This window comes from Taudactylus pleione, unplaced genomic scaffold (assembly GCF_031769625.1).
Source record: "Taudactylus pleione unplaced genomic scaffold, aTauple2 ptg000105l, whole genome shotgun sequence".
NCBI lineage: Eukaryota > Metazoa > Chordata > Amphibia > Anura > Myobatrachidae > Taudactylus > Taudactylus pleione.
Genome location: NW_028284507.1, coordinates 139,824 through 284,002, shown reverse-complemented (window position 1 = coordinate 284,002; position 144,179 = coordinate 139,824). Strand labels below are relative to the sequence as shown.

The 144,179-nt window shown below is 47.4% G+C and overlaps 4 protein-coding genes across 4 annotated transcripts in view; 1 reads left to right on the top strand and 3 right to left on the bottom strand.

Annotated features, from left to right (window-relative positions):
* STARD7 (StAR related lipid transfer domain containing 7) overlaps positions 1-16,612 on the bottom strand; it is a 21,164-nt gene extending 4,552 nt beyond the window's left edge. Inside the window, exons 1-5 of the mRNA XM_088470794.1 lie at positions 16,272-16,612; positions 15,756-15,916; positions 8,489-8,538; positions 8,290-8,400; positions 6,268-6,350 (exon numbers count right to left, since the gene is read on the bottom strand). Coding sequence (XP_088326920.1) covers positions 6,268-6,350; positions 8,290-8,400; positions 8,489-8,538; positions 15,756-15,916; positions 16,272-16,489 — 623 coding nt within the window. The 5' untranslated portion in view covers positions 16,490-16,612. The remainder of the gene's footprint in view (positions 1-6,267; positions 6,351-8,289; positions 8,401-8,488; positions 8,539-15,755; positions 15,917-16,271) is intronic.
* A 22,529-nt stretch (positions 16,613-39,141) lies between these two features.
* TMEM127 (transmembrane protein 127) lies at positions 39,142-49,283 on the bottom strand. Its single transcript, XM_088470857.1, has 4 exons — positions 49,211-49,283; positions 42,737-43,006; positions 41,332-41,496; positions 39,142-41,210 (listed from the first exon to the last, which is right to left on the bottom strand). Exons 2-4 carry the CDS (start codon positions 42,978-42,980, stop codon positions 40,906-40,908), a joined length of 714 nt encoding a protein of 237 aa, XP_088326983.1. The 5' UTR covers positions 42,981-43,006; positions 49,211-49,283; the 3' UTR covers positions 39,142-40,905.
* Positions 49,284-49,499: 216 nt separating this feature from the next.
* Positions 49,500-65,121, top strand: CIAO1 (cytosolic iron-sulfur assembly component 1). Its single transcript, XM_088470856.1, has 8 exons — positions 49,500-49,574; positions 51,740-51,890; positions 61,563-61,711; positions 61,822-61,933; positions 62,219-62,307; positions 62,965-63,166; positions 63,300-63,381; positions 63,481-65,121. The coding sequence occupies exons 1-8, from the start codon at positions 49,527-49,529 to the stop codon at positions 63,713-63,715; spliced, it is 1,068 nt and encodes a 355-aa protein (XP_088326982.1). The 5' UTR covers positions 49,500-49,526; the 3' UTR covers positions 63,716-65,121.
* Positions 65,122-80,570: 15,449 nt separating this feature from the next.
* Positions 80,571-143,473, bottom strand: SNRNP200 (small nuclear ribonucleoprotein U5 subunit 200). The gene is made up of 45 exons (XM_088470793.1): positions 143,326-143,473; positions 142,257-142,420; positions 138,449-138,620; positions 129,322-129,514; positions 124,512-124,567; positions 124,327-124,425; positions 124,090-124,242; positions 112,489-112,588; positions 111,744-111,880; positions 111,569-111,652; positions 111,310-111,483; positions 105,032-105,169; positions 104,670-104,825; positions 104,418-104,588; positions 104,049-104,242; positions 103,709-103,832; positions 103,372-103,521; positions 103,174-103,284; positions 102,868-102,999; positions 102,147-102,335; positions 101,539-101,736; positions 101,301-101,453; positions 101,063-101,143; positions 100,893-100,976; positions 100,200-100,306; positions 100,003-100,121; positions 99,501-99,655; positions 93,038-93,227; positions 92,523-92,696; positions 91,054-91,214; positions 87,047-87,274; positions 86,679-86,870; positions 85,847-86,025; positions 85,605-85,756; positions 85,024-85,132; positions 84,830-84,938; positions 84,374-84,563; positions 83,905-84,069; positions 83,687-83,808; positions 83,153-83,296; positions 82,882-83,058; positions 82,608-82,768; positions 82,258-82,339; positions 81,875-81,967; positions 80,571-81,071 (listed from the first exon to the last, which is right to left on the bottom strand). The coding sequence occupies exons 1-45, from the start codon at positions 143,368-143,370 to the stop codon at positions 80,928-80,930; spliced, it is 6,411 nt and encodes a 2,136-aa protein (XP_088326919.1). The 5' UTR covers positions 143,371-143,473; the 3' UTR covers positions 80,571-80,927.
* Between the last annotated feature and the right edge of the window lie 706 nt (positions 143,474-144,179).

Sequence of the window (144,179 nt, the reverse complement as noted above, 5' to 3'; positions counted from 1 at the left end):
GTCCAAACCTGATTGAAGAAATTCCAAGATTCTGGAAACCCGGAACACCTGCGGATCATAGTTTCTGGATTCACACCAATGAAAATAAGTGCGCCACACCCTGTGGTAAATCCGCGCGGAGGCAGGCTTGCGTGCCCTAAGCATGGTACCAATCACTGAACTGGAGAAACCCCTAGACCTCAAGACGGCTGTCTCAAGAGCCACGCCGTCAAAGACAGCCGACCCAGATCCGGGTAAAGGCAGGGCCCCTGAGACAACAGGTCCCGACGCTGAGGAAGAAGGTACGGAGCGTCGATGGAGAGGCACCTCAGATCGGAGTACCAAGGACGTCTGGGCCACGCCGGAGCCACCAGCACGAGCGTGCCGCCGTCCTGCTTGAATTTCCGCAGAACCCGAGGAAGTAAGGATATCGGAGGAAACAGATACGCCAGGTGAAACGTCCATTTCACCGACAGAGCGTCTACCAGACAGGCGCCTGCGTCTCTTGTCCTTGACCCGTAAACGGGCAACTTGTGATTGTGACGGGAGGCCATCAAGTCCAGCTCCGGCAGCCCCCACCTGTCCACGAGTAGCTGAAACACCTCTGGGTGAAGCGACCATTCCCCGGGATGCACATCGTGACGGCTGAGGAAGTCCGCCTCCCAATTGAGGACTCCGGGAATGAAGACTGCCGAGATCGCTGGAACGTGACACTCCGCCCAAGCAAGAATGCGAGACACCTCCGACATTGCTGCCCGACTGCGAGTTCCCCCTTGGTGGTTGATGTATGCCACCGTGGTGGCGTTGTCGGACTGCACCTGAACCGCCCTTCCGTGAAGAGCGGGGCCAGACGACTGCAGGGCCCTGTACACAGCCCGCAGTTCCAGGATGTTGATGGGGAGAAGTGCTTCTTCCGCAGACCAACGACCCTGAAGCGATAATGAGCCGGTCACTGCCCCCCAACCCCGAAGACTGGCATCCGTCGTGAGCAGGACCCAGTCCGGGATCCAAAAGGGGTGCCCCTCGACCAGATGCACCGTCTGAAGCCACCAAGCCAAAGACTGCCGAACCTCCGCGGACAACACCAGCATCTGAGAGCGGATCCGGTGAGGTAACCCGTTCCATTCCGATAGAATCAGCCCCTGCAGGGGCCGGGAATGGAACTGGGCAAATTCCACCATGTCGAATGTCGACACCATGGACCCCAGAACTCTCATAGCTGAATGGACCGACAGGCGGCAACTGCTCAGGCAACTGTGTATCCGCAGCTGCAGGGAGGAGACCTTCTCTGGAGTCAGGAAAATCCGCTGCTGACGAGAATCCAGCAGGGCTCCCAAATGAACCATCCGCTGTGATGGAATCAGGGAGGACTTCTTCCAGTTTATCAACCACCCGTGTGCTTGAAGACAAGCAATGGTCAGGTGGAGATGTCGAAGAAGCACCTCCGGGGAGCTCGCCAGCAGCAGAAGATCGTCCAGGTACGGCAACAGACGTAGACCCTGACCCCGAAGGTGGGCAGCCATAACCGCCATCACCTTGGTGAACACCCTCGGAGCCGTGGAAAGGCCAAAAGGCAACGCCCGAAATTGGTAGTGATGGTTCAGGATAGCAAACCTCAGATACCGCTGATGTGCCGGTGCTATGGGCACATGGAGATAGGCGTCCTGGATATCGAGGGAGACCATATAATCCCCGGGTTCCATCGCCAGAATGATGGAACGTAACGTTTCCATCCTGAACCTGGGAACTCTGAGGTATCTGTTCAGAGACTTCAAATTCAGGATAGGGCGATGAGAACCATTGGGTTTCTGTACCAGAAACAGAGTAGAATAGTACCCCGTCCCGCGCTGAGACTGCGGAACGGGAACAATGACCCCTGCTTGTAGCAAGGATTCTATAGCTACCTGAATCTGACCAGCTTTGGTCTTGTCCAGAGAAGGACTTGTACAGAAAAACTGGTGGGGCGGCCTGAACCGAAAAGACAGGGCGTACCCCTGAGAGACTACTTCTCGAACCCAGGCATCCGTGGTGGTATTGTGCCAACACTGGGCGAATTGGAGAAGTCGGCCTCCCACTCTGGGGTCCCCCAGAGAGAGGCCCGTCCCATCAGGCAGCAGGCTTATCCTCCTGCTTGGAAGAAGGGCGCCGAGCACTCCATGCCTGCTTCTTGGGCTTGGGTGCGGCCTTGGTCGCCGAATGTCTCGGGAAGGACTGGCCCCTGGCCTTACCCTGAACCCGAAAGGACCGAAAGGCAGAGCTCCTCACTTTAGCCGGCGCAGAGGCCGAAGGGAGAAAAGCCGACTTGGACTTAGCCAAAGTATCCACTATTCTGTCCAAATCCGGACCAAATAGTAAATCACCATTAAAAGGCAAGGCCTCCAGACCCTTTTTTGAATCTGCATCAGCCCTCCAGGACCTCAGCCACAGGGAGCGCCGAGCAGATACCGCTGCAGCCGACACCCTAGAAGTGAGCAGGCTGGCATCCAAAGACGCTTCCCCAATATAGGAAGCTGCATCCCGCATCTGTCCCACTAACGCTCTCTGGATATCCGGAGCCTCATCAGGAAAGGTATCCTCCAAGGCATTGGCCCATGCCTCAATGGCTTTAGCCACCCAGGAGATAGCCATGGACGGGCGAGCCACCGCCCCGGACAGAGAATAAATGGACTTTAAACAAGTCTCCACCTTCCTGTCCGTGGGATCCTTCAAAGAGGAGATAGACGGCAATGGCAACGTCGCGCTTTTGATCAAGCGGGTAACGTGGGAATCCACCGCCGGCGGAGTTTCCCATTTCCTGCAATGAGCTTCAGGAAAAGGATAGTTCGCCGCCAACCTCTTCTGTGGATGGAACCTCTTACTAGGTAATTGCCAGGCCGCCGCCATATGATCCGATAACTGATCAGACAGGGGGAACACAGTTGAGGTCACCTTGGCCTTTTTAAAATTAGGAAACTTCGACCTAGGAGCCGGCGCATCATCCTCAACATGTAGGATAGCCCGCACCGCCCTAACTAAGGCTGGAACATTAATGGAGGACTTAGCTTCCACCTCCTGCCCCATGACATCAGAGTCAGAGTCCTCATGGATTTCTCCATCATCTGAGGACACTTCCGAGTCCGACAACTGCGCAGCTAGTGAACTCACAACCGGACGTTTAGACACCCTTGGTGGCACATCACCTTGCAACATGGACTGAAACGCCGAGGATGAAGCCGCCAGACTCTGTACGGAGCTGGATAGAACATCCACCCAAGGCGGAGGAGCCGTCGGAGCAAAACTCTGCAAAGGCACTACAGACTGACACGTCCCTGGGGAAGACTGCACATACACAGGCAGTCCCGAGTAAGGACCCACAGTCTGGGCCCCGGGGGAAGACCGCAACGTTTGTGGAACCCTCGGGGAATGGGGGATGGTGGGCTGCGGTAACGCCCTAGAAGGGACCGCTGATGGGACCGATAACCGGTCCGCAATAGACGCCAGCACCTGTGAAAACATCGCCCAAGGAGGGTCCTGTGATACAGGGGGGTTGGAGGGGCCCGGTACCAGCTGGCACCGCCCGCACAGACCATCCTGAGATAAGTCCTCCCCATCAACTCCAGCAGCACAGCGTCTGCAGGAAAATAGCACAGGAGCCACAGAGCGCTCAGTCTCCTCATCAGACATGATACCGTAAATCACAAGAAACAGGTATCACCAGAGGAATTACGGTTTTAACACCCGCGCACTCACCAGTATGCGACACAACAGCCCAGATATGGTACTGTGTAGCACACAACAGTATGTGACTGACCCCACAAATACGTGTTTTATATAAGTGAGGGTCTCAGAAAAACGCCCTTCCCCCACACACCTGCCGGGCCGTAGGAGAAGGAAAGGGATAGGTATAAGCTGACAGTAAAGGAGAATAAGTCACAGACAGGCAGCACTAGCAATAGTCACATACAATGCAGAAAAGTTATACTCACTGCACCTTCCGCTACAATCAACCGCCCAGATTCAGTGTCTGGGAGGGCTATAGCGCTGTGTACACTGTCCTTTAGCAGGGGAGAGGTACACAGGGGGACCGGTCCACTTGATACCGCCTGGGAGTCTGCGATGTGCCAGTAAAGATGGCCTCCTCAGAGGAGGAGTGGCCGAGAGATAAGAGCAGCTCAGCGACGCCAGACTCCTAGTTGAAAGGCGCGCTGAGCTGAGGGGAGGAGCCGCTAGACAGGGAAGGCTGCCTCCCCTGGCTAGCAATTAACCCCCGGGTTGCCGGTCCCGCTACCAGCCTGATACCCTGGTGGTCTAGCGGACACGCGGGGTATTCCCCAATTGAGGGGGAGCCCGCCGCCGCCGCTAGCGCCTCCGGTCTGTCCCCAGAGACCGGAGGCTCCTGACTGCATTGAAGTATCCGCGGGCCGCCGCACGCGGCGACCCGCGGCTTACCTGATCCCCGTCGCGTCCGGCAGCAGTCAAGGGAGTCCCCAGAGCCCGGCTAGTACAGGTTCTGGGGTCCCGCCGCGATCCCCAGAGCTGTACTGGCGTCGCGGCGCCAGCGGGGAGGAGCGGCAGCGTGGACGTCCTAAAGGACAGTCTGATGCTGCCGCTCTAACAGTGTAAAAAAAGTAGAAAAAAATAAAAAATTTCTCTTTTAAAATAAAGCTTAGGGGCTGCTCCTGCAGCCCCACTGCGACAGGGTGACCCGACTCCGGCCGGGCACCAACTAAAACTGAGGTGCCTGTGGCCGGGGCGGGGTATAGAGGAGGACGGACCCAAGTGCATCCTGGGAGCAGCAAAGCTTTAACTGCGTGGTGCCCGTGGATCCAGATCCAGCTATACCCCAAGGTCAACCCTGTGGACCCTGAAGTAGAAATATAAATAATTGGCCAGACAGTTGCAGAGTGTCCATCGGTGGACGCAGATTTCCTGTCCTCGCAAGTGACCAGGACTCGGTCAGCTTCAGCTCAGTCACATCGCTGGGTTAGCAGATGCAGCAAGGAGGTGTCCGTTTCCTACAGACACACCTCCTGCTGCATTAACATTTTAGATGGACGGAATTGCACAGTTTGTATTGCCCTCAGGTAACATTTGCTAAACATTTTTTAACCAACCTTTAGCGCATTTCAGATATGTCAAAAGAAAAACAGGTTTGTTATCTTTACTGCTGTGGGATATGACACAGCTTGTACGGTCTCTATTGAATACAACTGGATCCATGTAGTGCTTAGATTATATACCAGAGGATCCCAAACTCCATTACAGTCCAGAATTTAAAGGATATCCATGCTTGAGCACAGGTGACTTAATTAGCACCTCAGTCAATTTGACTTAATCCGGGCTTAAGAAGATATGGGAAAGATTCCAGATGACACAAAAACAGACAAATCTCAGGTGCACAACTCCAAATTATTAATATATAAATGCAATAAAATTTTGCAATCAATAGAGGTTTTTAGCATAATCTTGGCCAAGGTTATGGGCCTACCCACCATATCCAGGTAACCTCTGTAGGGGATCCAATAAGGTTATTGGTTTCAAAGCATGGAGTCTTGTAATGAATATGCACACCAGTATTAGGCACAATTCTAGGTAAGTCCTACAAGTTTTATATACTGAAGTGCAACTTTGGTTCATTTTTGGGGCGTGGGTCCCCCTGGATTGCCTTTGTTGATCTGTTTCAGGGCACCGCATTATAACAATTTTTCTTTTATAACACATTTTAACCCTTCACTGTTTGTTTATTATATATGTACCTCACTTTTTATTTTCATTCTTTATATGCAGCAGTAGCTGCTCCTAACTATCTCTTTCACACTGCACTTTTCTTACTATGGCGGTGCCCTGGGGCAGCTTTAGCTGGGCTAGTTTGGGGATCCTGCGCTCTGGATTTGAATCGTAGTATGTTAGGGACCTACCCTACAGAGGTTACCTGGATATGGTGGGTAGGCCCATAACCTTGGCTACGATTATGCTAAAAACCTCTATTGATTGCAAAATTTTATTGCTTTTATATATTATTAATAATTTGGAGTTGTGCACCTGAGATTTGTCTGTTTTTGTGTCATCTGGGCTTAAGCATGGATATCCTTAAAACCTGGACTGTAATGGCAGGGCTTGGGAAACTCTGGTATATACAATGGAGACACAACAGTCTAATGATATATAAACATAACCTAGAATTGAGGAATGTATTAAGTAGAAGGTGCAGCTTTCAGTTATGTGGAGATATAATTGAGTGCCATTTCTGCCTCATAATTATATGTATTCTAACAATATCTACAGGTGTAATATGAGGTCCATCTTTACCGAGACACCAAAACCATGAGGTTGTTCTCCAGATCAATGTTATACTTCCTGACGTAGACATAATCCCGGGAATACATTGGATACTGCGAAGGAAAAAAAAAAAAAAAAAAAAGGAAGAAGGGTTACTGGAAGTTTATACCATAGGAAACCTAGCTAGTGCTGCTTCTGTTATCTGCTATGGTAGGGACACCTTAACCTTACTCCTGGGCTATTTAATCAGTTAAAATATATCTGATAAATGGTGCCTGGCACTAGGGTGAGTATAGGTAGATATAGCATGCACACAGAGATAAAGCTATGAGCACATTCAGGCAACTGTGTCTATGATCAGTTGGCTCATACTTCTTGTCCTTTCAAGGCAAGATCACAAACCTCATTTTTTATCCTATCAGTTACTGTCACATGTGCTGTGCCACTGAGAGAGAGAGCAGGGGGGGGGGGGGGGGGAGGGGGGGGAGAGATAAGAGATTTGGTAAAGAGAAGATAAACAATGGGTCTGTACTAAAAAGGTAAGCTTTGCAACAAGACCTATCAGCACCATTGTTGAAATTAGCCCAGTAAGTAGATTATTATTGATACAAACCTTAAATGTTGCTTTACACAAAGAGAAAGCTGTAAAACATTGAGGGCGGGGGTGGGGGGGGGGGATGTAATGGTTCCCTACACATAAGCTTCCTGTACATTGAAGGACATTGCAGTCAGCCCATTTGCAGAAACAGAAACTTGCACTGCACAGCAAATGTATAGACCAATGTTAAAGACCCCTGAAAGTGTCGAGGGATGGAAACGTTTAGGGGGACATTATCTAGTAGCTCCCCATGCCCTCGAAGTTGGACAGCCCTTCCTTGTTTAACTTGTACAAGTTGCTCACTGTACGTTGCCATATTTTTGAAATCTCATGCACATAAGTTACTTGCTACAGACAAAAAAAAATAAAAATAAAATTCTTTAATCCAACTTCTTAAACACCACATCATAATAATAAAGTCAATAAATGAAAAAGATATCCGAAACAGAATCCTTTAATAAAATAATAATAAAAAAAAATAAACAGAAGACTGATGTGCAAGGTAAATCTGCATGGCCCAGAGATTTGCCTAAAATATTTGAAGCTCTGATGTTCTACCAAGTGACTATTACCAGCTTTTTTGTATTTTAAAACATTTACGTCAGCATATCAATAACCAGAATCAGTTTAAAAGGATAACTTCGCTTTCAACCAAGTGGCCTCCATTTAACATATTAGGCCAAACAAATTAAAATATGTATAGAACCTGGTACCCCTGAGCTCTAGTTTAGAAGACTCATTAGTGCCTGTCTTCATATGGAGTAATATAGCCTAGACTGGCTGTAATGCGTCACAGACACTGGTGCTGTATGATCTGTCCCACCCAGTAACACTTTAAAATCCATCTTGTGTAAAACTTATTTACAGGGTTTGGTGCTTAAAATACAAACACTAGCGGATGTAACCATACTGCAGGCTGTAGGGCTGGGTGCCACAGAGGAAATAACGAGTGTCCATGTTGTGACTGGATGAATGTATGTAAAACACAGGAGGAACTCTTTAAACACAGGTCTGTAGTGTCACCGAAAGACGCCATGACCCCACTAGAATAGCCTTTTAAAACCATACAAAACCTAACAACCAAGACATTGTTTTGGCATATATTGGCTTTATATTGAAGGAGGTCATTTTTGCCTAAGATAGCTATTTGGCTTTTTGTTTGTTTTCCTTTGAAGATTCTGTGAATAATAGAATAGGACAGCTTTGTAACACCCTGATTTGTGCCTACAGATGGCAGAGGAACGTCAATAATTAACTATTTTAAAGTTTATAAGCCCAGGATTTTCAGATGATACAAAGCTGATTTAGTTTCAGCAACCTATACAGTGTGATACTATTTAGCCAACATAAGCTGTTCACAATATACTTCAGTCATTATCAAACAGCCTTTCAATGCTTCCTTCTAAACCCATCAGCATTATGACTGCCTGGCAGTAACAGCATTAAAGACTTACAGGGAAATGCGTGACCCAGTGAACAACTTCTGATCCAGAGACCTCATCTCTCTCCACCACTTCCAGTTTAATGACCAGTGCGTCCCATTTCTTGCGGTATTCTGTGTCTAGCTGTGGGCAAGAGGCATAAGGGTCAGTTCTGGAAGGCAGCAAGTCACCATCTGGAGCACGAATAACATGAATCGGGAGAGATTCCTACCTGGACATTAAAGAACTGACGTGGCGTCACATCCTTGTATGAGCCAAATACTGTGGGAAGAGATTACAATCATAGTCATTAAAACAAGTTTAAGGCGAATGACACTGACAGAATCTATCACATGAATGCGGGTGGCTAGTGCCTAATCAGACTCTTCCCTTGCAGACTGGTAATCCGGATTAACTAAAAAGTCAGCTAGAGATGGCAGTCAGTCAGCTATTTATCTGATGAATTTAAAAGGAAGCCAAACAAAGATTAGCATCTGCTCCTAGGTAACACTAGCTTCTGCTGGCAGGGATACACCGGATACTGGTCTTCAAATGAATAATCCCTTTTAATGATGGTCATTACTTTTATTTTTTTTATTTTACTATTGCAGTGGTGATCGAGACTTGTGGAGAAGCAAAAACTCATCTCAAGCATGTAAATGACCTTTAGGATCCATAGACCTATGTTGGAAGCAGTTCTTGAAGACAAAAGTAATGTGCTTCATTGCATAGCACTTGATAAGAGCTAGGGTTCATTGGGCTAGTAGTATGCAGTGGAGAGGCAAGTACAAATAAAATAATACACATTGTGCCCGATTCTGAGGAGGGTGATGCTGTGACAAAAATATGAGATATGGTAAGAACTTACCCTTGTTATCTCTATTTCTACGAAGTCCATAGGGTTCCACAGGATACCTTGGGGTATAGGTGTGACGTCAGTCGCAGGGCACCAAAGAGTTAAGCTTTCAGCCTCCCAGGATGCACTAGGTCCCCCTCCTATACCCTGCCCCCGGGCCAAGGCACCTCAGTTAGTTACCAAGCCATAGGCCGCTGGAGGAGAAGGAAGAGAGAGAACAAAGATCTGGACACATACAAGAATCACATTCTCACCAGAGGGAGACGGAAAACCGGTGACCAAAGCAAAGCCCATCTGCAGCACAGGTGCGACAGGGCGGGAGTCCTGTGGAACCCTATGGACTTCGTAGAAATAGAGATAACAAGGGTAAGTTCTTACCATATCTCATATTATCTGCTTCAGGGTCCATAGGGTATCCACAGGATACCTTGGGGATGTCCCAAAGCAGTATCCTTTAAGGGTGGGGACGCTCCTGTGCAGAAAGGAGAATCCGCCGCCCGAAGGAAGCATCCTGAGAGGTGAAGGTGTCAAACCTGTAATACCTCACGAAGGTATGGACAGAAGACCACGTAGCAGCCTTGCAGATCTGAACTGCCGACGCACCACGTCGAGCTGCCCACGAAGGACCCACAGACCTAGTGGAATGAGCCTTCAGAGAAGGAGGGACCGGTAGGCCTTCATGAAGATAAGCTTCAGAAATAGCCATACGGATCCAGGCTGCCAAAGTTTGCTTTGAAGCAGGCCAACCCTTTTTACGGAAGCCATAGAGGACAAACAAAGCGTCCGACTTCCTAAACGAAGAAGTGCGGTCAACATAAGTCCTTAAGGCCCGCACAACATCCAAAGAGGCCTCACCCACGGAAAGACCCAGCGAGTTAAAGGCCGGAACAACGATTTCCTCGTTAACATGAAACTGGGAAACAACTTTGGGAAGAAACTCGGGCCGAGTGCGGAGCACTGCCCTGTTCCCATGAAAAACCAAGAAAGGGGGTCTACAAGAAAGAGCCCCTAACTCAGAAACACGTCTGGCCGAAGCAATAGCCAGAAGGAAAACAGTCTTAGCTGTTAGCCATTTAATATCCACTGAGCCCAGTGGTTCAAACGGCGGTCCTTGGAGAGCCCTCAGGACCACAGCCAAATCCCAAGGCGCCACAGGTGGAACAAAGGGCGGCTGAATACGGAGAACACCTTGCATAAAGGTGCGCACATCCGGGATTGTAGCAATCCTACGGTGAAACCAGACAGATAGGGCCGAAACCTGTACCTTCAAAGAAGCAAGACGAAGCCCATGATCTAGTCCCGCTTGCAGGAAGGCGAGAATCCGAGACAGACGAAACTCCCGCGGTGCATAACCTCTCGGTCGACACCACTGGAAGAACGTATGCCACACGCGATGGTATATCCTCGCGGAAGACGGTTTCCGAGCTCGTAACATGGTACGCACCACAGAGCTGGAAAACTCCCGGGACCTCAGCATGGCCGTCTCAACAGCCACGCCGTCAAAGACAGCCGAGTCAGGTCCGGGTGAAGGCAAGGACCCTGAGACAGAAGGTCCGGTCGTAGCGGCAACCGCAGAGGACTGTCCACGGACAGACCCTGAAGGTCTGAGAACCAGTGCCGTCTGGGCCACGCGGGAGCTATCAACAGGAGCGTCCCTCCATCCTGTTTGAATTCCCGGATTACCCGTGGAAGAAGGGAGACCGGAGGGAACAGGTATGCGAACCGGAACAGAGCATCCACCAGAGCCGCCCCTTCGTCTCTTGTGCGAGACCCGTACACCGGCAACTTGTTGTTGTGCCAGGACGCCATGAGGTCAATCTCTGGAAGACCCCGCCTGTCCACCAGCAGTTGAAAAACGTCCGGGTGCAGGGACCATTCCCCTGGATGAACATCCTGGCGACTTAGAAAGTCCGCCTCCCAATTTAGCACTCCCGGGATGAAGACCGCTGATATGGCCGGAAGATTGCGCTCCGCCCAAACCAGGATCCTAGAGACCTCTACGAGAGCCGCCCGACTGCGAGTTCCTCCTTGCCTGTTTATGTAGGCCACGGTGGTAGCGTTGTCCGACTGGACCTGCACCGGGTGACCCTGGAGAAACCGCTGTGCCTGCAGGAGAGCATTGAAGACCGCACAGAGTTCCAAGATATTTATTGGAAGCTCCGCTTCTGTCGGCGTCCACCTGCCCTGGAACAAGTGTGGACCCGAAACTGCTCCCCAGCCCCGAAGACTGGCGTCCGTTGTCAACAGGACCCAATTTGGAACCCAGAACGGACGTCCCTTGTTGAGGTGGGTCGTCTTTAACCACCAGGCAAAGGACAGGCGAACCTCCGGGGTGAGCACAATCGCCTGGAACTTCAGAGACTGAGGCAGCCCGTTCCATTTGGACAGGATCAGGTGCTGCAGAGGTCTGAGTGAAACTGGGCGTATTCCACCATGTCGAACACCGACACCATGGAGCCCAGTAACCTCATCGCCGAGTGTAAGGACACCCGGCGGCTGTGCAGACAACTGCGCACCCTTGACTGTAAAGCAGAGATCTTGTCCTCCGTCACGAAGATCCTTTGCTGTCCCGAGTCCAATAAGGCTCCAAGATGCAGAATCCTCTGAGACGGGATTAGAGTGGACTTCTGCCAGTTGATTAGCCAGCCGTGCCGTTGCAGCAGTGCAATGGTCAGGTCCAAGTGGTGTAACAGGAGCTCTGGAGATCCTGCCACCAATAACAGGTCGTCCAATTACGGCAACATGCGGACTCCTTGCAGCCGCAGAGAAGCCGCCATGACCGCCATCACCTTGGTGAAAACACGTGGTGCTGTCGCCAGGCCAAAAGGTAACGCCCGAAACTGGAAGTGGTCGCTGCGGATTGCAAACCGAAGGAACTCTTGATGGCGCAAAAGAATAGGGACATGCAGGTAAGCGTCCTGTATGTCCAATGACACCATGTAGTCCCCAGGTTCCAGCGCCAGAATGATGGACCGTAGGGTCTCCATCCGAAACTTCAGGACCCGCAAAGACTTGTTGAGTGCTTTGAGGTTGAGAATCGGACGATATGACCCATTGGGTTTCTGTACCAAAAATAGATTTGAATAGAAACCCTGGCCCCTCTGGGAGAATGGAACAGGCACTATAACTCCAGCCTGGAGCATAGTGTGCAATACCTTCCGCAGCTCCGTAGCCTTGTTCCGGTCTGATGGTAGACCCGTGGTGAAGAATCGAGCCGGGGGTCTGTGCCGGAAGGAGAGGGCGTACCCGTGGGAGACCACCTCCAGAACCCAAGTGTCTGTCGTAGTGAACGACCAACAACGGGAGAACTGCAGCAGGCGGCCTCCCACCCTGGGATCCCCCAAAGGGAGGCCCGGACCGTCAGGCCGCAGGCTTGTCATCTGGCTTGGGGGACGGACGTCTGGTACTCCAAGCCTGTTTCCGGGGCTTGACCGATTTCTTAGGGCCAGCCTGTCGAGGAAACGACTGTGGTTTGGGCCTGCCCTGGGCCCTAGATGACCGAAAGGACGATGGTCCAGAACCAGAAGGAGCAGCGGCCGACGGGAGACAAGCAGATTTGGCTGCCGCCAGCGTGGCCACAATCTTATCCAGATCCAGACTGAAGAGAACTTCTCCGGTAAACAGCAACGCTTCCAGACCTTTCTTGGAATCTGCGTCCGCCTTCCAGGATCGCAGCCACAAGGTGCGACGAGCAGCTACCGCTGCTGAAGAAATTCTAGACACCAGAGTACTAATGTCTAGAGCCGCCTCGTTGATGTAGGTGGCCGAATCACGGAGATTGCCAATCAACTCCGCCTGTTCGGCCGGACAGTCGGATTCAAAAGAAGCCTCTAATGAATCCGCCCAGCGCTCCATCGCTCTGGCAACCCAGCAAATGGCCATAGCCGGCCGTGCTGCCCCCCCTGCAAGGGAATAAGCGGACTTCAGGCAGATTTCTACCTTGCGGTCCGTAGCATCCTTACGGGAGGACATGGATGGCATCGGCAATGTGGCACTACGGACAAGACGGGTCACGTGAGAATCCACCTGTGGAGGGGATTCCCACTTAGCAAAATAATTATCCGCGAACGGATAAGCCACCGCCAGGCGTCTCTGCGGCTGGTATCTTTTGCCAGGTTGTTTCCACGCCTCCTCTAAATGGTCCACCAACTGACCCGAAAGAGGAAAGACTGTGGCATCGCCCTTCACATCTTTGAAAAAGGCATACTTAGATTTAGCCGCTGGGGGAACTTCGTCCTCAATCACCAAGGCTGTGCGGACCGCCCGAATAAGTCCAGGAATATATACTTTGGACTTAGCATCAGCGTCCTTAGTATGGAGAGGTTCCTGATCGTAAGGATCCAGAATCTCCCCATCATCAGACGTCCCTTCGTCATCCTCATAAGGAGCGGACAGAGACGCCACCGGCCTTTTATGAGGCCGCATCACAGACTCCCCTTGCAACACATCCGACAAGTGCTGTACAGAACTCGTCAGGGAGTTAACCCACGCTGGCTCCTGAGAACCCGGGAGCGGGGAAATAGGGAGACTGTGGGGTACCACCAATTGTCGTGGGAACCCCTGCATGGGTGACGACACCACAGACTGCTGGGACAAACCCATCGGAGTAAACGCGGGCTGCGGAGCTAACTGGCCCACTAAAGCTGTTAACGCCTGAGCGAAACAAGCCCAGGGCGGCTCCTGTACCGGTGCTGTAACCGCGCCATGGACAAACACTGCCGGCAAAGGCCCTCCGCGCTACCCTCCCCCTCCGCTAACGGTACTTTGCACGTGGTACACTGTAGCCGGAGGGGAAAATCACTTTCAGACATGATGGCACCACGTATGTGACCTCTCTCACCAATTAAGTATTAAATAGGCGAGAGACCACCCTGCAGCACCGCACCGCAAGGGCTTTAGCAGAAAGAACAGGGACAGTAATAAAGCTGACAGTTTTGAGAAGATAAAGTTACAGGCAGCAGCGCTAGCACAGTCACAAACAATGCAGAGAAATAACAATTCCTGCACTAACAGCGCTGATCACTCAACTACACAGACACAGGGCCTGGTAGGACACAGCGCTGCATACACAGACCTGAGCCACAGCGGAGGAGAGGTATGCGGGGGGACCCAGACCACGATGCTTCCTTCCAGGCTTCCAGCAGCGTTCACCATGCGTTGCAGAGAAGATGGCCGCCGAGGAGCAGAGAGAAGCTGGCCTGGGGGAGGAGCGCTGACACAGGACCAGTCAGCACAGTGCAGAGAGGGCTGTGTGCAGCGGGGGAGGCGCCGGCTGTGAGACAGGGAAGGCGCGCTCCCCTGGCATGCATTTAACCCCTAGGACGCCGCAGCGCTACCGCTCTGCTGCGGTCCGCTGTCCCAGGGGGTAGTGGAAAGCGCAGGTTCAGTACCTGGCTCCACGCTGCAGCCAGTCCCCAGGGAACCCCCTGCCTGGGGACTTAGGACCATGTGACCAGCGGGGACCCACCGCGGGACCCCGCTGCTTACCTTTGTCCCCCTTGGATCCGGCCATGGTCCGGAACATCTGGGGTCACCGCTAGCTGTGACCCCAGATGCTCACCAGCATCCCCGGATCGGTACCGGCGTTCTGGTACCGGCGGGGGTGTAGGGAAGACAGCATGGACGTCAGGACTGACTGTCCATGCTGTACATCCAGATGTGCAGCCACAGCTGCACTGAAGAAAGCTTCAGGGGCTCTTCTAACCCCCACTCCGACAGGTGCACCCGACGCCGGCCGGGCACCAAACTAAACTGAGGTGCCTTGGCCCGGGGGCGGGGTATAGGAGGGGGACCTAGTGCATCCTGGGAGGCTGAAAGCTTAACTCTTTGGTGCCCTGCGACTGACGTCACACCTATACCCCAAGGTATCCTGTGGATACCCTATGGACCCTGAAGTAGAAATTAGGGTCATTTATATCTATGACTTTATGCTAATGCCAGCATCAGCCTTTCCTCCGGGGCACATCTGTGCGTCTGAATGCACAAAGGCTGCTATAGTCACAACCATTGGAAGCACCATCCCCATGCAGTCAGAGCGAGGCCGTAACTAGGGGTGTGCAAGCGGTGCCACCACACAGAGCGCAGTGCTCTGTGGGTGGCACAGATGCTGCCCCAAGAGTCCCTGCATCTGGCATGCAGGATGCCGTTATTCATGCATCTATATAACCATCTACCAGTCACCACCCAGGGACGCCAAGTACTTTCCAAAGTCATAGTGGCTCAATCAGTCCTGCAGCACTGTTTGCACACACCGTAGGACACATGCGCGGTCACAAAACAAAAACCCACCAACTTACATTACATTAACATCGGCATTGTGTCCACCTCAGAATGACCTCCTATGAGATGGCAACTGCATCAAACTTGCGACTAGGGAAAATGACGACATCTTGTGAGCAACGTCCAATATCAGCACGTTTGTGTGCACACTGAACCATTACCCACTGCTAATAGCCCTGTAGTATGTGCAGAAGAGGAGAGTTTTCCTGCTGCTTTTCGGAGGTTCCAAAAACCAGGCACAGGAGGTTTGGGGTTAAAGTAGATTCCCAGTCTTATAAAGAGCACTGGTAGTGTACAGTGGCCCTCAGCAGAATGATTAATGCTCTCAAGAACCTGCAGAGATCAGCAAGCAAGCTCCCCTTACCTCTGTACTGGTAGAGATGAGTCCCCTCTATAGGTCGCCTCCACAATTTGAAGTATTTCCTGTCCAATACTAATTCCCAGCCCAGATCCTCATCTGACAGAGGGGTCTGTCCCGGGGACATGTTGGCTGCCATCTGCATCCGCTTCATCTCCTCCGCTGACCTACAGAGGGAGAAAGGTTCAATGTTAGAGGGTCTAAAAGACTTCCCAATCATCTCTGTCTGCAACATGCTGCAGAATGGAGATGTTATTCATTCATCATACTGCCCGCACCCACCATCATTACACTGCAGCAGTATATGCTGGTAATGTTGATCATAGTAAGATAATGTGTGATGCACTAGGCAGAAAGTACATGTAGGTAGCCTGTTGTATACCAGCTGCTGTGGAACCATAAGTACCACCATGCCCTGCTTGCATCTAGCTGTGAGGGCATGCTGAGACTTCTGGTTCCCCACAGCTAGAGAGAGACATGCCATGATATGGCCAATGCCTTTAATAAGCCAAGTAACTGCACCTGAGGATCTCGTCTTCCCGGACCCGTTCCTCCTCCCAAAGAAAGGCCCCAGTCAGCGCAGCCAGCAGCCTGCCCGTTCTCCCCGGCCTGTTCCTGTACCGGAGGCCGCGGATGAGGGCCCGTGCGCCACGCTCCCCGTGGCGGCATACCGGAGGCGCCCGAGTGCGGAGCCATGCCGCGATCCCGGCCGTCACACCGCGCACCACCTGCTGCCACATACCGACTCAATGGCCGAGCGCAGCACGACAAGCGCACCGAGGCCCAGCGCTAAGCTGCACTCTCCCGGGCAGCCACTGGTCGGTGATCTTTCGCTGGAAGCACGGATTGGAGAGAAGAGTTGTCTGTCAAAGGCTGACTCCTCCCCCCGGCGTGGAGCTCAACCCCTGTCAAGGACAAGAGACATGGACAGCGAGTCACGTGACCCGGTCACCGGGTTGCCAAAACTTGCTAATGTTCCTTCATGTGCTGGTTGTATCTGTTCCGGCTAAATGCCCAGTGCATGTTCTCTTATAATTATTAATAACATTCTGGCTACCCTAGTCCACACAGGACTGCTGCAACAGGTACCACTGTTTAACCACCTAACCTGGTAATATTTTTCCAAAAACCGCTCAGAAATTGTCAGGGTTATTTTTATGTTTGAATTAGATCAAGGACATCTATTTAAAACTTATTCAACACTACTTATTTTTAAAAAAATATTTCTATTTCAGGGTCCATAGGGTATCCACAGGATACCTTGGGGTATAGGTGTGACGTCAGTCATCGGGCAACAAAGAGTTAAGCTTTCAGCCTCCCAGGATGCATTAGGTCCCCCTCCTATACCCCGCCCCCGAGCCAAGGCACCTCAGTTTAGTTTGGTGCCCGGCCGGAGTCGGGTGCACCTGTCGGAGTGGGGGCTAGAAGAGCCCCTGAAGCTTTCTTCTATGCAGCTGTGGCTGCACATCTGGATGTACAGCATAGACAGTAAGTCCTGACGTCCATGCTGTCTTCCCTACACCCCCGCCGGTACCAATCCGGGGATGCTGGTGAGCATCTGGGGTCACAGCTAGCGGTGACCCCAGATGTTCCGGACCATGGCCGGATTCAAGGGGGACAAAGGTAAGCAGCGGGGTCCCGCGGTGGGTCCCCGCTGATCACATGGTCCTGAGTCCCCAGGCAGGGGGCTCCCTGGGGACTGGCTGCAGCGTGGAGCCAGGCGACCAACCTGCGCTTCCACTACCCCCTGGGACAGCGGACCGCAGCAGAGCAGTAGCGCTGCGGCGTCCCAGTGGTTAAATGCATGCCAGGGGAGCGCGCCTTCCCTGTCTCACAGCCGGCGCCTCCCCCGCTGCACACAGCCCTCTCTGCACGCTGCCGACTGGTCCTGTGGCAGCGTTCCTCCCCCAGGCCAGCCTCCTCTCTGCTCCTCGGCGGCCATCTTCCTCTGAACGCATGGTGAACGCTGCTGGAAGCCTGGACGGAAGCATCGTGGTCTGGGTCCCCCCGCATACCTCTCCTCCGATTTGGGTCAGGTCTGTGTATGCTGCGCTGTGTCCTACCAGGCCCTGTGTCTGCGTAGTTGATTGATCAGCGCTGTTAGTGCAGGAATTGATATTTCTTTGCATTGTATGTGACTGCTAGCGATGCTGCCTGTAACTTTTCTTCTAAACTGTCAGCTTTATTACTATCCCTGTTCTTTCTGCTAAGCCCTTGCGGTGCGGTGCTGCAGGGTGGTCTCTCGCCTATTTGATATATAATTGGTGAGAGGGGTCACATACTTGGTGCCATCATGTCTGAAAGTGATTTTCCTCTCCGGCTACAGTGTACTACGTGTAAAGTACCGTTAGCGGAGGGGGAGGGTAGCGTGGAGGGCCTCTGCCGGCAGTGTTTGTCCATGGCGCGGCCTCTTACGGTTACAGCACCGGTACAGGAGCCGCCCTGGGCTTGTTTTGCTCAGGCGCTTACGACCTTAGTGGGCCAGTTAGCGCCGCAACCCGCGTTTACACTGATGGGTTTGTCCCAGCAGTCTGTGGTGTCGTCACCCATGCAGGGTTTCCCACGACAATTGGTGGTACCCCACAGTCTCCCTATTTCCCCGCTCCCGGTTTATCAGGAGCCGGCGTGGGTTAACTCCCTGACGAGTTCTGTACAGCACTTGTCGGATGTGTTGCAAGGGGAGTCTGTGATCCGGCCACATAAACGGCCGGTGGCGTCTCTGTCCGCTCCTTATGAGGACGACGATGGGGAGATTCTGGATCCTTACGATCAGGAACCTCTCCATACTAAGGACGCTGACGCTAAGTCCAAGGTATATATTCCTGGACTTATTCGGGCAGTCCGCACAGCCTTGGTGATTGAGGACGAAGTTCCCCCAGCGGCTAAATCTAAGTACGCCTTTTTTAAAGATGTGAAGGGCGATGCCACAGTCTTTCCTCTTTCAGGTCAGTTAGTGGACCATTTAGAGGAGGCGTGGAAACAGCCTGGCAAAAGATACCAGCCGCAGAGGCGCCTGGCGGTGGCTTATCCGTTCGCGGATAATTATTTTGCAAAGTGGGAATCCCCTCCACAGGTGGATTCTCACGTGACCCGTCTTGTCCGTAGTGCCACATTGCCGATGCCATCCATGTCCTCCCTTAAGGATGCTACGGACCGCAAGGTGGAGATCTGCCTGAAGTCCGCTTATTCCCTTGCGGGGGGGCAGCACGACCGGCTATGGCCATTTGCTGGGTTGCCAGAGCGATGGAGCGCTGGGCGGATTCAATAGAGGCATCTTTTGATTCCGACTGTCCGGCCGAACAGGCGGAGTTGATTGGTAATCTCCGTGATTCGGCCACTTATATCAACGAGGCAGCCTTAGACATTAGTACTCTGGTGTCTAGAATTTCTTCAGCAGCGGTAGCTGCTCGTCGCACCTTGTGGCTGCGATCCTGGAAGGCGGACGCAGTTTCCAAAAGGGGTCTGGAGGCGTTGCCATTTACCGGAGAAGTTCTCTTCAGTCCAGATCTGGATAAGATTGTGGCCACGCTGGCGGCAGCCAAATCAGCTTGTCTCCCGTCGGCCGCTGATCCTTCTGGTTCTGGACCATCGTCCTTTCGGTCATCTAGGGCCCAGGGCAGGCCCAAACCACAGTCTTTTCCTCGACAGGCTGGCCCTAAGAAATCGTCCAAGCCCCGGAAGCAGGCATGGAGTACCAGACGTCCGGCCCCCAAGCCAGATGACAAGCCTGCGGCCTGACGGTCCGGGCCTCCCTTTGGGGGATCCCAAAGTGGGAGGCCGCCTGCTGCAGTTCGCCCAGTGTTGGTCAGTCACTACGACAGACACTTGGGTTCTCGAGGTGGTCTCCCACGGGTACGCCCTCTCCTTCCGGCACAGACCCCCGGCTCGATTCTTCACCACGGGTCTACCATCAGACCGGAACAAGGCTACGGAGCTGCGGAAAGTATTGCACACTATGCTCCAGGCTGGAGTTATAGTGCCTGTTCCATTCTCCCAGAGGGGCCAGGGTTTCTATTCAAATCTTTTTTTGGTACAGAAACCCAATGGGTCGTATCGTCCGATTCTCAACCTCAAAGCTCTCAACAGGTCTTTGCGGGTACCGAAGTTTCGGATGGAGACCCTACGGTCCATCATTCTGGCGCTGGAACCTGGGGACTACATGGTGTCATTGGACATACAGGACGCTTACCTGCATGTCCCTATTCTTTTGCGCCATCAACAGTTCCTCAGGTTTGCAATCCGCAGCGACCACTTCCAGTTTCGGGCGTTACCTTTTGGCCTGGCGACAGCACCACGTGTGTTCACCAAGGTGATGGCGGTCATGGCGGCTTCTCTTCGGCTGCAGGGAGTCCGCATGTTGCCGTACTTGGACGACCTTTTATTGGTGGCAGGATCTCCAGAGCTCCTTCTACGCCACTTGGACCTGACCATTGCGCTACTGCAATGGCACGGCTGGATAATCAACTGGCAGAAGTCCACTCTAATCCCGTCTCGGAGGATTCTGCACCTCGGAGCCTTATTGGACTCGGAACAGCAGAGGATCTTCGTGACGGAGGAAAAGATCTCTGCTTTACAGTCGAGGGTGCGCAGTTGTCTGCTCAGTCGCCGGGTGTCTCTACACTCGGCGATGAGGTTACTGGGCTCCATGGTGTCGGTGTTCGACATGGTGGAATATGCCCAGTTTCACTCCAGACCTCTGCAGCACCTGATTCTGTCCAAGTGGAACGGGCTGCCGCAGTCTCTAAAGTCCCAGACAATTGTGCTCACCCCGGAGGTTCGCCTGTCCCTTGCCTGGTGGTTACAGACGACCCATCTCAGCGGGGGACGTCCGTTCTGGGTTCCAAATTGGGTCCTGTTGACAACGGACGCCAGTCTTCGGGGCTGGGGAGCAGTTTCGGGTCCACACTTGTTCCAGGGCAGGTGGACGCCGACAGAAGCGGAGCTTCCAATCAATATCTTGGAACTCCGTGCGGTCTTCAATGCTCTCCAGCAGGCACATCGGGTTCTCCAGGGTCGTCCAGTACAGGTCCAGTCGGACAATGCTACCACCGTGGCCTACATAAACAGGCAAAGAGGAACCCGAAGTCGGGCGGCTCTCGTGGAGGTCTCTCGGATCCTGGTATGGGCGGAGCACAATCTTCCGGCCATATCAGCGGTGTTCATCCCGGGAGTGCTAAATTGGGAGGCGGACTTTCTAAGTCGCCAGGACGTTCATCCAGGGGAATGGTCCCTGCACCCGGACGTTTTTCAACTGCTGGTGGACAGATGGGGTCTTCCAGAGATCGACCTCATGGCGTCCCGGCACAACAACAAGTTGCCGTTGTACGGGTCTCGCACAAGAGACGAAGGGGCGTCTCTGGTGGATGCTCTGTCCGTCCGGTGGACGTTCCGGTTCGCATACCTGTTCCCTCCGGTCTCCCTTCTTCCATGGGTAATCCGGAAATTCAAACAGGAAGGAGGGACGCTCCTGTTGATAGCTCCCGCGTGGCCCAGACGGCACTGGTTCTCAGACCTTCAGGGTCTGTCCGTGGACAGTCCTCTGCGGTTGCCGCTACAACCGGACCTTCTGTCTCAGGGTCCTTGCCTTCACCAGGACCTGACTCGGCTGTCTTTGACGGCGTGAGACCATGTTGCGAGCTCGGAAACCGTCTTCCGCGAGGATATACCATCGCATGTGGCATACGTTCTTCCAGTGGTGTCGACAGAGAGGTTATGCACTGCGGGAGTTTCGTCTGTCTCGGATTCTCGCCTTCCTACAAGCGGGACTAGATCATGGGCTTCGCCGTGCTTCTTTGATGGTACAGGTTTCGGCCCTGTCTGTCTGGTTTCACCGTAGGATTGCTATAATCCCGGATGTGCGCACCTTTATGCAAGGTGTTCTCAGCATTCAGCCGCCCTTTGTTCCACCTGTGGCGCCTTGGGATTTGGCTGTGGTCCTGAGGGCTCTCCAAGGACCGCCGTTTGAACCACTGGGCTCAGTGGAACTTAAATGGCTAACAGCTAAGACTGTTTACCTTCTGGCTATTGCTTCGGCCAGACGTGTTTCTGATTTAGGGGCTCTTTCTTGTAGACCCCCTTTCTTGGTTTTTCATGGGAACAGAGCAGTGCTCCGCACTCGGCCCGAGTTTCTCCCCAAAGTTGTTTCCCAGTTTCATGTTAACGAGGAAATCGTTGTTCCGGCCTTTAACTCTCCGGGTCTTTCCGTGGGTGAGGCCTCTTTGGATGTTGTGCGGGCCTTAAAGACTTATGTTGACCGCACTTCTTCGTTTAGGAAGTCGGACGCTTTGTTTGTCCTATATGGCTTCCATAAAAAGGGTTGGCCTGCCTCAAAGCAAACTTTGGCAGCCTGGATCCGTATGGCTATTTCTGAAGCTTATCTTCATGAAGGCCTACCGGTTCCTCCTTCTCTGAAGGCTCATTCCACTAGGTCTGTGGGTCCTTCGTGGGCAGCTCGACGTAGTGCCTCTGCAGTCCAGATCTGCAAGGCTGCTACGTGGTCCTCTGTCCATACCTTTTGTGAGGTATTACAGGTTTGACACCTTCGCCTCTCAGGATGCTTCCTTCGGGCGGCGGATTCTCCTTTCTGCACAGGAGCGTCCCCACCCTTAAAGGATACTGCTTTGGGACATCCCCAAGGTATCCTGTGGATACCCTATGGACCCTGAAGTAGAAAATATGAGATATGGTAAGAACTTACCCTTGTTATCTCTATTTCTACGAAGTCCATAGGGTTCCACAGGACTCCCGCCCTGTCGCACTTGTGCTGCAGATGGGCTTTGCTCTGGTCACCGGTTTTTCCGTCTCCCTCTGGTGAGAATGTGATTCTTGTGTGTGTCCAGATCTTTTTTTCTCTTTCTTCCTTCTCCTCCTCCGGCCTATGGCTTGGTAACTAACTGAGGTGCCTTGGCTCGGGGGCGGGGTATAGGAGGGGGACCTAGTGCATCCTGGGAGGCTGAAAGCTTAACTCTTTGGTGCCCGATGACTGACGTCACACCTATACCCCAAAGTATCCTGTGGAACCCTATGGACTTCATAGAAATAGAGATAACAAGGGTAAGTTCTTACCATATCTCATATTATATATTTTTTTTGAGATTCATCACATTTTCCCTGGGGGCTGCTCCTCTCAGAGTCAGGGGTGCCGAAAGCTGCGGAGGAGCGGGTACTAATTGCCCTTGCTGGAGGGGCCCGGCGAGGGCCCAGGTCCGATGCCGTCCCCTCCCCCCTCCTCCCTGTCAGCTGAGCAGCCCAGCATACGCTGCTGTGTGCTGGGCTGGAAAGGGAGACTGCTTGCGGCAGTCTCCCCTGCCTGTAGGCACGCCCCCAAAGTGACGAAAACGGGGGAAGCCGTGAGGCTCCGTCCCGGTTTTAATAGACTCCACCCCTTCTTCAGAAGCCACGCCCCTCCAGCGCACGACCTGTCCCTCCTTGGTAAGTTAAAATGTTAGGAGGTATGCTGTAGGGAAGCGATCATCCTGATCATACCCCCCCATTTTGCGCTGGACTGAGGGGCTTACATTGCCCCCCTCCCCAGCACGCAGTGCCGCTTCGTGGCGCTGCAACTATATTTTTTTCTTGTCTTTATTTTTTAAGGGGATGTGGCCACGCCTTCTGCAATTAGGACACGCCCCTTCTCCCGGCCCAGCTCTTGGCAGCCCTGCTCGGAGTGTGCAGCCTCCTGGTATACTCTGGGGAACTTAGGGCTGGTTCATTTATAATTCCCCTGGTGGCTGCTCCTCTCTGCAGCCGCCGGGTGGGGGTACTGTGGGGCTCCCCAATCAGCAGTGATCAGGAGACACTGGGAGAGGGTGCATGGATGCAGAGGGGCCTGGTAGCTGCATTTTGCTGCAAGCTGTGCAATTCATTTTCTGGAGCCGCAGGTAGAGGGCATTGCAGTAGTCCAAACAGAGATGGGCACTCTATGCAGCCGCCTCCTTTGCCTGAAAGTGGCTGGTCGTGAGGGTCCATACATGCCTACCCTCCCGGAATTCGTAGGAGGCTCCTGATTTTTCGGGTAACCCCCGCACCCCCGGAAGGGTAGGCACTTCTCCTGCATTCTGTCCACTTCCTAGTGAAGTGGGCAGAATAGGGAAAATTTCCACGGCGATCGCCGATAACATGGCCTATGTATTGCTGTATGTGGGGTGTTCGCTGCGTCTGTTTTATTAGTATCGTAAATGTCAGCAAATAAACATTTATTTTTGGGATAATTGGTTGCATAGCTTCCAATGTATTTTGATGGATCCCAGTATCTGTAGCATTATAACAAACCATTTTCCAAACACTGAAGTGGTGATCTCCCAGCTTCAATCCATAGCCCATCAACTTTTTATCTAAAGGAGACACCAAGCTGAGTATTTGCACTGGGTGAAAGACCCGGACTACTGCAATTTTTTGGTTTCTTTTACTACTCACAGTGACACCACGCCTCCAGTTGTATATTCCAGCCGCATCTGACCCAGGTGCATGCATGCATCTTTTCATCAGGCGCATTTTGCAAATCCATTTGCATACAACTCTGAATAAGGGCCATTGAAGGCACCATTTGTCTCCAGGTATCACATAACTACAGACAGCAATGGGGCTGGAATCCCCTCAGTGCCATCAAAGGAGTGCCAAACAACCAAGCCTGCCAAGGTAAGCCATCTGTCTTCATGGAAGGAGCTTTGACATAATGGATGTAAAAGACATTGCTAAAATTATCCGAATGTTGCGACCCACCACCTGTGATTTGGACCCTGCCTCAACCAAGCTTCTCATAGGGTGTATGGACATGATTGGCCCTGTAATTGCAAAAATAGTTCAATGCTCTTTGCAGACAGGCTTTTTCCCTGAACCACTAAAGGAAGCAATTGTTAGACCACTTCTTAAAAAACCTAATTTAGACCCCGACTGCATGACCAACTGCAGACTGGTATCAAACCTTCCTTTTCTAGGAAAGGTCATTGAGAAAAGGGGTGGCAACGCAACTGTAAACCCGCCTATCTAGCCATGATATTTATAATCCATTCCAGTCAGGATTAGGAGGAGAAGAAATAGCACTGAAATAGCCCTGGTATGTGTGCTAAATGGTATTCTGATTGCAAGATCAGAGATGATTGTTCAATCTTAATCCTTCTGGATCTCTCTGCAGCATTTGATACAGTAGACCACGGGATACTAATTGAGCGCCTAAAAACTTTCTGTGGACTGGATGGCACAGTCCTTAGCTGGTTCAAGAGTTTTTTCTGGAGTAAACTCTTCATCACCAATGCCACTTCCATGCGGTGTCCCACAGGGTTTTATACCATCTCCCATGCTTTTTGCAGTATACATGCTACCAATGGGTGAAATAATCAGACGTCATGGCCTGTTCTACCACTGCTATGCAGATGATACACAACTGTACCTGTCCTTTGGTCCAGGTACTAAGAACCCCATAACAATGCAAAATGGCTGCCTAGCTGAGTTTCAGGGGTGGATGAGTGCCAGTTGGCTGAGACTGAACCCTGATAAAACAGAGGTCCATATGATAGATCACAGGACAAGGTTACAGCATAGCCAACCAACAGGACACTTGGGGGTTCAGAACTACAAAACACTGAACATGTGCGGAATCTTGGTGTTGTCCTGGATAGTGGCTTGCCACTTAAACATCAGGTATCAGCCACAATCAAATCCTCATTCTGTTATCTGAGGGACATAGCCAGAATCAAGCACTTAATTCCCTCAGAAAATCTGCCTAGAATCATACCTGTATTTATATCATCACGCCTAGACTACTGCAATGCCCTCTACCTTGGTCTCCCAGCAAAAGAATTGCACCGCTTGCAGATGGTACAAAACTTAGCTGCCAGGCTATTAACCAACCAGCCCCGTTCTAGCCACATAACACCCTTTCTCTACTCCCTTCACTGGCTGCCTGTCAGATGGCAAATTGTTTTTAAGATTGGCTTATTGCTTTCAAAGTCCTACGTGACTAGGGCTCAAGGTACTTAAAGCAGATTCTGATCCCGTACTGTCACACTCGATTACTGTGATCCATTGACAAAGGACTATTAACAGTACCTATTTACCTTATACAAGAGTGATAAGTGGGGATATTAGTGCTAAAAGTGAATGCACAGAGTCTATTATACCCAAATATTAGAAATACAAACCTTTATTATCACATATTGATATGACTTTGTATATGAAAAGGGTTATATACTTTGGCGCCGGCTGTTTTATCTAGCTTGTACATATGAATGGCGTATATGGCTACATAATATTACTTATTTATTATTACAAGCTTATTTCATTTCATTTTTTTTTCTTTATTTTCGCCTTTTGTTCCACTGTCACTAATTTTTGGAACAATATCTTAGTATTGAAGGGTTAAACCCATTTTTTACATGGTATGGCCAAACTTTAAATGTACCCAAGCCATGGGGCAGATACCGATTCTTTGAATTATTGTGCTGCAGTTATATATGGTGTAAAATACTGTAGTACTGATTACTCTTTTATGTGTATATGTTGTGATTTATTGTCATGTTCAATGTCTTGTTCCAGTCATTTTTAGTGCATTAATAAATGTTATGTTTTAACCAATATTTTTTGAGTACTAGTAAATAAGAGTGCCCCCACAAAGGAGTTTCTTTCTGTTATCCTACTATATAGGATAATTCCCCCCTTTTTTGAGCTATATGGTGGTTTCTCTGCAATAGGGAACCTCTAAAGAAATTGATAATCCCTGGGCAGACAGGTCTTCTGTCAGTACTTACTCTTCATGTAGGAAATAACATCGTCCGGAAGATGCCCGTTTGTGTAGGAATGTAACCAATGTCATTGTCATACAACAGCCCGGTCACACTAGCCCCCTTTCTATTCAGCCCCGTCACACAAGGGTTGTGTATAGATCCCCTTCGGTTGATGTACCTGGACATGACGTGGAGTGAGGGTAGAAGTGCGGTGCTCTTAAAGCAATGTTACTTTAGAAACTTGTGTCCTCACAGGCTTGCTTCGTCACCACGCTTCGGGCATGGGCAGGTTAATATTTACGATCAATGTCCACATGGATAGTAACTGATAACGTCAGGGTACATTTACTAAAGGGGCTCTATCCACAACCATCTCACTAGCCCCGTCACACCAGCCAACTCCCTCCCCTGTCTATATAGATATACACACATACATATACACAACCACAGCAGATACATAATATAACATATATATTTATTTTTTGTTTGTTTTGTTTTTATTATGTAGCTGCTGTGTGTATACATATATTGTGTGCAGTATCACCAGAGATGGCGCTGGTGAGCAGCAGATTCTGTGTGTGGCAGGAGAGATCCGCCCACACAGAGTACAAAAGCATTGTGGGAAGATGTGTAATGGCTGCCATATGACCAGAGTTATGTCTTTCAGCAGCAATGGGACCATAGAGATGTCCTCATTAACGATACCAGTGTACAAGAAGGGAGAAGAAGTATCGGAGTTGGGAAATTCCCTAAAGATCCGTCTTGGAAAAGTGGATGAGATTCCTTGCAGTGACTTTCAGCTCACTGTGATAGCTGAGGGTATGAAGTCCTCCAAAAGGGGCACAGGTCCAGATGGCAAAACTGTGTCCGAAGTTGATAATAAAGAACTGACATATACAGATGGTGATCGCATGACCTGTCAAGCAAAGTTGCAGGATGTGCAAAAGTCTACGAAGATAGAGATGGCTTCAAATGATGAGACTCACTTGTCGCCATGTATTCAGAGTGATGAGAATGTGACTCAATCAATCTCACAGTTTTGCAGTGCAAAGCAGAACCTTAAAGAAAGTTAATTCTGAGAGTCTTGTGAAGAATACTACTCATGTTTGTGGAACAATGCCTACATGCAAGCAGGATGGAAAATGCAATGCTGCTGAATTTGTCGGTGGGGAAGTGGAGTCGTCTCACATGATAAAGCTTGAAGCAAGTACTCCAGCTAGACAGTATTTGAAAATAAAGACCTCTGTGGAGAGTGAACTTCAACCTGTGCTGGTGGAACATGTTGAAATTGGTAATCATATTTTCAAGGCTCAAAAAGCGGGGGCACAAGAAAGTCCAAGAGAACTATGCCTTAATGAAGTGGCAGATAGCCATCAAAGGCTTGAGATAAATTCTGTGGATCAATGGAGTAAATACTCAAGTATCTTATGTGGATATAGGAGTCTGGAATCTGAGTGTGGCAGCGCCAGTACATGGTCGGTTGACAAAAAGCCAAGGTCCAGAAGTTGTGATGATGACGCTCAGGATACTGTTAGCTCCTCTTATTTCAAGGGGCCATCAGTGAGGTATGCCAGTAGCCAAAATAGGGCTTTAAGGCTGAAGGTTAAAGATGTGACAAGCAGAAGTTGGCCGAAAGGTGTGCCTTTTAGAGGTTTCATCAACAGGAACCTTTGTTCTATGAAAAAGAAATAAAGAAAAAGCTGTTCTTGGTCTGAATCAGAAGATTCTGAGGAAAATAACTTGCTTGATTTTGATGTAGGTGGCAAGAGTAACGATGAAGTATGTCACTTTGGAAAAAGTTACTTCAAGTTCTTTATGCCTGATGTTGTACCCAAGTGTGAGCCTCAAGTACAGCATAAAGAAAACAAGTACCACCATTGGTACCATAAAGTGAGGAAAAAAAGTAAGGAGAAAAATTAACTCCGGAATTTGGAGGATGCGACCCCCAGAGATTACCAGAATCTGGATGATCTTGGATGCGGTGGTGAGAATAATGAAGAAGGACTTCGAAATGAGAATGCCTTGTCCCATGTAGCTGAACCCAGGGGTTTCAAGCTGGTGAGGGGGATATGTGGCAGTATCACCAGAGATGGCGCTGGTAAGCAGCAGATTCTGTGTGTGGCAGGAGAGATCCGCCCACACAGTACAAAAGCATTGTGGGAAGATGTATAATGGCTGCCATATGACCAGAGCCCGGTGAGGCTGCTGGTGGACACAGTCAGAGAGTCCAGGTGGGGCTGCAGTGTGAGTAAAGCAGACCAGGTGGGCAGATTAGCTGCACCCCTATAGAGAGGGTTCAAGAAGTGAGTTAGATGCCCTAAATAGGGGCTAGGTTGTTTATTTTTTTCTGTTTGTTTCCTGAATTTCCATGCTGGAAAGTAAAGCATAATTTATTTACTTGAAAGCTGTGTGTGGACCCTCATTAAGCACCTAAACACAGCACCAATCCACCCTCTGCCAAGCTAATTACCCCCAAGATATCACCTAAAATATATAATTTTATATATCACACACACTCAGACAAGCAGGGTCAAACATACATACAAGCAGGGTCACACTTACATAAATATATATACATATATACACACACATACAGGCAGGGTCACACTATATATATATATATATATATATAATGTACACACACACACACACACATAACATATACAGGCATACACATACATATACACAGGCAGAGTCACACATACATACATATACACATACAGGCAAGGTCACACATACATACAGGCAGGGTCACACATACGTATACACACATACTGGCAGGGTCATACATGGACACACATACATAAATATACACACATACAAACAGGGTCACACATGCATGCATATATATACAGACAGGGTCACACATACATACGTATACAGACAGGGTCACACATACATCATACATGCCTACCCACCCGGAATTCGCAGGAGGCTCCTGATTTTTCGGGTAACCCCCCCGCACCCCCGGAAGGGTTGGCACTTCTCCCGCATTCTGCCCACTTCCTAGTGAAGTGGGCAGCATGGGGAGAATTTCTGCGGCGATCACGGGTCCCTTTGTAGGGGGCGGGGCTTAATGATGTGATTCTCCATGAATGGAGTCATTTATCCACGCCCCCTATTTAAATTACTGCAATTTACTGTGAGGGGCGGGGCTTAATGACACAACTTATCAGGCCCCGCCCCCATCGCAAGCCACTTGCCTCTCCTCCCCGGGCATCTGCCGGGGAAGAGACAACAAAGGTAGGCAAGTATGACATACATACATAAACACACATACAGACAGGGAGGGTTATAGACATAACCAGACAGACTAACCGGGGTACCTCTCTCACCTTTATGTTGACCTGGAAACTTCTTCCTCCATGTTACAGGATAGATTCCCTTCAGTAAATATACCCCTAATGCCGCCATGCTGCTGTAGCCCCGCCCTCTGCTGGGGTCAGATGAGCATGTGCTGAACTCCACCAATCGGGGGCTCAGCACAAGCTCCTCTGACTACGGAGTCTCACAGCAGGAAGGCAGGATCGGAGCTGCTGCTGCTCTGTGTCCACACTTCCACAGCACCTGGCAGGCTGGACACGGACCAGACAGACTGTCAGCTATTTGACAGCTGCTTCCGGAGTCCGACTTCAGGGCGCCCTCTGGCAAATTCAACACCCGGAGCTTGCACTCCGATGGAACTGCCCTCCCTACGCCCCTGAATAGATTGTATGTGTTCATGTGTTTCAAATCTCATGGGACTTGTACTGCTATAATTTTCAATAAAAAATGGCCCATGAAAACGTTATACTAGTAACAGCAATTTTTACTGTCAGGATTTTTCTACCTGAAAGCGGTCAGCAAGCTACCCCAAAGCGTGTAGCACTGTACTATAAGCAGATCGCTGTATGAGGAGGAGCCTTGCAAGGTCAGGTTATGTAAAACTGAAACTTTATTCAGGTACAATCCAAACATCAAACACAGAAACGTCGCTCTAAAGTTCCTGATTAATTTTCCATTTTTCCTGGCAGTGTCGCCATGTATTTCTCATTACAACCTATGGTGGCAGTCACGGCAGCGCTAAAGCTTGTGCGGCACTTGTTTACTGGGTACTAATCCACACAGGGTGAATAGTAGGGAAAAAAACCAGAACCTACATAGGACATGATGGAACCACAAGTACTTAGAATTTTTATATATATTATTCAACGTCAAATGATACAAACGTAGGCACTCTGTGGCTCCGAAGCTGTAGAACAGCAAGTCCCAGCATGTGCAGCCAGCAATATGATTGAAGTTGTGATTACGCAACAACTGCAGAGCACAGGTGGCCTATCTTTAAGATACAAAATACTGTACGGTTGCTATGTGAAAATGACCTGCCAGATGCCCACTGATATAACGATTGACTGACTAAAGCTAGGTACACACTGGAGCGATGTCATTACGATTTGGCCAAATTGTGCTGCACATCAAACCTGACGATATCGCAAGTGGCCCCATTCATGTTAATGAAGGACAGAACGAGTGGTCGTTGCGTCGTTCATAACATCGCTCTAATGTGTACCCACGGTACGAAGTGTCGGCCACATCACCCAGTGTGTACCTAGCTTTAGGTCGCCCTACACTGCTGTCTTACTCTGATCTGTGGTTACAGGTTAGGCAGGGCATGTATATTGCGTGTCTGTTTATGAATCAAGGGGACATAGGACATGAGCACAAACACAAAATGATGAATATCTTTATATGAAAAGAAACACAAAGGGCTCTAGATTAACTCAAATCTTCACACAGCAAAATGGAATTTTCTTCAAACTAGAATCTACATTTAAATTGCAATCTTAACCTTATTCTACATCAAAAGGCATTTTCTAGCATTTACACAAATAAACTGATTCCCTCCCCTCTTTATAGAACTAAAAATGCAAGGCAATTAATATTGTGGCAGATTATATCATGTGCACCATTGACTTTATATAGTATCTCCCAGTGGCGGAAATTCATCCCAGACGCCCGGAGGCAGGTTATAATTTCTTTGCCCCCCTCGATTATGGTGCATATCTATACACACAAAAACACTAATATAGAATATGTGAATTTGTTTCTATTAGGCCTATTTACTAAAGTAAATTTGGAGGATATCCCCCCAAAACACCCTTGTTCGTGAGATATCTGCATATTTATAGAATTCCCCGAATGTATCTGCATTCCGGAGACTGGCCCCGGTAGCTAACACTATCTCAAGGTGGCGTTAGCTGCTGTTGCCTATGGGCTACAGATCGCAAAAAGTACCAGGAGAGGGATCCGTAGCATACCCCCCTGCCACTCTCCTCTCAGACCACAGATGCACAGTAGAGCTGAAGAAATGAATTAGGGTTGTGTATGAATCCCCTTCAGCTAATGTGCCTGGAACACATGCAAAGGTATACAACTTTCCCATCGTATAGCAGAGACAAGAGTTAACATTGCAACATTGTCTATTATAAAGATGGGGACTGCACTGGGGAATGTAATGTATTTCTACTTCAGGGTCCATAGGGTATCCACAGGATACCTTGGGGTATAGGTGTGACGTCAGTCGCAGGGCACCAAAGAGTTAAGCTTTCAGCCTCCCAGGATGCACTAGGTCCCCCTCCTATACCCCGCCCCAAGGCACCCCAGTTTAGTTTGGTGCCCGGCCGGCGTCGGGTGCACCTGTCGGAGTGGGGGTTAGAAGAGCCCCTGAAGCTTTCTTCAGTGCAGCTGTGGCTGCACATCTGGATGTACAGCATGGACAGTCAGTCCTGACGTCCATGCTGTCTTCCCTACACCCCCGCCGGTACCAGAACGCCGGTACCGATCCGGGGATGCTGGTGAGCATCTGGGGTCACAGCTAGCGGTGACCCCAGATGTTCCGGACCATGGCCGGATCCAAGGGGGACAAAGGTAAGCAGCGGGGTCCCGCGGTGGGTCCCCGCTGGTCACATGGTCCTGAGTCCCCAGGCAGGGGGCTCCCTGGGGACTGGCTGCAGCGTGGAGCCAGGTACTGAACCTGCGCTTTCCACTACCCCCTGGGACAGCGGACCGCAGCAGAGCGGTAGCGCTGCGGCGTCCCAGGGGTTAAATGCATGCCAGGGGAGCGCGCCTTCCCTGTCTCACAGCCGGCGCCTCCCCCGCTGCACACAGCCCTCTCTGCACTGTGCTGACTGGTCCTGTGTCAGCGCTCCTCCCCCAGGCCAGCTTCTCTCTGCTCCTCGGCGGCCATCTTCTCTGCAACGCATGGTGAACGCTGCTGGAAGTCTGGAAGGAAGCATTGTGGTCTGGGTCCCCCCGCATACCTCTCCTCCGCTGTGGCTCAGGTCTGTGTATGCAGCGCTGTGTCCTACCAGGCCCTGTGTCTGTGTAGTTGAGTGATCAACGCTGTTAGTGCAGGAATTGTTATTTCTCTGCATTGTATGTGACTGTGCTAGCGCTGCCTGTAACTTTTCTCTAAACTGTCAGCTTTATTACTGTCCCTGTTCTTTCTGCTAAAGCCCTTGCGGTGCGGTGCTGCAGGGTGGTCTCTCGCCTATTTAATACTTAATTGGTGAGAGAGGTCACATACGTGGTGCCATCATGTCTGAAAGTGATTTTCCCCTCCGGCTACAGTGTACCACGTGCAAAGTACCGTTAGCGGAGGGGGAGGGTAGCGCGGAGGGCCTTTGCCGGCAGTGTTTGTCCATGGCGCGGCCTATTACGGTTACAGCACCGGTACAGGAGCCGCCCTGGGCTTGTTTCGCTCAGGCGTTAACAGCTTTAGTGGGCCAGTTAGCTCCGCAGCCCGCGTTTACTCCGATGGGTTTGTCCCAGCAGTCTGTGGTGTCGTCACCCATGCAGGGGTTCCCACGACAATTGGTGGTACCCCACAGTCTCCCTATTTCCCCGCTCCCGGGTTCTCAGGAGCCAGCGTGGGTTAACTCCCTGACGAGTTCTGTACAGCACTTGTCGGATGTGTTGCAAGGGGAGTCTGTGATGCGGCCTCATAAAAGGCCGGTGGCGTCTCTGTCCGCTCCTTATGAGGATGACGAAGGGACGTCTGATGATGGGGAGATTCTGGATCCTTACGATCAGGAACCTCTCCATACTAAGGACGCTGATGCTAAGTCCAAAGTATATATTCCTGGACTTATTCGGGCGGTCCGCACAGCCTTGGTGATTGAGGACGAAGTTCCCCCAGCGGCTAAATCTAAGTATGCCTTTTTCAAAGATGTGAAGGGCGATGCCACAGTCTTTCCTCTTTCGGGTCAGTTGGTGGACCATTTAGAGGAGGCGTGGAAACATCCTGGCAAAAGATACCAGCCGCAGAGACACCTGGCGGTGGTTTATCCGTTCGCGGATTATTATTTTGCTAAGTGGGAATCCCCTCCACAGGTGGATTCTCACGTGACCCGTCTTCTCCGTAGTGCCACATTGCCGATGCCATCCATGTCCTCCCTTAAGGATGCTACGGACCGCAAGGTAGAAATCTGCCTGAAGTCCGCTTATTCCCTTGCAGGGGGGGCAGCACGGCCGGCTATGGCCATTTGCTGGGTTGCCAGAGCGATGGAGCGCTGGGCGGATTCATTAGAGGCTTCTTTTGAATCCGACTGTCCGGCCGAACAGGCGGAGTTGATTGGCAATCTCCGTGATTCGGCCACCTACATCAACGAGGCGGCTCTAGACATTAGTACTCTGGTTTCTATAATTTCTTCAGCAGCGGTAGCTGCTCGTCGCACCTTGTGGCTGCGATCCTGGAAGGCGGACGCAGATTCCAAGAAAGGTCTGGAAGCGTTACCGTTTACCGGAGAAGTTCTCTTCGGTCCGGATCTGGATAAGATTGTGGCCACGCTGGCGGCAGCCAAATCTGCTTGTCTCCCGTCGGCCGCTGCTCCTTCTGGTTCTGGACCATCGTCCTTTCGGTCATCTAGGGCCCAGGGCAGGCCCAAACCACAGTCGTTTCCTCGACAGGCTGGCCCTAAGAAATCGGTCAAGCCCCGGAAACAGGCATGGAGTACCAGACGTCCGGCCCCCAAACCAGATGACAAGCCTGCGGCCTGACGGTCCGGGTCTCCCCTTGGGGGATCCCAGGGTGGGAGGCCGCCTGCTGCAGTTCTCCCGGTGTTGGTCGTTCACTACGACAGACACTTGGGTTCTGGAGGTGGTCTCCCACGGGTACGCCCTCTCCTTCCGGCACAGACCCCCGGCTCGATTCTTCACCACGGGTCTACCATCAGACCGGAACAAGGCTACGGAGCTGCGGAAGGTATTGCACACTATGCTCCAGGCTGGAGTTATAGTGCCTGTTCCATTCTCCCAGAGGGGCCAGGGTTTCTATTCAAATCTATTTTTGGTACAGAAACCCAATGGGTCATATCGTCCGATTCTCAACCTCAAAGCACTCAACAAGTCTTTGCAGGTCCCGAAGTTTCGGATGGAGACCCTACGGTCCATCATTCTGGCGCTGGAACCTGGGGACTACATGGTGTCATTGGACATACAGGACGCTTACCTGCATGTCCCTATTCTTTTGCGCCATCAAGAGTTCCTTCGGTTTGCAATCCGCAGCGACCACTTCCAGTTTCGGGCGTTACCTTTTGGCCTGGCGACAGCACCACGTGTTTTCACCAAGGTGATGGCGGTCATGGCGGCTTCTCTGCGGCTGCAAGGAGTCCGCATGTTGCCGTACTTGGACGACCTGTTATTGGTGGCAGGATCTCCAGAGCTCCTGTTACACCACTTGGACCTGACCATTGCACTGCTGCAACGGCACGGCTGGCTAATCAACTGGCAGAAGTCCACTCTAATCCCGTCTCGGAGGATTCTGCATCTTGGAGCCTTATTGGACTCGGGACAGCAAAGGATCTTCGTGACGGAGGACAAGATCTCTGCTTTACAGTCAAGGGTGCGCAGTTGTCTGCACAGCCGCCGGGTGTCCTTACACTCGGCGATGAGGTTACTGGGCTCCATGGTGTCGGTGTTCGACATGGTGGAATACGCCCAGTTTCACTCCAGACCTCTGCAGCACCTGATCCTGTCCAAGTGGAACGGGCTGCCTCAGTCTCTGAAGTCCCAGACGATTGTGCTCACCCAGGAGGTTCGCCTGTCCCTTGCATGGTGGTTACAGACGACCCACCTCAACAAGGGACGTCCGTTCTGGGTTCCAAATTGGGTCCTGTTGACAACGGACGCCAGTCTTCGGGGCTGGGGAGCAGTTTCGGGTCCACACTTGTTCCAGGGCAGGTGGTCGCCGACAGAAGCGGAGCTTCCAATAAATATCTTGGAACTCCGTGCGGTCTTCAATGCTCTCCAGCAGGCACAGCGGTTTCTCCAGGGTCGCCCGGTGCAGGTCCAGTCGGACAACGCTACCACCGTGGCCTACATAAACAGGCAAGGAGGAACTCGCAGTCGGGCGGCTCTCGTAGAGGTCTCTCGGATCCTGGTTCGGGCGGAGCGCAATCTTCCGGCCATATCAGCGGTCTTCATAAGTCGCCAGGACGTTCATCCGGGGGAATGGTCCCTGCACCCGGACGTTTTTCAACTACTGGTGGACAGGTGGGGTCTTCCAGAAATCGACCTCATGGCGTCCCGGCACAACAACAAGTTGCCGGTGTACGGGTCTCGCACAAGAGACGAAGGGGCGTCTCTGGTGGATGCTCTGTCCGTCCGGTGGACGTTCCGGTTCGCATACCTGTTCCCTCCGGTCTCCCTTCTTCCACGGGTAATCCGGAAATTCAAACAGGAAGGAGGGACACTCCTGTTGATAGCTCCCACGTGGCCCAGAAGGCACTGGTTCTCAGACCTTCAGGGTCTGTCCGTGGACAGTCCTCTGCGGTTGCCGCTACGACCGGACCTTCTGTCTCAGGGTCCTTGCCTTCACCCGGACCTGACTCGGCTGTCTTTGACGGCGTGGCTGTTGAGACGGCCATGCTGAGGTCCCGGGGGTTTTCCAGCTCTGTGGTGCGTACCATGTTACGAGCTCGGAAACCGTCTTCCGCGAGGATATACCATCGCGTGTGGCATACGTTCTTCCAGTGGTGTCGACCGAGAGGTTATGCACCGCGGGAGTTTCGTCTGTCTCGGATTCTCGCCTTCCTGCAAGCGGGACTAGATCATGGGCTTCGCCTTGCTTCTTTGAAGGTACAGGTTTCGGCCCTATCTGTCTGGTTTCACCGTAGGATTGCTACAATCCCAGATGTGCGCACCTTTATGCAAGGTGTTCTCCGTATTCTGCCGCCCTTTGTTCCACCTGTGGCGCCTTGGGATTTGGCTGTGGTCCTGAGGGCTCTCCAAGGACCGCCGTTTGAACCACTGGGCTCAGTGGATCTTAAATGGCTAACAGCTAAGACTGTTTTCCTTCTGGCCATTGCTTCGGCCAGACGTGTTTCTGAGTTAGGGGCTCTTTCTTGTAGACCCCCTTTCTTGGTTTTTCATGGGAACAGGGCAGTGCTCCGCACTCGGCCCGAGTTTCTTCCCAAAGTTGTTTCCCAGTTTCATGTTAACGAGGAAATAGTTGTTCCGGCCTTTAACTCACCGGGTCTTTCCGTGGGTGAGGCCTCTTTGGATGTTGTGCGGGCCTTAAGGACTTATGTTGACCGCACTTCTTCGTTTAGGAAGTCAGACGCTTTGTTTGTCCTCTATGGCTTCCGTAAAAAGGGTTGGCCTGCTTCAAAGCAAACTTTGGCAGCCTGGATCCGTATGGCTATTTCTGAAGCTTATCTTCATGAAGGCCTACTGGTCCCTCCTTCTCTGAAGGCTCATTCCACTAGGTCTGTGGGTCCTTCGTGAGCAGCTCGACGTGGTGCCTCGGCAGTTCAGATCTGCAAGGCTGCTACGTGGTCCTCTGTCCATACCTTTGTGAGGTATTACAGGTTTGACACCTTCGCCTCTCAGGATGCTTCCTTCGGGCGGCGGATTCTCCTTTCTGCATAGGAGCGTCCCCACCCTTAAAGGATACTGCTTTGGGACATCCCCAAGGTATCCTGTGGATACCCTATGGACCCTGAAGTAGAAAATATGAGATATGGTAAGAACTTACCCTTGTTATCTCTATTTCTACGAAGTCCATAGGGTTCCACAGGACTCCCGCCCTGTCGCACCTGTGCTGCAGATGGGCTTTGCTCTGGTCACCGGTTTTCCGTCTCCCTCTGGTGAGAATGTGATTCTTGTATGTGTCCAGATCTTTGTTCTCTCTCTTCCTTCTCCTCCTCCGGCCTATGGCTTGGTAACTAACTGAGGTGCCTTGGCCCGGGGGCGGGGTATAGGAGGGGGACCTAGTGCATCCTGGGAGGCTGAAAGCTTAACTCTTTGGTGCCCTGCGACTGACGTCACACCTATACCCCAAGGTATCCTGTGGAACCCTATGGACTTCGTAGAAATAGAGATAACAAGGGTAAGTTCTTACCATATCTCATATTGTTTGTATGTATGTATGAAGAGTGACCTCAGCTACAGCCCTGAGGGTAATTAGGAGTATATACAGCTATGCATTAGTCACAGATAAGATAGTGACCTGTATAGTGCAATTAGCATAAGGCTCAAACTCCTCCTGATGGAGGCGAAAGCCACCTGATGTGGGAGCTTTGAGGACTGACTAAGTCAAAATACTGAAAAACTGCCACTGTGGTGGGACTACAAATCACAAAATGCCCAGTCTAGTGCCGATTGCTTCACATGCTAGGAAATTGCTCTAAAGATATGTAGCTGGTACTCCAGGCCCCGCCTCCCATGCCCTCTTACTCACCGCTCCATCTTGTGCAACCTTGTTGACATCCAGCTCCTGGAAGATCTGCAGCCGTGCTTATCCTTGGGCCTGCCGCACGCGGCTAGAGCTTCTGCCAGGGAGGAGTGGGACGGGGAGTTGTGGGTGAGGGTGGGTGCCGGGACTGCTGCACGGGTCCGTGGCTAGAGCAGCTGTCAGGGAGGAATGGGACGGGGTGTTGTGGGTGAGGGGGGGTGACACAACTGCTGCACGGGTCCGCAGCTAGAGCAGCTGTCAGGGAGGAGTGGGACGGGGAGTTGTGGGTGAGGGGAGGGTCACCGGACATGTCACACTGACATAAGAAGCTGCTGAGGGGCAGCGACACTAATGAGCAGGGACAGGCTATAGATACTGTAGACAGAAACGGCAGCTGATGATTTGGCACAGAGCCCTCCACTAATATGGTTATGGGAGCTTCTCAGGTGCCATGTATTGGACGGCCGTGACTGTACACACTGGGTACATATTTACAGCCCTAAGTGGGGTGAATATATTGTGGGCGATGGAGGTGTCCCTTCAGTGCTGGTGCCTGGCGGCAGGGACCTCCATTGTCTCCCATAGTTCTGCCCCAGGTGCCTCCCACTCAATTCTACTGGAACTGCAGAGCTAAGGAAATGCATGCCTCATGCAGCTGTAAACATTAGAACAATTAATAAAAAACTGTTAAGGTGTACCTGTCACCCACTTAAACAGTGCCAGCAGCCATTTTCTGGTCTGAACCAATATTAATGACCATGCAGTTTAAAAAAATGACTAGGAACTTTGATATGGCTAGTTTCATGTCAATTGAAAGACTGTGTTCTCATTAACATTGGTTAGCATATGAAATTGCTGTGTATTTTAATCATTTAGGTGTGTAGCATCCTGAACCATCAACATACACTGTATCTACTCGCACAAACATAAAATGAAAACAGGTTTTTTTTGTACTTTTTATTGTGAAACGGTTACATTTAATATAAAAAGGTGATGCTGTAACGGAATAAATTAAGAGGAATAGAAATTTATACAGAAGACCACAGGTTTTCAATATGTCTACTTCCACCTTGTTTATCAGAAATGAACTGGAGGTTATTTATATTCATGCGCAGAAACCTAAAATGATTACAGTGATAATTGTTTTCTTTATCAGGGACTGCAACCAAATCAAACAAGTTACGTTAAGGCTTCTCTGTACCAATGCCCATTGTGACAATGGTACAAACCAACAAAAAATGCAGTAATCAAAACTAAAGACAAACATGGTTTTATTTTTCCGGTCAGCAAACTCTTTCCCCATATTCACACCCTAGCAAAGGTTCCTATGATACACTGGGGAACAGATCTGTAAAATATAATACAGGATATTGTGTAGATCAGGTTCTATTGTTATTTTATTTTTTTAAATAAAGTTTAGAAAGCAATGGTCAGATTGTCTGCTTTGGGCGTCAGCACTGTTTCTAAAGTTACCAGGGGGAAGAGTTTCGGCTCATGTCCCTCTTTATCCCCATTATCATTTATTTATTAAGTAAAAGCATTTAAAATATAATAATTTATTTAAAATGTACCCTTATTGTCAAAATATTTGTTTAAAAATATTCTGCTGTAAGGAGGCAATGGAAAACCTTCCATTTTGTACTTTATAAATATGTAAATTAAATATAGTTTCTGGGGTGGGGAGTCACCTCTGATATTTTTATTTTTACTTTTGCCAAGAGCCTGCCTGGTAACTGCCTATTGTGCCTCTGGATACAAGAAGAAAATATCCACTTTGGAATCAATTAAAAACTTAAACTAAAAATTTTAAAAGACTATATACACCACAGGTATATAAATATCACCCATACATTAAAGTGCATGAAACACCTATTCAAACTGGAGTCAGCCATCTTGTGGACTGAGTCAATAACCAATTCAATAGAAAACCAGTGAATGCAATAGAAACTAGTGACATTGCTGAGGCGCTGGGCACATTATGCCTTACGTGTTGGTGGTGTCACATGATGGAAATGGCTGTCTCTACTTTGTACAGGTGACTGGTACACCTATGTTTGGGTGCGTAAAGAAAAAAAAAAAAAAAAAACCCCGAAAAACCAAGAGTAGATTTTGTCAATCACACTAAAATATTGTTCAGACAAACAAGTCTGGTCTCTGGTTACCTTTTTAACTAGGGTAGGTGAGAGCCAAACACATTATTCAACAGACTATCAGCACCCACTAATCCCATCTAGACCTTTCTACATTTGCCTATCTTCTATAAATTCTGACACTCTTCCATATCCGAAGCCTCAAGTAGGCACAAACTTTCACTATGTTTCATGAAATGATTGGAAATGTAATGCCTCAATTCTAAGCACAATTACAGATTGACCCTCTGTCTTTAGGAACCAGACATGGACAGCAGATATTAGCCTTTGTGAAGAGGGTCAACCAATGAAAATTTCTTTGTTGGGATTAAACTGTATATCAGGAGTGAATGCGGTATTAGATAGGAGAAGCATCTGGAAGTTGTGAACAATCACAAAAATATAACATTATATACCAAACAATGAGCAAGGGAGGGAAAATGTGAAATCTGCCCGGACAACATGGTTGCCGGTTTCCATTTCTAGGCCAGTTTGGCCAGAATGTCCTCCCCTTGATGCATGTAGCAGGTGCTCTACGCGGTGTAGGGAGATAGTCTTGTGGGTGATGCCTTCTCTCTCCCCCGAGAGGCTCGTTACGGAGTGTAAGCAGGAGGTGGCTGAAAGGGATTCATGACATCATACTCGGCTGGGTAAGAGTCAGATTCCATCTCTGAAAGCAATTCCAGAGCCTGCTCCTCCTCTTCTGTGGGATAATGGCGCAGGAGGTTGGCTGCGGTGGCCAATATGGATGCTCCGCCTGCTCCGGCCACTAAGTAAAAACTGACAGCAAAGGTGACGTAGACTTGGGAACCATGGTACTGTTTGTGCTGCTGCTGGAGGGCGAGTATGAGCTCCGAGGCCCAGTAGCAGAAACCAATAACTGTAGCACATTGCAAAACTGTATAACCAAAGAAAGAGTGGGATAGGAGGGAAAACAAAACATTAATTGTTACAATAAAATAATGCATACAGAGGAAAAGAAAACTGGTGTACAGTTAAAGGGTGTTATGGAAGACTACCTGTCAGGATGTGTGCGAAGGCGTAGCGCCGTGTAATTTTCAGTGCTGGATGTTTGGGCCCAAAGACATCAAGCAAGAAGGCAGTCATACTGCAGGTGATGCCCAGGAAACAGAAGCCAGCAATGACGCGAAGGAGAAGTATGGTCTGACGGTTCATACAGAACTCTACAACGATACATAATAAGAGCATAACTTTAAAATAGTAAACTGGCCAAGGAATCGACACTTGATACATGGAAATATAGTTGATGCCAAATTGATGAAATTATAAGAATTTAAATGAGTAATGGACAGCTACCGCCTAGCAGAAAAGTGACAACTGCAATTCATTGATGATAGAGCAGGCAACACATGCTACAGTAAGGAAATCTAGGCTAAATAGCCAGACCTTTGCCAGATTTGGCCACGCACAGGACAATCATACTTTGCAAAAACAGTAGATCGTAAGCTGCGGATGCATTCTGGTTGGAGATAACATGTACATATCAATGTGACCAACATGCCCTAGCAAAATCCTAGAATAGACACTGGGCTTGATAGAGCAAGTAACTGTGCACCATGTTGCAATGCAAGGGGTGCAAATATATACTTTTTTTGCATGTGTGGTAAATACAGGCTGCTTTAGCATGTAGTCAACAAATGTTGGACAGCTTTATTTTTACACTGCAATTTAGATTTCAATTTGGATTAAATATAAATATCTATGAACATTTTTAATCTGCCCCACCTGCAGTGCCACATTCTTACTCTATTCCCAACTCGGAATTAGGCGGACTGATTGGATATATCCTATAGAAGCAGATAGCACAGTTGGAACTTTCCAATGGGGGGGGGGGGGGGGGGGAATTCAATTGAACGCAAGTTTGTTTAGCTCTGAGCTTATCAATTGGTCACACTGTAAGCCCGCAACTAGAAAATTTCTGTTCGCACCCTCCTGAGGTACTTCACTAGTGCCGCAATGCTAGTTGCGGGCTTACCATGTGCGCTAACAGCATCGCGTCCGTCACTTAAGTCGGAAAAGGCAGTTTACCGTAACTAAGCCCCGGTCATTAGTCGCGGAAAACTGCATCTCCCGACTTAAATGCAGGGCGAGATGAGGGTAATTGGATAGCTTCAGACACTCAGCCTGGGAGCTACATTGCTGTGCTGGGAATTAAATTCCCCATAAAGTTGGGTAAAAAGTACATTTTAGCAGGTGTTACCATATAAGGTAGAAAAGATAGATCTAGCAAGCAGGAGATCCACAATGACTGAATATGTACTCTAATAATAAAATAAGGAACATTAGGTTTTTGCACAATTGTCTGTACAAGATGGCTAGCAAATCCTTAATATTAAGCTGCATTTAATTACAAAAAAAATAAAAAATTTGCATGAAGCGGACACAGTAGACTACAGCACTCACTGATCAGTAGCTCAGGATCCTCAGCCCCAAGTACATCTGCCACCCCCAACTCCTGACGCTTGCATGTTCCTCCATGGATATGTAGCCATGCGGGCTCTGCCAGGGCAGTGCAAAGGGCCGTTATGGACAAAGCACCAGGCAGAGCAGATGCCAGGCTTCTCTCTGGCTGCTTAGGAAGGGCATGGGCCCCATGGGCTCTCCTCCGAGGAATAGAAGAGCCTCCGGACCCGCCGGGAGCAAACATCTCAGGCGCTGAGGAGAGGTTTCACTCTGCAGATTGGAAAGAACATTCATGCGGAGAAAGGGGTTTAGCACCCAGCAATAATCACAAACACTAAACATCCTAAATAGAACTTACATATTTTATGTTAGTAACTACAGGAATTGGAGCAGAGCACTTAACTTAAGCTTTCCTGAAGTATAGAAAAACACAGCTTTTAACCTCTAACCTGTCCGTATCTCTTTCATCTACAGTCGCACAATAGTGATAATCAAACCCAAGCAACAACATTGTAAATGTATGCATTGTGTACGTCATTAAGGGAATTGTGCAGTATCATAAATGGCAACATATTACATGCAGTAGTCCTAGAACACCGTCTTCTGCTTTCTGTAAAAAGAGGATTTTGGTCACTTACTCTCAAGCAGGCTGGGGGACACTGGACCATGGAATTGCAGGTTGGGGCTGGAGTTGGCACTTAAACTAAACTGTAGCTTTAAAACTAAAGATGCGTACACACTAGACGATATTTTGCACGATTCACTCGATTTCGATGCATTGGAACGACAAATCGTGTAAAATGTATACAAATTGTGAGTGTCCACTAACGATGCCGATGCGCGTACCCGCAGGTCGTACGTCGCATCTTCAGATGTTGCCCACAGCTGGCAGGATCAGTCAATCTTGTACACGACGCCCTGGAAATCGTTAAGGATGCACGATAGATTGTTGGTCAGATTGGACACTCAAGCACTATATCGTGTCCTGGAGTGCCGGGTAGAGTTCATGGAAAATCACTCACGATATCGCATCGTGAGCACATTGTCTAGTGTGTACACACCTTAAGCTCCTCCCCTAGCAACAGCATCATGCCAGTACTTCTTTAAAATGGTCCAGGAAGGAGTAGTGGTAACCCAGTGAAACTGTTAAAATAATGAAAACACACCAGTAGGAAAAAGCGGTCAAGAACCAAAACCTTGCACGACTGAGGGAACACAGTGCCCTCTCAGCCTGTTTAAGAGAAAAAGATACAACGGTAAGTGACCAAAAATCCTCTTCTCTCTGTCAAGGCTTGGAGACACTGGACCATGGGACGTTCAAAGTCCGTCCCCAGGGGAGGGAACACTCAGGCTGCCTGACAGGACTGTACGCCCAAAGGGGGATCACCAGAGGCAAAACCAGAAAGCGGTAAAATGAGCAAACGTGTGGACAGAGGACCAGGTAGCTGCACAACAGGCCTGTTCCACCTAAGCCCTGTGATGCATTGTCCAGGAGATCGCCACCGCACTTGTGGAATGCGCTGAGAGCTGTTTCAGTCTAGAATAACTGTGCGTCGTAAAGCAGAGAGATTGCGCAGCGGGCAGAAGTCTTGTCCAAGTAAATCCGCAGAGCTCGGATGACATCGAGCAGAGCTAGATCATCCCGGACCCAGGAAGTCACTGAGGAAGGAAAACCAGGAAAGACAATTTACTAGTTTAAGTGAAAATCTGAAACAACGTTCGTCTTGAACGTAGGAACCGCTGTATCGTCATGGAATACAAGAAAAGGCGACCTGTAAGATAAAGCCCCCAGCTCGGAAATCCACTGAGCTAAGGAAATAGCCATAAGGAAAACCAGCTGGCAAGTAATGAACTGAAGCTCCACTGAATCCAAAGGCTCAAACGGAGCCTGTATAAGAGCCGATAGATTAAGATGCCACGGTGCTACCACATTAGTTGAATACGCACCACACCCCGTAAATAAGTTCAAACCTCTGGAAGGGCAGCTAACCGTCGCTGGGAAAAAACAGACAGGGCTGAAACTTGAACTTTCTAAGAACGATGTTCTAGCCCGGCCTATAAACCTATTTGAAGGAAGGCCAAGAAACAAGAGAGGCGAAAGTAGAAGTATGGACACCTCGTTGTTTACACCACAAAATGTAGATCTTACATACCTTGTGGTAATTGTGTGACAAAACTGGTTTCTGAGCTTGCAGCATAGTACGAATCATAATGCGAGAAAAACCTTTAGCTCTTAAAAGCTCGTTCTCAAAACTCAGGCCATGAAAGTTAACCAAAGAAGGTCCACATGTATAAATGGACCCTGTTGTAGCAGGTCTGGTCGAAGTGTAAGACGTAACCCGGGGCTGACAGAGAATGTTGGCATACCATGACCTGCGTGGCCAATCTGGACACACTGGGATTACGTACACCTGCTGATCCTAGAAGCGCCCGAGTACTCCAGGCGACATTGGGGGTTGGTGGAAAGATAGAAGGGTTGGACGCTAGATAAAAATCCCACGGAAGCATCAAGACATGCACTGCTGAAGCCAGTGGGTCCCGGATCTCGCACAATACAGGGGAACTTTGAAGTTGTGTTGAGGGGCCATGATATCCACCCACGGAGGGCCCCACCCCTGAACCAACTTGTGAATGACCTCTGCATTGAGAGACTACTACCCCGGTAAAAACCTGTGTTCTGCTGAGGGAGTCCACTTTACATTTTTCAACTCCCAGTTTGAGCACCGCTGAGTGTATTGGAACAAAAGTCACTGCCCAAAATAAGAGTCGGCTGTCTCCTGCCATAGTTGTGGCGCTGTTCGTGCTGCCCTGATAGCATTGTCTGACTAAATTCGAACTGGCCAGCCAGGAGGGACAGAACGAGATTGCACAGAGCTCGAGAACGTTGATCAGAAGAGCCATCTCTGACAGTGACCAAAGGCCTTGGAGCCAAAGATGTAAAGTTACGCACCCAACCCAGGAGCAGTAGCGGCTCCAGGCACGGGCAAGCAGGTCCATCGCTTGGAGCGCTACTGTTTCCGGAGGGCGCAGGAAACGCCCACCTCCCTCCCAGCGCTATGAGTTATATTTAAGCTCAGCTGGGAGGGAGCGGAGGAGGGAAGGGGCGGCAACACAGGACGGCGCTGGGCGCAGCTCAGCCTAGCGCCGACCCTGCCCAGGAGACTTGCGTCCGTGGTTAAAATGACCCAATCCAAAGCACGGTAGATAGAGCAGTCGGAGGCAGAACAAATTTCCAGACACTTGAAAATAATAACACCAGCAACACAGCAGAAGCAATACAAAAGGAAATATACTTAGCCTTCCTGAGAGGCCAACAGCTGCAGAGAAGAGGAGCTGAGAACTGCACTCAGAAGTCTAGCAGCCATTCTTTCTTCACAGACCTAAGCAGCAGCTGGAATGTGCAGGGGAGGCCAGCAACTACACAAGTGCTGCTCCCCTCCATGGAGAAAGTATTTGGTAAGCTCTGACCAAGCAGCTTGTGAGGTGGCCACAACCTGTAAGCAAGCCACCCTCAGTAAGCCAGCTGCCCTCCCGCCATACGGGACAGCACTGCCGCCCTGCACCCTCTAAAAGGGTGAGTGCGCGGTCTGTCCCTCGGCCCAGGCGGTCTCAGACTAAGACCGGAGTGCTTTATGGGGGGTCCCACTGAGTACATCCCACCCACGCCACGGCTGCACAAAGGCAAACTCGCGGATAGCTCCCGCAGCCGCCAGCACACACATTGTGCGCTGCTACAAGCAGTGCACAGACCTCAGTAGAAAGAAAACAAATAATACAAAAATTACATTTCAGTACACAGCAACAGATTTGCACCATAGCCGGAGGGAGTCTCTTTCTGAATAATGTTGGCTGGACGCAGCATTAGCATAAAGGTGCAGTCGCGCTGCGGCAAAAGATGCAGTTGCAATGACGTGCACCTCTAAATCAGGCCCTTCATGTGTTTGCGCCTTGCACGACTTAGACGCTCCATCATGTGTAGCGATTTATACTTTTTCCTAGATTTTGCCTTTTATTGGCATCATAGACACATACAAAGTCGCTCACAGGGTACCAAGCACACTAGATTAGTCCTTTTATCGCAAAGGAATTTGGATACAGTCACAGATTGAGCAGAACAATACTCTGTCTTTTGCATTTTTTTACCCAGATTCGTGACTTAGTCGCACACAGAAGTACATGAAACTGCCAATAGTCAGTGTACCCCTGCATTGTACTTTTGTCACATGAGCGAGACAATTAAAATGCATATATCAAGAAAAAGTCGCACTGCGCGGCTAAGTTGAAAATTCGGCTATTTGGCACAATTTGAGCAAAGTTGTATGTGGGCACATATGTACAGCTATAAGATTTAACACTACAACTATAAGGCTATTTTTGGATATAGATTCAGTTAACTGCTCAACAGTTGATTAGTTTCATTTTGTGAACATTGCAACACGCTCTGCCAGCTGTCTAGAGTGGAAGTGGGCACCTCAGTTGGCATGTACCAGGCAAGTTACTGAAATGCTGATGGAAGGCTACAAACCGAGTAACTACACTGACAAAACAGCTACGTCGGGCCTTCCTACTGCTCTGTCTCATTGTCATGTGACTGCTGCAGTCACATGGTACACAACATAACGGATAAAACTGTTGTGCAAAGGGACATTTGAGAAAAAACCTGGTGGATAGAGGACCATGGGGTCTATTTACTAAGCCTTGGATGGAGAAGATGAAGTACCAGCCAATCAGCTCCTAACTGCCATATCACAGGCTGTGTTTGAAAAATGACAGGAGCTGGTCGGTTATTACTTTTATCTCGTTCACTTTATCTCCATTCAAGGCTTAGTAAATAGACCCCCATGTGAGAAAAAACCTGGGGGGGGGTATGTGATTGAAAAAGTTGGAGGGCACAGGGGCATGCGACTGAAAATCTGGAGGGCACAGGGGCATGCAACTGAAACAAGTATGTTGTGGTGAGTGTTGTATTGAACTTGTACATTAGAGCTAAAAGTGTTTTTTTACACCTTATTATAAACTTGTATAAAAATGCTGGAAAATCACATAACACATTTTTTCGTACATGAAAATACTGTACAGATTAATTTGCTGGGAAACCTTGATGGCTATCATTTTCCACCATTACTAAAAACTTTCCTTAGGGCCACTAATAAACAGCCTTCTATACTATCCTGCTACCTCAGTTACCACTTTGTTGGGGTCCAGGATAATTTATTCACTTTTTCATGCACTTCTCGGTTTTGTTTTGTTTTTTGCAAAAAAGTCGCTTTTCACACGTGCGCGTATTGCAGTGATGTATGCGATTTTTATGATGCAAGTTCACTTTTGCAAACTTACATCAAATTGAATTGACCCCCTAGATTGTTGTCTTGCCAGCCAGCCAGCCAGCCAGGGAGGTGAGAGATGGGAAGCAGATAGATCCCCTTCCGTAGATGTACGATGACATCATCTGCTAGTGTCCAACGTCATTCCCTACCATTCAAGTGGGCATAGAGGGGTTGAGGGGTAATATATTCATGTGGCGAGCGAAGCGAGCCACCGTGCCCGAAGGGTGGCGAGCCCGCAAGGGGCCAACTTTCTTATTTTCGTGGAAAGTGTGGGCAGAAACCTCCACTTCCGCCCTCACTCACGTCACTTCCAGGTACGGCTACTGATGGGGTTTTATGCTCTTCCGTGAGAGATGGGGGAGGGGTGGAAGGCCATAGCTTTGCCTAGGGTACTGAGGAACCTTGCACCAGCACTGACCCTAAACTGAACAACAATTAAAGCATAACTATTTTTATACATTCATGAAAATGTGTATTTTAACAAGTTGGGAAGGGGGGGGGGGGGTGTTTATGAACAATTCTAATGGCAATTCTAAGGACAGCAGCAGTGATATGGACGTGCCAGGTGAGTAATAACCAGGAAGACATACGAGTAAACAAATGTGTCTATAACACTGAAAGGGAATATTAAATATAAACTAACAGCGCAGTCTATAAATCCTGTGGACACAACAAGGGTTACGTAAAGAGGTGGAGATTATTAAAATAAGGCAGACATAGCATAATAATAACAATAATAATAATACAATTGTTAAGTCAGTGTCTCTTTTCTGATCTCAGCTCACTAGTATTGCAATGAGATAAATGAGGAAGGCTATAGAAATAAAATAAAGGCAGACACAGTGGTAGAGGTGTAGCTAATGCATACCATACTGTCTGGAAGGGAAGAAGGAAGTAGCTTTATATAATAATAATGTGCAATAATAGGACACAGTGGTGGCTATGACTGTTACTAGTACTGTAAGATAAATGACAATAGATAAGAGACAGCTCAGACTGATTAGAGGGTCTCCCCAAGCTATGCTCCCCTCCCCCACCCCATTACCCCCTACAGTGATGCCATCTTCGGCGCCCCCATACCCTCACTGTGTGTAACTGTCCCTCCATAGCGCCCCAGTCTTTAGCCCCCCGGCCTAATGTTACTGACCGCGACTCCCGGCCCTCTGCTTCCCGTGTCTGGGCTTCTCCTCCCCACAGCTGACTTCCGCCTTCGCATCGCCCCCTCTCGCCGAGCAGGGAACCAGCAAAATATTACAGAGAGAACGATTAATGTCCCCGGTACAGTAAGCTGGGTGTAACAGGGAGAGACATTTTTACGAAGCCTACATGCTATGCAGAGATGAGTGATTGGCCTATCCAACATGGCTTCCCCACGGACATCGCGATGTAACCAGCTGCTGGGGCTCTAGTGGTTACTTATATAACCTGCATGGACGTCATCTGCGGGGGGGGCCCAGACCGGCATGCACTGCGAGAGGGAGAACTCAAGTGTGTGTGTGCGCACAGGACAGGTAATAACGCTAACGTGAGCGACAGGGAGAGAACATGGGGGAGGCTGTGGAGAGGATGACAGGGCGAGAACATGGGGGGAGGCGGTGGCGAGGGTGACAGGGAGAGAACATGGGGGGAGGCTGTGGAGAGGATGACCGGGAGAGAACATGGGGGGAGGCTGTGGCGAGGATGACCGGGAGAGAACATGGGGGGAGGCTGTGGCGAGGGTGACAGGGAGAGAACATGGGGGGAGGCGGTGGCGAGGGTGACATGGAGAGAACATGGGGGGAGGATGACAGGGAGAGAACATGGGGGGAGGCTGTGGAGAGGATGACAGGGAGAGAACATGGGGGGAGGCTGTGGCGAGTGTGACAGGGAGAGAACATGGGGGGAGGCTGTGGAGAGGATGACCGGGAGAGGACATGGGCGGAGGCTGTGGCGAGGGTGACAGGGAGAGAACATGGGGGGAGGCGGTGGCGAGGGTGACAGGGAGAGAACATGGGGGGAGGCTGTGGAAAGAGTGACAGGGAGAGAACATGGGGGGAGGCGGTGGAGAGGGTGACAGGGAGAGAACATGGGGGAGGCTGGGGAGAGGGTGACAGGGAGAGAACATGGGAGGAGGCGAGGGTGACAGGGAGAGAACATGGGGGGAGGCTGTAGAGAGGATGACAGGGAGAGAACATGGGGGAGGCTGTGGTGAGGATGACCGGGAGAGAACATAGGGGGAGGCTGTGGCGAGGATGACCGGGAGAGAACATGGGGGGAGGCTGTGGTGAGGATGACCGGGAGAGAACATGGGGGGAGGCTGTGGCGAGGATGACAGGGAGAGAACATGGGGGGGAGGCTGTGGCGAGGATGACAGGGAGAGAACATGGGGGGAGGCTGTGGCGAGGATGACAGGGAGAGAACATGGGGGAGGCTGTGGAGAGGGTGACAGGGAGAGAACATGGGGGGAGGCTGTGGAGAGGATGACAGGGAGAGAACATGGGGGGAGGCTGTGGAAAGGGTGACAGGGAGAAAACATGGGGGAGGCGGTGGAGAGGGTGACAGGGAGAGAACATGGGGGGAGGCTGTGGAGAGGATGACAGGGAGAGAACATGGGGGGAGGCTGTGGAAAGGGTGACAGGGAGAAAACATGGGGGAGGCTGTGGAGAGGATGACAGGGAGAGAACATGGGGGGAGGCTGTGGAAAGGGTGACAGGGAGAAAACATGGAGGCGGTGGAGAGGGTGACAGGGAGAGAACATGGGGGGAGGCGGAGAGGATGACAGGGAGAGAACATGGGGGGAGGCTGTGGCGAGGATGACAGGGAGAGAACATGGGGGGAGGCTGTGGCGAGGATGACAGGGAGAGAACATGGGGGGAGGCTGTGGCGAGGATGACGGAGAGAACATGGGGGAGGCTGTGGAGAGGATGACAGGGAGAGAACATGGGGGGAGGCTGTGGAGAGGGTGACAGGGAGAGAACATGGGGGGTTGTGCAGAGGGTGACATCGAGAGCACATTATGGGGCTGTGGTTAGGGAGATGGAGAGCACATGGGGGGCTGTGGAGAGGATGATGGAGATTACATGGGAGGGTTGTGGATTCGGGGACGGAGAGTACATGGGGACTGAAAAGGGTGACAAGGGGAGTGTACTGGGCGGGGCGCTTAGGTGAGGGTGACAGGGACAAGAAACTTGGGTTGTCGGAGAAGGTGATGGGGGTGGGGGTAAGGGTAAGTGGGAGATGAAATAAATGACTGATGAGAATAAAGTTGGGGAATGAAGAGGAGGTGATGGGGAGAGTAAATGAGGGTGATGAGAAATGAGGAGGAGAGTGAATGTGGGGCATGTGGAGAGGATGATGGGGAGAGTGAATGTGGGGAGGGTGACAGGGAGTGTAAATGTACGGGGAAAGTGAATGTGGGTGGGTGCGTGTGGAGAGGGTGATGGGGACAGTGAATGTGGGGCATGTGGCGAGGGTGACGGGGAGAGTGACTGTGGGGCGTGTGGAGAGGATGATGGGGAGCATAAATGCGTTGGGCTGAGGAGATGCTCACTTGGAAATTGTGAGTCTGGCGACAGGGAGTATAGATCAGGCAAGGAAAATGTCTTTAAAAAAAAAAAGTTACATTGATATGATAGACAGAACATTACATATGTATGTGATGTGAGTAATGTACATATTCCTCTCCCTTGCCTCACAGGTTAAATCCAGTATGAAGGACACGCTAACCCTGTTGACGCGGCTTAGCGCCCACCCTGACTCCCATTGCTGGTTCCTAGCATGGAATCCCTCTGGAACACTCTTGGCTTCGTGTGGAGGGGATAAGACAATCCGAATTTGGGGCAAGGAGGGTGCGTTCAATGCTGCTGCCTTGTTTGAGTAATGGTGCATATGATGCGTTCTGCTGCAAATACAAGTCTGTGAATTATTCTGAAAATCATTTAACAGATTACTAAATTTAAGAAAACCGCTAAGGATCAGATTGAGTTACACAAAAGTACAAACAGATGCATTTTGTGAGTTTTATCAAAACCACAGCATGTGTATGAACTGTGATAGCGGGTTAGTGCTTGGCTGGTTTTCTCTGTCCATGAAATGGGTGTCGTCTACCTTGCGAACACATGCAGGAGGTCCATTTCCTGGGAGTGTTGTAAGAGCACAGAGCCAGACTGCTATTCTGAGGCATACATTATCTAGGACTGATTTTACACCCAGCATGTGTAAGTTCCGAAACTAATGATGATGGTTCGGTATGGGGTAAACAGTGGCTGGAGAGTCTGTGTGATGCTGTACAAATAATCACATTAGCCTAAGGTAACAAATCTGGTGTCCGCAGCTGCCCGCACTTGCGGCAGTTTTGATTCTGACTCAGAATCGGGCTGTAAAACGGAGCACAATTTGCCTGGTATTTTAGATAAAATTGTCATCATGGGGAAACATTGTTTTTCCTACGCACATCATAGGTCATCATTTTAACCTTATTTAATCACACTGTACGCTCTTAATCAATTCTGCACAGGGTACTGTAAAAACACTTTGGACCAGATGCAATGGGGCAGGACGTGAGTTTTAAACACTTTTGCTAACTTTGTATAACATGCAATTCTTTGACCCTCTTGGCGGGATTCAAAGTCTTCAACACAAGGGAGACACAGATGGGTTGTTCTTCACCCACAGGAGACACAGCACTTTAAAGAAAAACGAACAGTAGCAGATTTTAACAACCCTGCTCCATTTCTGATTACAATTAACCTAGGAAGGACGACTCCCACCACAGCCCAATCTGTGTGTAGTTTGTATATTATCCCCTTGCTTGAGTGAATTTCCTCCTACAATTCAAAAATATACTAATAGGTTAATTGTCTCCCAACAACAAATTAACCCTAGTATGTATGTATGTGTGTGTACATGTGATAGGAAACATAGATTGTAAGCTCCACTGGTGCAGGGACTGATGTGAATGGCTAAATATTATCTGTAAAGTGCTGTGGGTGACAGCAGAATAGAGACCACTCTCTTGGGTGGGGTTATTCTGTGTCTCTACAGCCTCAGAGAAAGGAGATTTAACAGGAAGCTTAAGTATAAGCAGAGATTGTATGGCGTCCCAAAGTCACCCTCTGCAGTAGAGTAGCAATGTCATAGAATGAACAAGTGCCTAGAGGACTTTCTTATCAAAGGTGGCAAAGTATATTTTATAAATTAGTGAAAATGTGGGGACCATCTGTTAATTCAAACTGTCATGGACTCTTCAATGAATGTTGAGTGCCTACAGATTCTACCTTCCCCAAAGTGCGAGCATCTTCCCTATCTGCCTTTTAGGGCAGTACTCAATTTGAGGCGAAAAACCCAAAATTCCCGATAAATTATCGCCGATGATTTCATTATCCCCGTATTCAATTACAAAGACTTTTTGCCGGTGCGAAAAGTCAATGTAAAAAAACGTGGATAAGTTTTCTCCAGCCTTTAGCTGGCGAAAAAAGTGCAGAATTGGGGTTTAGGGGTGCAGGCTTAAAAAAAAAAAAAATAGCCTGCACCCCTGGGAATGCCTCCTAAAAACGATGTGTGTTAAAAAAAAAAGTTCTAAAAAAAAAACTAGACACCACAAAAAATTGTTAAATTTTGGGGTAATAAAATAAAATAGGGAAAACACTTTTAAAATAGATACATTCAATCCAGAGGGGTTCCAAAGTATGCGGCAGGTGTTTTCTTTATTGCCGGTAGTAGCGGCAGGTGCATTTTTGAAGAATTTTAAAAAATCCTTTTATGGACTTAAAAATATGCTTGCATCAATTTTCATGTACCCCAAATTTGATGGGCATAGTTACTTTTCCCCAAAAAATTTCCTAAATACTCTTCTGCATCACCTTTTTTCAAAGCCGCGTTTATGCACCTGCCACGGCTATTTAAAAACCCGACTTCCCTTCAGCAGGCAAAAACGGGGGTACCCATAGTGATCCCCCATGTCTGGACATCTTTAGGGGCGGCCAAGGATGATTTCCCGAAAATTCCCGGGTTTTTTTTCGGCGCTTCGAGTTTTGCCGGATCCTATTTTTGCGTCCTTTCAAATTGAATACGGGGAATATCGGGCACGCGCGCGATACTTTTTTCCGCCTGGAAAACAGACGGAGGCGAAAAGTATGGACTTTTCGCCTGAAATTGAATACGGGCCTTAGCCTTTTGAGGAATACTCTTAGGTTGGTGGCAGGATCTTGAAGAGGAAGGTGTAAACAGGGAGAAGGCCAAGGATGGGACCAAAGACAATACTGTATGGTCAACACTTGTGCTTCCTTTTTAGAAAACAATCCTGTCACTTAGTTGTTTACCTTTTTATATTTTTGAGGTAGTATTGAGGTAATAGGTGGATACACACACTCTCTTTTATACCTCACAGCATTGTGGAGCGCTTTTGCACATTCCTTGGCAGCTTTGGAAACTCATAGAATTTCTAGGAAAACCACTATTAATCGTCCAGTGCTGTTTACCTTTTAGGACAACACGGATAAGAGGTTAGATGGTTTTCTATAGAGCCTGTTTTCCACCTCTAGTTTAGGACTTATTCCAGCCATTTTAGCAACATGGGTGGCCACGGCAACCTTTACTTGGGTAATTTGGGCAAAATAAAATCCCTGACCGGGTTTCAAAATTGCACAATTGGGGATAAGCAGATGCAGCTTGTCCTTCGGTGCTACTATTTTAGTGGCCAGATGATTAAAATTATGACCAGCAGACAGTCGTTCCAAAAAGATCACTGTCAATGCTGCCTTTTTCAGGGAATGTCCTATTCAGGCTAGAGCAAGAGAAGTAACAAGTGTGCTATTGCAGAAAGCATTCCTTTCACTCAGACTTCAAGAGCTCTTTGTTCTGCACAGGAGCTAAATGGTAATGAGACCAATCCATGAGGCACCAGACTGCCTCTTCTGCCCTGGAAAGTCAGTCCTTCTCTGTGCTATGTTATTGGACTTCGATGAGCCAGGTATGAAAAATGTCCATCTGATCAACCCATGTACTTTTTGAAAATTGTACACATTACTTCCTATGTGGGGACTAACTTTGGTAGCAAAGTCCTACATACAGTCTTTCATTCTTCCTCCCCTCCTGTTGATGGTGGTTTTGGGACATTCTTTACTTTATGTCCCCCTACTGCTGAAGGTGACAAGGGGATTTTTGTGCTTGTTAGACTTCTTTCTCCGAAACTATAGGGGAACCCAGATCAAGCGACCTGTCAATACAAGGTCTCTATTCTACTCTCCCCTTTTGTGTTCTCCTTGCTTTTTTATTTGTAAACTGTGGAGGAGCAGGAGAGTTACGGGGCAGTGAAGAAGTCTGATCATCTTCCGGTGCCCTACCTCCTAGTGGGAAGACATAATCCACAGTCTGTCTCCCTGCAGCCATCATCAATTAATGAATTTAAAATAATTTAACTTAAATCATAAATGGAGTGGAAAGTTTGGTGGCATAATATTTTGGAGTTTGACGCATGTGCATCCAAAATTTTTAAAAAGCTGCGTATAACAATAGCATATTTATGCCGAAATGTGGTCGACATTGCAAGGTGCTTAGAGCTCTGCACCTGTAGAATATGCACCAGGTGTACTTGTACCCAGATACACTGACATCTAAGTCATAAGCACAAGAAACATTTGCTAACATTAGTTTTAATGCAGAAAAAAAGGATTCACTATTAGGTTTGATGTAAATGAAAAAACAAACAACAAAACCCAATAAAATAGCGGGTATAATCTTGCGTACAAATGATGGTCACAGAAAATTAATGTTGAAATATGCTCAGAAAATGATATTTCGGCACAATCAATAAAGAATCTGCTTTAGAGCGGATTCCGCAAGCAGCCAAACGGAAGCGGCTAGCTAGTTCTTACAACCATCCTCATTGTTCTTGTGTATTTACACCAGTTCTCAGGAACCCACAAATGATGTGGTTATTGTAAAGCATATATCTTCTTATTGTACCCAATCAATAAGCGTAAGGAGTTACAAGTACTAAATCTGCATATGTGTATGCTTTTGTTGGTGAGCAGGAGCAGTACATATTTACGCTATGTAAATGGCAGTATGCCTAATTCTGTATCCACACCTTTGTCTGTAGACAATACCCTTCTATCAACACTGCACAGAACCATTTGTGTCATATACTCACTGCTTACAGAAGCACACATCCACACTAAAATACATGCAAGTCTGACCATATAATAACACTGTGCTCTCAACAATTATTATTCCGTCCTTGAGCCCCAGCACTATGCAGTTGTTATCCCTTCCTGTTGTCTGCAATGTATTTCTCCTTGCTGTAGTCAGCTCTCATCTGATCATATACTGCCGTCCTCTGTGGCATTATCTCGTATTGCTGCTAAGTAGCCCTTTTTTATGCTTACTACTGTGACCAGTCGAAGTCATTCTCGAAAAGCATAGTAGGAGTACTATCAGTTCTGAGTCCTTTGCTGTTGGTGAGGAGCAGCGTGGTGATCATATCTAATTTACACACCCATCAGCCCTAATATTAAAACCACCTGTTCAGTTTTGTGTAGGTCCCCCTCGTGCCACCGAAACAGCTCTAATCCGTTGAGGCATGGACTCCACAAGACCTCTGAAGGTGTCCTGTGGTATCTGGCACCAAAACGTTAGCAGCAGCTCCTTTAAGACTTGTAAGTCGTGAGGTGGGGGTCTCCATGGCTCAGACTTGTTTTTCCAGCACATCCCACAGGTGCTTGATTGGATTGAGATCTGGGGAATTTGGAGGTCAAGTCAACACCTTGAATTTTTTGTAATGTTTCTTCAACCATTCCTGAACAATTTTTACAGTGTGGTAGGGTGCATTATCCTGGTGAAAGAGGCCACTGCCGTCAGGGAATACCGTTGCCATGAAGGAGTATACTTGGTCTGCAACATTGTTCAAGTAGGTGGTACGTGTCAAAGTGACATCCACATGAATGTCGGAACCCAGGTTTCCAACCTGAACATTGCCCAGAGCATCACACTCCTTCCGCTGGCTTGCCATCTTCCCATAGTGCATCCTGCTGTCATCTCACATGATGTAAAAGAAAACATAATTCTACAGATCAGCCCACCTTCAATTGCTACATGGTCCAGTTCTGACGCTCGCGTGCCCATTGTAGGTACTTTCGGTAGTGGATAGGGTTCAGCATGGGCACTCTGACTGGTCTGTAGCTATGCATCCCCATATGCAGCAAGCTTCGATCACTGCGTGTCCTGACACCTTTCTATCATAGCCAGAATTAACTTTTTCAGCAATTTGTACTGCAGTACCTCTTCTATGTTATCGGACCAGACGGGCTAGCCTTCGCTCCCCACGTGCATCAAGGAGCATTGGGCGCCCATGACTCTGACGCTGGTTCGTTGGTCGTCCTTCCTTCGACCACTAGGTACTAACCACTGCAAAATGGGGCCTGCTGTTTTGGAGATGCTCTGAGCTAGTCATTAGCCATCGCAGTTTGGCCTTTGTCGTTCAGAACCCTTACACTTGACCGTTTACCCAGCCCTTACACAGCCTTTACATGAGAAATGAGGCATGTGTGCTACAAAATGTAATACTAGCAGTGATAAAGATCAACTTCGCCATGATTACACATGGGGCATTTACATGAAACCGATAGACCCATAAGGTACCTTCTGTGGGGAGAGAGAGAAGTTTTATGTTCTATATAAAGAAATAATTATTTGTGCTGGCTGTTAGCGAATTTCGGGATTAGGAGAAGGCACGTATCAAATCAGTAAAGCAAATGGACAAACCATTGCGTAAGTCTGCTACTGCCCGTTTCATGGTTAGGTTTCTCCCTTAGGAATCTATAAGACAAGATGGCTTTAGTGAGTAAAGGTGTTTGCAAAAGAAATTATTCTACACGTAAAGCTCTGCAGATAATCGATGATGTACTCTTGGCAGCTCCAAGTAAGAAGTGTCCCATCCTATATAAAATACATGATCTAGCAGAAATAGTGCACTCTAGGGTACTTATGCTTACATGGTGCAATGCCTTGCAAACAGTCTTTGGCAAAACCCAATGGGATAGGCTTTTTGTAAAGTAATATTGCTGTAAGGCTAATTGAAATGCATGTCTAGTTGCAAATATCTCCGCAACCTCCAGAGCCTTTTATGTTGAGCAGTTAATGAGATAATTTACAGTGAGTAACCCACCTTCTATATTGTAAACGAATAGGAAGCAATGACATCTTGGAATTTCTGATTTTGTTTAAGAGGCAAAGTGATAGTGTTTAGCCAAGCCTTATGGTGAAGGATATTCCACAATTTCCTGGTTGTCCATAAAAGAGGGTTATCTCTGATTCCAAAGGGGAGTTCCTGATCATACATAGGGATTACATTATTTAATATTCATGTTTAGAAAAAAAAATAGTTTTTCTAGGAATGTATTAATGTAGTTGTCATGGTCCTGTAACCAAACAACCAGGTATCACAGAAAATTTGCATGATTATATAATTAGGGACATTTGGAAAATTTACTCCACCGTTCGGATTTGGGTTTGAAGAGTTTCCTGAGACTTTCCATGCTCTTCTACCCTGCCAAATAGACCCACAAAAGCCAACGTTAATGAGTTTAACATCTTATCGTGTGAGAACAGGCAAAGACTGTAAAAGAGAGAGAAGTTGAGGAAAGGTCATCATCTTTATAGGTTTCCCTCTTGCCATAAATGCTAGTTATCGGAGATACTCAGTAATGGCTCAAGTAGCACAAGTAATATTGAAACAATACAGATATGCTGGATTTTTAGGACACTAATACAGAACGTCCCCAGGAAGTGTAGGAACGAGATGGATTCAGATACATGGCTGTTTTCGTCCACGTTAATGCTATCTTTCTTACTTGAGATAATATGCCTGCTTGATTGGAGTAAGGACAAGCTTATTTAGATACAATAAACCTCGCTGACATCATAAAAGGCATCTTTCTCCAAGCAATTTATCTGCTTAGAAGAACTACTCTTGGTGACAGAGAACGGTTGGCTGTTAAGCTCTCCTTGGGGGAGTGTTGACTGCTTTTAAAAGTACGACTTCATCCTATCACCACTTTGACTGATCACAACTCTCAGTATTTTCAGTCTGCCCAGATGTTAGATCCTTGACAAGCCAGGTAGCCACTCTTCACTCTGCTTGGTTTCATTCTCCCTTATTGCCTAGGTACCAATAATGTTAAGCCTGATGTTCTCTCCCATTTCATCGCCTGGACAGTGTAAATCTACACAATCCCTTGTGTCAGAACCTTCCTAAATTGTGGCAGCATCAATGATTGTAAACATTTGTTGCTAGGAATTAGGGTTGCATAAAAGAAATCTGATTTTTTTTTTTTTTTTTTTTTGTTATAAAAAAAATATTGGATTTATTTGATTTAAATCGGATTTTTTGGATTTAAATAGGATTTTTTTATTAATTTTTTTTAAGCAAACTAATTTCAGATGTTTAAATCATGTTTTAGTAATAAATGAACAATTTTTGAAGTGAGAACACTGACAAAATTTACACAGTAATATAATAAATACACACTAAACCAGAGGTTCTCAAACTCGGTCCTCAGGACCCCACACAGGTCACGTTTTCCAGGTCACCCAGCAAGTGCACAGGTGTAGTCATTACTCATTGACACATTTTGAAAGATCCACAGGTGAAGCTAATTATTACACTTGTGATTGTGAGGAGACTTGCAAAATATGCACTGTGTGGGGTCCTGAGGACCGAGTTTGAGAACCTGTGCACTAAACAGTTGCATCAAGAAGTACAATTAGGCTCTGAATTTCACTCAGTCAGTTGTTTGAGTCTGAGTCAAACATGTACATGTCTTTGTCCACGTCCTCACGTTTGTCCTCAACAGAAAAGGCTCTGTAGAATGCAACCAGCTTAGCTGCTTTTTCATTTCCCAATCTGTTGCGTGTTTTGGATTGTACAAAACTGTACGTTGAAAAAAATCCTTTCAATTCCTGCAGTTGATGAAAACTGCGGTGAACATCTGCTTCAGAAGATTTACTACAGAAGTGTCTAACTGAAGTTGAGCTGCATAGGACATCCACCAGGAGGAGATACTTGGCATCCACTTCAAACATGTATACTGCAAATGAAATGGTTTCATGGATGCACGAAAGTTGATGATGACCGGCATAATTTGACGATTATTGGCATGAGCAAACTATAGCAGTCTCAATTTCAGCAGGACTAAGATTTTTTTCCCCCTGTACCTAGGATCAAGTAGATTAGCCAGCAAGTGGGCATCTGTGAGTGCAATTTTAGCTATTGCCTTTGCCATCTTTACTACATTGCTCTGTGGTGTCCAATCTCTTCAATATCATCTAACAGCTTCTTCCACACTTGTACGACATCACTGATTGTGCAGTTGCGTCTTTGTGCACGATCCAGAGCTACAGCTACATCATTTGATTTAAATTGTTTGATTTAAATCGTGCAACCCTGCTAGGAATCTTCATTTCATTATCTGTGCTTGGTTTGCGTGCAGGTAATCCACTCATTAAAAACAGAACATCATTGGAACTCTTCACAAAGATTTATTGGTATAACCTATTTCATCTCGGCCAGTCCCTTTTGCACACAAAATGAAGCTCTTTCATATTATGGAACTGATTCTTCCACCCTTTTTAGGATTTTGTCGTCATTTGAGTCATGTTTTATCATTTATCTATCTAAAATGTCATCTGCTTAAGTGGTGGTCAAACACATAGTTCTCATAAAACTTTTTTTTTTTTTTTTAATAAAAATGCTATACAAGATCTATCTTTCCATATTGTATCCGATCAGGGAGTGCTGTTTGTTTCCATATTATTCAGTCTTCTGCAAACAATTGGATATTACATAAGATTTACATTAATTTCTTCTGTCTGCCATCCGTAGTCTGATGGACTAGAGAAAGGGTCAGTCAGGTGCTTGAGTTCTAAACTTATGTCTCTCTGTACAGCAAGAACGCTTAGCAGATTTACTTACTTGGGCACACAGTAATTGTATTTGTAATCTATACTGGTGCACACCCTAAATCTCCACTCCCTCTGTGCTTCCCTCCAATGATATTACCATTTCTGATCTCCAAATCCAGAGGCAGGCATGAAGTCTAAGGGGTGTTTGTACTAAAGTGAGAGGTTTTAGAAGTGGAGATGTTGCCCATAGCAACCAGTCAGATTCTACTTAGCAACCAATCAGATTCTAGCTATTATCTTCTAGAAAGTGCTAGATAAATGTTAAGTAGAATCTGATTGGTTGCTATGGGCAACATCTCCACTTCTAGAAACTCTCACTTTAGTAAATATACCAATAAGTGCCTCAGTGACGTTACTAGAAATATTCCAAGACTAAAATGGAACGATGACCCAGATAGATGAATGCTTGTATGGTGTACGTTACACTTGACTTTTTTTTTTCTTTTCTTTTAGTAAATGAAAATTGTTGAACAAAACATAAATGTAGTTTTATGTGAATCTGTTTTTTTGTTTGTCTACTCCCTGCTTTATTAAGTATCTCCTTTACTTACACCGTGCAGATGATACCTGGGTATGCAAGTCAGTCCTTGGCGAAGGGCACCAGCGAACAGTCCGTAAAGTTGCATGGTCACCTTGTGGTAACTACTTAGCATCTGTCAGTTTTGATGCCACCACCTGCATCTGGATGAAAAAGAAGGAGGAATTTGAGGTACAGAGATATCAGTGGTTAGGAATAAATAATAAACCTAAAGGGTGACTGTAAGTTGCAAGCACTGGTGCCGTGTTTGTTTCTTTAAAATATTTATGTTCTTGTTTCAGTGTGTAACCACCCTTGAGGGACATGAAAATGAGGTGAAATCTGTGGCATGGGCACCGTCTGGAAATCTCCTGGCCACATGCAGCCGGGACAAGAGTGTCTGGGTATGGGAAGGTGAGCTTGCTACCTGACAGCTGGCATACGTGCAGTATCTGTGGCCAACACGCTATGGAGGCAGCCAGTAAAGTTAAACATGTATTCATGATAATGCAGCCACGATGCCTTCAGAGATGTCATATTTATTAAATAACAGCCCATTCTAAGTACTTTCATCTGACAATTTGCACTAGGAAGGCCATGCTATTGTGAATATTGGTTCAGTTTACACATTAGCTGCCAAGATATTAGGACAATTCATTTGGTAAAATGAATGTGAACTTTGTGTGTTTTTTGCTCCAGTGGATGAAGAAGAAGAATATGAGTGTGTCAGTGTACTGAACTCGCACACGCAGGATGTGAAGCATGTCGCATGGCACCCTAACCAGGAGGTGAGCGATGAGGAAATCCAGACCTCCTTCTAATCTCTCACAAGTTACCATTGCACACTTTGGGCCTAGTTCTGCGTCTAACGGGATTCCGTATACAGCCGCAACTAGCGATCTTATGTTTTATTATGTTACCATACCGCACATGAGCATCTGCATGCTCACCTTTGCAAAAGTATCCACGATTCAGGGTCGCAGACGTCTCTCTACGGCGCTGCTAAGTGTACATTTCTGGGTAGCAACAATGCGAGCACTCTCGAGAACTGTCTTGTGGGTGTGTCATGGGCGTGCTGCCAAACGTTTGCACTATTCGGAGTCGTGTATGCGCCTTGTGGACGCCAAATGCAGACTGATCTCCTACACCGATCATGGGGCAAGTGCCGATGATAGTGATGACGGCTGCTATTGCGAACGAAGCAGTGGAGCGGTACATTGGGAAAGGTACCTGTGACTCAGAACAGAGGCGTACACTGTAGTCGCCATATTACGTATGACTCAAAATTGGGTTCTTTGTTGTTTTTTACTCCCAGATTAATATCGCATACACTGGGGAAAGAAACCTATCTACAGAATTTAACACTAATAATTCAATAATGTGATAACGTATTTGTCACCCTAACAATACAGCATTATCACCACTTATTTCCTTTCCTCATCCAGCTGTTGGCCTCAGCCAGCTATGATGACACCGTGAAGTTGTACCGTGAGGAGGAGGATGACTGGGTGTGCTGTGCTACCCTGGAAGGTCACACATCTACGGTATGGAGTCTGTCTTTTAATCAGAGTGGGGACCAGCTGGCTACATGCAGCGACGATAGGACTGTGCGCATCTGGAAAGATGTCGGCTCTGGAAAAGAGCAAGGTGAGCAGAGGGTCAAATAGCATGCCGAAATGTTTTATTACAGTCCAGTTGTGTTAATGCTTTAGAGTGTTGATTTCTATGTTTATTTTTAGCATTGAGAGCAGACCTTTAAAAATAACTTAACTTTCTATAGGGGTAAGTAAGAAAGACCCCAGCTGGACGTGTGTATGCACCCTGACAGGATACCACACTAGGACCATCTATGATATTAACTGGTAAGCTGTATAGCATTTTCTTTTCTGTCGTTCATATCTTTGATGGGATTGTAGCTCTATCCTGGTCACTGTCCACATTTCATTCCCTGTTCTATGTAGGAGCCATCTGACTGGTTCCATTGCTACAGCCTGTGGAGATGATGCCATCCGGATATTTGAAGAAGACCCAAGCTCTGACCCTATGCAGCCGACATTCTCTTTAACGGCTCACGTGCCACGGGCCCACTCCCAGGACATCAACTGTGTGGCGTGGCACCCCAAGCAACCTGGTCTGCTGGCGTCTTGCAGTGACGATGGAGAGATGGCTTTCTGGCAATACCAGCGCCCAGAATAATTAATTAGATTACCTAACATCTTGCTTTGTAATTCACACTGTGACTTATCTGGATGTCCTAAGAGAGAACTATAGAATCCAGCTCACTTCTGCACACAATGTGTCCTTAGCACTGTATTTATGTTCTGAAAATATATAATTATCCATTTGATAAATGTGCTCTCTGAAACGGAGAATTGCAAAATGATGAAGTCTTTTAAAATGGGATTAAATGGGAAATGCTTGAACTACCACTAATATGCTAGCTGTTGACCTAAGAAAGTGACTTAAGCAATATTTATCAAAAAAACAAGTCTGTCGGAAATTACTATTTTATAGACCTCATGTCCGGTAACTAACATATTATAAAACTAGTGTATAGCAAAGAGGTGTTTTAACCAATATCAAAAAATTGCATTAAAATTTCTGATTCTGCAGGTAACAATTTTCTGACATGCTTGATGATGGATGTGGTGGTTTATAGATATTAGGTAGATGGCTTTAAAGTAGTATATTAAAGGTCAAGGAAAAGTGCCACTAGCAGCCACATTTTATCAGCCATTAGAGCAGGAGCGCAGTTACATGACCATCCCATCTTCCCCTGTCCAGGCCGATGTAGATTAAGGAGAATGTAGGAAAAGACAGACTTTAACGGTAATTCTACTTGACAGAGAAAATTATTCCCTGACTTAGCTTTCCTCTGGTACAGAAGGCAGAAAGCTTGCTGTTGGATGGAGTCGTGGTATGCTTAATACGTTATGTCAATATCGGAAGGACTGCCAGAGCCCACTGTTGTTTTAAGGGGCCCATACCTCTACGGCCTGATTCCCCATGCTGCCAAACCGCGTTCCGATCCACGGGCATTAAAGATCGGCAATTTGTCGTTGGATCTGGGAAATTTAACATGTAAAAAAATAAATAAATAAATCCTTGATCTGCCAATTCTGACCATTTTTGGCTCGGGATCGGGGAATTCGCAGACATATCAGGTCGGCCCTGCGGCACAGCTAATGCAGATATATCGGCATGTCTGGCTGTGTGTATGGGCGACCTATGCAATTGCTGCAGAGGACCAAATTTAATGCCCAGTTGTGATGTCAGCCCAGACATACTGAGCAGCAGATTGGTAAGCTTGTATAGCTGACCAAATGGCTGCTCTGACGATGGATCGGTCATAGTGTGTACCCAGCTTTAGATGAGGGATTGCCAAACTTATGTCTTTGTGTCACTATATAAGTACCATAATAATAATACTATAATGTTTGGAGAAATTATGCCTAGAATTATGCCAGTGCATCAAACGTGCCTTAATTGAATCTGAAACTTCTTGACCATGCCTATTTAATACAAGCTATAACCCAATAGTGGATTTGGTGACAGCATCTCCTCTTTACTCTTCTGTCTAAATAAATAGTTGTTTTATCCAAGTTTTTATTTTTTATTTTACCACATCCAAAAAAAAATGCTTACTGGCCTAACCGAGGTAGACAGAACACATTCACATGCAATTCTGATATTAGCTTTGGAAGTAAAGTAACATTTGGCCCAAGAACTGTCTTATAGGAGGGCTGATTGAAAAGTAATGAGACTGATTTTTTTATTCAGAATCAGATGACTCCACAGGATCTGAACATTCTTCTTTTTTTAGCGTCACGTCCTTCATATTCAATACATTTTTGCAGCGTTTCAACAATGATTGAAAGACGAGCAGTAGACTGTTTGTGACATCACTGTTAGTGTTGCAGCTGTGGCATTTACTATTTCATCATCTGTTGAGAACTTCTTTCTGTACAGTCGTTTTTTCAGGCTTGGGAATGGCCAGAAATCACAGGGCGCTAAGTCCGGTGTATACGGAGGGTGTTCCAGTGTTGTCCCATTAATGTCAGTCAGTGCTGCCAATGCAACAGCAGCAACATGTGGTCGATCATTGTCTTTGAGCAATAAACCAGTGTTTCTACATCAGGGTCCATAGGGTATCCATAGGATACCTTGGGGGTATAGGTGATGATGTCAGGCATCGGGCACCATAGAGTTAAGTTTTCAGCCTCCCAGGATGCACTAGGGTCCCCCTCCTATACCCCACCCCCGAGCCAAGGCATCTCAGTTTCTTTTGGTGCCCGGCCGGAGTCGGATGCACCTGTTAGAGGGGGGCTAAGAATAGCCCCTGAAGTTTTCTCCAATGCAGCTGTGGCTGCACATCTGGAAGTACAGCATGGACAGTCAGTGCTGACGTCCATGCTGTCTTCCCTACACCCCCGCCGGTACAGATCCGGGGATGCTGGTAAGCATCTGGGGTCACAGCTAGCGGTGACCCCAGATGTTTGGGACCATGGCCGGATCCAAGGGGGCAGCAGGTAAGCAGCGGGGTCCCGCGGTGGGACCCTGCTGAAACATGGTCCAGAGTCCCCAGGCAGGGGGCTCCCTGGGGACTACTGGCTGCAGCGTGGAGCCAGGTACCTAACCTGCGCTTCCACTACCCCCCTGGGACAGCGGACCGCGGCTGAGCGGTAGCCCTGCGGCGTCCCAGGGGTTAATTGCATGCCAGGGGAGCACGCCTTCCCTGTACACAGCCCTCTGCACTGTGCTGACTGGCCCTGTGGCAGCGCTCCTCCCCCAGGCCAGCCTCCTCTATGCTCCTCGGTGGCCATCTTTACAAGGCGCATGGTGAACGCTGCTGGAAGCTTTGGAGTGGTGGCATCGCGGTCTGGGTCCCCCGGCATACCTCTCCTCCGTTGGGTTCAGGTCTGTGTATGCAGCGCTGTGTCCTACCAGGCTCCGTGTCTGCGTAGTTGAGTATCAACGCTGATAGTGCAGGAATTGATTTTCTTTGCATTGTATGTGACTTCTGCTAGTGCTGCTGCCTGTACTTTCATTGTCTACTGTCAGCCATTTCACTGTCCCTCATCTTTTTCTGCTAAAGCCCTTGCGGTGCGGTGATTGCAGGGTGGTCTCACAATATACTAACAAGTATCAGTGAGAGGGGTCACATACTTGCCATCATGTCTGAGAGTGACTTTCCTCTCCAGCTTATGTGTACTACGTGTAAGGTACCAATAGCGAAGGAGGAGGGTAGCGCGGAGGGGCTATGTCGGTAGTGTTATTTATTGGCGCGGCCAATTGCTGTCACGGCCCCGGTACAGGAGCCGCCCTGGGCTTGTTTCACCAAAGCGCTTACAACCCTCGTGGGCCAGTTAGCTCCGCAGCCTGCGTTCTCACAGATGGGATTGTCCCAGCAGTCAGTGGTGTCGTCACCCATGCAGGGTTTCCCGAGACAATTGATGGTACCACACAGTCTCCCCATTTCCCTTCCCCAAGTCTCTCAGGAGCCTGCGTGGGTTAATTCTCTGACAAGTTCTGTACAGCACTTGTCGGACGTGTTACAGGGGGAGTCTGTGTTGCGGCCGGTGGCGTCTCTGTCTGCCCCTTATGAGGATGACGACGTGACGTCTGATGGGGAGATTCTGGATCTTTCGGACCAGGAACCTCTCCGTACTAAAGAGTCGGACGCTAGGTCCAAGGTTTATATACCTGGACTTATTCGGGCAGTCCACACAGCTTTAGTGATTGAGGATGATAATCCTCCGGTGTCCAAATCTAAATATGCCTTTTTTTAAGGATATTAAGGGTGACGCCACAGTGTTTCCTCTTTTGGGTGAGTTAGTGGACCATTTAGAGGAGGCGTGGAAACATCCTGGCAAACGGTATCAGCCTCAGAGACGCTTGGCGGTGGCTTATCCCCTCCACAGGTGGATTCTCATGTGACACGCCTAGTCCGAAGTGCCACATTGCCCATGCCCTCCATGTCTTCCTTGAAGGATGCTACGGACCGTAAGGTAGAGATCTGCCTAAAGTCCGTTTATTCCCTTGCCGGGGGAGCAGCTAGGCTGGCTATGGCCATTTGTTGGGTAGCCAGAGCTATGGAGCGCTGGGCTGATAGTTAGGAGGCGTCTCTCGATTCCGACTGTTCGGCTGAACAGACCGAGTTGATAGGCAATCTCCAGGACTCGGCCACTTATATCAATGAGGCGGCCTTGGATATCAGTACCCTGGCATCTCGGATTTCTTCGGCAGCTGTAGCTGCTCGTCGCACCTTATGGTTGCGATCTTGGAAGGCGGACGCTGATTCCAAGAAGGGCTTGGAAGCTTTGCCTTTTAATGGAGAAGTCCTCTTTGGTCCGGATCTGGACAAAATCGTAGCCACGCTGGCGGCAGCCAAATCGGCGTGTCTTCCGTCTGCTGCGGTTCCTTCCGGTTCGGGTACGTCGTCCTTTCGGCCTTACAAGGCCCAGGGTAGGCCTAAGACGCAGTCTTTTCCCAGACAGGCTGGCCCCAAAAAATCAGCCAAGCTCCGGAAACAGGCCTGGAGTACCAGACGTCCGGCCCCTAAGCTGGATGACAAGCCTGTGGCCTGACGGTCCGGGCCTCCCTTTGGGGGATCCCAAAGTGGGAGGCCGCCTGCTGCAGTTCGCCCAGTGTTGGTCGGTTACCACGACAGACACTTGGGTTCTCGAGGTGGTTTCTCACGGGTACGCCCTCTCCTTTCGGCACAGGCCCCCGTCTCGATTCTTCACCACGGGTCTTCCATCAGACCGGAACAAAGCCATGGAACTGCGGAAGGTTTTGCACACTATGCTCCAGGCTGGAGTTATAGTGCTTGTTCCATTCTCCCAGAGGGACCAGGGTTTCTATTCCAATCTGTTTTTGGTGCAGAAACCCAATGGGTCATATCGTCCGATCCTCAACCTCAAAGCACTCAACAAGTCTTTGCGGGTGCCGAGGTTTCGGATGGAGACCCTACGGTCCATCATTCTGGCGCTGGAACCTGGGGATTACATGGTGTCGTTGGACATACAGGACGCTTACCTGCATGTCCCTATTCTTTTACGCCATCAACAATTCCTCAGGTTTGCAATCCGCAACGACCACTTTCAGTATCGGGCGTTACCTTTTGGGCTGGCGACAGCACCGCGTGTGTTCACCAAGGTGATGGCGGCTTCCCTGCGGCTGCAGGGAGTCCGCATGTTACCGTACTTTGACGACCTTCTGTTGGTGGCAGGATCTCCAGAGCTCCTTCTACGCCACTTGGACCTGACCATTGCGGTACTGCAACGGCACGGCTGGTTGATAAACTGGCAGAAGTCCACCCTGATCCCGTCTCAGAGGATTCTGCACCTCGCAGCCTTATTGGACTCCGGACAGCAAAGGATCTTTGTGACGGGGGAAAAGATCTCTGCTTTGCAGTTGAGGATGCGCAGTTGTCTGCAGAATCGCCGTGCGTCTCTGCACTCGGCGATGAGGTTACTGGCCTCCATGGTGTCAGTATTCGACATGGTGGAATATGCCCAGTTTCACTCCAGACCTCTGCAGCAATTGATCCTGTCCAAATGGAATGGACTGCCTCAGAGTCTAAAATTCCAGACGATGGTGCTCACTCCGGAGGTTCGCCTGGCTCTAGCCTGGTGGTTGCAGACGACCCAGGGGTCGTCCGTTCTGGGTGGCGAATTGGGTCCTGTTGACAATGGACGCCAGTCTTCGGGGCTGGGGAGCAGTCATGGGTCCACACTTGTTCCAGGGCAGGTGGACTCGGGCGGAAGCGGAGCTTCCAATAAACATCTTGGAGCTCCGCGCGGTTTTCAATGCTCTCCAGCAGGCACATCGGGTTCTCCAAGGTCACCCGGTGCAGGTCCAGTCGGACAACGCTACCACCGTGGCCTACATAAATCGGCAAGGAGGAACCCGAAGTCAGGCGGCTCTCGTAGAGGTGTCCCGAATCCGGTTTGGGCGGAGCGCAATCTCCCAGCCATATCAGCAGTCTTCATCCCGGGAGTCCTAAACTGGGAGGCGGACTTTCTCAGTCGCCAGGACGTTCATTCGGGGGAATGGTCTCTGCACCAGGACGTCTTTCAACTTCTGGTGGACAGGTGGGGTCTTCCAGAGATCGACCTCATGGCGTCACGGCACAACAACAAGTTGCCGGTGTACGGGTCTCGCACAAGAGACGAAAAGGCGTCTCTGGTGGATGCTCTGTCCGTCCGGTGGACGTTCCGGTTTGCTTATCTGTTTCCTCTGTTTTCCCTTCTTCCACGGGTAATCCGGAAATTCAAACAGGAAGGAGGGACGCTCCTGTTGATAGCTCCCGCGTGGCCCCGGAGGCACTGGTTCTCAGACCTCCAGGGACATTCCTCTGCGGTTGCCGTTACGCCCGGACCTCTTGTCACAGGGTCATTGTCTTCACCCGGACCTGACTCTGCTGTCTTTGACGGCATGGCTGTTGAGACGGCCATGTTAAGGTCCAGGGGGTTTTCCAGCTCTGTAGTGCAAACAATGCTAAGGGCTCGGAAACCATCCTCTGCAAGGATATACCATCGTGTGTGGCATACGTTCTTCCAGTGGTGTCGGCCGAGAGGTTATGCTCCTCGGGAGTTCCGTCTGTCTAGAGTGTTAGCTTTCCTACAGGCGGGACTGGACCATGGGCTTTGCCTTGCGTCTCTGAAGGTGCAGGTGTCTGCACTGTCCGTCTTGTTCCATCGTAGGATTGCTGCAATCCCTGATGTGCGCACCTTTCTGCAAGGTGTTCTCAGAATTCAGCCACCTTTTGTTCCACCGGTGACACCTTGGGATTTAGCTGTGGTCCTGAGGGCTCTCCAGGGACCGCCGTTTGAACCACTAGGCTCGTGGACCTCAAATGGCTGACAGCTAAAACAATTTTCCTTCTGGCCATTGCTTCGGCCAGACGTGTTTCTGACTTGGGGCTCTCTCCTGTAGACCACCTTTTCTGATTTTTCATAGGAACAGGGCGGTGCTGCGCACTCGTCCTGGTTTCCTTCCTAAAGTTGTTTCCAGTTTTCACATCAACGAGGAAATCGTTGTGCCGGCTTTTAACTCACCTGATCTTTCAGTGGGTGAGGCCACTTTGGATGTTGTGCGGGCCTTAAGGATTTATGTTGACCGCACTTCTTCGTTTAGGAAGTCGGATGCCTTGTTTGTCCTCTATGGCTTCCGTAAAAAGGGTTGGCCTGCCTCAAAGCAGACTTTGGCAGGCTGGATTCGTATGGCCATTTCAGAAGCTTATCTTCATGAAGGCCTTCCGGTTCCTTCCTCTGTGAGGGCTCATTCCACTAGGTCTGTGGGTCCTTCATGGGCTGCTCGACGTGGTGCCTCTGCAGTCCAGATCTGCAAGGCTACCACATGGTCCTCGGTCCATACCTTTGTGAGGTATTACGCGTTTGACACCTTTGCCTCTCAGGATGCTTCCTTCGGGCGGCGGATTCTCCTTTCAGCACAGGAGAGTCCCCACCCTTGAAGGATACTGCTTTGGGACATCCCCAAGGTATCTTGTGGATACCCTATGGACCCTGATGTAGAAAATATGAGATATGGTAAGAACCTTTGTTATCTCTATTTCTACGAAGTCCATAGGATTCCACAGCACTCCCGCCCTGTCGCAACTGTGCTGCAGATGGGCTTTACTCTGGTCACCGGTTTTTCCGTCTCCCTTTGGTGAGAATGTGATTCTTGTGTGTGTCCAGATCTTTTTTCTCTCTCTTCCTTCTCCTCCTCCGGCCTATGGCTTGGTACGTAACTGAGATGCCTTGGCTCGGGGGCGGGATATAGGTGGGGGACCCTAGTGCATCCTGGGAGGCTGAAAACTTAACTCTATAGTGCCCGATGCCTGACATCATCACCTATACCCCCAAGGTATCCTGGGGAACCCTATGGACTTCATAGAAATAGAGATAACAAAGGTAAGTTCTTACCATATCTCATATTATTTTCAGCAAATGTGATCTTTTCTTCCTCATGGCTCCAAGCAAATGGGTTTTCAGGACGTTTGCATAGTAGTCACCATTAATTGTCTGTCCACGGGGAACCCAGTGCTGTAGGATCATGCCATGCACATCAAAGAACAGCGGAAGCATGACTACACGCTGAAGGAATCACACACATTTTTTTGGGCGGAGGCGAATTTGCGTGTTTCCATACACTGGACTGTTGTTTGGCTTCCGAATCATAATGATTCCACGATTCATCACAATCTATGTCAGGAAATCGGGTATCCTCTCCGACATTCGAACGGTGTTCCTGCCCGATTAAACTCATTGTTATCTGCTCTTCTGTAAGTTTTCTGGGTACCCAACTGACACACATGTAATGCATTTTCAGTTCCTTTGTCACAATATGCTGAACCCTTTGGAATGAGATGCCAGGTGAAGCCGAAAGTTCGTGTAAAGTAAACCTGTCATTTTGCAACACCTCCAGCTTTGGCAATGTTGAAATCTGTAACGCGGTGGATGGTCTCCCAGAACGTGCTTCGTCAGTCACTCTCATAATACCCTCTTTAAAGTGCTTCCACCACCAAAATACTGCAGCACGGCTAATTGTTTCTCCACCGTATGCGTGCTGGAACATTTCATGAGTTTCATTTCCACTTTTTCCAAGTTTAGCACAAATTTCAATTACATATCTCTGTCGTAATCTCACAGGCACGTCTTCCTCATCCGCCATGACGAAACGTGCGAAGATCTTCCACTCGCTGTGACTAAAAAAAGATGACTACGGCAGTCCAACCACAGGTTCAGACACATTGATGTGTGAGCTTCACAATAACCAGCATAGTGTTGATACAACTACCTATGGGACAGAAAAACAGAGGCAGTCTCATTACTTTTCAATCAGCCCTTGTATTAAGGAGAGGCAGGTCTGTCCTGTGCATGCAGTACTGACACTGAGCTTTAAGAATATTTCCAGCAATGTTTCTAATGGAGCTTCTGTCAGTTCAGGTTCCCTGGTGGCAGACACAGACTGAACACAGGTCTTTTTATCTTTATTGTTTGAATTAATTTTATTAAATACTTTGTAGGAATTTTCCAACATTTCAGTGTAGCCAGGGCAGAAATTTGCACTTTACAATTGCAATCCTGTAGAAAATCCAAAATCTGACTGAAGTAGTTGGAGTTGTGTTTCTCAAAGAGCACCAATTATTGGACATTTTCTAGACTGTATAATTCACCTTCCTGTAATTTCTGTTCCAATGAGGAAGTCATATTTGACCCTGATGTAGAAGGTTCATGAGATAATCATGACACTAATAACGAATTTAAATCTGCAAATCATGGTCTCCTTGGTCAAGAGAGGAAGATTGCAATTACTTTTCCTTGCTAATGGGGATCGAAGGAATTGCATATCCTAGTTTGAAATGCTGTTTTCTTTAGAGAGCATCTTCTGCTTATGCCCTGCTGACAACATACCATAACTACTTCTCCGCTTTGGATTTCCATGAGGTCTATTTGTGGATGTCCCCATTTGTGCAAAATGTCCTTAAAAAAACTATACTCTTTAGTCTTTACAGAGACCAGTCTCTTGGATGTACATTGGGTTGATTGAAAATAACATGCTTTGATAAGGTTTAAACCAGCCTTGCATTCTAAACATAAATCTCTGCCCATTAAAGCAATGCTCGGACAAGTCTCGTCAACGTTTTGTTCCACCTTGATGAGTGATGTAGGCTACTGCTGCCCACTTGTCTAGTTAATTAGGCCATGATCTAATAGACTCCTGAAACTGATGACACTACAATACTGGCAACGTGTGTTCCCACCATCATTTTTGAACTGTTAAATGGCTGCAGCAATCTTTTTTTCTGACAGTCTTAGAGTAAGTTCAAGATACCTTTCTATAACAAAGGGGGGTATTCAGTTAGCTGTGGGGTTTACCTACCGATTAATTGCTGCCCAAAATCCCCGCCACGTGGGGAAAGGCTATACCATAAAATAGCCTTTTTCCTGCGCCAAAAAATCGTGACTCATGCTTTGGTGTTTTTTCCAGGGACTTTATCTCGCACTTCCATGAGTTGCGAGGTTCAGTCCAACTGCGGAACTCGCGTGCGGGGTAATCCCCGCTAATTGAATACCCCCCCTTAGTGCGCAATTCCATTTTACTAACAGGTTCAGGAAAGAGAGCTAGACATACAATTTATTAACTGATGTGGATACTTGGAGACTACTTTTGGCAAGAATGCTAAATTTGTTCTCAAAACCACTTTATTCAAAGCACATTTAGAAATTGTTCCTTTTACCATAAAACCTGAAGTTCTCTCATACTTCTAGCAGATGTGATTGTTACTGAGAAAATTACTACGAGTGTGAACAAAATCAGTGATACTTTATGTAGTGGTTCTAGTGTTAACACTTCCAAAACAAGACTGAGGTGTCACAAAATATTTTGCAAGGGCAATTTCTCTTTGGGCTACTTATTAACCTTTATATAGCGCCACAAAGGTTCCTCAGCACCTTACAGATAAAAAACAATGTCTTAAGGTGCCGATCAACTAGACGAGCTGAAAACTAATCCACAATTACGACTTTGTAATCGTGCAGTCGTTTGCCAGTCTGTGATGAGCCTACACTGAACGAGCATTCGTTCAGTGCAGGCTCAACAATAATCTGCAAACATGCTGAACCTGAAGATATAGTCAGGTTCACCAGCTTGTTTGCATGATGATAGATGTTGGAAACGACCAGCGGGCACATGCATCGATGGTCGTTTCTGACAAATGTGTGCGATTGCACGATAACGACGTTATCGTGCAATCGCTTGCAAACTTTGCTAGGTGGATGGGCACCTTCACAGTACAAAACATTGCAGGAGAAGTATATGGTTTATAAACAGTGCTGCAACAGCAGTTGAAATACTCAAGCAGCAGGGCAACAGAAACCAAAGGTTTGGTGCTGCTGTAAAGAGTATGGAATAGATCAGTGGTTCTCAAACTCTGTCCTCAGGACACCACACAGGTCACGTTTTCCAGGTCACTCAGCAGGTGCACAGGTGTATTCATTACTCACTGACACATTTTAAAAGATCCACAGGTGGAGCTAATTATTTCACTTGTGATTTCTGTGAGGAGACCTGGAAAACATGCACTGTTTGGGGTCCTGAGGACAGAGTTTGAGAACCTGTGGAATAGATGATAGTATAAATAGGGGAAGGAAAAGCACATGAGGGAAGAGGGCCCACCTCATGAAAGCTTACAGCCTAAAAAGAGTTCCTTCGGCTTGTAGCAGTTTGGTTATTTGGATATTCTTTACACTTACCATGGGTTCTCTTGTATGCATGTGTCTGATGTCCGCACCTAAGCGGTAAAGACCCTTATGCCAGCGTCCCCCTTACAAAACTAGATAGCAGCCCGCCTACCCTAATAGAGACAATAACACCTATCAGTATGTCCTCTACCTGAGGCTGTTCTTCCCCTGTCGAAGGGGTAGATTAGAGAGCCCATGAACTGCATTGTATGAGTGTAATAACACTCGGCGGAGACACCAGAATAGAGGAACGGTAAACAGAAGACCCCAAGTCTGATGGCATGGAGGAATACCCGCCGCCTGGAATCCAGCAAGGCACTCCCAAGATATACTATCTCCAGAGATGGAGTCAAGGAGAAAAGCTTCCAATTGATGGTCCATCCGTGGGACCAGAGAAGATCTATCCTAAAATGGATGTACTCCTGAGGATATCCAGTGACTGAGCCAGGAAAAGCACGTTGAGAGGAGCTGCCATGATACTCATGAAAATACGAGGGGCTGTGGACCTACCCTAACTGTGACACGGGAAACTAGAAGTGATACTCCTGTACAGCATACTCGGGGAAGCGCTGGTGACTGACTCGGATGGCAATATGTATATAGACAACTTGTATGTCTGAGGATACTTTAAAATCCCCTTAAGGGCCACAAATGATGGAGTGAAGCAACTCTATGTAGAACCTGAGAGGCCTCAAGTCCCTGCTAGCGCCATGGGGATGGGCTGGAACAAGTAGTCCGGTGTCTGACCAGTAAGAAGTTGGCATCGTAACCCGCACTTCCAGACGGGACTAGGAGGATGACACTGGAGGCCAGAGAGGAGCGAACGAATGCTGGCCATACATGGTAAGATTTTTTGTCCAACCACCCAAATAGTTGGTTGGCTGGAATGAAAATCTGGTAAGGTATGAAAACAAATGACAATCAGCAATTTGCTCCCAAACGCAAGAAAAAATGGACAAAATCTTGTTTGAACTAATTGTTTAGAGCAAACATTTAGCAAACTTGTCTGAACGACCATTTTAATCTATTTTATGGCATTTAGGAGCAAATTGCTGATCATCATTTACTCCCACATACATTACCAGATTTTCATTCCAACCAACCAACTACTTGGATGGTTGGACAGAAAATCTTACAGTGTATGGCCAGCATTAGTCTCCCAGAGCTGACTGTTCCGGGACGTGGCTGGGAAACCATGCTACTAGCCTAGGCGTAACTCATGGTTTCTATGTTACGAGAAAGCACAGGAAACTGACCGCCCAAGCTGGTGTCCCTCAGGTGGATGTCCACCCCAATTTGTGGCAACAGACCTGTCAGCTATCTAGTGGAACAAGGCCACCTACCTCGGGCCCATAGAGGAGAAACTAGAAGGTAGACTGTGTGGACCTGGAAAGTGCTGCAGAAGGCAGGAATGTATCTGGGCCCTACCCTTATAGTGTGTATCTTGTTCAACTTCGGACCAACCACGAGGATCTCCCCAAATACGGAAGGGTTTCAAAAGTTCTTAAGAGTCCGTGACAGTGCACCAGAAACGCAGCCAGAGGGCTTTCCTGGCCGCCATGGCAGATGTCTGCACCTAAGTGGTAAAAGACACTTATGCCAGCGTCCCCCTTACAAAACTAGGTAGCAGCCCGCCTGCCCTAATAGAGACAATAACCCCTATCAGTATGTCCTCTACCTGAGGCTGTTCTTGCCCAGCAGCCCTAGCTACCCAAGTAAATGGGAGGGATGTGCACGGACGTAGATTGTCTCAAGGAACCTATCCAGCTGCCCGGGGCAGAAGATCCACACATCATTTTGTAATTATTTATATTGGATATTGTGGAATTGCATGTTTAAACTGTATTACACAATTGTTTGTAATTGCTTTTGCTTTCTCTCCTTATGTTATTCCAAGCCCAAAAGTCAATCCTGGAAGAAATAATTATTGGGAATAACTTTTTCATTTTCTTCCTAAGCACCATATACCCAAGTAATATTTCTATATTTTAAATGTGTTTCTAAAGTTTTGGTGTAAGTTTTTTTTTAGTCTGCATTGGTGTGCACACAGTAGGATACTAATTTTAACTTGTCCTCTTAAGGTGCCCATCCACTAGACGATTAAGTTGAGCGATTGAACGATAACGATCGTTCATAGTTTGCAAAAATGTCTAAAACGACCAGCAATGCGCATGCCCGCTGGTCGTTTAGACATCTATCATCGTGCAAACATGCTGAACAACCGGACGATAACCTCAGGTTGAGCATGTTTGCAGAAGATTGATGAGCCTGCACTGAACGACTGTTCGTTCAGTGCAGGCTCATCACAGACTGACAAATGACTGCACGATTACAATGTCGTAATCGTGCAGTCGTTTTCATGTCTGCTAGTGGATGGGCACCTTTAGATTATGTGCAGTGAGAGGTTGGCAGCAACCAAGCAATCAGTGGCACAGGGTCTCTCTGGAACAACTGTGCCAGGCTGCTACCTGGTCATCACCTTCACAATGTTTTATAGACAATGGTTGTGTCCAATGAGGCATCCTTTGGGCAAAGAGTTTGCTATTCAGAGCACTTTCGTACTTAAGGAAATGTTTTTGTATTTCTCAAATGGATGTAAGAAAAGTATCTTTTTGTACTTCTCTGGAGGAACTAGACCCTCTGCTCTTTGGTGTTCTTGTTGGATATATTGTTCTGTTCTGGTCCTCTCCTCCCTCTCACTTTTTTTTTCTACCCTGCTTTTCTGGGGCTTCTAATCAAATAATTGAGGCTTCCCGGATTAGAGGATATAGAGCAGGGGCAGCCAACCCTCTCCTCAAGAGCTACTAACAGTTCACGTTTTCCAAACCACCTAGCTGGTGCACAGGTGTAGTCATTACTCAAACACATTTTAAATTATCCACATGTGGAACTAATTATTTCACTTGTGATTCTGAGAGACCTGGAAAATGTGCACTGTTGGTAGCTCTTGAGGACCAGGGTTGGCTACCACTGATAATGGAGAGTGAGGAGCTTGAACTGCATTATTATTTTTTTTTTTTTCTTGAAGTACCCATCTCCTTCCAGCTTCTCTATATACAATAATTCCATTGTCCCCTACGTACTAAGTCACGGGTTCTCAATCTCGGTCCTCAGGACCCCAAACAGTGCAGGTTTTCCAGGTCTCCTCACAGAATCACAAGTGAGATAATAGCTCCACCTGTGGATCTTTTAAAATGTGTCAGAGAGTAATGAATACACCTGTGCACCAGCTAGGTGACCTGCAAAACGGGACTTGTGGGGTCCTGAGGACAGACTTTGAGAACCACTGTACTAAGTGAAAAGGATTTAACAGAAGAACAAAACACCATTAATATAAACCACACTGCTCTTGTCTCAAAGATATTTGCATGCAGTCTTTCTGAAATTCTGCAGTAGTCTCAAACTCAATGTCAATCACCTGAGTACCTCTAGTTGCAGATCCCTCATTTGCCAACTTGCCCTAATCATCCAGTTAATTTACATTTTCCTGAATGTTGCACTTTCCAAACTTTAAGGGTACTGTCAATACATAATACTTCTTTGTAATAGTCAGGTAAATCCTTATCGCAAGCTCACAAGAATGATAATGGGGTAGATGTATTATAGCGGCACTTAACGTGCCGCTATAACGCTTCCCCTCTTTACCGAAGCGAAGCAGGAAGCACTACCGATGAGATGTATAAACATCTCATCGGCCGGAGAGGGGGAGTGTTAACTCCCCCCTCCGGCGCTACCCGCTAGAGACAGCAGCGCATCAGCCTAGTGCTGATGCGTTGTGTCTCTGTCCCGGCCGGCTCCACTGAGCATGCGCGGGATCTCGCAAGTATCGCGAGATCCCCGCGTGGAGCCGGCAGCCGCCGCAGCAGGGACAGTGCTGTCCCTGCTGTGGGGATAGGCTAGCGCCAGGCTGTAGCTGTCGATAACGACAGCTACAGTAGGCCGAACGGTCATGCGTTATGACCGTTCGTACATGGCCCTGCCGTCGGCACTGCTATCTTGTAGATAGCAGCGCCGATAATGACAGGGGCGCATAGCGCCCGTCATTTACCGCCCAGACCCCCGATCATACATCGGGGAGAAGCGGTATCAGCGCACATAACGTGCGCTGATACCACTTCAGGGCTTCATACATCTCCCCCAATGTGTCTTGCACGTTTTCTTTAACGTACAAGTTCAGAAAGAGTACTATAAAATGGAGACAAATAAAAAAAAAATCACCTAAAACACAGTGCTTCTCAAATTCCGACACAACAGTGCATGTTTTCCAGGTCTCCTCACAGAATCACAATTTAAATAATTAGAACCACCTGTGGATCTTTTAAAATCAGTCAGTAATGAATACACCTGTGATCCAGCAAGGAGATATGGAAACCATACACTGCAAGTGTGTCACTGGGACTGGATGTGAGAAGCACTGACTGGAAAAGCCTACACCCGTTAGTAGGGTATATATAGTGGGTGATTTTAGGCTTCAGCTCCATACTACTGTACCTGCTGTAGTAATGCTCAGCGAAGTAGCAGGCCTAAAGGGTGTCCAACTGACTTGTCCGTATGATATCAGCAGTATGGGCCATGCTCTTTGCCACTGTATGGGCTATTCACAGGGCCGTAACTAGGCTGGTGCGACATGTGCGATGGCAAAGGGCAGGGGACGCTGTTCGGGCCTGACAATTTTCTGTATATAATCATTCTCACTTTTAGCTTTCTGGCCGCCCCCATTTTCTCCCTGGCCAACTCTCCAACCACCTTCAGTCACATACTCTTTTACTGTATTTAACACACACATTTCAAATACACTCAGGACTCAAACCTATCATGTCTCACATGGCAGTCAGACACCTCACACACCAGGAGCTATCAGCCCCACAATTTCTGATGGCAGCCCTGAACACAGCCATTGATTCCGACCCAGGTGTTGGCAACACACCTGGAGTAACCCTTGCCAGTGAGTACAGGTGCCGGTGCAGGGTACATACAAAGATCTCCCAGTCGCGGATATTTTTTGGCATACACACTACAAGTAGCACTATTTCTATACCTTCAGTTGGTGATCTACACTGTGCATGGCTGTTCTGATAGATAAATCCTGCTGCAGTGCAGCTTCACCAGCGCTCTCCTACATCTAGAGCTGGTGAGCTATACTGCATTATTATTGTGTATCATCATTGCAGCCATTGGTTTCAAACTGTATTTGGCCCTGACACCTGCATAGCAGTGATAAAAAAGGGATTGGTAATTCTTCATCATCGTACAGGACAAATCAGATTTGTGATGGCCATTCCCCATGAGACCATGCCCCCTTTTTTTTTTTTTTAAGAGAGGGGGGTGGGGGGGCACCAAAAAGTCTAGTTACGGCTCTGGCTATTCATAATTACATAAGGTCTACTGTTAATAGAGAACAGTTGGAGTAATGGGAGGAGGGGATCTTGTCTGCAGTCAGATCTGCCCTGAATTCTAATATATTGCAGTTAAGGCTTGTCCTTCTGATCCTGCCTCCCACTTATGGTGCCCCAGAAGCATGACTGGCAGCAAAATGTGTCAAGTCCGGGACCTCCTGCCCCTCTGCAGCCATCCTCATACAGTGTCGGTATGACTTTCCAGGCATCCCATCATACAGAGAGAGCCAGCAAACTTATTTATGTATCCAGAGATGGTTTATCCGGAAAGCTAATCCCAGGAATGAGGCGCCCCACTCGCTTTAAACTCTTCCCCTCCAGCTAATACTGCATTATATGCTGCAATAAAGAGCAGTCACTTTAATTCCTTCATACTACCGGTTAGAAAAGTCTACATACAAGTGATTTGTTTTTATGTTTTAATAGAACATTCACGAATAGCTGTGTTTCATTACACATCAATAACTCTTTACACAACTTACAAAATGGAAATGTTTATTTTAGACTCTAGCAAAGACACGGAGAAGAAGACCTTCCAAAGTTCACACAAATGATCGGTCACCGTTCTTAACAGTTGTAGCTTCCACTCTGCGCTACTCATTACATATCCACGGGTGTCCCCCCGCTTCAGTCTAATATTTAAAATATATTTACAGTGTCTACTATAAGCTGTGTGTGGTATTTAACTCCTGTTTCTCTATCAGCTTCGTCACACAGCAGATATCTGCATCCTTGGATTCAGGAAAGGGGGATGAGCTCCTAATCAGAGTCACTGTCGCTCTCGGCCTCCTTCACGTCTACGCTGAATTTGTACTCCTGGTCACAGCCCATGTAAGCGTCACTCATGAAATAAAGGGTGTAATTATGTGCCCCTGTGGCTGGAGCTACGAAATCCAACTTAACCTGGAGGGAGAAATAAAGCACGCTGTAAGTGGAGACGGTACTTGTAAGCGGCTGCATATGCAAATTATTTCACATCTTATTCAGGTTATTAAAGATTCCAATTTTAGTGTGTTGATAGTCTGTGGAATATCTTTTGAAGACCGTCAACCACTCAGAAAATACTTCCAACTAATGCACTAGGAACCAGTCACACACGGAGTCTGACGTTCTACTTCCTAGTGTTCCAATAGGCTGCATTTCATTTTTATTGGTTCAGTATCCTTTGCATTGTGTAGGCTAACTAAAGCTGCACCACCACCTAGTAAATGGGGGCTGCTACATATCGTTAGTAGTAGGCAGTGAAGAGTTGGAAACTAACCACAACATTCGCTCTGGGATTCTCGTCTGGGGCTGTAAAAGGCACAGAGGAGCCCCTGGACAAATGGCTGGATGCAACAAGCTGAGGATGGGCCAGGCCCATAACAACCCCTCACTAGAGTAAGGCAATAAGGAAAACCAAAACATATACAAATTAAAGTACCTGGATCTTATTAATTACACCAGGGGTTCCCAACCACGGTCCTCAAGGCACACTAACAGTCCAGGTTTAAGGATAGCCATACTTGAGCAAAGGTGACTTAATTAGTACCTCTTATTTTGATTTAACCATCTGTGCTCAACCATGGCTATCACTAAAACCAGGACTGTTAGTGTGCCTTGAGGACTGAGGTTGGGAATCACTGAACTACACCATGGGCACCTTTTTTTTTTTTTTTGAAGATACAAGGAAAGAAATCATGCCTGCCACAGTGCCCCCTCCTCACCTTGGCTTTCTGCTGTAGCGTCAGCCTCTTGATGGAGATCAGACTATTTGATTTAGCGTCTCCGATGACAACCCACCAGCCTTCTTCACGTTTCTGTAAAGAGAGCGTCAGCAAATGTTACATTATAGAAGCCAAACGGAGAATGAAAGGACGATTGTCCAGACTGCACAAGTAATTGCTACAATATTACTAGCAGCTGTGAACTTTCTATGCATTCGTATGTAGATGTACAGAAGGCAAGCATGACAACAGGGAGTAAATCACAAAAACATCGACCACAAACACATTAGGGGGGGGGGCGTACACCAATAAAAGAAAAAGAATTAGTAAAACTTTTTCCCCTTAAAGAATAGTGGAAAGCTTTGGTCTAAGTATAAACATACCTGGGGGAAGAGGGGAGCGATGACGGGTCCTGTAACTTCCTCCTCTCGTTCCAACTGCACAAGCACCACGACAGCTCCACCACTGCAAATAAGACATCATTATACACAGCAGACCTCAGATGTATACACAACACAAAGCACAATGATAACTGAGACAATGCACATAATCTCTTATGTGGCCGGTGACATCCGCAGCACATTAGGCCCCAGACCAGAGCACACTTGAGCATCTCAGGGCAGTATATTTCTAGTCTTCAACGCATGGGAATCACACAGCTACCCAGAGTTTTGTAATTCTACTACGCATTGAATGGCTAAATCTTACACAACTATGTATACTCCATTCTCACCTCCGAATGGATTCCTTGTCTGCCACCTCATAGGACAGTTCAATGTTGGGATACCGGTTACAGAACCTGGCTACATCTGCCATCTGGCCATCGGAGAGCTGCAGCAGTTCTGTACGATCCTCATCCTCCATCTCCATAATATCGAATACGCTCTCCACTCCCTGCGTTACACGGGAGAAACGATTTAGCGTGTTCCACATAAACTTCTCCATGTGCAATGGATAATACTGTGAGCAAGCTACATTACATGTCTAGCAGCGCTATACGTAGTTACCTTGTCTGTGCATCGCTTGATGTGCTCAATGCCGAAGTGCGGCAACTGTTTCAGATAGGAGTCCTTAGACCACATGGCTTGGGTGACCATTTGCGCCAGTTCCATAGCAGCGAGGGCTGGGCTGAGCCAGCCATTACTGGAGAGCACATCCACACAAGCCTGGATGAGCCGGATTGCCTGGTGAAGCAGAGAGACGGACAAAAGGTGGCATTAGGTTTGGGGTATGATTAGGTGCAGATTTGCTGCATGTTACGTTGTGCTCATCTCTCACCTTGCTAAGGATCTCCTCTGTGTCTGACTGAAGCTCTGCACTCAGCTGCATGCGGGAGAGATGAGCCTGAAGCAGCAGGTTGGTCTTCACATGAGGGTCATTGAATCTGGGATTGGTAAGTTTATGGGGGACCTTCTGTGCCAGCTGATGAACGAGAAGTTGAAGACAACGTAAATCACAGCAGAATATATTTTAATCACAAACAGAGCGAGATGTATTAAAATGAATTTGCCATAACAATTCTGGAGGTTTTCTGTATCTCTTTAGGATTCCCCGTATGAATCATCGGGGTCCGCAGTGGATATCGGACATATCTGCTGTGGCCCCTCGGTGAGATGCGCGGAGATTTGGCCACATGTAGAAAGCCCCATACAAAGCATCTTCACAATTTGTTTATACAGTTTAAGCAAACTTTCTCCATAAACTCAATAAAAATCTGTCCATTGTTTTGCTATTTCTGCATCAGTTAACCATTATTACACTCCAACTCTCAATGCTGCACCAAGTCCATGCTACAGCAGCGCCCAGCCTCACCTGGCGCAGGAGGTTGTCCTCACGGTGGCGGATAGGTATGCCCTCATACTCTGCTGCATTGGAGATAATTTCAATCAATCCACGTACTTTGGTTTTAGCATTCAGGGACATGCTGAAAAGTTCTGAGGAAAAAAAGCAACAAAAAAAAAAAAAAAATTCAGATGGGAGGACATTAAGGGCTATTTTGGAGCAGGGAGCAGCAAGTTAACTTTGTTCACCTATTGTGGTGTAGTTGATGTAATAATAAGCTGCAATCATGCCCAGATTAAGAGGTGCGACATCCATTTCATCTTCAACACTGATACACTTAGACTGTTCCAAGTCACTGAGCGTCTGTTCAACCAGTTCCGACAAGTGGTCGGAGAGATGTCTGTGAGATACACCTGAGACATAGAAACGAGAGAACAAACATTTATATAACACATGGAAGGCAAACATGAACAAAGTAATCAAATGCTAGAGAATAGACAGAGCGGCAGAACGGAGACAATAGTATAATAGAAGAAAGGAATCTGACATGATAAGAACTTAAAAGCAAAGGGAATTTAAAGAGTGGGAGAGAAGGAAACACAAAAGGTCTGACATGAATAAGTGTCAACCAGAGAGGGTGACGTAATCAGCAAGAGAGACAGAATGAGGGCAAGATTTGACTGTTGCCAAGTATAGCAAGAGCTCTCCTGTGCCCACCTTGTAAGTTGTAGTAGTTGGGATTCTGAGTCATGCGCCTGTACAGGAACGTCCAGGTCAGGTAGTCCACTGCGTCCTGCTTGTTCTCTACGGTTTTGGTGACTATCTCAGCATTGAAATGGTCGTGTAAGCAGTGATCCAGGTGAGATTCCACTGGCAGAGGCTCATACAAGAATTTTTTAAAGAAATCCTGGGAAGAGTATACAAAGGAATGTTGAAAAAAATGACAAAGCAATGTGGAAACAAAGACAACAAAATAAAGGATATATAAACAGTAAAATGGAGTAGACGAGCCAGTGACGTAATGAATAGAAAGAAAACTAAAGTGCACAAAAGACTAAACAATATGAGAAATGCACAAACAAACCATAAGACCTTCAGATCTTCAATGTGGAAACGTGAGATATAATTGTATGCCTGTATAATAAAGCAGAGAAGGCCTTTTCCCTTCCTCACCTTTTTCGATCCTTGACACATAATGACGCACCGCCCTTCGTCATCCTGCAAGGGTCGGTTTGCATATCCCACCATCTGGAGAACGTCATAGATGGGATAATCCACATAGCTAGATGGAAGAGAGGACAGCAATGAGAGGAGCACAAAAAAAAAAACAAAAAAAAAACCCCTTTACAGAACTCCGCTACACGTACGCATGAATCTTTCCATTGTAATACTGAGAGTCCATGATGATGACCAGGTGAGCAGAAATGTTAAGTCCCCAACAAAGACTCCGAGAAGCTACAATCACCTGTACTGCGCCTGCCGTGGTCAGAAAGAAAACTGTGTTACCATAGGAGGAGGAGGAGGTTACTATGGTACAGGATGAGGAACTGCATGGGCGAACTAGGGAAGGTTATAAGGAGAATACAACAAAAGCATCTGGGTACCAGCATACATGACTTGTTCGTGGAGATGTGATGGGGGATGCAAAAGGGATATTTACAGCAAAAGGGCCAGACGTACAAACAGTCTTCAATCTAGCACCCTGCACCTGTCACAACCTGTGCAGTTCCTGTTTCCTGCCTGGGGGTGTCGCTTTCTTCTCTGGTGCTTCTAGCACACTCGGCTGGTGCAACAAACCACTGTGATACACACCAAAGTGTGCTGGAAACACCAGAGCAGAGAGCGACACCCCAGGCAGGAAAGTGGAACTGCAGGGGTTGTGACACGAGCAGTGTGCTAGAATGAACACTAAAACACATTCACTCTAATACAGATTGTTCATTCCTACCAGAGTTGAAGAGCTGTTCAACTATGCGCCGCTCCAAAGAGGAGAGCCCCTCGTGCAGATAGCCGACGCCGTTCAGCAGTGTCTCTTTCAATGTGCCATCGCTGAGCTTATCCAGGTATGGCGCCAGATCCTTTTCTGTGCAGTGCAGAAACCTTAGGGGAAAAGAACAGCACCAGTCGGTAACCACAGCAATTTATACAGCAACTGCCCAGTAATCCCTTCTACTCCTTTATTCACCATACCTTTGTCGCTGTACATCAGAGGCGCATGTGGTGAGTATATCAATGGCCGTGAGCCGAGTCTGCTTCCGGGATGGGACAAAGACTATAATGGGCTTCTTGGGCGAGTGCTTGACAATAGCGTGGTACACTGGCTTGGCCATGGAAAGAAGTCTGGTTTGTGTGTGGCTGATGTTAAAGCCCTAGAAGATTGAGAGAATAATTTACAAAACCAAGATCAATAAGTGAAATACAGAAAATTAACAGATCATCATGCTTCTACTTGCTTTAGCTGTGACACATAAACAAGAGCTATTCATCACAATTATATGGTGTTATAAAACTGTGCTCAAAACTTTTGCTAATGGGGCCCCAAGCATCCACATAATTTCCCGGCAAACCCAGGATAGCGTCATTTAGAAACAGAAGAAACCCACCCACCAAAAGACCAGTGTTTAAGCACCAATGTGTGCGTGCCATGCAAGGGCCAGGACTGAGCTGCTAGGCATTTACTCCTGTAGCAAAGGTGCACACGTCTGTGCCAGCCACAGGACAGATATTACAGTTACAAAGAAATAAAGCGTATACTATTCTAGCAATATAGTGTAGCCATTTACAAAGCTTGTGTGTCCATTACAGGTTTAAACTAAGTACTACACTGACTATACATATCCAACTGGAACAGAAGCATGTCACTAACACCACATCTGTCCCATCCCATTAGAACTCCCATAGGTGACACTTTTACCCATAGAGGATACTTACACTCATAATGCTGAATAGAAAAATCATTGAAGACAGGAATACAGCAGCAGAGTAGAAGTACATTACCACTCATTAACATTATTATACAGACCTGTATGTGTAGCTCCAGGGGCACTGGTCTCACATTGGGATGGAAGTTAAAGGTGGACGTGGCACTGCATCCTAACCAGTGCGCCACATCTTTGGCATTGGAGAGAGAGGAGCTGAGGGCCACAATGCGGATGGGCCTCTCGATCTGGGAGGAAATGTAACGCATACGGGAGCAGATGACCTCCAGCACAGGCTATGGGGATACAAGAAGACGACACATAAATGAGCCAGCATACAACTAAATCAATCTTCACCGAGACCCATAAAAGGGAACAATGAGATACAGCACACAACAAAGATGTAGTAAGAACGTGGTTCATAAAACTAAAGTGCTTCTCCGGCAATGGAACAACCCCGGGATCTACTCACCCCGTTGCCTCCACCAATGAGATGAGTCTCATCCACGATGAACAGGCTGACATTCTGCACGTTTTTACGCTGCTTCCAACGTCGGGACAAAATGTCCCACTTCTCTGGTGTGCTGATGATAATATTCCCTTTTCCCAGCAGTTTCAGGTCGGTGCTGGTTTCACCAGTCAGCAGGACAACTTTCTTATACAGCCTGTCCTGGAACTTCTCAAACCAGTCCATAAAGACCTACACTCGGAATACAGGGTTAGAAGAGCGCGTTAGAACACACTGGTCACACGGATTCCTCTCCAACAGCTCTCAACATCTCACACGCTACTGTACCAACTATACGTAATGATTTGAATGTTACAAAGCCATGAAGTAAAACCCACTTCATAATTATCTCAGACGCTACTAGTTAAAGAGTTATTTGTGCCGGTGGCAACATGTTGCTAATATTACGGCTCTATAGCAGGTGTGGGCAATAAGTGGCTGTGGGACTACACATACCAGCATGCCCTGCCATTGTTTTGTTAAACATGTAACAGAATTTCATGATGTGAACACCATTTAGAGTGACAATTATTTGACCCATCATAAATGACTATTTGCCCTGTCAGCATTCCATTAAAATTGGCATGATAATATAATAACATTGGTCTATTAATCTAAACACTCACTAATTTTGCTAAAATAGTCAGAAAATAATATTGCCCCCATTAGTTTATTAAGGTTTTTAACACCTTATTCAATACGTAATGATTGCCCATATAATAATCGTATTGCGTGTCATCATCTTCTAGTTGCCCAAATAGCTCAGACAGCAAGGAGAGCTCTTCCATCACATCCAAATCATTTTTCTGGTTTGTATCCCATTGTTTTTTTGGTGGTCTGCGAAAACGAAGCTTGATAAATATGGTGGTTTCTATTCTTTATATGTGAAAAATCAGGACGCCGATATATAATGGGAGATTTTGAAACAGTGGTTTAGTGATAGGTATTGCCTTTAGTCAAAAACAAACAAAATGCTGCTCTGTCCATTGTGATGGGGTTTCCGCTAGGTAAGGATGTTATGCTGTCCAAAAGACAGGCACCGAACACATGCAGGTTTGCTTGGAATCAGGTATTCCTGATATTACACTGTATAGAGGTGAGGAGTAACAGCTGGTTCCTTCCACTACTTTCCTCAGTTAGAGGTGTTTCCTATACAGAAGGAAAGATTAGAACAAGATTCTTTCCCAGCCCCCATTTTGGCCAGTTTGAACCTCAAGACCCTGAACACTACTCTGGTGGACAAATTCAAAATTAAATGTTGAGATCTGACATATATGGCTTGAATCCAAATTAGTTCAGTGTGTCCAAGTACATTTGGGGATGTTTACACTAGTTCAAATCTGGAGGGTTGGGACTGTGGTGCAGTCCGAACTTGCAGTTTATTTTTTCTGTCTTCCACTACAGGGTGGAAAACATGCTGGGAGTTTTCAAAAAGATCTTGGCAGCCAGGACGGCCATACTGAGGTCCCAAAGGGGCGAACAATTTTCTATAACCTGTGCAATCTCTTGATCAGCCTTGCTTCTAGCTCTTGTGTGAGAGACACCATAAATTTTTTGATTTGTGAGCAACTCGTGTCTCTTGAAGTTAGTTTTCTTCATGGTTGTTCTACTTTCAACTGTAGAGAGTACTCAACAGGAACATGGGCTTGTTTCCAGTTCTTAAATGTCTGAGGGCTACCACAGTTGTGTGTTCCTATGCTTGAGGGTCTTCATAAAGTTGGTCTTGACCTTCGAGATGGCTCCAGAAGTTTATGTGTGGAGGTTCTACATCAAGACCCTATCGAAATGGAATATGTTTAATCATATTTTGAAAAGGCTGTCTTCCTCAGTCATCAATTTCTCCCCTTGTGGGATGAGTGTTGCCAACTATCTTAGGGTCACCTTCTCCAACAGGATCTTCTATTGGGCAGCAACAGAATATTCCAACACTCTTTATATTGTTTTCTGGTTTAATAAAACTAGTCGTTGGCAGATTCAAGTTCACGCAGATTGAACCATGATTTCACCATTAGTGTTGCTCAGTGTGTGGGGCCTGGTCTTCAGTTCTCTTTTAAAGGAAGTTTGCACTTTCAAGGACGTTCATAGAATTCTTTGGCCGAGAGTTTGCAAGAATACCTCTATTCTCCTACAGCAAATTGCACCTTGAAACTTATTCTGGTCTTTAAACAATAATCCTTCTTCTTGATCTCAACTCTTCATGAGGATCAGAATGTTCTTCACACTACACCTTCTTTCAGCCAATGTTGGTATCATGATTAGCCTACTATTCGGATATTAGGATCTATGCTTGCTTCGTGACTCCTGCAGTGGAAGAGGGTTCTCGTCACTTTCAGCACTCTTCTCACATTTGTTGTTTTTGAGACTCTACATTTATGCCTAGAGGCCTCCTGTGCCTCAGGGGTCTTCTGTCCTTTGGGTAATTACGGATATACATGGAGAACACCCTGACTTAGGTCATATTACTGCTAGGTAGCTTGCTTTGGTCTTTCAATACACTCACAATATTGGGCTAGCCGCTCTGGTTACATTAGTGGTGCAGTATAGAAGATCAGTAAGTGCATATTGGTTGGTATAGTACGTGATATTGTCTAAGCCATTGGTTCCCAAACTGTGCACCATGGCACCCCCTGGGATGCCTCGGGACACTTGCAGGAGTGCCCCCCTCTTAGGAGCAGCTTCCATGAAATGAATGAGGAGACTGAATTTTTGTACTTGTGGCAAATCCTTTACTCCAATTTCTTTGGAGGACACTGCATGTCAATTATTTTTGTTAGGATGCCTATGTTTATAGGTGTAGCTTGTTTTTCCCTCTTGTGCTTGTTTCTCTATATCCTGTATGTGATGTTCCCTGTAAGGGAGATGGGGGACAGGGAGTGGGTGGGGATGTTTAGGAGGAGGAATTAAACATCTTAGAGGAGGCGTTAAACATTTTGAAGAATTAAAGTGCAAAACTCCTGATCTCAGTCCTCTATACACCAGGGTATTCAGTGTCCCTCAATGGATCAAGACAAAAGAATTTGACATAAAAACACAAAAATCAATCCCAGTTTTAGGTGCATTTCTTCTTCAGGTACAATAGAGGACAGCTGTGCAGCCGGAGGGGCGAGAAGTCTATTTTACAGTTTTGTTTTTTTAAACTGAAAGTAGGAGGATATTTAGCCACAGTGCCAGGGATGCTTAATGCCAGAGGTCAGTCTGTAAATGCTAAAAGATGAAGATCTTTTAGCATTTACAGAGATGTGTGGCCCTGCATTTGTATGCATGCTGCTGTATACACAAGCTAAAAGCGCTTCCGTGGAAGAGAAGATGTGCTATTAGCATAGATTTCCATAAATGAATCACATCTAACAGCTGACAATTACAGCTAATGAAGGCACAAAAAGGAGTAATGGAATAATGCAGCAGTGTGAGTGTGTGTGTGGGTGGAGGAAGCATTACGTGTGCAGCTTTTCCAGGACCACCTTTAACACAAATCAGAAAACTAATTACTGCGAGAAACAAAGTCAGATTCTCGCTGTTGGCAGAGACATCACATAAATTCAGAAACTGAAGACAGGACTAGAAAGATTAACATATGGGAGACAGACAAGTGAGAGAGAAGTGTCTGGCAGAACGTGCTAAGAATCACCAAAAGTGCTTAGAGAACTCAACAATCAGAAAGCCAGAACACGACTAGCATGACCTGTCACAGAGAGCTGGGAAAACATTTCAGACACATTTGAAAAGGGTGCAATTCACAAAGAAGTCTTTAACACAAAAGGCCATGACATTGTCACAATGAGACTTGCAGCTCTGGGGGAGTTAAGAACAATAAAGTTGACGAAAAAAAAAAAAAATACAGTGAAGAAATCTAAAAAGGAAACAGTGATAGGAGCTTTGACAGATACAGTGATATTAGGATGCATTACATAAGGTGTGTGGGATGCATACAGGACAGTGACGGGAATGGTCATAGGATGTAAATATCATACCTGTTCAGCTAGCGCCTCCATGGGAGTTATATAAACACAGCGCCCCTCCGAGTTCTGCAGGAGCATACGGAGAATTGCAAACTCTGCACAAATAGTCTTCCCACTGCCAGTGGGAGCCCCAACAAAGACGTTGTCATCACTGTTATATACCGTATTGAAGACTGGAGGAAGAAAAACGATGGGAAGCATTAAAAAAAAAAAACAACGAACATCACGAACAGATTATGTTCCATAATTTATACGGGATGCGGTCAATGGCCCGACAGTTGGGATGCCGGCGCCGGAATCCCGACAGCGGTCAGAATCCTGACGCCGGCATCACGACGGTAAGTTCTAGGGTTAGGTCGCAGAGGTTCCCAGATGCGGTCCTCAAGGCTCCCCAACAGCTCAGGTTTTAGAGATATCCATGGTTAAGCAGAGGTGATTAAATCGACTGAGGTACTAATCAAATCTCACCTGTGCTCAACCACGGATATCTCTAAAACCTGAACTGTTGGGGAGCCTTGAGGGCTGTGATTGGGAACCTCTGAGTTAGGGTCAGGCATCGGGAAGGGGGGGGGGGGGATGAATTTCTCAGGCTTTGTAGCTTACAGATGTGTCTTCTTGGTCTAGTTAGGCTTCTTGATCAGCTAGGGAGATTAAGCTATCCTATTACATCAGAGGATCCCAAACTCCGCCATTACAGTCCACAATTTAAGGATATCCATGATTGAGCACAGGTAACTTAATTAGTACCTCAGTCAATTTGGTTTAACCACCTGGACTCAAGCATGGACACCCTTAAAACATGGACTGTAATGGCGGAGAAGCTCTGTATTACATGCATCAAAGTGCTACAACCATGACAGCAGAATTTTACATTTCTGTATCTTAATTCAGACATAAGTCAAAACTATTCGATTAGTCGGAGGAGAACATTCCAACTGCTCCCAAGTCCTAAAGTCAGGGTCACACTGCATATAAAGGGATCACATTATAATCATTATTAACATGTACAAAGTTTACTCGAGAGAAATGTGCGCATAAATATTCAGAGAACTGACAGGTGTGTTTTTAACAGCTCAAAGAAACTAATCGAGTTAATTATAAAAGAGAATTATCTAAAAGCTTTAGTCTGAGTGAAGATGTTAAGAACATTTCATTTGTAACTTTAACAAACAGCATCACATAAATCTGTAACTGATCCCATTAAGTCAAAAATTTACTCAGCTTATAAAAACCACCCACGGGTACAGCTAAATATCTCCTTTACATGAAAGAACAGGCAACAGTAAACAATAGAGAAACAAGCGTAGGCATCTCTGAGGTTTAGTCTGGGATCTGAAAAGTGAGAATATTAATCAGTTTGTGGCTCCACTCATCACCAGTCTATATCCCAGCGTATTCACTCCAGTGTCCCCTAGTGGATGAAGGAGAAATTCAATGAAACAGAACAGCAGGGTCCAAGAAAACACTACAATTCCCTTCACCTTGGGTCTGGATAGGGTTGAAGAAAGGGAACTTGTCCTGGTACAGGCTCTCGAAGGCGCTGTTTCTCAGAGCAGAGACAGGCAGTGGCTGCAGATCCAGAAGTTCGGTGGGTGGGGGGTATTTCTCAGGCAGGATTAGGTGACGGAAGGAGACCGGTAGCTGTGTCTCACAGGCTGCAAAAATACAATGCAGAGAGGTAACACTGAGCGCCCCTCTCATTTACGCTGTAGTTCTCCTTTTTAAAGTGCAACTAAAGTTAAAATGTTTTTTTTTTTTTTGCTTTGCTTTATTCTTTAGATGGTTCTGGTCTGTGGGGCTTGGGCAGAAAGGAAACAGTGTTGCTCAGTAGGTTAGGAACATGGAAAAGGAACAAGTTAACACTTTTAGAACATTTAAAGTCAACTAATTTCCTATATTGCCAGTGTCCCAGAACAGGGGGATTGATAAATATTTGTAAACAGAAAATAATGTGGGGTTTAAATAAGTAAAACAACCACTGCTGCAGCATACTTACACAGCCAGCGGTCAGAGACCACCCGAATGAAGTACTGTGGGGGAAGGGGCTCAAACACCGGCACGAAGAAGGTGACGAGATGCTCGTCCTGAGCATATTTCGCTTTGAGAAGGAAATATTCATGGTGCAAAATCACTTCACTGTCCACATCTTCCACAAGGATCCAGAAAGCCTCAGAAGAGCCATGGACCTAAGGATAAAAAAATAAGCCTTTTAAAAAACTAATAATTAAATAACACTAAATATTTAAACAGAATAAATGTAATTGTACTAGAAAGTTAATACAAACATGACTGTTAAAACAGGATTTTGGTACTTACCGTTAAATCCATTTCTCCGATTCCACAGGGGACACTGGAGCTTCATGACAGTGGGGTATAGACGGTGGGTTGAGTTGAGCCTGGCACTTTAAAAATCTACAAGTGTGACTGGCTCCTCCCCCTCTATGCCCCATCAACCCCAGTTTTAAAGAACTGAGCCCGAGAGGAGACGGAGAACAGACTGAAGAACAGAGAAGGAGAACAGGAAAAGAAACATCCAACATACTGACACACTGCAAGAACACAGCAGGCTGCAGGGATAAACAGTCACACAATAAAAACAGACAAAACTGCAACAGAACTGAAGCAGAACAAGCAACTGAGAACAGGCAAGAAGCACTGGGTGGGCGTCCAGTGTCCCCTGTGGAATCGGAGAAATGGATTTAACGGTAAGTACCAAAATCCTGTTTTCTCCTTCATCCACTAGGGGACACTGGAGCTTCATGACAGTGGGGACGTCCCAAAGCTACCCTCCTGGGGGGGGAGAGTGCTGAACGCCCTGCAAGACACTACGACCAAAATTTGAAGCAGAAGCCGCAAAAGTGTGAAATCTGTAGAAACGTACAAAAGTATGAACAGAAGACCACGTCGCTGCCCTACAAAGCTGTGAAGCCGAGACACCTCTACGTGCCGCCCAAGAAGTACCCACAGAGCGCGTAGAATGCGCAGAAATGGATACCGGCGGTGGTCGAGCAGAAGCAACATATGCCTGACGAATAGTCAGACGAATCCACCTGGCCAAAGTTTGTTTAGACGCAGGCCAGCCACGCCGATTAGCATCATAAAGGACGAATAGAGCCTCTGATTTACGTAGCCCCTCAGTACGGGACACATAAATGCGAAGTGCCCGAACCACATCCAAGGAGTGAGAATCCCCAGAAGAGTCCGACAACGCTGGCACTACAATCGGCTGATTCAGATGAAAACCCGAGACCACCTTGGGCAAAAAGGAAGGCCGGGTACGAAGTTCCGCCCGATCTTCGTGAAAAATCAAGTAAGGGGAACGGCAGGACAAGGCTCCAAGTTCAGACACACGTCTGGCCGAAGCCAGGGCCAATAAAAGGATCATCTTCCAAGTCAAATACTTCAATTCCACCTCCTGCAAAGGCTCAAAGGTGGATGACTGAAGAAAAGATAAAACAAGATTCAGGTCCCAAGGAGCCGTGGGTGGCACAAAGGGGGGCTGAATTCTAAGAACCCCTTGAAAAAAGGTCTGAACCTCCGGAATCAGAGCTAGGCGACGCTGGAAAAAAATAGAAAGAGCAGAAATCTGCACTTTAAGCGATCCCAAGCGTAACCCCGCATCGAGGCCTTTTTGAAGAAAAAGAAGACGACGTGGTAAATGAAAAGAGGAAGTGGAGGATCCACGACCTTCACACCAGGAGATATAAGCCCTCCAAATGCGATGATGTTACCGGTTTTCTAGCCCTAAGCATGGTAGGAATGACCGACCTAGGAACTCCATGGCTTCTTAGGATGGCGGTCTCAATAGCCACGCCGTTAAACGAAGCCGCCGTAAATCCGGGTACACACATGGACCCTGTTGTAGAAGGTCCGATCGTAGCGGATGAGGCCAAGGTTCGTCTGCCAGAAGGAATAAAAGATCGGAGTACCAAACCCGACGAGGCCAATCCGGAGCCACTAGGATGACGGTGGACGACTCTCGTTTGATCCGCTTGAAAATCCGAGAGAGGAGCGGAAACGGTGGGAACAGGTACACAAGGCTGTATGGCCAAGGGATCAGTAAAGCATCCGCTCCCACCGCTGCCGGATCCATGGTCCTGGAGCAGTAAAGGGGTAGTTGATGATTTATCCGAGATGCCATCAGGTCTATCTGTGGCTTCCCCCATCTGCAAACCAGTTGATGAAAGACCTCGGGATGAAGGGACCACTCCCCGGGATGAAGATCCTGACGACTGAGGTAGTCCGCTTCCCAGTTGTCGACCCCCGGAATAAACACTGCGGAAATGACCTCTACGTGTCTTTCTGCCCACAGAAGGATGCGACTGGCTTCTCTCATTGCCATCCGACTGCGGGTTCCCCCTTGGCGATTTATGTATGCCACTGCCGTGGCGTTGTCGGATTGTATCCGAACCGGAAGTCCTCGTAACAGAGGAGCAGCCTGTATCAAAGCTCTGTAGACTGCCCGCAGTTCGAGAACATTGATTGGTAAGAGGGACTCCTGCTGCGACCAAAGCCCCTGGAAGTGATTGTCCAGAACCACCGCTCCCCATCCGCGGAGGCTGGCGTCCGTGGTGACCAAGGTCCAATTCCAAATTCCGAAGCGGCGACCCGCTAACAGATGCTCCGTCCGAAGCCACCAGAGCAAGGATATGCGGGTCCGGGGAGACAGACGCACCAGCCGATGCATCTGTAGGTGGGACCCGGACCACTGAGACAGAAGATCCAGTTGAAATATTCTGGAGTGAAATCTGCCGAATTGGATGGCCTCGAAGGAAGCCACCATTTTCCCCAGGAGACGGATGCAAAGATGCACAGATACTTTCCTGGGTCTGAGCACTAGACGAACCAGCTCCTGTATGGCTATGGCCTTGTCCCTTGGCAAGAATATACGAAGCAGAACAGTGTCTAGAATCATTCCTAGGAACTGAAGTCGGCCGGAGAAGTGCACCTTGATATCTATCGACACCAGAAACTCTTCTGCCTCTAGTCCCGCAATGACAGAATGGAGAGATTCCATCTTGAACCTGTGAAATGAAAGATACTGGTTCAATGATTTCAGATTCAGAATGGGTCTGACTGACCCATCTGGTTTCGGAACCACAAAAAGGTTTGAGTAAAACCCTTGTTGCCTTTGTGCAGTGGGAACCGCCACAAGGACCTCGGCCAGCAAAAGTTTCTCGATCGCTTGACGCAAAATTAGTTGCTTCAAGGGATCGACGGGCAAACCTGTTGTAAAATAACGCCGAGGAGGAGTGAAAGCGAACTCGATCTTGTACCCCTGAGATACCAGATTTCTAACCCAAGTGTCTGGAGAAGTCCGTCTCCAAACCTCCGAGAAACGCTGGAGGCGTGCCCCCACCTTCGGATTTCCGAGATGGGATGGGAGCCCGTCATGCCACAGGCTTGTCTGCTGGCTTGGGATCTGGACGGCGGCCAATATTTGTTTGACGTCCTCTAGTACGGCCTCCTCGTCCCGCTGAAGACGAACCTCGCGATCGTCCCTGAAATCTTGCCGATGCTCGAAAGGAACGAAAGGAAGGTCCCCTAAACGAGCGACGCGGAGGAGGTGCTGATGAAGGTAGAAAAGTACTCTTACCTCCAGTGGCCAGCGAGATCCATTTGTCCAGCTCTGGACCAAATAAAATATCGCCTGTGAAAGGAAGAGCTTCCACTGCTCTTTTTGACTCCGCATCCGCTTGCCAGGCACGAAGCCAAAGTGCCCGGCGAGCAGAGACCGCCGAAGCAGAAATCCTAGCGCCTACCTGGCCGATATCTCTGGAGGCGTCTCCTAAGTATACAGCAGACTCCTGAATATGTTCTGCCAAGGTAATCAGATCTGCCCGCGGAGTGCTGGATCTAAGACCCTCAGTCAATTGTTCCGCCCACTTTTCCACAGCCTTGTTGACCCAAGATCCTACCAAGCCCGGCCGGAGAAGTGCACCTGCGGCCGTATAAATGGATTTCAAAGTGGTTTCTAATCTCCGCTCTGAGGTTTCCTTCAATGTAGTAGCTCCTGGAACAGGTAACGTGGTCTTCTTTGACAACCGAGAAACCGAAGAATCCACAGGTGGCGGGGTCTCCCACCTCTTCTTATTTTCCGCAGGAAATGGGTAAAGAGAGAAGAAACGCTTAGGAATCTGGAATTTACGGTCCGGATTCTGCCAGGCTGCCGTCATCTGTTCATCCAACTGGAGAGAAACAGGGAATGTGACGGCCATCTTCTGTGACCTGGCAAATAAGGAGTCTTCTAACGATTCTGGAGCTTCCTGGCCAGAAATCTTAAGAACTTCCCTTACCGCTAGAATGAGTGCGTCAATACCTTGCAATGCCTCAGGTTCTTGTGAGTAAGTCTCTACGTCTGATTCGTCCAGCATCTCCCCTTCCTCCTGAGACGAGTGATCCGCTGCCGAATCCTCATCCGACTGGAGAACCGCCGGAAGAGCCCTCTTTTTAGATGAGCGACTTACCGTAGCTTCAGGAGCTTTAGACGCAGAACCCATCGCTTGAGCAAGGCTATTCACCGAGCGGACTAAATTCTGAGCCCACGCTGGTTCTGCTAGAAAAGAAGGGTGAGATGTGCCAGGTAGATCTCTGGCAGACTCCCGTTCCCTACGGGAAGCGGCTAATTCAGAAGAAAGGTCCGCCATGACCCCGGCCAAACTATTTATGAAGGAGGGAGTGACAGACTGCGTGTTAGCACTGTCTGCTTCACATGTCTCGCACAGGGAAGACCCTTCGGAGCGAGCATGGGTAAACTTCTTCCTGCACTTAGTGCAGGCAAACAGCTTTTGTGATGCAGTTTTTTCTGTCCTGGATGTCATCATGTACTCACAGACAAGCACCACATACAATTCAGGAATGCAGAAGAAGTATAGGGAGAAGCAGAATTACAATAATAATGCTACTCAAGTATGGGAGCAGACAGAGCAATAAGGGAGGAGCAGAATTTCAATAATAATGCTACTCATATTGCATGCAGAGCAGTATAGGAGGAGCAGAATTTCAAGAATAATGCAACTCAGTAACAGGGGCAGACAGGCATATAAGGGAGGAGCAATCAATAGGACCAGAAAGTAGTTAAAACCACCCTCTGTATTTACAGACCCCCTGTAGATGCTCTCAGTCTTTGATCTGCTCCTCTCCCCCTCCGCTCAGTGCCTGCAGTCTGAGGCGCCACTCCCGTTCAGAGCGCGCCAAACTAGCCCAGGCAGTGAAGGAGGAAGAGGAGGAGGGACCCATAAGCTCCTCCTCCTAATGGCCGCCGCTTTGTATGCGCGCGGCATACACTTATACAGTGGGACGTTACTCTCTGTCCCCACACTGACAGCGGGGGCCAGCGGCACGACCGCCGCCAGTGATAACCGTGCCGGTGCCTTTTACACAAGCACCGGCACGCAGAGGCAGGACCGCTGTGAGCGCGCCTACCTAACAGCCAGCGCCGGTGTTCTATCACAACACCAGCGTGGCAACTGACAGCGGGGGCTGACAGCCGCGCGTTTCAGACCCAGCAGTTATTTTCACCTCTCCTGCTAGTCAGGAGAGCTGTGCTACTCACCGGGCTGCTGCGGCCAGAGCGCTGGGCAGTGAGGGGAGAGCGGGGACCCGGACACAAGCCAGTGGTAGCTGTGGCGGGCCCCGCTGAGTCTGATGACTCCTAACTGCCTAAAGCAGCCTCCCCTCCATAGGGTGACCGGACACAGGCTGCAGTAGCCGTGTGGTCCCCTCTCTGGCGGCTCCCACGATGCAGGCAGACTGTCACAGCTAACAGTCTGCCTGTCCTCTTGTGACTTTGATTCACTTTTCTATATAAAATTAATATAAGGGCTGGAGACAGCCCCTGTGCACCGGCTCTACTCGGGCACATTCTAAAAACTGGGGTTGATGGGGCATAGAGGGGGAGGAGCCAGTCACACTTGTAGATTTTTAAAGTGCCAGGCTCAACTCAACCCACCGTCTATACCCCACTGTCATGAAGCTCCAGTGTCCCCTAGTGGATGAAGGAGAAATACTGAACACATATACGCCAACACAACCACCATAAAGAACCAAGTACAGATTTCCTTTCAAAGATAAACATTGGAGAATTTTGCCTATAGTAGACAACTATAGGGTAGTGGTAAGTGTGAGCTAAGAGGTGACACATTACGGCTATTATGCAGGATTCCAGTGTGTGTTTTTGTTAGGAGCATACAGAACTGCAGACAGTGTCATCTCCCTGGCAAGTCCACTGAACAGAACATTTTAAAAATAATTTCTGCAAAAGTAGCCTATATGTACAGCTTAAATCCTTCACTGGTTATACTGCACCTACACCTATACTGGCAGCACTCTATAAACCTACAAAGTATCACTATATGGTAGAATGAATCTTTGGCTGGGTGTAAAAGGAAAGTGTTTTACGCCCTAGTTCTGTGCTTAGATAATAATAGCACTTGACACTAGATGGCGGTGTTGCTCACCTTCTCATCCCACTGGAAGTCAGGTGTTATGGTCAGTTCCACTTTTAATGTGGAACGAGTGATGGGCTGCAAGTGCACGGACAGGTGCAGCTTAGGGAATAAGTGCACATATTTATGGATGGTTTTCCCCATCTTGGGCATGCGGATTAGCTCACCTGTGGAAGAAGAAACATTGCAAAAAAGGAGAAAATTAGCACTCAGACAAGTGGAGAATAAAGTGGATGGAGAAGGCACAGGCCAATAAAATATTGAAGGAGACGAAATAAAGATGCACAGGAATAAACACAGCAGATTTTACAGCCCAGGGCATGGTCATCAGGACCTGCCAATCTCACTACTGCTGGAATGAATGGGCAGATAACGGGCCAATGAGGTAAAGCAGGGAGAAGTGATCATTGAGGTTACATGGCAGAAAGTCAGACGTGTATAACCATGTAAGTAATACTATCTGCCTACATGAAACCGGAAAACTCCCCAATCTGGAAGCAGCAGATGTGCTCACCTATCTCATTGTGATTTAAGTCATACAGACGTTCAAATGGAAAGTTCTTCTTTTCAATCTTCTTCACCACTTCCTCTGGGAGCTTCTTAAACTGCCGGAGCGGACACATGGACTGCCACCTGTAGGCAGAGGACACAGCTCAGAGGCGTGGATGGAAGACGGTGCAGGAATAACAGGACATACACTGTGGGACTTACATCCTCTTATCTATCATCTTGCAGAGATTCAAAGTCTTGTCTGTGAGCTGGGCCCATCCTCTGTTCAACACAACTTCAAATATTGCTCGCATGAGGCGTCCCGCTGACTAAAGAGACAAAATAATGTTACTGGATACAGCGGTGAGCATGGTCTATATACTGCAAAGACATTAACTCATTCTATTCACCCATTGGTGAATGCAGTAACCACATAATTCTGAGTAGGGGACATTAACCCCTATGAATGTGGTATATTTAAGTCGACATTCCTAACGCCGACATGGACATATCGAATGTTGACATTCTGACTGCATACCTTGACTATGGGCAAAGTGTCTACAGTATGGATGGTATTCATAGCAAACACAGGAGTGTACTATGATACTAGTACTATCATTCATCAACCCTGCTAGGATTCACTAGCACAAGTTAACTGAATACAAATGGCCATGTAGCTTATTAACACCAAGTCCAAGTTAAATGAATGCTCAGTTTACAGATACCTTAAAAACAGCACAGGCTGAAAGGACTACTGGCACATCATACACAGCCTGAGCCTAGACAGCACTATTACCACATTTCATTTTGATGCCAACAAATGAAGGACGTGGTCTGACCACAAACCTTGAATGACTAGTTTACGATAAAACATGAACACTGTAAATGACATACAGCATGCACAGCTTACTGTACCTGTGTGACATACACCATGTCAGCCATCAATGCAAACCCTTCCAATTTCAGCTGGGAGATGAAGGCTTGGAGTAAGACATTGATCTGCAGAGAGGACAGAACGTAGTCATTACATAAGGAGAAGGGTGAACCCAGTAATGTATCCCAACAAATACTAATAGAGGACTCACTTTAGCACTTGGCTCCTCTATACTCTCCTTCACAGGAATCGGTACTCTCTCCAGTAGTTTCTGCAGCTCTAGTTTCTCTTCCTGAAAGGGGAATTCAAATTGCGGTGCCCGTTAGTGGTCATATACAAAACACAAAGGTTTTCTTACTTTACCTGCATAACTCCCTCCCCAGCACATACATATACCTACCCCCATATAATGTCATCTATTACTGTGCAGGACCCCTCCCAGCACCCACCTCTCTGACTGTGATGTTCTTGAACTCTGAAGACAAGGAGAACACGCGGAACAGTTCTATCTCGCTGAGCGTTGGCTTTAGGAGCTGGTTGTAAGTCTGTACAGAGTCATTAGTGATGTAATAGTGGCTGGCAATACGGCCCAATTCGGTCACCTAGAAAAGAATACACATTTATTAGAGACAAAAAGCCACATTCTACCACAAAAGCTCACAGAGCGCTCGGTTAGTGTCATGTTACCTGGAAATTACCAGTCTTCTTATCATACTTCAGCAAATTGTTCTTGTCCAACATAAGAGCTGCTGTGTGGATCAAGTCCAGGCGTCTCTGCTCCAGTAATGGGTCAGATTTGAGGTCATCATGAGAAATCCCATAGAGGTTGGGGGAGCGCAACATACGTATATATAGGTAGGTGTAACCCAGCCAGTTCACAGCATCCTAACAAATAATCATCAGGTTATGTGTGTAGGAAAAAACATTTCTTGCTCATCACAGACTTCTTTGTTAAGCATGACCTATTAACCAATTAACTGACGTGGTCGTATGGGATGCGAACGCAGCCAGCTGTGCTTCCGCTGACAAGATGCGACCGCACCACCCCGCTGATTTTATGTGCATAACGGGATCTCCTCTGACTACCCTACGGACCTGGCAATTTTTGACCGGTTTTGCCAGACAAACGGTCAGTGAAGTGGTTATAGGTCTGGTCTCATTCATTAGTCAAGTATATGATACGGGACAAATGCAACCTCCATATTGCATCACCATCCCCTTATACTACTCTGTGCCCCTTTCCACATGCCTAAGTGACCTTGTGTACAAAAGGCAGCCATACAGCATCAAGATACCTTTGCATTCTGCACATTGCCCAGGACCACCTCTGCATTCAGCATGTCTGGGAGTTTGGCCACCATCTGGCTCTCAATGGGCAGCTGCTGATTGAGCAGAGACAGATAATACTGCAGTTCCCCATGGGATGTGATGAGGATGCCTTCACCTTTGGTGTCATACTGAGGACGCCCGGCTCTACCCAGCATCTAATGAAAAGGAAAAGAAAGCAGCTCAATAATAACATTACACACACCTTAAACTTAGAAAGATGGATAACACAATCTCAACAAAATGTAAGCCAGGATATTTAGGACAACCCTTCCAGCCCATCAGAGGAGCTTATGAAGGACACCACATCTGAGACAGGAATCATGGTCATCTTTAAATAGTTTGCTGCTCCAGTAGTTTTTCTAAAAAAAAGGGGTCAGAGGCTGGTTCCGATTTGTTGGGGATTTTCACAACTGAAAGTACTGCCTCAATAAGGCTGGCTTAGAGGAGATGATGGATTGGAAAAATGCACAGAAGTTATCTTCAGCCACAACTCATCTATAGTCGAAGCCTCCTCCTCGTTCATAAATGGGACGACCACCAAGTCACGACAAAGAGGCACACTCCTGGGGGCCACCAACAAATCTGCATCTGCCTAAATCAAGTATGTGAACCATGCAGGAGCTGGATAGACAGAGTAGCTGCAATCTAATATACAAACAGCCTATGTCAACGCTTAATGCTACTAACCTGCAGGATATCCAGGGCTCCCAGCTCGGTCCACCTGCCCTTTTCTGGGCTGTAAACCTGAGTTCCCTTGATGATAACTGTGTGAGCTGGGAGATTCACACCCCAGGCCAATGTAGCAGTGGAGACCAAGACCTGCAACACAACATACAAGAGAATATGTTAATACAAATCAATGCTTTCATCAAACCGGTGATTCCAAAAAACGCTGAGCTCACAGCAAACCACTGAAAAACCATGAACAAAAAACTCATTCCACTCTCCCATTGCTGCGTAGCATTAGAGCTATGATGTTATTCTGTACTTTACCTGAATGTGTTTGTCAGCAAACAGATCCTCCACCAGGGTTCTGTCCACACGGCTCATTCCCGCATGGTGAATGGCAAATCCATATGGCAGAAGGTCCTTCAATTCCAGGTTCTAGAGAATAAAATTGCAAATTAAACAAATACCATTACAGCAGAGACACCGAAAAGGAAAGACTCAGAAATGGGTAAGGCAATCTACCTTGCACTGCTCAGCTTCTGTACGCAGCACCTCAGTAGAGGCAGACCCCTCCCGCAGGAACAGACCCAACGTATCCTTCTCCAGGCACATGTCTCTGATGGCACGAGAAGTTTTGCCAGTCTCTTTTCTGGAATGCACAAAAACCAGCACCTGGGAATAGAACGAGCGTAGTCCAGATAATCAGCTAGGGTTAGGCTACTTTGTACAACAGAAGTTGAAAGAAGAAAATTAAATGCCCATTATTATGTATTTGAGGTAATTTTTTAAGTTGTCACTAGTTATGAGAACTATGGGTGAAGATTATTTTTATTTTTTAATTCACATTCAGTATACAAACCTGGTTTTTCCCAGCATGCTCCATAATCTTCTCATACACAATCTCATTCATGATCTGGAAACGTTTTATAGCCTTCTTCTCTGTGATCCCAACATACGTTTGCTCCAGAGGTACGGGGCGGAAACTAAAGAAACCAGATTAAAAACTTTGTTGGTTTTAAAAATGTTTAAACAACGCATTTTAAACGCCCAGCTCCTGCAACATCAACACAACCCCATGGGTAGCAGTGTCCTCCAGATCAGATGAAGGTAGGAGGAACTGAGGAAGCAGATAGAATCCCCGTTACAGACCAACACATATTGTATTAAGGCATACACAGCCAGACTTTGCAAGCAAATACCTGTTATCAAAATAGAAAAGTCCTTTGGCAGGATCCACACGAAGAAAGGTGGCTACGTCCTCATAGTTGGGCAAAGTGGCACTGAGACCCACCAGCCTCACATCTTCTTGAGTCATTTCAATGTTACGGATGGCTCTGGCAACTAAAGACTCCAACACAGGACCTCGGTCATCATGGAGAAGGTGGACTTCATCCTGAAAGAAACCATATTAAAGCTAGACATCAAACTTTCACATCGCTTCAGTGTCATGCTTATTTATTAAGTCTCAGCCTACGTTAATCCGTCATGGAGTTCTACCACAATCACAAAGCTCCAAGTGACGTGGAGAGTCTGCCTGTCTAACAGCTCCTCTGCTTGTGGGAACTCACCAGAATTATCAGACGAACGAGCTGAGTGTAAGTTCGCTCTCCACCTTTACGAGTGATGATATCCCACTTCTCTGGTGTACAGACAATAATTTGGGTAGCATTGATCTCCTCCTTACATAGCTGGTGATCGCCAGTCAGCTCCGCTACATTGATGCCATATGTAGACAATCTCTGTGGGGTGCAAAGTCAGTGTGAGGGACAGAAGTACAGACACACGGCTTTTGAGGTAAACAATGAAACAATTACATTTACCTTGCTGAAATTTCCCACCATTTCTTGTACCAATGATCGCATAGGTGCAATATAAATAATTTTGAAGTTGTCAACATTGATGGTGCCATCCACGTTGATGTGTTTCCCAATCTCCCGCAACATGCACATCAGAGCTACGTTGGTCTTACCGGCACCCTAAAGAAAACAATAAATTGTGATCGGAAAAGTTTGCTACAAAAACATTCAGATTAGTTTTGTGTACATTCCGGTCTGTTTATAGGCAGTTACCCTATGCATGCGTGAAACACTTGTTCTACATACATGTACAAGTGTACCACTTTACAGTTAGGGGACATTCTTATATACTACTGTTAATATTGCGCTCTACGTAGACTACTTACGGTAGGAGCACAGAGAAGCAGATTCTCATCTGTGTCTAGTGCAGCTTTATAGAGTTTGCTCTGTATCCTGTTCAAAGTTTTAAACCCATCAAATCCAGCCTGGGCATATTTTGGAAGTTTCTCCACTGGAACGAGTTGCTGGAGAGAAAGAAAAACAAAAAGAATGTAGTCTTCACATTTGCCAAACAAACAAAAGATATGGTAAGAACTTACCTTTGTTATCTCTGTTTCTACGAAGTCCATAGGGTCCACAGGGTTGACCTTGGGGTATAGCTGGATCTGGATCCACGGGCACCACGCAGTTAAAGCTTTGCTGCTCCCAGGATGCACTTGGGACCGTCCTCCTCTATACCCCGCCCCCGGCCACAGGCACCTCAGTTGGTAAGCAGCTAAGGCCGGAGGAGGAGACTAAACAGAGAGAAGGAAGACTGGAACACACAAGAAACCATACTCACAGAAATGGGAGACGGAAAACCGGTGACCAGCCACACAGCCCATTTGAAGCCAGGTGCGTCAGGGCGGGCGCCCTGTGGACTTCGTAGAAACAGAGATAACAAAGGTAAGTTCTTACCATATCTCTTGTTTTCTACTTCAGGGTCCATAGGGGGTCCACAGGGTTGACCTTGGGGATGTCCCAAAGCAGTTCAACTAAGGGCGGGGACGCTCCTGTGCTGAAAGGAGTACCCGGCGCCCAAAGGACGCATCCTGAGAGGCGAAGGTGTCAAACGCATAAAACCTCAAAAATGTTTGAATTGAAGACCAAGTGGCCGCCTTACACAGCTGAACAGCGGAGGCGCCACGTCTAGCAGCCCAAGAGGGACCCACAGAACGAGTGGAATGAGCCTTAACAGAGGCTGGCACAGGTAAACCCTCCTGTGCATAAGCCTCAAAAATAACGGAACGAAGCCAACGGGCTAACGTTTGCTTGTTGGCAGGCCAACCCCTCTTGTGAAAACCGAAGAGGAAAAACAAAGAATCCGACTTCCTAACCGAAGCAGTCCGGTCCACATAGATTCTAAGTGCCCGGACTACATCTAAGGAAGCCTCACCAGCTGAAAGATCAGGTGACTGAAAAGCTGGCACAACAAGTTCCTGATTAATGTGGAACTTTGAGACCACTTTGGGCAAAAACTCAGGACGAGTGCGGAGCATCGCTCTGTCCTGGTGAAAAATCAGAAAAGGAGGGCGACAGGAAAGCGCCCCCAATTCTGACACCCTCCTGGCAGAAGCAATAGCCAGGAGAAAAACGGTCTTAAACGTCAGCCACTTGAGCTCCACCGACTCAAGCGGCTCAAAAGGAGCACCCTGCAAGACCCGTAGTACCACCGCCAAGTCCCAAGGAGCTACCGGAGGCACGAAGGGAGGCTGGATCCTGAGAACACCTTGGAAAAAGGTGTGAACATCTGGCAGTGTAGCAATCAGTCGCTGAAACCACACGGACAAAGCAGACACATGAACCTTCAGAGAGGCCAGGCGTAAGCAGAGGTCCAAACCCGATTGAAGAAACTCCAAGATTCTGGAAACCCGGAACACCTGCGGATCATAGTTTCTGGATTCACACCACTGAAAATAAGTGCGCCACATCCTGTGGTAAATCCGCGCGGAAGCAGGCTTGCGTGCCCTAAGCATGGTACCAATGACCGAACTGGAGAAACCCCTAGACCTCAAGACGGCTGTCTCAAGAGCCACGCCGTCAAAGACAGCCGACCCAGATCCGGGTAAAGACAGGGCCCTTGAGACAACAGGTCCCGACACTGAGGAAGAAGGTACGGAGCGTCGATGGAGAAGCACCTCAGATCGGAGTACCAAGGACGTCTGGGCCACGCCGGAGCTACCAGTACGAGCGTTCCGCCGTCCTGCTTGAATTTCCGCAGAACCCGAGGAAGCAGGGATATCGGAGGAAACAGATACGCCAGGTGAAACGTCCATTTCACCGACAGTGCGTCTACCAGACAGGCGCCTGCGTCTCTTGTCCTTGACCCGTAAACGGGCAACTTGCGATTGTGACGGGAGGCCATCAAGTCAAGCTCCGGCAGCCCCCATCTGTCCACGAGTAGCTGAAACACCTCTGGGTGAAGCGACCATTCCCCGGGATGCACATCGTGACGGCTGAGAAAGTCCGCCTCCCAATTGAGGACTCCGGGAATGAAGACTGCCGAGATCGCTGGAATGTGACACTCCGCCCAAGCAAGAATGCGAGACATCTCCGATATTGCTGCCCGACTGCGAGCTCCCCCTTGGTGGTTGATGTACGCCACCGTGGTGGCGCTGTCGGACTGCACCTGAACCGCCCTTCCGTGAAGAGCGGGGCCGGATGACTGCAGGGCCCTGTATACTGCCCGCAGTTCCAGGATGTTGATGGGGAGAAGTGCTTCTTCCGCAGACCAACGACCCTGAAGCGATAATGAGCCGGTCACTGCCCCCCAACCCCGGAGACTGGCATCCGTCGTGAGCAGGACCCAGTCCGGGATCCAAAAGGGGCGCCCCTCGACCAGATGCGCTGTCTGAAGCCACCAAGCCAAAGACTGCCGAACCTCCGGGGACAACACCAGCATTTGAGAGCGGATCCGGTGAGGTAACCCGTTCCATTCCGATAGAATCAGCCCCTGCAGGGGCCGGGAATGGAACTGGGCAAATTCCACCATGTCGAATGTCGACACCATGGACCCCAGAACTCTCATAGCCGAATGGACCGACAGGCGGCAACTGCTCAGGCAACTGTGTATCCGCAGCTGCAGGGAGGAGACCTTCTCCGGAGTCAGGAAAATCCGTTGCTGACGAGAATCCAGCAGGGCTCCCAAATGAACCATCCGCTGTGATGGAATCAGGGAGGACTTTTTCCAATTTATCAGCCACCCGTGCGCCTGCAGGCAAGCGATCGTCAGGTGGAGATGTTGAAGCAGTACCTCTGGGGAGCTCGCCAGCAACAGGAGATCATCCAGATACGGCAGCAGCCGTACATTCTGGTTCCGAAGATGCGCGGCCATGACTGCCATAATCTTCGTGAACACCCTCGGTGCCGTGGAGAGGCCAAAGGGTAGCGCCCGGAACTGAAAATGATGTTGAAGGATAGCGAACCTCAGATACCGCTGGTGCTATTGGAACATGGAGGTAGGCGTCCTGGATATCCAGGGACACCATGTAATCCCCCGGTTCCATCGCCAGAATGATGGAACGTAACGTTTCCATCCTGAACTTGGGAACTCTGAGGAATTTGTTCAGAGACTTCAAGTTGAGGATAGGGCGATGAGAACCATTGGGCTTCTGCACCAGAAACAGAGAAGAATAGTACCCCGTCCCTCGTTGTAATTGAGGAACGGGAACAATGACCCCTGCTGTCAGCAAGGACTCTATAGCTTCCTGAATCTGTAAAGACTTGGTCGTATCCTGAGAAGGACTCATGCAGAAAAACTGGTGGGGCGGTCTGTGCCGAAAAGACAGGGCGTACCCCTGGGAGACCACTTCTCGAACCCAGGCATCCGTGGTGGTACTGTTCCAGCACTGGGCAAATAGAAGAAGCCGGCCTCCCACTCTGGGGTCCCCCAGAGAGAGGCCCGTCCCATCAGGCAGAAGGTTTATCCTCCTGCTTGGAAGAAGGGCGCCTGGCACTCCAGGCCTGCTTCTTGGGCTTAGATTGCCTCGGGAAGGACTGACCTTTGGCCTTGCCCTGAACCCGAAAGGCAGAGCTCCGTACTTTGGTAGGTGCAGGAGCCGAAGGGAGGAAAGCTGATTTAGACTTAGCTAGAGTATCCACAATTTTGTCCAAGTCTGGACCAAAAAGCAACTCCCCATTAAAGGTAAGGCCTCCAGTCCCTTTTTGGAGTCTGCGTCAGCTCTCCAAGACCTCAGCCACAAGGACCGACGCGCTGACACAGCTGCAGCCGACACCCGAGAAGTCAGCAGGCTTGCATCTAACGATGCTTCCCCAATGTAGGAAGCCGCATCCCTCATTTGTCCTATCAACGCTCTCTGGATCTCCGGAGCATCTTCCGGAAAGGTATCCTCCAAGGCGTTGGCCCAGCTCTCGATGGCCTTAGCCACCCAAGAGATGGCCATGGACGGACGGGCAACGCCCCCGAGAGAGAGTAGATAGACTTTAAACAAGTCTCCACTTTCCTGTCCGTGGGATCTTTCAGGGACGAGATCGATGGCAAAGGCAGCGTAGCGCTTTTAGTTAAGCGGGTAACGTGGGAATCCACGGCAGGCGGAGTTTCCCACTTCCTGCAATGAGCCTCAGGAAAAGGATAGTTTGAAGCCAACCGTTTCTGCGGTTGGAACCTCTTGCTGGGCAACTGCCAGGCCCCTGCCATGTGATCCGTCAACTGGTCGGACAGGGGAAAAACAGTCGAAGCTACTTTGGCCTTTTTAAAATTAGGGTACTTCGACCTGGGAGCCGGCGCATCCTCCTCTATATAAAGGATGGCCCGCACTGCCCTAACCAATGCCGGTACATTAATGGAGGACTTAGCCTCCACCTCCTGGGCCCCAGCATCCGAGTCAGAGTCTTCATGGATCTCCTCGTCATCTGAAGACACGTCTGCCAGTGAAGCCGAAACGGTTCGCTTGGACGCCCGTGGGGGCAAATCACTGTGCAACAGAGTTTGAAAGGCCGATGACGAAGCCGCCAGGCTCTGAACAGAGCTGGAGAGGACATCCACCCAGGGAGGGGGTACCGTTTGAGGATACCCCTGAAACGGTACCATCGACTGCTGTGGTACCATGGGAGATTGCACGTACACAGGCAAACCCGCATAAGGACCCACAGTCTGAGACCCGGGAGGAGACTGCACCAGACGCGTCACGCCCGGGGAACGGGGGATGGTAGGCTGGGGCAACGCCCTAGAAGGGCCCGCAGTCGGGACCACCAGCCGGTCCGCGATCGACGCCAGCACTTGTGTAAACATCGCCCACGGAGGATCCTGCACCACTGGGGGTTTAAAGGGACCAGGTACCAGCTGGCACCGTCCGCACAGACCGTCCTGAGACAAATCCGCCCCGTCAACCCCTGCCGAACAGCGTCGGCAGGAAAACAACACAGGAGCCACGGAGCGCTCCTTCTCCTCATCAGACTTGACACAAAACTTTTGCAATAAAAGAAGTATCACCGAAAAGAGGTAAAGGCGTATAACACCTGCGCACTCCCAAGTATGCAACACAAACAGCCCACAATCTGGTACTGAGTAGCACACCGCTGTATGTGACGGACCTTACAAATACGTAGATCTATATAAGTGAGGTATACAGAAAGAACACCCCTCCCCCATGCACCTGCGGGCCGTAGGAGAAGGAAAGGGATAGGTAAAAAGCTGACAGTAAGTAGAAAAAGCACAGACAGCAGCACTAGCAAAAGTCACATACCATGCAGAGAAGTTATACTCACTGCACCTTCCGCTACAATCAACCTCCCAGATTCAGTGTCTGGGAGGGCTATAGCACTGCGAACACTGTCCTTTGCAGGGGGAGAGGTACGCAGGGGGACTGGTCCACTGTATCCGCCCGGGAGCTCTGCGATGCTGCCTGGGAAGATGGCCGCCGGAGAGCTCTGAGGAGGAGTGGCCAGGAGATAACAGCCCAGCGACGCCAGCACACATGAGAGAAGACGCGCTGGGCTGAGGGGAGGAGCCACTAAAGCAGGGAAGGCTGCCTCCCGCGCTAGTACTAAACCCCCGGGGAAGCCGGTTCCCCGCCGGTACTTACACCCCGGGGGCCAGCGGTCACGCGGGGTATTCCTGAAGAGGGGGAGCCCGCCGCCGCTACTAGCGCCGCCGGTCTGTCCCCAGAGACCGGCGGCTGAAAGACTGCATTGGCCCCGTAGAATCTGGCAGCAGTCAGTGGGAGCTCCCGTAGCCACGCTAGTGCTGACTCCGGGGTCCCGCTGCGATCCCCAGATCAGTACTGGCGTCGCAGCGCCAGCGGGGCTGTTGGAGCGGCAGCATGGACGTCCAGATGGACAGTCTTATGCTGCCGCTCTGAAGATAGTAAAAAATTAAATAATAGTCTTTTTTTTTGCAAAAAAATTTAAATTAAAGCTTAGGGCTTGCTTATGCAGCCCCACTGCCCAGGGTGACCCGACTCTGGCCGGGCACCAAATAAAACTGAGGTGCCTGTGGCCGGGGTATAGAGGAGGACGGACCCAAGTGCATCCTGGGAGCAGCAAAGCTTTAACTGCGTGGTGCCCGTGGATCCAGATCCAGCTATACCCCAAGGTCAACCCTGTGGACCCCCTATGGACCCTGAAGTAGAAAATAAGAATATTAGTCAACATCCACTTCACTCACTTCATCCGTGGCAAAAGGTTTTGGCTTTAGTGCAGGTACGTGAACCTCCTCGTAACCTTTTCTCTGGCGTCTGAACGAGCCATCAGGCAGTTGGCAACGCTTGTTGGCCATGAAGTGACTACCTTGTGCAAAGACCAAGTCTTCCAAATCCAAGACTTGCCGTGGAGTGAAAGACTACAAGAAATGGTACAATTAGTATAAGCTGCATAACAAAAGAGTCCAAAAACTTCCTGGTACGAACACACTTTTCACAACTTACCTCTCCTCCCTGCTCCATCTCCATACTTTCCAAGTCTGTGTCCACACGCGACTGTCTCACCCTCTCTCTACGCGTGCGCTCCTCCTACATGGAGAAGCATTATACCATGAGGACCAGAAAGTCAGAGTCTAAAACTTCACTTAACATTCAACTCCCAAGATTGGTCGTCACTCACCCGAATTAGATCCTCCTTTTCAGTTTCCTGCAGCTGGTACAGATATTTGGACAACTCAGAGTCGCTCTCCATTTTACCCATAATTCTCTCTTTTTCTGACTCACTCTGAGAACGGGCCAAGAGGGTACAGTATAGAACTGTGAGCAACAGGAAACATTATTCAGGACCAGGAAAGGATGAGATGAGCACAATTAGGGGCAAATTCTATTAAGCACAGAAACCCTCCGACCCTATTCCGAGAGCATCTTCTACATGTACATGCCATCTACAGAAGGCAGATTATGCTCACAGCCTATAGAGGTGGGAACAAAATCTGCTTATCCGCATAGCCAGAAAAACGAGCAATGGAGGTGGGAGCAGAATCTGCCTATTATCATAGCTGGAAAAACGCGTAATGAGGGTGGGAGCAGAATCTGCCTAAGATCGTAGAAGGTAAAACGCACAATGCCAGCTGCCCCTTAATTTTTCAGTCTAAGTACTTAAGCAATGTAAAACAGATCCTAGACGGATCAACAAAAATAAATTCAATTAGGAAAAAACACTCCACACACTTGACTGTTCCAGTTAATCATGAACAAGCTTGTTGGGAAATGCATTTTGATTGGAGCAAAGCAGAGTGGCTACAGGGATTTTTTCATATTCCTAACAATTACCCAGCATCCCATGCCTTTTCATGAACCGGGATAAAGTGTCCACAGTAAAAAACATCAGACATTGGGCCCAGCCACCAAGAAGAAATACTCACTCATCATACGATGCTGTCTCAGTATTTTAATGAAGTCGAACGTGTTGAATCCCAGTAGCAGCACCAACTGGTTTTCACATTCACGGTCATCGCCTGCAGTCTGGGGGCAGAGGGTGAACATGAGCACTCGCACTGTACACAGACACCCCAGCCCAATAAATGTAATGATCATTTGAGCTCTGCAGAGTCTCAGCAAGTGACTGCTCATTGGTTAGAGAAAACAGGATTTTGGTACTTACCGATAAATCCCTTTCTCCGATTCCACAGGGGACACAGGAGTTCAAGACAGTAGGGTATAGACGGTGGTAGAGTAGAGCCTGGCACTTTAAAAAAAATCTAGAAGTGTGACTGGCTCCTCCCCCTCTATGCCCCATCAGCCCCAGTTTAAGAACTGAGCCCGAGAGGAGACGGAGGACAACAGGAAAACAAGGAGAAGGAGAAGACCACAGAACGAAACAAGACCGACTGAAGGAGAACAGAGGAAACCACTGCAGGAAATTATGCAGTCACACAACCATAGAAGGAACCAAACAACTGGCAGGTACGCAGCGCTGGGCGGGCGTCCAGTGTCCCCTGTGGAATCGGAGAAAGGGATTTATCGGTAAGTACCAAAATCCTGTTTTCTCCTTCATCCACTAGGGGACACTGGAGTTCAAGACAGTGGGGACGTCCCAAAGCCAACCTCCTGGGTGGGAAGCGCGGAGAACATGCCGACCCTTTGGCCAACAGAAACAGGGACCGCCAAGAACCAGAGGTTCCATGGAAGGCAAGAGCGGAGGATCAAGTGTAGTGAGCCAGGAGACAATCAGAACTCCAAGCGGAACAGACACAGAACTTCCACAACTTACAGCGTAAATAGAATGGAATAAGTGGCTAGCGAGAAAACACCCTCAGGTGAGAAGCATCAGAACCCTGTAAACTCAGCTGAAAACAGACCAAACCAGACTATTGGGAGCAGAGAGCTCCAACCAGAATCCATATGAGAAGGGCAGTAACCCGAGAACAAAATTCGAGAAAACCGTACCAGATTCGGAAACAGGAAACTGCAGCTGTCGCAGATAGCAGAATACCAGCACTGTTGGACAAAATCATATAGATACAAGTATAACGATACCAATCTACAGAAACAGTGCTGATCCTGTCCACAGACTCCTAACAAAGAGATTTGCAGGGAGGTAAAAGTCAAGGCCGAACAGTCACCATCAACCATTCTGGAGGTCCAACTACTACAAAGTTGTAAACCAGCAGAAGGAAAAGACCATGAGTGAAGATCACACTGGGGACGAAGCAGAGGCAGCATCTAGAGGATTGAGATTACAATACCTTCAGAGGGTCAGACAGCAGAACCCCACTCCGAAAACAGAGTAGAAAACAGCGACTGAACACCTGCAGCTGAAAAGAAAATCACAGCCATAAACTCCAAAACAACAGACAATTCCCAACATGATAGAAGTGCGTAGACAGTACCAACTGCTGGCCTGAACATATTCTGAAACACACAGGATACCCTAGCAGTTAAAGAGCACGTATGCAACAGCCACCCAGGGAGAGCTACCAATATAGGGAAGCATTCCATACAGCAAGGCTAGAGCACTAGGACAACCCTGAAAGTACCAGTCAGGTACCAGTCAACAGATTCTAGTAGAATAGTGTCACTAATCTCAATGTTAAAACTATGCACCAGGGAAGCTCTAAAATGTAGAGCCAACTGATTAACAGAGCGGATGGCTGCTAGGACCACCACTAGGGTGCATAAGGGAGAATAACGGCTATGCCATGTCAGGTTGGGCATTAGTGGGGTAAGCCCGCTTACCTATGAGCGTCCAAAAGCCCTCTGGACGCTATGTAGAATGTCACTGACCTTTTCCATCTCACAGCAACCTGCCCCATCAGGTATAGGGAGTAGCTTCAGTGGGCTAAGACCCTATGCTCTACAGCACGGACTTCAGCCTGGAGATGTTGAGGTAGAAAACACTGTATAAACTAGCAAAATGTTAGTGGAGACAAGAAGGTTGTACAACAGTACTCTGCACCTGAGCTGGTTATATTAGGGATGTGTATCCATATAGAAACTTTTCATAAAACAGAAAACGGTCTGCTCGTGTAAGTATCAGTACATTAACACTTATAAAGGTGAAGTGTGTATTACGCCCACAAATCTAATACAATCCAGGCCTAACCCTGCCTATATCAGCGGGTGGCCCTAGGCCTTCATTTAATTTAACAAATGAAGCCCTGAGGATGGAATAGAACCTGGATGCTCTATGTACAGATAGAGTGTACCTAGGGGCCCTTTAGACACTCATGTATTAAAATATGTGACAAGACAATAATATGGAGTACCGGAATCTATACGGAGAAGGGTACCTGTACATAGAGTGCGTTCGTTATCCCCAGAAAAGAAGGGATATATCTGTAGTGATAACCCCCATAGGGTTAAAAACCAGGTTTTTCCAATTATTAGAAAATATTCATACAAGGAATGGGAATATATCAGTATATATACACACATACACACAGACAACATAGTTGCATGAGAAGGCAATCTCTTTGAAAGGAAGAGTAGTGCCTACACAGCAAGTTTACTTGTCAGACTCCTGCACGGGGAGATCAGCATGCCATATCTATACATGTCCTGCCTCAGGAGATCAGCATGCTACATATATATATACACACATATATACGCACACACATACATATATTATACACACATATACATACATAACACAAATATCCCGCCTTCTTAGTGTCTTATAAGTTTGCTACCAAGTGCAAAGTTGAAAATAATCATAGATCACCCTAAAGGGGGGCGTCATAGATAGGGACTGACAAGAACAGAACTATAACCCCAGGAGGATTAAAGTACATATGATTAAATAATCACCAGTTATTTATATGGTGACAAGTTGGCCACTCACATTTGGAGTAAACCAGAGTGCCACAGGGAGAGTATACAAACTCCACACTGATGTGGGAACCGAACCCACAACCTCCGCGCTGGGAGGCGGGAACGCCAACCACCACACCATCTGAGCTACTATATATATATATATATATATACACACATGTACATACAAGAAGGCCCCAGTTATGTATAGGGTTCATAACAGAAGCAATGCCTTAGGGAATTGCGACTATCATTATGTAAGCTGCAGAACTTGACTCTAGTCTATAGAGCCACCATTAATATATATATATATGGATAAAGCTGACAGCTATTGGTAATCCCAGGCGGCTTCCCATCTGTGGAATATAGGTATATACCCACATACAAAACCTTAGGGACAGATGGTGTAAAGCGGAGTTATTGTATTAACTACCGCATCAGGAGAGACCAGCCTCCAATCGCAAACCTCTCTTATAAAATATGCTATGTACCAGACATAAAACTGATAACAGATCCTACCTCTACCTTTATGGTAAGGATAAGAAGCGATAGATATTTATCTCCAAACATGCATACCTACATACAAGATTAGTAGGTGACGATAATAATTTGAAAATAGAACATGAGCAATAGTAGAGCTATGGAAGGAATTGAGCCACAAGACAAAATTCACTCCAGACATGTATATATTTTAAAGCAGGGCTTAGTATAAAATACAAATACATACATGTGGCTTACCTCCACGCAGGGGAACTGCTCATGTGCCGCCTGTGGTCGTCATTCTGCTACGGCATAGGAAGCTGGATATTTTAGCAGCGTGCTATCCCAGACTATCCTGGGACCCTTCTGTTACTGGTTACTTACTTTAAAAGCGGGAATCAAAAAGACAACCTCCATGCTGTGAGGCAGCAATGCCAACCCCCACACCGGCAGTAACTAACTTCCTCTTGTATGTGCTGCTGAATGGAGCACCTAAAATATAATCTATATAGATGCACATATGCATACCTTCTAAGGTAAACACAGAAGGCTGGTGAGAACTAGAAGTTTTTAAAAACCAGCCTATAAGTTAGTATATGTGCTGCCACATATATGTATGGGAAGAGTACTGCCCCTCTATAAGGTGAGCCATAACCTGGGTATGGGACGCAATAATCTGCTAACCCTGGGTTAAGGGTATGCTATAACCATAAATTCTGGCAGCAGCACCAGAACAGTGACTAAGGTGAGCCAATGTAAAACAATGTTCATTTAGGCAGGGTAGCTAGTGCACCCTGAGGTAGCCTTCACAAGCAATTAGATTAAGCTATGCAACCTTTGTATAGAACCAAGGGGAAGCCTGACAGGGGGTAATACCAGTCATTTACTTTCATAACCGCATAATGCGGTGTTATGCTAGCAACCAGCTATCTACTATAGCTAGCACTACTCCTGTCAAACAGTGACAGGCATCCCCTACCTTTTGCGCTTCAGTATTCCCAGCGTAGGAGGGGGAGGGTGGCGCGTAGGAGACCCACGCTAATAATCCCTGCTGTTAGGGCAGCCCGAAAGAGGGAAAACGGGAGGCAGCTGCTGGAGTGTGGGAGGAAACCGGAGTACCCGTAGGAAACCCACGCAAGTACAGGGAGAACATACAAACTCCACACAGTTAGGGCCGTAGCGGGAACTGAACCCATAACCTCAGTGCTGTGAGGCAGTAACGCTAACCATTACACTTAATGTGCTTTCCCTCATGCAGGCGGCTGTCTGCACAGCACTCCGTCTGGGTGCCTCTTCGCGGGGGAACTAATGCAGAGAATGTCTGCGCTGCTGCGCTAACAGGAAAACACCCCCAAAAGCAGGCTGCTACACGTTAGTGGAGGAAGCCATGCCGCCGCTGAAGTACTAAGTGCCCGTCCAGGGGCTGTGGGATGACACCGCTCCGTCTGTCAGCCCAGCCACTAAAAAGCATAGGGTCGCGGCGTCTCCTCCTTTGTATATTAGAGGAGAGCTGCTGGTTAGTTATAACATTAAAGCCCTTTTGCTATAGAGCTAATCTATCTGCTGAAGCGAGCACTGGTAGAACCGCGCTGCTCTCAGATGAGGGAGAGCACGGGCCAGACTATAGATGGCGCCGCTAACATGCATGACGCGCCCTTTCCATAATACCGGCTTTTATATATATGCGCGCCAAGGACCGCGCTGCTTGTCAGCGCTGCACTGCCTCCTGTAGAGGGACTCGTCTGGCTTCCGAAGCCGGCACCTTACACTGCTTGCAGATGGCGGGACCTCGCCTGTCAGCGCTGTACTGTTTAATGAGCAGCAGTGCGGCGTTTATCATTACTGTGTGATCTACTCACCCAGCATTACAACTCCTATATAGAGGAGGGAGGAGCAGGTGTCCTCAGTGACCGCCGCGGCATCACCGCGCTTTTGATGTTGCAGGGGCCGCGCTCCATCCCCTCCTTCAATTAAGAGGGTGATGGCTAGGAATAAGCCAGAGACCCTGACGCTGACTGTTGAGTGCAGCGGCGGGTCTCGTCAGCAGCTCCGACACCACCACGTGGCAGGTTGGAAGGAGCTGTGTATGACAAGCGCGCAGCACGCGCTGTCCCTAAGCCCAGCGTTTTGGCCCACCGCTCCAGCTAGTCAGGAGTGGTGGGATATACTTACAAACTGCTGCGGCCGGGTTGCTGGGCTGGGGGGCAAATGAGGAAACCCGGACACGAACCGGTTTCAGTTGTGTCGGGTCCTCATGGAGTCTGATGACTCTGTTTAAAGTCCCCCCTCAGGGTCACCGGACACAGGCTGCAGTAGCCGTGTGGTGCCCTCCCGGCGGCTCCCACGTAGCAGGCAGACTGCCACAGTAAACAGTCTGCCTGTCCTCAATGCTTTAAATAAAAAGCTCTAAAATAATAAAATAAAATAAATTATACTCAAAAAAGGCTGGAGACAGCCTGATGTGCTTCCGGCTCTCTCGGGCACATTCTAAAAACTGGGGCTGATGGGGCATAGAGGGGGAGGAGCCAGTCACACTTCTAGATTTTTTTTAAAGTGCCAGGCTCTACTCTACCACCGTCTATACCCTACTGTCTTGAACTCCAGTGTCCCCTAGTGGATGAAGGAGAAAACACGGCACAATTATAACAGCATGCTTATTTATACAAATCAACAAAAATGGCAACAGTTCTGCCTGCTAAAGGGCAAAAAGCCCCTTTAATTATGCTGTAATGAGCATTGTATAAAGAACCTTTAAAAAAAGAAAAAAATTTAAATCGGAAATGGACATCTATTTTTATTTATATCATCATTATTATTGACGTCAAACTAGATGTCTGACACCTTCATACACTAGGATTAGGATAAAGTGTAAGTTATATGAACATGTAGAATTTGGTATTTAAAAAAAAAAACAGGTTTGGGCATTTACCAGTAAATCCCCTTCTCAGATTCCACAGGGGACAGTGAAGCTTCTGACAGTGGGATATAGACGGTGGTTGAGCATAGTCCGGCACTTTAAGAATCTAAAAGTGTGACTGGCTCCTCCCCCTCTATGCCCCATCAGCCCGATTTAAGGAACTGAGCCAGAGATGAGACAGAGAACGGACAGAACAACAGAGAAGGAGAACAGGAGAAGGAGAACACGCAGTCCCAAAGGACAACACACTGCAGGCAACGCAGACAGTCACACCAACACGCAGTCCCAACAGAACATCGAACTTAGAAAGCAGGTAAGAAGCACTGGGTGGGAGTCCAGTATCCCCTGTGGAATCGGAGAAAGGTATTTACCAGTAAGTACCAAAATCCTGTTTTGTCCTTCATTCACAAGGCATACTGGAACTTCCGACAGTGGGGACATCTCAAAAGCTACCATCCTGGGTGGGAGAGTGCGGAACAACCTGCAACACCCTGCGAGCCTATCTGAAGCCGAGGTTGCAAAAGTGTCAAAACGATAAAACCAAACGTATGCAAAGACCACCACGAAGCGGCGCGACAAGGCTGAGTAGCCGAAACGCCCCTATGTGGCGCCCAGGAAGTACCCACAGAGCGCGTAGAATGTGCGGAGATGGATACAGGCGGAGGTCTAGCAGAGGCAACATAAGCCTGCCGAATGGTCAGACAGATCCATCGGCCAAAGTCTGTCTTGACGCAGGCCAACCCCTGCGAGTAGCATCGTAAAGGACAAACAGAGCATCTGATTTACGCAACCTGTCAGTGCGGGCCACATAAACACGAAGAGTCTGCACCACATCTAAGGAGTGAGAACTCCCTGAAGAATCCAACAAGGCCGGAAACACAATCGGCTGATTTATGTGAAAAGCCGAGACCACTTTAGATAAAAAGGAAGGGCGGGTACGACGTTCCGCCCAATCTTTATGAAAAATCAAGTCAGGGGAACGGCAGGACAAAACTCCAAGCTCCGACACACATCTAGCTGAAGCAAGGGCCAACAAAAGGATCACCTTCCAAGGTATAAATTTTAAATCAACATCCGCCAATGGTTCAATGTTGCCGATTACAGGAAGGATAGGACAATGTTCAGGTTCCACAGAGCAGTGGGTGAAACAAAGAGGAGGCTGTACTCTAAGCACCCCTTGAAAAAAGGTCTGAACTTCTGGAATCAGAGGTAAACGGTGCTGGAAATAGAAAAAAAAAAGAGAGAGCAGATATCTGCACCTTCAGAGATCCTAAGAGAAGACCGGTGTCCAGTCCCCTTTGAAGAAAGAAGTAGACGCGATAAAAGAAAAGATGAAGTAGAGGATCCACTGCCTTCATACCAGGAGATATAGGATTTCCAGATGTGTTGGTAATGAGCAAAAGTTACTGGTTTCCTGAAGCATAGTAGGGATGACCGCACTGGTAATGCCATGTCTTCTTAAGGTGCCAGTCTCAACAGCCACACCGGCAAACAAAGCCAATGCAAGTCGGTCTACACAAATGCACCCTGCTGTGGAAGGTCCGCCAGAAGGAGCAGGAGGTCGGAATACCAAGATTGATGAGGCCAGTCCGGAGCCACTAGGATTACCTTGGCCGTCTCACGCTTCATCCGCTTGAGAACCCGAGGAAGAACTGAAATTGGTGGGAACAGATACACAAAGCCAAGGGATCAACAAAGTATCCGCTCCCACAGCCTCCGGATCCATGGTCCTGGAACAGTAAAGGGGCAGCTGTCGATGTCTTGCTCAGGAGGCCATGAGGTCTATTTGAGGTTCCCCCAACGATAAACCAGCTGAAGAAAAAACTTTGGGATGGAGGGGCCATTTCCCAAGGTGAAGATCCTGACGACTAAAGGTAGCCAGCTTCCCAGTTGTCGAACCCGGAATGAATACTGCGGAAACTGCCTCATCGTGTCTTTCTGCCCACAGAAGAAAGCGTCTGGTCTCTCTCATGGCTAGAAGGCTGAGAGTTCCCCCTTGCATATATAATGAAATTAGTATATATATATATATATATATATATATATATATATATATATACATACACACACACATATATACACACACACATATATACACACACACACATATACACACACACACATATACACACACACACATATACACACACACACATATATACATACACACATGCCACCGCGGTTGCATTGTCGGATTGAACCCAAACCGGAAGTCCCTGCAGCAACAGAGCTGCCTGAGACAGCACCCTGTAAACTGCCCGCAGTTCGAGGACGTTGATCAGTAAAAGAGATTCCTGGTGCGACCAACGACCCTGGAAGTGGCTGTCCAAAACCACAGATCCCTATCCTCGAAGGCTGGCATCCGTACAAACCAGGGTCCAATTCCATATTCAGAAGCGTCGACCAGCCACCAGGTGATCCGTTCAGCGCTACTAGATCAAGGATATGCAGGTCTGAGGAGACAGTTTCACCAGACGATACATCTGCAGGTGAGAACCCGATCACTATGATAGAAGATCAAACTGGAACATCCTAGAGTGAAACTGGCCGAATTGGATAGTCTCGAAGAAGGCCACCATCTTCCCCAGAAGCCGAATGCAAAGATGTACAGATACTTTACTCGGCTTGAGAACTAAACAAACCAATTCTTGGATGGCTATCGCCTTGTCCAGGGGAAAATACCCGAAGCAGGGTCGTGTCCATAAACATCCCCAGGAATTGAAGCATTTGAGATGGTTTCAGTTGTGATTTCTGGAAGTTGACAATCCAAAAGTATTGTAATAGGACCTAATGTGTAAGGGATACCGGTCGCAGAAGATCCTCCTTTGCTGGAGCCTTGATGAGCAAGTCATCCAAATAAGGGACAATCGTCATCCCCTGCCATTACCTTGGTGAATACTCTTGGAGCTGACAAGAGCCTGAATGTCAGGGCCTGGAACTGATAATGAGCATCCCTGATGGAAAACTGGAGGAATGCTTGGTGAGGTTCCCAAAACGGAATGCGCAGATAGGCATCTTATATGTCTAATGACACCAAAAATTATTCTGCTTCAAATCCCGCAATCACAGAATGAAGAGATTCCATTTTAATAGTGATTTGAGATTTAAAATGGGTCTGACTGACCCATCTAGTTTTAGAACCACAAAAAGATTGCCTGAATCCTTTGTCGAGAACAAGCTGCTTCAGCGGATTTATTGGAATCCCTGTTGAAAAATCGAACTGGAGGAGTGGAAGCAAACCCTACCTTGTATCCGTGAGATACCAGATTCCGAACCCAAGTGTCGGGACAAGTTAGCCACCAACCTCTTTGAACAGCTGTAGTCCACCAGCCACCTTGGAAGTCCCTAGGTGGGATGGAAGTCCGTCATGCCATGAGTTTGTCTGCTGGTTTGGGGTCCGCACTTGCAGCCTGGCGTCCCTTGCACGGCCTCTGCCAACTGCTGAAGATGAACTTCTTAGTCATCCCTGAAATCTCACAGGCGTGCAAAAGGAGGGACTCTGAAATGAGCGACGTGGAGTAGGAGCCGAAGAGGGTAAGGAAATCCACATATCCAGCTCCAGACCAAACAGAATATCACCTTTGAAAGGAAGAGCTTCTACGGCACGTTTAGATTCAGCATCTTCTGGCCATAAACGTAGCCACAGGACGAGGCAAGCTGCGACAGCAGAAGCAGAGATTCTGGAGCCTACCCGGCCTATGTCCCTAGGGGCGTCTCCGGGATACGCTGCCGATTCGTGAAAATGCTCTCCAAGGTAATAAGATGAGAATAAGAGTATTTGACCTGAGGCTCTCTGCAAACTGTTCCACCCACTTCTCCACCTACTTGTTGACCTAGAAGCCGACCAAGGCTGGTCTGAGAAGCGCACCTGCAGCAGTGTATGTCGTCTCCAAATTGCGTTCCAAGCTTTCCTTAAGAAAGTTGGCCCCCGGAACTGGAAGAGTAGGGTTTTTTTTGATAGCCGGGAGACTGAAGAATCTACCTGTGGCGGAGTTTCCCATTTAGCTCTATTTTCTGTAGGAAAAGGATAAAGAGAAAGAAACCGCCTAGGGCTCTGGAACGAACGGTCCGATTGCTTCCAGGCTGCCGACATCTGTTTATCTAGCTGGAGAGAAACAGGAAAAGTGACTGCTGGAGGATTCTTTATTCGGTAAGAAACAGAAGTCAACGACTCCGGAGCCTCCGGATCGGGAATGTGAAGCACTTCCCTGAACGCTAGGATAAGCGCTTTAATACCTTGCATAGCTTCAGGTTCCTGTAAGGAGACCTCTACGTCTGCATCGTCCAGCATTTCCCATTCCTCCTCATGAGATAAGTGTTCAGCTTCAGAGTCCTAATCAGACTGGAGAACCGCCAGAAGTGCCCTTTTCTTGGTGGGCCGACTTACCGCGGCCTCTGGAGGTTTTGACACGGAACCATCATCTGGGCTAAGCCCTCCACTGAATGGGATCTCCCTGAGTCCAAGCAGGTTCTGTAGCTAGAAAGGAAGGGCAAGATGTGCTAGGAGTACCCTTGTAATTTCCCGTTCACATCGGGAAGCGGCTAACTCGGACGTAAGATCAGTCATGACCCTGCCAAACTATTTATTAAGGATGGTGTGACAGCCTGTTCTGTATTAGCACTCTCTCCCTCATAGACCTTGCACAGGGAATAGCCCTCTGAACGAGCGTGGGTAAACTTTTTCCTGCACGTAGTGCATGCAAACAGCTTATCTGATATCCCATAGGAGGGAACGGGGGACAGCCGCGCTCCTGCAGGCGGCTAGTCTGCAACGTAGCATTAGCTCTGGTGCCTAAGCCGAGCACCGGAGCGATATCCCATAGGAGGGAACGGGGGCAGCCGCACTCCTGCAGGCGGCTGGTCCGTGGCTCAGCATTGCTGCTGTTGATGCCTCCGGTCGCACCAAGAACATAGGGGGGAACGCTCACTAGTGTGACAGCACGGCAGAATTCCAATTACTTATAAACAGGGCTGGAGACAGCCCCATGTGCACGGGTCTTCTCCGGCACATTCTAAAAACTAGGGCATACAGGGGAAGAAGCCAGTCACACTTAGATTATTAAAATTACAGGCTCTACTCAACCACCGTCTATACCCCACTGTCAGAAGCTCCAGTGACCCCTAGTGGATGAAGGAGATAACACAATTCTAGTCTGTTAAGGTGACAACGCCAGATTAGTGTTTTCCCTGGACAGCAATGGGTAAGCAAGCTGTATATGCGTCACATCAGAGTGGGAATTTATGAATAAGAGGAAAAGGACCTATAGCGCCATGATCAGTAATATGATCAGAAACAGATGACTGGAAGTATACGCACCTTTAATATTTCGAGAACCTCATCTGCTTTCTTCTGTGACACAATGGCATCATCATAAAATCTGCTGAGCTGTCTCTGTAACCAGAAAGCATCGATGTCTCGTGGGTGAAGGTCTTTCTTCTTAGAACTCATCAGCTCTCCAGACGTCACCAGCTAAGGGATGGATAGGGGAACTTCAGTGATATAGCATGTACAGGTAGTGCTCACAGTCAGTAACACTATGGTGGTGTAACTTACATTGGCAGAGAGTGTGCCACGCACAACAGCCTCATCACCATCCATGTCATCATCAGAGGCCTCCTCTCTCACCTCTCCATATATGTCTTCATCCCCTACCTGTGGTTCAGGAAAGATTCAAACATCAACCATAACACAACACAATGGAAATACTGTATATCATATGAGCTTTCCAGGCAACTCACCTCTTCATCAGATTCAAACTGCACGTTGACTCCATAAGTCTCATCTATATTATCATCTGCAGTGAGAATAACACACATAGAAAGTTAATAATCATGGCAGTGCCAATTTTAAATGGTAGTTTTAACAACACAATGTTTTATACAGTGTCAGAGTTACATTGCTCCCAATAAGGCCGAACCTGCTGCTCGGCTAGAGTATAATCTGACATGGCCAAGCTGGACAAGATCTGAATAGTTGTCTCTTGGGCACAGTGGTTACTCCAAATGTAGTACAATGTGTGTCGGACTAAGTATTTTGCTCCTAGACCTCAAGACAGAGTGGTAAAAGGTCACTGATAAATTTGATGAGCACTTTCAGCAAACGACCCCACCAACGACCATCTAATGCTTACGGATATCAATAAACTGACTTATTGAAAAGGGACCATTAATATTAGTGCAAAGGCAAAACAGGCAAAACAGAAATACGCTAGTATTTTGGATCTGTACAGGTGGATTGGGAGATAGTGGGTGGGTGTGCCCACCACCTCTCTCATCTCTGCCCACCCCCTCCCCCTGCATCATCTTTTGCTCTCAGCTCTGTCCCCCTCCTGTTGGGTTGGGTAATCTTAAGTGTGGAGGGGTTGCAAGCTCCTCCACAAAAATTGTGCTGACAGGTCTAAAGGGAATAGTCCTGTGCATCCAAACAGTGCTGGCTGGGAAGAAAAGAGTCTGTCAGGCATCCATTGAGAGCTGTGAGGTGAGGGAGTGGGCCTCCTCTAGCTCTCTACTATGACTGTGCTAGACTGGCACAGTTGGAGATTGTATAATATAGTTACATTTATTTCAGTGTAAAGGGGCCTATCCATTACATGACTTTTTGCACGATCTGACCAAAACCAGGAGGTTTTGGTCGCATTCTTCACAAAGTCGTGTAACGGATAGCCGGCAAGGACCAGCGATGCGCGTGCAGGCTGGGTCCTTGCCGACCCAGACTATCTGCTGAACATGCCCGTGAACCTGATGACGACCGTCAGGTTCGGCATGTTCATAGATAGGAGGTCGGGCTCCTGTACTGAATGACATTCAGTGAATGCCGTTCAGCGCGGGCGCCGCACCTTGGCGACCTGAAGGTCTGAGCGCTAGTCGTTCAGGGCGCCTAGTGGATAGGCCCCTTTAGGAAGGCAAAGAAAATAAAAACAAAATGTAAGTAATCTGTTGTATCACAGATTGTCAGAAAGCAGAAAGATGGACACAATTCAGGAAGGTGTTATATTGTAACACCCGCCAACATCACAAGTTTGCAGATGGAGAAACTCAGGCTGTGATGGGTCAGCTTGTAACACTGCCATTGACTGCATACAGCTGCAGCCCTACATAAACAGGAACAGTGACTGCAGTATCTGATCATCAGCTCTGGGCACATATATTACAGCGCTGGGGGCAGGGAGAGCAGAAGGATAGTTAGATAGAAGCATATTCTGCTAGTTGGGGGAAAGGGAGAGGTGTTATTAAAACTTTTAGGCTAAGAGTTTCCTTTAAGCCTTCTAGTGACAAAAACAAATGAGACACTGACTAAAACACAAAGATATCAGACTAACTCAAACTAACAAGATCCAAAACACCAACTAGGCCAGGCACTACCAACTATTACAAGTTGTAATTATTTATATAAGATTTACTTGTTACACCTTTAAATCAACCTTGATCAAGTACTACTTTAAGGTGTATATTTACTAAAGCTTCTGAAAATTAAAAAGTGGAGGTGTTGAGCATAGCAACCAATCAGAATCTGTCTATCATGTTCTAGGACGCAATAGTGACATGATAGACCACTTTTCATTATTAGAAGCTTTAGTAAAATCGACATCTACAAATGATATTAGGTACATATATGGGATTCAGGAGGAACATGTATTGTGGCCATTAATGTTTAAATGTTTTGTAAATTCAAAACACTATTAAGTCATTAAGCCCCGCCGCCTGGTAGCAAACACACCAGTCACATATTTGCTTTTAGTTCAGTTGTTTTGCAATTGCAAAGAGTAAAAACTTTTCTGCCCATTGGATAGATTTTTTTTTATTTCACCACGTGAGGAGTAAAACAAACTATTGCTATTATCTAAATATTTCATGTCTTTTGAGAAAACAAGGTATCATTTCTGTGGGTACTCTATAAAAAAAAAAAAAAGATTAAATTGCACGGGAGGAGCTTTGCAACGTGTGCTCCGTAGATAACAGCAATTACAGTAAGGAGTTATATGCTCCTAACATAACAGCAATTACAGTAAGGAGTTATATGCTCCGTAGATAACAGCAATTACAGTAAGGAGTTATATGCTCCGTACATAACAGCAATTACAGTAAGGAGTTATAAGCTCCGTAGATAACAGCAATTACAGTAAGGAGTTATATGCTCCGTACATAACAGCAATTACAGTAAGGAGTTATAAGCTCCGTAGATAACAGCAATTACAGTAAGGAGTTATATGCTCCGTACATAACAGCAATTACAGTAAGGAGTTATAAGCTCCGTAGATAACAGCAATTACAGTAAGGAGTTATATGCTCCGTACATAACAGCAATTACAGTAAGGAGTTATAAGCTCCGTAGATAACAGCAATTACAGTAAGGAGTTATATGCTCCGTACATAACAGCAATTACAGTAAGGAGTTATAAGCTCTGTAGATAACAGCAATTACAGTAAGGAGTTATAAGCTCCTAACATAACAGCAATTACAGTAAGGAGTTATATGCTCCTAACATAACAGCAATTACAGTAAGGAGTTATATGCTCCGTAGATAACAGCAATTACAGTAAGGAGTTATATGCTCCTAACATAACAGCAATTACAGTAAGGAGTTATATGCTCCTAACATAACAGCAATTACAGTAAGGAGTTATATGCTCCGTAGATAACAGCAATTACAGTAAGGAGTTATATGCTCCGTAGATAACAGCAATTACAGTAAGGAGTTATATGCTCCGTAGATAACAGCAATTACAGTAAGGAGTTATATGCTCCGTAGATAACAGCAATTACAGTAAGGAGTTATAAGCTCCTAACATAACAGCAATTACAGTAAGGAGTTATATGCTCCTAACATAACAGCAATTACAGTAAGGAGTTATATGCTCCGTAGATAACAGCAATTACAGTAAGGAGTTATATGCTCCGTAGATAACAGCAATTACAGTAAGGAGTTATATGCTCCGTAGATAACAGCAATTACAGTAAGGAGTTATATGCTCCGTAGATAACAGCAATTACAGTAAGGAGTTATATGCTCCTAACATAACAGCAATTACAGTAAGGAGTTATATGCTCCTAACATAACAGCAATTACAGTAAGGAGTTATATGCTCCTAACATAACAGCAATTACAGTAAGGAGTTATATGCTCCTAACATAACAGCAATTACAGTAAGGAGTTATATGCTCCTAACATAACAGCAATTACAGTAAGGAGTTATATGCTCCTAACATAACAGCAATTACAGTAAGGAGTTATATGCTCCTAACATAACAGCAATTACAGTAAGGAGTTATATGCTCCTAACATAACAGCAATTACAGTAAGGAGTTATATGCTCCTAACATAACAGCAATTACAGTAAGGAGTTATATGCTCCTAACATAACAGCAATTACAGTAAGGAGTTATATGCTCCTAACATAACAGCAATTACAGTAAGGAGTTATATGCTCCTAACATAACAGCAATTACAGTAAGGAGTTATATGCTCCTAACATAACAGCAATTACAGTAAGGAGTTATATGCTCCTAACATAACAGCAATTACAGTAAGGAGTTATATGCTCCGTAGATAACAGCAATTACAGTAAGGAGTTATATGCTCCTAACATAACAGCAATTACAGTAAGGAGTTATATGCTCCTAACATAACAGCAATTACAGTAAGGAGTTATAAGCTCCTACATAACAGCAATTACAGTAAGGAGTTATATGCTCCTAACATAACAGCAATTACAGTAAGGAGTTATATGCTCCTAACATAACAGCAATTACAGTAAGGAGTTATATGCTCCTAACATAACAGCAATTGCAGGAAGGAGTTATATGCTCCTAACATAACAGCAATTACAGTAAGGAGTTATATGCTCCTAACATAACAGCAATTACAGTAAGGAGTTATATGCTCCTAACATAACAGCAATTACAGTAAGGAGTTATATGCTCCTAACATAACAGCAATTACAGTAAGGAGTTATAAGCTCCTACATAACAGCAATTACAGTAAGGAGTTATATGCTCCGTACATAACAGCAATTACAGTAAGGAGTTATATGCTCCTAACATAACAGCAATTACAGTAAGGAGTTATATGCTCCTAACATAACAGCAATTACAGTAAGGAGTTATATGCTCCTAACATAACAGCAATTACAGTAAGGAGTTATATGCTCCTAACATAACAGCAATTACAGTAAGGAGTTATATGCTCCTAACATAACAGCAATTACAGTAAGGAGTTATATGCTCCTAACATAACAGCAATTACAGTAAGGAGTTATATGCTCCTAACATAACAGCAATTACAGTAAGGAGTTATATGCTCTTTTCTGCTTGCACCTCCATGGGCCGTGAGCACAAATAAGCAAGAAACACATGTCTCAGATCTGTCCCAGCCGTGCCTCATGTGCAATTGAATCTGTCTGATGGTTTTTTTTTTCCTTTAATGAAGACAGTCCCATGAAATGTACATATAAACACTGATCTCTCACCCCAACAAATATTTTTGAGAACGGATTTGCACATTAGGTACCTTAACTATGGAGATTGATTTCGCATCAATGCTATACTCACCCATATTTTGAATTTCCTTGTCCCCTCCATAATCCGTGATTTTTTTGCCCAGGTTCACCAGCACATGGTATCGCGTATCATCGGTCTGTCCCAAGAGTTGATCGACTTCCCTCCTCCTGTCCTTATCTCGCAATTTATCATTCTTCAGCACTGCCAGAACCTCATCAGCTGCACCACACAGGATATCTCTTGGCTGCCGGGACACAATAACGACAAGAAATCCTAAGAGTCAGATATACATCCATTCCCAGCTCACGTTAATGTAACGCAGCATTAGCGATAATATTAGTCTGTTCATTACTTCCTCTGTGCGTTCTCCTGAATTTCCTCAAAAATAGATAGATATATCTATCTTAGTGTTCACACTAGGCTGTTTTAATCTCTCTCCATCTCATACATTTATAGAGTAGAGGAGGCCTACCGTACACTGGAATCAGGAGAACGCACAGAGGAAGTAATGAACATACCAAAAAGGCTGGAAGCACTGACAGGAATTCACATTAAAGGCCCCCACACACGGTGCGATATAGCAGCCGATCTGACAGATTGGTACGATACCGCTGCTATATCGCGCCGTGTATGGGCATGATATCGGCCAGTGCGCGCTCCTGTGGGATCGTACATCGCACCTCCAGATCTTACTGCATGTTCACTTAATCTGGGGATGCGATGTACGATCCCACAGGAGCGCTAAGCGGCGGGTGCTGGCATATCGGGCAGTCGGCCACCCAATTGTTCCGTGTGTGTGGACCGCCCGATCACATGTCACACAGTGTATGGGGCCTTAAGTTACATGATGTTTTTTTTACTTTTGATTTATAATACACTGTTGATTTTTTTTCCATAATATTGTTTTTATTAAATACCCTACAAAGTGTATACGGTAGTTATTTCTGTCACCAAAAAACTAGTATGCAAGTAATATGCTGTCCCCAATTATAATCACTAGCACAGGGATGTTGCCTCTACTAGAGGAACTATAGGTTTTAGTACACCCAACCTGCTGGAATTAGTAGTATGAATGATCAGCTACAGTTTGCCCAATTCCTACATATACAATACTGCCTTAGACAAAGCATTGAGTCATTGGGCTCTATTTACTACAATCCGCATTTTGAATGCAGATTGTAGTGAGATAACAGGATTTTGGTACTTACCGATAAATCCCTTTCTCCGATTCCACAGGGGACACTGGAGTTCAAGACAGTGGGGTATAGACGGTGGTAGAGTAGAGCCTGGCACTTTAAATAATTTAGAAGTGTGACTGGCTCCTCCCCCTCTATGCCCCATCAGCCCCAGTTTAAGAACTGAGCCCGAGAGGAGACGGAGGACAACAGGAAAACGAGGAGAAGGAGAAGACCACAGAACGGAACAATACCGACTGAAGGAAAACAGAGGAAACCACTGCAGGGAACACATGCAGACAACTTTATAAAGACCCACAACAGGCAGGTACGCCACGCCGGGCGGGCGTCCAGTGTCCCCTGTGGAATCGGAGAAAGGGATTTATCGGTAAGTACCAAAATCCTGTTTTCTCCTTCATCCACTAGGGGACACTGGAGTTCAAGACAGTGGGGACGTCCCAAAGCCAACCTCCCGGGTGGGAAGCGCGGAGAACATGCCGACCATTCGGCCATTAGAACAGGGACCGCATAGAACCGGAGGTTCAATGGAAGGCAAGAGCTGAGAATCAAGTGTCGTGAGCCAGGAGACAAACAGAACTCCGTGCGGAACAGACACAGAATACCACAACGTACAGTAGTCGAATGGAATAAGCGGCTAGCGAGAAAACACCCTCAGATGAGAAGCATCAGAACACTGTAAACTCAGCTGAAAACAGACCAAGCCAGACTGTTGGGAGAAGAGAACTCCTACCCGAATCCATAGGAGAAGGGCAGTAACCCGAGAAGAAACCTCGAGGAAACCGTACCAGAGTCGGAAACAGGAAGCTGCCACATTTTGCAGATAGCAGAATACCAGCACTGCTGGACATAACTCATATAGATAGAAGTATAACGATACCAATCCACAAAAAAAGAGAGTCCACAGACTCCTCACAAAGAGTATACAGGGAGGTAAAAGTCAAGGCCGCACAGTCGCCCTGAACCCTTCTGGAAGTCCAAGTACTACAAAGTTGTTAACCAGCGGAAGGATGAGACCATAGAAATCTCCAAAGAGTGGAGATCACCCTGGGCATGAGGCGGCTTCGAGAGGATTGAGATTACAATACCTTTCAGAGGGTCAGACCGCAGTACAACCAATGCTGAGAACAGGAATAAACCAGCAACTGAAACCCTGACGCTAAAGAGAAAACAACGTACAACTTCCAACATGATGGAAGTGCATAGGCAGTAGTAACTGCTGGCCTGAACATAGCATGAGAAAAACCAGGAAGATACCAGTCAGATACCTGTCAGTATGATAAAAATATCAACAGCTACTGAACAGGAAACCCACCAGGCCCCCTGAGTGGAACATAGTGACTGTCACACTTCTATGTAAAGATGTGCAGTAGCCCAGAGATGTGCTTTGGTCCATAACGCCAACAGATTCTAGTAGAATTGGTTCTCAATGTTGTAACTATGCACCCACACTCCAGGAAAATTCTAAAGTGTAGAGCCAACTGATTAAAAGAGCGGATGGCTGCTAGGAGGCAGTAGGGGAGAAGAACTCTATGTATGTCAGTTTACATGAAATAGGAGCCTCTACCGAGGCATTAGTGGGTAAGCTCTCACCTGTGAGCGACCAGAAGCCCTCTGGCCGAAATGTAGAATGTCACTGACCTGTTCTATCGCAAAGCAACCCGCCACATTAGGAATAGAGAGTAGCTTCAGTGGGCTAAAACCAATGGCCTACAGCACATACTTCAGTCTGGAGATGTGCAGTAGAAAATACTGTGGAAACTAGCAAAATGTTAGTGGAGACAAGAAGGTCGTAAAACAGGACTCTATACCTGAGCCTGTTCCATTAGAGACGTGTATCTGTAGATTATACTTATACCCCAAAAACGGTCTGCTAGTTTAAGTATCCTTACACAAATATTTACAATGTGTATTATGCCACACCAATCTAATATAACCCAGGTCTGTCCCTGCCTAAATCGGTAGGTGGCCCTAGGCCTTCAAGATATGAATTGTACCTAAGGGCCCTTTAGACTCATTCTATTGAGATATGCGACAATAATATGGAGTACCGGAATCGATACTGAGAAGGGTACCTGTACTTAGACATAGAACTCGTTAGTTATCCCAAGCAAAGAAGGGAGATAGCAGTAGTGATAACCCCAGTAGGGTTAAACAGAAAACAGGTTTTTGTTTCCCAATTATTAGGAAATATACATACAAAGAATGGGCGTCTTACAAGCTTGCTACCAAGTGCATCACTGTAATGATAATAGGTCCCCCGAAACGGGGCGCCATAGATATAGACTGACATGAACCGAGCTATATAAGTATATATCCTTATATACATGTGACATGTCTAGGGTCCATGCTAGAAGCAATGCCTTAGGGAATTGTGACTATCACTATGTAAGCTGCAGCACATGACCTTAGATTATAGAGCCACCATATAATAGTATGGATATAGCCTACAGCTTCTGGTAATCCCAGGCGGCTTCCCATGCGTGGTATTATAGGTAACCTAATGCTTGTGGAAGTATAGGCCTCCTACACATATACATGTATATACACACACAACCCAATCCCCCGGGAGAGATCGTGTTAAGCGGAGTTATTGTACCAACTACCGCATCAGGAGTCCAGCCTCCAATCGCAGCCTTCTATTCAATATGCTAGGTATCAGACATAAAACTGATAAGAACAGATCCTACCCCTGCTCTTATGGGAAGGATAAGAAGCGATATCCATATAGGCATACGCATACCTACATACAAATTTAGTAGGTGACGATAATATTGTAAAACTAGAACATGAGCAAAAATTAAAGCCATGGAAGGAACTCCAAGGACAAATTTCACTCCAGCATGTATATGTTTCTACTGCAGGGCTAGTATAAAATACAATATACATAATTATATATATATATATATATATATATATATATACACATACACACACACACACATATATATATATATACATACCATACCCGTGGCTTACCCCCCCCGCAGGGGGACTGCTCATGTACCGCGTGTGGCCGTCACTCAGCTACTGCTCAGGGGCAGGATATGGTAGCTGCGTGCTGTCCCAGACTGGTTTCGATCCTGGGACCCTTCTGTTACAGGTGTACTCGCCTTAGCAGGTGAGCCCTTTTAGCGCCAGATTAACCCATTTTTCGAAGTGGGAATCAAAAAGACTACCTCAGTGCTGTGAGGCAGTAATGCCAACAACTACACTAGCCGCACGTTACTAACCTCTTCCTGTATGTGCTGCCGAAGGGAACACATGAGATATAAATAGATGCACATATGCATACCTTCTAAGGTAAGCACAGAAAAATGGTGAAAGGTTTTAAGACCAGCCTATAATGTAGTATATGTGCTGCCACATATATGCATGGGAAGTCTCTTTAAGGCGAGCCCATGTGAGGCATAAGCCTGGGGATGGGACGCCAAAGTGTGCTAACCCTGGGTGAAGGGTATGCTATAACCATAAGTTCTGGCAGCAGCACCAGAACAGTAGAGCTAGTACACCATGAGGCTATGATACTTCACAGGCTGAGATATCAAGCCATTAGATTAAGCTAGGCGCCCTTTGTTATAGAACGAAGGGAAGCCTGCCAAGCGGCGCTGCATTGGCGGGACTGTCTCGTCAACCCCTCGCTTCTAGCTGTGATGCATCGACTGAACTGGCCTCTTTCAGAACCGCCTAACGTGGTGTTATGTGCAAAAGGGAATTGGGCTAGTGCCCATACAGCTAGCAACCAGCTATCCACTGTAGCTAGCACTAAACTCCTATTATACAAGGACAGGGCCTCCCCTACCTTTTGCGCTGAAGCACTCCCAGTGTGGTAGGCGTAAGAGACCCACGCTAAAGCACTCCCTGCTGCAGGTAGTGCACTGAGCTATACTGCTTGTGTGCAGGCAGTAACTACAGTCCTTAAAAGGGAAGCAGGGGGGCTGTTTTTTCATGAATACCGCGCTGTGCGTGTGCAAACTGCTACACTCCAGTTAGCACAGCGCTGCTAGCCCCCTTAATAGTATAAAGCGGTGATGCTGTCCTGCTGTGACAGGAGTGTGATGGTCATACAGCGCTGCATCGGGGAGCCGCATTGTGCTGGTATAACGTAAGGCTATTAGCCCTATGTTATAACTAACAGGGAAGCCTGCTCAGCCCAGCCAGGAGCTGCAGGACGCGGCATCTCCTCCTGAGATTTAGATGAGGAGCGTTGCTAATTCTTAAGATGAGCCTAAGCAAAGACAGTGCTGCCTGCACCGGGAGAACATACAAACTCCACACAGCAAGAGCCGTGGAGAGATCCGAGCCCTGCGCTGATACTTATTTGTAGCTAGCACTATAAAAGCACTCCCTCCTACTTCTACTTTTGTGCTAGCAGCACTCCCAGCGTGGGAGGGGGAGGGAGTCGCATTAATTAACCCTGTTGCAGGAGTTAGGAGGCAGCCGCGTTCATTCAGGCGCTGGTCTGCACTGCACTGCATCTTTAACCAGCGGTAGGCAGTGGTGGCTGCCCCGCTGGTTGGGCTGTTGCGTGCCCGCAATTAGGGCCGCGAAGGGGGCGTGGCTTTGCCCCGAGTGCGGCCGCCATTTTAATACTGGGGGGCTGCTGCTGCCTGCTTTAGACGCGGCAGGATGCCCTCCCAGGTACCTCTGAGGTCCCTTCACGGGGGGACTAATGCCGAGTATGTCTGCGCAGCAGCGCTAACGGACCGGCAGACCGCGCTGCTCTCAGATGAGGGCTTAGAGCACGAGCCCGACTACAGATGGCGCGGCTATTATGTATGACGCGCCCTTCCCTAAAATACCGGCTATCAGTGTGTGCGCGCGCGTGCACTGTAAGGCTCGCCTCTGCCCACTTACTAAGAAAAAGTGGGCTGGGCGTAATGTAGGGAAGACAACCTTCCTCCCGGCCCTTCTGAGCGGGGTACGGGAGCATCAGCAGACACATTTATAAGGCTGGGCCCTTGTTCTCAATAAGGGAAGCCTCTATACGCGGGTACTCCTACACCAAGGATCGCGCTGCTTGTCAGCGCTGCCTCATGTAGAGGGACTCGTCCTGAAGCCCGCCATTACACTACCAATGGCAGATGGCAGGACCTCGCCTGTGCTACACTATTTAGTGAGCAGCGGTGCGGCGAGCGTTTCTACTCCCATATAGAGAAGGGAGGAACAGGCGTCTCAGTGACAGTCACGGAATCACTGCCGCTTAACACGCACTTGCAGGGGCCCGCGCTCCATCCCCTCGTTAATAGGAGGGGGATGGCTAGGTATAAGCCAGAGACCCGGACGCTGACTGTCGAGTGCAGCGGCAGGTCTCGTCAGCAGCTACCACTTTCACTGGCAGGGGGAAGGAGCCGTGTGTGACAGCCATGCAGTGTGCGCTGTCCCTGAGCCCAGCGTTTTGGCCCACCACTCCAGCTAGTCAGGAGTAGTGGGATATACTTACGGACTGCTGCGGCCGGGTTGCTGGGCAGGGGGGCAAATGAGGAAACCCGGACACGAACCGGTTTCAGTTGTGGCGGGTCCTCATGGAGTCCGATGACTCTGTTTAAAGTCCCCCCTCAGGGTCACCGAACACAGACTGCAGTAGCCGTGTGGTGCCCTCCCGGCGGCTCCCACGTAGCAGGCAGAATGCCACAGTAAGCAGCCTGCCTGTCCTCAGCTTGTTAAATAAAAATAAAAAATAAAAATTAAAAATTATATGAGAAAGGCTGGAGACAGCCTCATGTGCGACCGGCTCTCTCGGGCACATTCTAAAAACTGGGGCTGATGGGGCATAGAGGGGGAGGAGCCAGTCACACTTCTAAATTATTTAAAGTGCCAGGCTCTACTCTACCACCGTCTATACCCCACTGTCTTGAACTCCAGTGTCCCTTAGTGGATGAAGGAGAAATTACCAATTGAAATCGCATTGCGAATTCAGCCAATATCACAGGGATTTACTAAGAATCCCTTGCAGGGACAAAGCTCTGTGCTTGCGATAAAGCTCTGTCCCTGCGAATCCCCTCCGCACACTTATCACGGTACTTTCGTAAGAAATACTGTGACAAGTGCCTGCACCGACCGGCCGCCCCTAAGCCCCGCCCCTCGCGATTGCAACCCCCCCCTTCCTCCCTTAATTGCACTTACCTCCGGTGATCGGTGCTCTGGTGATGTCCTCCCTCCGGTCAGCTGACATCCCATCCTGCAATGGGACCCGGTCAGGTGACGGCCGGGCCCCAGTGCAGGATGGGAGACATCACCGGAGCACCGATCACGGGCACTTTCTTTTTTTTTTTTTACAGTGTATCAGCGTGTGGTCTGTTTAGCCCACACAGCTGATCACTGGGGCCCGGCTCCAGGCTCTGTCTGTTAGAGCGGAGCTGGAGTCCGGTACCCGGGGGAGACCCAGGATAACGCCACCTTCAGGTGGCGTTATCACAGTGCTTTCCCCGGTGTTTTTTTACAATTTATGTTTAGTAACTTTGGCCAGATCACATTTCCCATTACAATTATGGGAAATGCGATCTGCTTACTAAAATGAAATGATAATTAGGGGTTGGAGTAGAATTTTACGAATTCTACTCCAATTGCCCTTTAGTAACTTTATTTTAGTTTCACCTAATGTGAAAAGGGTGTGAAAACACCCCTTTTCACTTTATTTTAGTAAAAATAATGTTAATAAATATAACCCATTGTTTGAATTAGAGGTTTTAAATTAATTATCAGCTGTCTTTTGTTTCCCGCTCTCAACCTGCAGATCTCAACCTGTGGTTCATAGTGACATTCAAGGGTATACAATAAATGTTCTGTAATGGAAGGGGGATGTGGGAGCATTGAGGTGATAGACACGTAGGAAAAGCAGTGTCCTAGGGATCTGTACCCCCATATATGACAGTAGGAACCCAAGAACAGGCAGGAAAATACAGTGATGTGATTGGGTAGCAGTCGGGAAGCCAACGGACGTAATCCCGAACACCGGCTTCCCGACTATCTAATGGTGGGAGTGATCTAATGACAGTCGTCGAAATACCGACGCCTGTCATTAGACCTACGGGGGGAGATTAGGCACACACACACATATTATAATATATATATATATATATATATATATTTCACTAATGTTAAAAGTGTATCCCTGTAACTGTAAGAACATAGCATGTTTTATTATTAATTTAAAAAAAATGTTGAAGTAGAGAAATATGATACAATCTATTTTTCTGATTTATTTTTTTAAATCTTGTTTATAGCACATTTAGTGCTTCTATATGTATCAGTGATTATATATTTTATCTAATCGCAATATTAATTACAAAGGTTATATTTTTAAAATGTTGGGTGTACAATTAATGCAAATGGACTGCCAGGGTGTACACAAGGGAATATGATTGAGAACCACTCATCTAAAACAAAAATGAAGATCTTAATTTAAGTGCTGATGTAATAATAGCATCATATATTAACTTGTATTAAGCGGATGGAGAGAGAACAGACACAGCCAGCAATCACATGTAGAGATCTATACAATGCAAACATTTATAAAACATTTCGGTCATAAAACAGATGTAGCGCAAGCAATTACTTTTCAGCTTTATTTGTCTGACCGTGTTCCTTTACATTTTTACCACAGTTCCAAACATTCTGAAAGCGTAAAATAGTCCATATGTTTTTTACATAGTGCTCATCATTAGAGGGTACAGAAACAACATAACCAAAAACAAGCCATGCAGGAATGGACATTGCAGTCTTACAACAAAAGGAGTTTGCAAAAGAGAAAATCGTCTTCATAATAACACCCAAATCCAACTAGCTGAAATGTCTGTTGCGTTTTACTCATCTGACCCTCAAGAAGATGTTAGAGTGCTTTTATATGTATTCAGGAGGTTCATCCTGCAGATCTCTTATGTTAGAGGTCTATCATTAATCCCTGGACGTAGGGATGCAAACACTAATGGTTGTCATATAATAAGGCACAATTATTAATCAGGAAAAAGAAAGAAGCAGGTTACCTGGTCCCCTAGAGCAGCTTGTATGAAGCTGAGCAGAACTTCATAGGTCTCGCGAGTCTCCTTTGTTTTGGGTTTGTATATGATCCCCACCATTTCATCAATGCCTTCTGACAAGAGGGTGAACCCCTTCATCTTGTTTATGTCATGTCTGTCTTCATCTCTCTTTCTCCTCCTACAAGAGAAGGCAGCATTATAGCTGGAAACAAGCCTTCAAAATTAATTTGACACAGTCTTGTGGGTCTCAAAAAGAGAGAATTAAGTTGGACAGCATGCAGTATGCATATACACATTTTGTTAATTAGCCTCATTTATTACCCTTATGCCTCAATTATTTGTGAATAAAAGCAGAACATTAGTGTAAATTCCATAGTTCTCATGACATCCTCACACCACTTACATAGAAATGCTCTAGCCACTGCTAAACAAACATACTTCCAATCTCTCTTCTCAGACTTCCAACCCCAAACGTTTTATTAATACTCTTAAATGATTTCTCACCATTCCAACATAAAACCCACCTACCACCATCAGTGCCCAGCATCTGACATCCTACGGTGGAAAACATATCAGCCAACCAACTCTACTTCTCCAGCCCGCTGCCTAGGTGTCATCCTTGACCTGGAACTGTCCCCCACATTCAATCTGTTTCCAAATCTTGATACATACATCTAAGGAATATTCCCAGAATACGCACATCTCACACAAGACACTACATAAACTCTAATACATGCACTCATCTCCTGCATTCAATATTACAAAAGCCTCCCTACTGGTTTTCCCCTAGACTTTCACCCCTACAATGTATGTTGTAAGCAGCAGAGACAGATTTTCCTTTTAAAACGTTCTGCTGCTCCAATATCAGTCCTTACATTGGCTGTCTGTGTCTTATCAAATTCAATATAAAATATGTCTACTAACATACAATACCATAAACAGAACTACACCAACATCCATCTCTTCATTTATCTCAAGATATCTCCCAGCTCGACCCCTCTGCTCTGAACAGGATCTACATCTCTCACCCCCGCACAGTACCTGTTCCCCTTGAAGGTTACAGGACTGTTACTGGCTGCACCCAATCTGTGGAATTACCTCCCTCAAGACTTTCTTTTAGCCTCCAAACCTTTATGCATTCCCTGAAAACCTCATCATGCAGCTTATCAAATTTTAGAACCACCCACATAACTTTCAGACTATTCTACCTATCCAGCTGCTCTTTATATGATTTATGTGTGTGTTCTCTTTCTACACTCGCATAAATCACTGACCTCACGCCAACACTGCTGTGTGCTGGATCATGTAGCCCACTAAGACCCTCTGCAACCTGGCTGGACAAATATGCAATAGTATCAAATCCCTATTTCCCTGTAGATTGTAAGCTTAACCGTAAGGCCCACTTTCAATGTCATCTGTTATTACCCAGGCCTGTTTTATTACTGTTATTATGCTGGGGTTATTTAAGTAACTTAGTAAAATAATAATTGGATTATTTTATTTACAAGCCATAACTGTAAACTGATGATATGCTTTAGCAACCAGGAAAGCTATGTATAAGGTATATGGAAGGTGCCCCTAGTCACCCCCTGCGTCTGAACCAAATTTGTATACTCCCAGCATAGAAATCTAGCCTGCAAAGCAGCCTACTGAGTCACTGACTATGGCATTGTGTCAAATCCATCAAACTTCAATACATTCGACCATCATTGAATTTAGCAGTTTCTGGGATTCATACATTAAGCTTCATTTAGCTAGAACCACATCCAGCTAAAGGGCGTATATATGCACCTGGATAAAACATGTTGTGATGTAATGGGACAAATGCCATCTCCTATTTGCAGGCAGGAAAAATACAGGCTGCTTGTGCATACAATACACAAATACTAGGCAGCTTCATTTTTACTCTGCAGCTGACCTAAGTATTGTCCCTTCCCAACTCTAATTTTAAAAGTGCTGTCCTGTGGTGCACAATGGTTTTACCAGCAAACAACATTGCACCTTTTAATTGGATTTATTCCTAAATGCAAATCAGTATTATTAAAACATTTATATATCACCTACATCCACTGACTTATCCACATTTTATTTTGGAAGTTATAACAGAATTTTCTCTTCAGTAAATGTATTCTATATAAACAATGAGCAACATTTCCTTCTTGTGTAGGTGAGCTCTTTGATCTCTCCATAAAGGAGAAAAAAAACAAAAGACATAGAAGAGAACTTCCAATTCCTGTCTCATGCACCATAACCAGGCTCTCTCTGAAAGCTCCTGCCCACAGCTTCCTAATCAGATACGGAGTCCTTCAGAGTTTTTAGCACTATATGCTTCAAGTACATTACTTCACAATGACCTATTAAACAACTTGACTATATAACTGCATATCACAACCTTTCCTCAATTATGTCTTAAGGGGCCGAATTCAATTTGGTGCGATGATGAATAGCTGCGGGAGGGAGCTCCCGCAGCTATTCAATACAACGCGCTGTGTGCCTGGTCGGGGATTGGTTAAGTCAGAGAACGCTGGTTCTCGCAACTTAACCTGGTTGTTAAGGCGCGGATATCTGGCATTCTCTGACTAAAGTACCGGGCATGCAACTGTTAGGGCAGGGGTTGACAACCACGGTCCTCAAGCCACACTGTTAGGGCCTCGCTAAGCCGGAAAACAGCTGCGCGCCATACACTTTTTTCGGAATTCTCCTCACATCCCCAGGTGGGTGAGAGAAGAAATCCTTTAGCCCACCGAAGCAGCGCTGTGTTTTGAATAGCTTCGGGAGCTCCCTCTGCAGCTATTCATCAACGCACTGAATTGAATTTGGCCCAAGGTGTCTATTAGGCATCCAATCTTCCCGAAACTTATGACAATACAAAACATGTGAGGACACTGATGATGCAGCTTCCTGCTCAGGCTCATTTCTCAGCATACACATTTCTCCTCTGCTCTCCTCCAACCACCAGTGGCAGCCCGGTCACATGACAAAATCTACCCTTGCATTCTGAATAACAAATGAAACCATCTTTCAATAAAAAAATAAAAGCATTGTTTTATAGACCATTCTACTTTTTAAATGTCCATCAGATGAGAGCAAGAAATGAAAAGTTCACCTTCATTTAGTCTACAGATGAGTCCTCACTGGTCTTTACTGCAGTCGCGCCATACAGCCCACGTCGGAGCGTCTGGTTCAGTGAGAACCTGCTAACGCCGGGCGTCTTTTTTTTGCTGAAAATGAGTTTACGTCGCAATGTGATACAACTAGGACGCACCAAGAGACTGTACCAATTAATTGGATATGCAACACTTGTATATCTGTGTGCGACAGTCTCTCAATCAACATGTTAAGTGCTGTGATACAGCGGCCGCAGCTTTTTTCACGCCAAGTTCCGTTTACAGACTCTGTATAAAATTAATCAGCAGTGTCTCCTGGTGCATCCTAGTCGCATCCCATCTCAGATACATTTCGGCAAAAAACACGTGCGACGTCAGCAGAATTACATGGAACCTGGAGGCTCACTCACGGCAAACATATCGCGCTGCACGGCATACTGAGGCTCGATAAGCAAGAACACATCTGTACAATAAATACAGAGTGCGCACGCCATTACTGAATCTTGTGACAAGTTAAATATTGGATTCCAGTTGATGAGACAAATATTTATATACATTACAGCAATAACAGGGAAAATGCATTAGAATATGAGACAGTCGTTCAAGGTAGGTCCTCCATTTTGACAAATATGACTCTTAAAAGCAATACATCATCAGGAATAGAGGCCTAATAATAAAAATTAATCTGCCTTTCAATCGCCACTCACTTGGCACGTCTCTCTTCCTGCATTGCAGGCTTGGTTTTTTGAGCCTTGTCCCCCATACGGGTCCCATCCAGTTTCCCCACCAGTGATAGCACCTCTCCAGTGGGCTCATCTCGGCGGGTCCGGTCTATCAAAGAACGATCAGCTTGAAGTACAAGGTTAGAGTTCTGAAGGAAAGAGATGTGCAAAGGAAAAATCGTAATTACGACCAGCTGAAAACAACAAAATATATTCTCGAATTTCAACCCACGTTGTCAGAGGTAAGCAGTGGAAGCCCAAAGTATTGCTGGATCAATTCACGCATTTTATTATGAACCCTTATGGGACAGCAAACTAAAATGCACGACTTAAGCTGGCCACACACTAGACCAACTTACATCCAACCAGCCAACTAGTTGATTGGTTGGAATGAAAATCTGGTAACGTATGGGAGTAAATGATGATCAGCAATTTGCTCCTAAATGCCAGAAAACAGATGAAAATGGTCATCAGACAAGTTTGTTAAATGTTTGATCTAAACTATTTGTTCAAACAACAGTTTTGGTCCATTTTCCGGCGTTTGGGAGCAAATTGCTGATTGTCTTCCTTACCAGAGTTTCACTCCAACCAATCAACAAGTTGGCTGGTTGGATGTAAGTTGGTCTAGTGTGGGGCCAGCCTTAAGGGCAAAATTGGGATAATGTAGTGTGCCGCTGCTGGCGTCTCAACTCTGTCACACCGCGGCCATCGCACCCATCTTTATCAACCCCTGAGGGAGGTGCTGCAACTTGTAGTTCCCCAGAAGTACAGAAACAGTGATGCACAGAGGGATGTAACTCTGCTGCAACTTGTAGTTCCCCAGACTGGAAGTACAGAAACAGTGATCCACATAGGGATAGGCTGCTGCAAGTGAGGCGTTACATTCTGTGACTTGTAGTTCAGCAGCCGAAAGAGCACCAGAGGCTGTCAGCACTGCAGAACCGTATCAATGCCGCCCGCATCGCCCAACTCTAACATGGATGAAACGGATATCACCGGCCAGAGCTGCTGATGTCCCGCACAGCACGATGTGCCCCCCTCCCTCCGCACTCACCGCTTTGTACTCGTACTGCAGGCTGCGGGCAGTTACGTCCGCCATTCCGCCGTGTGATGCCCGGGATGCACCTCACACACACTGTGGGCAACAACGCGCAGGAGACGAAGCTACTTCCGGCTAAACACTTCCACTTCCGGGGCACACAATGACTACTTCCGGTAGACTTGGAGCTTTGCTCTGTGATAGCTTTATTGTAATAACACAATACGCTGACAGCGGATGTTGGTTCTGTTCTGTTGTAAGAGAGACTGATGTCTGCTATTAAGGCTTTCTTATCTGAAGATCTCTGTTGTTTTTGGCTTCTAGTGTGTTTCCTCACATGCAAGTCACTTGTTCTTCTGACATCATCTATTTCACTGATAACTAAGTAATTGTATCTGAAGGTTAGTTGCATATTTGGGGGATGCATTGGATTGAAGTGGTAAATAGCATTATTGCAGCACTGGCCTCTGCTGCGTAATATTGCAATTTGTAGGGGGCTCTGCCAAAATGACTCCTCTGCACCCCTTCCTCACTCTTAGCCCTTGACTTTGCCACCCATTTCACATTCAAAATTGATTCCATCCACCAGGACATCACCACCCTCTCCGATACCCGCCTCCTCCCCATCTTCCTTCCTCCATCCTGCCAACTCCAACTTCATTCCCAGTTTTTGGAGATTAAATGATGACCCTAATTCGGTCCTCTCCACCATTGAGCCTACCAACTCCTATCTCCTCCACTCCCTGTCTCCCCAACTTTTCTTTTCCCAACAGACGGCCTGATTCAGACCCTCTCGCAAGCAGCCGCTCGCTCGTACGTGGCCGATGTTATGCATTTGTGTATGCATCACAGTGCGCAAACTAGTTTTG

Bases quoted from the DNA above. Each gene is read 5' to 3' on its own strand.
- TMEM127 (XM_088470857.1), bottom strand. From the start codon at position 42,980: ATGTTTGCTCCCGGCGGGTCCGGAGGCTCTTCTATTCCTCGGAGGAGA. The intron at 41,497-42,736 runs GTGAGTGCTGTA...GTATCGTTGTAG, and splicing joins GGATCCTGAGCTACTGATCA to AGTTCTGTATGAACCGTCAG. The intron at 41,211-41,331 runs GTAGTCTTCCAT...TTGGTTATACAG, and splicing joins CTTCGCACACATCCTGACAG to TTTTGCAATGTGCTACAGTT.
- SNRNP200 (XM_088470793.1), bottom strand. From the start codon at position 143,370: ATGGCGGACGTAACTGCCCGCAGCCTGCAGTACGAGTACAAAGCG. The intron at 103,000-103,173 runs GTAAAGTACAGA...GTTGTGTTGCAG, and splicing joins TTGCTGACAAACACATTCAG to GTCTTGGTCTCCACTGCTAC. The intron at 87,275-91,053 runs GTATGATATTTA...TTCCGAGTGTAG, and splicing joins TGGAGGCGCTAGCTGAACAG to GTCTTTATGGACTGGTTTGA.
- CIAO1 (XM_088470856.1), top strand. From the start codon at position 49,527: ATGCACTGCGAGAGGGAGAACTCAAGTGTGTGTGTGCGCACAGGACAG. The intron at 61,934-62,218 runs GTGAGCTTGCTA...TTTTTGCTCCAG, and splicing joins GAGTGTCTGGGTATGGGAAG to TGGATGAAGAAGAAGAATAT. The intron at 62,308-62,964 runs GTGAGCGATGAG...TTCCTCATCCAG, and splicing joins CATGGCACCCTAACCAGGAG to CTGTTGGCCTCAGCCAGCTA.